This window comes from Hylobates moloch, unplaced genomic scaffold, assembly GCF_009828535.3.
Source record: "Hylobates moloch isolate HMO894 unplaced genomic scaffold, HMol_V3 SCAFFOLD_1, whole genome shotgun sequence".
NCBI classification, from domain to species: Eukaryota; Metazoa; Chordata; class Mammalia; order Primates; family Hylobatidae; genus Hylobates; species Hylobates moloch.
This window is the reverse complement of record NW_026652276.1, coordinates 73,519,483-73,663,661: the sequence shown is the minus strand read 5'-3', so window position 1 is coordinate 73,663,661 and position 144,179 is coordinate 73,519,483. Positions and strand designations below refer to the sequence as shown.

At 37.9% G+C, this 144,179-nt stretch overlaps 3 protein-coding genes across 7 annotated transcripts in view; 1 reads left to right on the top strand and 2 right to left on the bottom strand.

Annotated features, from left to right (window-relative positions):
• The window catches only part of SPC25 (SPC25 component of NDC80 kinetochore complex), a 69,324-nt gene extending 55,170 nt beyond the window's left edge, over positions 1 to 14,154 (bottom strand). For 2 of the 4 annotated variants that reach the window (XM_058441432.1, XM_032755468.2), the window contains exons 1-4: positions 13,825 to 13,948; positions 12,894 to 13,040; positions 12,733 to 12,798; positions 928 to 1,074 (exon numbers count right to left, since the gene is read on the bottom strand). In XM_058441432.1, coding sequence (XP_058297415.1) covers positions 928 to 1,074; positions 12,733 to 12,798; positions 12,894 to 13,026 — 346 coding nt within the window. In that variant the 5' untranslated portion in view covers positions 13,027 to 13,040; positions 13,825 to 13,948. Of the gene's footprint in view, positions 1 to 927; positions 1,075 to 12,732; positions 12,799 to 12,893; positions 13,041 to 13,767; positions 13,949 to 14,035 lie in introns of those variants that run through there. The other 2 variants (XM_058441424.1, XM_032755469.2) reach the window with 2 other exon arrangements.
• Positions 14,155 to 24,547: 10,393 nt separating this feature from the next.
• G6PC2 (glucose-6-phosphatase catalytic subunit 2) lies at positions 24,548 to 33,267 on the top strand. Of its 2 annotated transcripts, XM_032755464.2 has the most exons (5): positions 24,548 to 24,806; positions 25,713 to 25,822; positions 27,787 to 27,898; positions 29,929 to 30,044; positions 30,833 to 33,267. In XM_032755464.2, exons 1-5 carry the CDS (start codon positions 24,589 to 24,591, stop codon positions 31,342 to 31,344), a joined length of 1,068 nt encoding a protein of 355 aa, XP_032611355.1. In that variant the 5' UTR covers positions 24,548 to 24,588; the 3' UTR covers positions 31,345 to 33,267. The 2 variants fall into 2 exon arrangements, with proteins under 2 accessions (XP_032611355.1, XP_032611356.1); XM_032755465.1 differs by lacking the exon at positions 29,929 to 30,044.
• A 13,150-nt stretch (positions 33,268 to 46,417) lies between these two features.
• On the bottom strand, positions 46,418 to 143,036 carry ABCB11 (ATP binding cassette subfamily B member 11). The gene is made up of 27 exons (XM_032753388.2): positions 142,961 to 143,036; positions 141,667 to 141,688; positions 139,191 to 139,242; positions 137,856 to 138,094; positions 121,254 to 121,341; positions 119,980 to 120,113; positions 118,338 to 118,509; positions 114,030 to 114,154; positions 109,340 to 109,514; positions 103,093 to 103,206; positions 99,826 to 99,936; positions 97,534 to 97,659; positions 95,656 to 95,859; positions 93,848 to 94,018; positions 93,152 to 93,353; positions 92,237 to 92,300; positions 88,013 to 88,115; positions 81,518 to 81,682; positions 68,316 to 68,420; positions 68,064 to 68,225; positions 59,728 to 59,931; positions 58,703 to 58,944; positions 55,955 to 56,111; positions 54,253 to 54,450; positions 50,630 to 50,836; positions 48,131 to 48,277; positions 46,418 to 47,291 (listed from the first exon to the last, which is right to left on the bottom strand). The coding sequence occupies exons 1-27, from the start codon at positions 143,034 to 143,036 to the stop codon at positions 47,091 to 47,093; spliced, it is 3,966 nt and encodes a 1,321-aa protein (XP_032609279.1). The 3' UTR covers positions 46,418 to 47,090.
• Positions 143,037 to 144,179: the final 1,143 nt, after the last annotated feature.

Genomic DNA, 144,179 nt, shown 5'->3' with positions numbered 1-144,179 from the left:
TATCTACCAGTCGGCTAAAAGAAGCTTCTGTTCATTCAAGTTGGAAGGAAAAAGTGCTAAGAAAATGTATACAGATAGTGAGAAGAATAAGCCTTGTCTTACTTTATTATGTAGTAGCATAAGTAAATAGGCCAGGGATTTGTATGGCTGGCATAGAAATAGACAGACTTCATTTATACTATTGTGCTTTTTTCTAGATAACCAATTGCTTCATGGGAAAATGTTCTCTTCCTTCAAGCATAACTATTTCTTATGAGAGGTCAGCCTTACTTCATGCTAGTTTATTCCTTTTTTTTTTTTTTTTAAGTTAGCACAATAGTCCCTAAATATACTTTAAAGTAGCACAATAGTCCCTAAGTAATGAGAAAAATAATTTCACAATTTAGACTTGGATAAGAACTCCACAAGAAAAAGCATTTACAAAACAAACTTTGCTATTTTCAGATTTGAAGAACAGATTACCTAGTTTGTGGGCAAACAAGGCTCCTTTCTAAAAGATGCATTCATTTGAATATGAAAGTTCTTTATACATAAGAGATTTTGCAGCATAAAAAGAACGCTTAACATTACCTGGCAGAGAATGTATGGTCAATAAATATTTGTTGCATAAAGTACACTATGGCTTGTCCAAAGCAAATTTTATTTAGGGACACCATTTCTCACTCTGCTTAATTAAAACCTCCTATCAATTTCGTTATTACTGATTATATTAAAAATAACAAGAGAAGGCCCTTTAAGTAAGACAAAAGAAAATAAAACCCAGTTAGTTAACTTTAATGACATCTTGCATAGATGAGTGGCTGGTTATGCCCTGGGGTACTGTAATCCATTTTTAGCAATGAACTGGAACAGGCAAGATGTACTTAATAAAGGTGAACCGTCACCACTTTCCATTTTAGATCAGTATGTTTACAAGAGGAAACTTACTTTCCTTCTTCCTAGAATATTCTTCCTTAAGATCCTGGATATTTGCAGTCAGTACTTCCAATTCCTGCTTTTTGCCTTTTACTTCAGCAATCAATTTTAACAAGTTACCCTTTTTTTCTTGAATGAGCTTATTTTGCCTGCTGATCTCTGTAAGAAGCACAAGGTATTAGCTAAAATATGCTTGGCTCTCTGACATGTATCTAAGAAAACGCCAAAGTTTACTGACTTTCATAAAGATTAATGAAGAATGTTTTGACTGATAAGCATTTTCTAATGATTCAAAATTATAAAAGACAGAAAAGAAAAAAAATCCTATTCTTTCCTACTCATCTTTAAAAAATTTGAGACAGAAAAGCTTCTTAAAATGAGAATACCAAATTAAACCAAGAAACAGAAAATCAAAAGATCATGACCCTGCAGCTCCCCACTCCAAATAAGCACAGAAATAAAAACTACCAACAAAGATAACTAAACTCCATTTTTTATTTTATTTTTATATTTTTTTGAAACAGGGTCTCACTGTTGCCCAGGCTGGAATACAGTGGCACAATCACTACTCATTGCAGCCTCCCACCTTAGCATCCTGAGTACCTGGGACTACAGGCACACACCACATCACGCCTGGCTGATTTTTAAATTTTTTTGTCTATGTTGCCCAGGCTAGTCTCAAACTCTTAGGCTCAAGCAATCCTCCTACCTCAACCTCTCAAAGTGCTGGGATTACCAGTGCAAGCCACCACGCCTGGCCAACAGCCAAACTCTAGAAGATGGTTTTAAACAGTGCTTTGAGGAAAAGGCTCACTCTAATGCTATATAAATTATTCCGGAACATACCAAAAGACAGAAATAAGTGAAGGAAGACAGGTGGGCAGGCAAAGCTTACAATGTAAGCATAATTCTAATGCTAAAACAAAAAATTAAAGATAGCACTGGCCCTCTACTCACAACTATACAAACTAATCTCACTTAAAAACATAGGTGCAAAGATGCTCAATAAAATATTAAGTTACATTAAAAATAATCCACTAAGAGCAAATATAGTTTATACTAAGGGTTTTATATAGTGAAGGTGTAATATTAGGAAAATCCATCACATGAATAAGAATTGAAGAGATGTTTCATATTAATTCAGCATCCACTCCTGACACTGATTCTTAAACTATAAATGGAAGGACATTTAACATGATAGAAACAAATCAAAAACCTTTCAAATCTCATAATATATATTTGGCATTTCCAAAAGGAATAAAATAGATGCCAGTTAGCACTGTTATTTAATATTTCCCTAGAAGTTTCACCAAGACAAGATATTTAGCTGGTAAAACTATAAGGAAAAAAAAAGAACTATTTTTCATTGTATGTAGACAGTAGACATCTATCCAGAACACTCAGAAAAATCTACTGAAAACCTATCACAATTTGTGGTACTACACATCAAAAAATCAATAGTTTTTGTACATAACACCAGTGATTAATACATAGGTAAGAATAGATGTTTATGCTAATATTAATAGCTGTAATATTTGGTTTTGCTCTTTGTTTTTATTGGTTTTATTAGTTTTTGCTATTCTGTGCTATTTTTAAGTACTGGCATACGTTGGAGATACTCCAAGTTCTATTCCAGATCACTGTGATAAAGCGAATATTGCAATAAAACAAGTCACACAAATGTTTGGTTTCCCAGTACATAGAAAAGTTATTTTACACTATATTGTAGTCTATTAAGCATGCAATAGCATTATGGCTAAAAACCAAACGTACATATCTTAATTAAAAATATTTTATCGCTAAAATATGCTAATAATCATCTGAGCCTTCAGCAAGTCCTAAATTTTTGCAGAGTGAGGGTCTTGCCTTGATGTTGATGGCTGCTGACTGATTAGAGTGGTAGCTGCTGAAGGTTGGGGTGGCTGTGGCAATTTATTATAATAGGACAACAATAAAGTTTGCTGCATCAATCAACTATTTCATGAAAGATTTCTCTGCAGCATACAATGGTGTTTGACAGCATTTACCCCTGGTAGAACTTCTTTCAAAACTGGAGGCAGTCTTCTCAAACCCTGCTGCTACTTTATCAAGTAAGTTTATATAATAGTCTAAATCCTTTGTTGTCAGTTAAACAATGTTCACAGCATCTTCACCAGGATTAGATTCCGTTCCATAAAACCACTTTCTTTGCTTATCCATAAGAAGCAACTCCTTATCCATTCAAGTTTTATCATGAGATGGCAGCAATTCGGTCACATCTTCAGGCTTCACTTCTAAATCTAGGTCTCTTGTGATTTCCACCACATCTGCAGTTACTTTCTCCATTGAAGTCTTGAACCTCTCAAAGTCATCCATGAGGGGTAAAATCAACTTCTTCCAAGCTCTTGTTCATGTTGATATTTTGACCTCTTCCTGTGAATCATGAATGTTCTATGGCATCTAGAATGGTGAATCCTTTCTCTGGAAGGTTTTCAATTTATTTTGCCCAGATCCATCAGAGGAAATCACTACTTGTGGTAGCTATAACCTTATTTCTTAAATAATGAGACATGAAAGTCAAAATTACCCCTTGATCCATGGGCTGCAGAATGGATGTTGTCTTAGCAGGCACGAAAACAACACTAATCTCCATCAGCGCTCTTGGGTGACCAGATGCACTGTTAATGAGCAGAAATATTTTGAAAGGCATCTTTTTTCCTGAGCAGAAGGTCTCAACAGTGGGCCTAAAATATTCAGTAAACTATGCTATATACACATGTGCTGTCATCTAGGCTTTGCTATTCCATTTATAGAACATAGGCAGAGTAGATTTAGTATAATTCTTAAGGGCCCTAGGATTTGGGGAACGGCAAGTGAGCACTGGCTTCGACTTAAAGTCACCAGGTGCATTAGTCACTAAAGAGTCAGCCTGTCCTTTGAAGCTTCAAAGCAGGCCTTGACTTCTCTCTAGCTATGGAAGTCTTAGATGGCATCTTCTTCCAATAGAAAACTGCTTTTTCATCTACATCAAAAATCTGTTCTTTAATGATCTGTTCATTCAATGATCTTAGCTAGATAACTTGCTGTAGCTTCTACATTAGCACTTCTGCTTCATCTTGCATTTTTATTTTATGGAGGCAGCTGCTTTCCTTAAACCTCATGAACCAACTTCTGCTAGCTTCAAACTCTTCTTCTGAAACTTCCCTCATCTTTCTCAAGCCTTCATAGAATTGAAGAGGGCTAGAGTCTTACCCTGAATTAGGCTTTTGCTTAAAGGAATGTTGTGGTTTGTTTGCTCTTCTATTAAGGCCACTAAAATTTTCTCTACATTAACAATAAGGCTGTTTCTCTTTTCTTATCATTCGTGTGTTCACTGAATTAGCACTTTTGCTAATTGGCGCAAGAGGCCAAGCTTTCAGCCTATCTCAGCTTTTGACACACTTTCCCACTAAGCTTAATCATTTCTAGCTTTTGATTTAAAGTGAGAGACCTATGACTCCTTCTTTCAGATTAACGCTTAGAGGTCACTATAGGGTTACTAATTAGCCTAATTTCAATACTGGAGACTAGGGAGGGCCCAAGAAGAGGAAGAATGACAGGAATGGCTGGTCAGCGGAGCACTCAGAAGTCATTCAACATTTGTCCATTAAGTTTGTCATCTTATATGGGTGTCATTCATAGCGCTTAAAACAATTACAATAGTAACGTCAAAGATCACTGATCATAGAGCACCACAAGAAATATAATGACAAGTTTGAAATCTTGTGAGAATTACCAACATGTGACAGATATGAAGTCAGCACATGCTGATGGAAAAATGGTGCCCACAGACTTGACACATGGTTGCCATTAACCTTTAATTTGTAAAAATTGCAGTATCTGTAAAGTGCAATAAAGCAAAGTGCAATAAAACAAGGTATCCATGTACCAAAATACTGGCCTTTTACATCTGTCTCACATATTGGCCAGCACCTCATTACTCCTTCTTGGCTTTAATCTACCTTCCCTTCCTTCCCCATGTCCCTGTCACTCTCTATACAAGTTCTTCTTGCCCTAGCCCTCTTAAACACTCAGCTTCTGCAATTACTCACCCCTTTCTCACACACATGCTCAAAATGAAAACAACAATGCCTGTGCATAAACCTGGCCAAACCACTCTGCTGGGAAAGGAGTAACCCTGGCAGGGCCACTTCTTCCTCTGTTTGTTGGAAGAAAGATACAACTGCTGCTACTTGGGGCCCATTGCACAGAGACGTGTCCCCAAAATGCCAAACAGGGGGCTAAAGAAAGCAGGAAGGCACAAAAAGCGTAAGAGCTCTAGGGCAGAGGCTACTGAGGTCAAATAAGCAGAGCCAGTAAAGCTCAAGTGGTGCTTTATAATGTGCTTGTGAATTTTTGAATTAAAGATTTAGTTTTACTAATACTTAAATGAAATCTAAACACTTCAAAATCAAATGCCAATTAATAATGCCAGTAATCTAGAATTGTATCAAATAAACCAAACTATCTATACTGTCATTTAATTCCAGTATTATGATTACAAGTAAATATGTGCTCCAAGGATGAGTAATATTTTTCTCAAAGTTAAACAAGTTAGTCCATCACTGAATTTATGAAGACTTTAAATATCATAAATCTTCAAAAGAGAAATACACTATGATCTGTTTCCCAAATTGAAGTCAGCATGGAATTCTCAGTGCTTGGACATCTCTCAAGACAAGCATTCCTCAGGCAACAGGAAAATCTTGTTTATAGAGGTAACAAACAAAATTCAGAATCAACTTAGATCAAGAAATGTGTAGGCTCTGTTTGAAAAAAACTGCAAAGCTTGTCTGAGACACATATTTGATCTGAATATATGAAGACATATTTTATGCTTCTAAATATTATAAAAGACATGCCAAACAAATGTTGGCACAGTTAGGAAGTTAATATGATACATGAAATATCAAATCAATGTTCAAGAGGTAGATTATTCTCTAAACAGTGCTGAAATCCAAAATAAATTCTTTAGTCTTTTACTACTTTTTTAAAAGAAGAGGAAAAACACTCAGCAGTTCAGTAACTTGCCCAAAGCTGTATTTGCTAGGATGAAATAAATAATAAGGGCCAGGTGCGGTGGCTCACGCCTGTAATCCCTGTACTTTAGGAGGCTCAGGTGGGCGGATCAATGAGGTCAGGAGATACAGACCATCCTGGCCAACATTGTGAAACCCCGTCTCTACTAAAAATACAAAAATGAGCTGGGCATGGTGGCGTGTGCCTCTAATTCCAGCTACTTGGGAGGCTGAGGCAGAATAGCTTGAACCAGGGAGTTGGAGGTTGCAGTGAACTGAGATCACACCACAGCACTCCAGCCTGGGGACAGGGCGAGACCCTGTCTCAAAAATAAATAAATAAATAAATAGACTGCGTTCAAACTCAGGTCTTGACTTCAAAGGCAATGCTTTGCCCATTAAATTATCCTCCTCCAACAATGGGTTGCCATTTTAATCTCAAGAGGAAGACACAAATACAAATTCCTAAGAAAAAAACAGACAAAGGGATAAACAGATGAAACACAGAATGCAGACGGCTAATAAATATGAAACATAATTTAACATCAGATCAATCACAGAAATGCAAGTAAAGCAGTAAGATTTCAATTTTCATTTATTACAACGACGTTTACAAAAGTAACAACTAATGTTGAGAGGAATGCAAAATGCTAGGGTCCTTCTAGAAAATATTTTTGACTTTATAAAATAAAAGAGCCTTAAAAATATCCACCTCCTTTGACCCAGCAATTTCATTTTTACAAAGTGACCCTAGGGAAATAGGATATGTGCAAATATTTATATATAAAAATTCTTTTTCAGTATTTATAATGAAAAACTGAAAACATCTTCAATGGCTAACATGCAAATGATTTTTAAAATATAGTATATCAATAAGATGGACTGTATTTTCAAAACAATTTAGCAATGTGGGAAAATATTCTCAAAGTTGAAAAAAAAGATAGTTATATAGATACCATGAACATAATTATGTTAAAAATCTACATAGCTCATGAAAAATAAAAGCTAGAAAGTCGTTTTGTTAAATATGGTTCTCAACATTACAGGTGATATTTTTTGCTTACTTTTCTATATGTTCTGAGAATATGAACATGATCATATATTATGTCAAGTATAATTTAAAAATAAACATCTTACTAGAAAGAAAAATGCTACTATTTAAAGAAAAGAATTAAGTAGAATTGTACTACACAAGAAATCCAGATTGAAAGTCAAAGGTCTCAACTCTGATCCAGCTCATCAGTTGTTACCCAAGGACCTCAGTCAAAATCACTTCTGAAACTCTTTTCCTTATTTGTAAAGTGGGGATAACAGTGGCTACCCCATTCACTGGGGTTAGAGTATCCAGTAATAATAATACAAAAACTTTTAAACTAGTGACACATAAATACCACGGATGAGAGTGTTTTTATTATAACATTTGAAGAACTGTGTGAATTTGTGGCCAATACAAATATAGGGGTCCTCAATGCTATGTGACTACTTTTTTTTTCTTTTTTTTTTTTTTTTTTTGAGACGAAGTCTCACTCTGTTGCCAGGCTGCAGTGCAGTGGTACAATCTCGACTCACTGCAACCTCCGCCTCCCGGGTTCAAGCGATTCTCCTGCTTCAGCCTTCTGAGTAGCCAGGACTACAGGCACCTGCCACCATGCCCAGCTAATTTTTATATTTTTAGTAGAGATGGGGTTTCACCATGTTGGCCAGAATGGTCTTGATCTTTTGACCTCGTGATCCACCTGTCTCGGCCTCCTAAAGTGCTAGGACTACAGGTGTGAGCCACTGCACCTGGCCTGTTGCGTGACTATTATTGCATGTGTACACAGCAGGCTGTCTTATTCCCAGGACCGACATTTCAAACTTTCACTCCTACACACCAGAGGAACCCTTCCTTGCATTTTCACTCCAATGCAGGTCAGTATAGTACAATGGAAAGAGCACAGACGCTATCATTGCAATCCTAGATCCTCTACCTCCAGACCTTAGGCAAGTTTCTTAACCTCAGTGAGCTTCAATTTCCTCATCTGTAAAACAGGGATAATCTCTGGTCTTAGACAGACTTCAGGATTTATAATAATTTAAAAGCCTGCCCGTAGTAAATGCCTCTCACTTTCAATAGATGATCTTCCTTCTTGCGATAATTAGAATTTATGGCTCCAGAACTTTAGGCTATTTTGTTCTCTGCAGTATCTTCCTAGAAGATTACCTGGTATAGAGCAGCAGCTCAACAAGTATTTGGTAGTGAATGAATTCCCTCCAACTTTCTTGTTCCCAAAATAATATCTATCTCAATCTTTACCTTATTGGATCTACCTGTGACTTCCATTGTTGACAACACCCTTTCTTGTTTCTCTCCTCTTTTAGTTTTCGGTGACCTTCTCTCTTACTTCCTCTGTTCTCCAATTACTAATTCTGTCTTTCCTGGTCCTTTTCATTTACCCCTCTCTCAAATTGGAGAGGAAACGTAATGTTTTGAAGATGAGTGAGGCTTCTGGAGTTAATCTGATGATCTGGGGCAAATCACAATCTCTCTAGGACTGTAATATCAGAAAAGTAGGAATAATAATAATAAACGATACCAACCCTGAAAAACTCATGAGAACTGAAGAAGATGGTCAATGTAAGGCATTTAGCATAGTACCTGGCACACAGTAATGAGTAAATAAATATTATTACTAACCAAGGCTACCCTCTTTCACTCTACATATTCTTCCACAGCTTCAACCCCCAAATACACTAAAGACTCAGAAATCTCTATCTTCAGCAAAGACCACTTTTCTGGCTGGCTTCCACATGAATATATCCATTGCCTATCAGATATCGCCACCTGAAGACTTGCTGCACAATAAACTCAGCATATTCACCCAACATGTTTAAAATTGAACCCGCGTATGTTTCCTTCCCACCTATAAAAACATGCTCCTCCTCTCTTTAAATCCCTTAGTAAATGCATCACCACTGATTCATACTCCATGTCAGAAGGAATCCTCCTAGACCACAGCACACTCTCACCTTCAGGGCAACAGTCTTGAGTCTAACTCCTCAGACCTGTCACTGGTCCAAGCCATACTCATTATGTGCCTGTACTAGTACACTAAATTTTTCCTTTAACTGGTCTCTTTATGGACAACAATCTCACTCCCCTCCTCTTTATTGTGCATGATTACTAGATTGCTTCTTCTGACATATAAATCCAATATCATTTTCCAGGTTGAAATCCTGTAGCAACTCTTTGTCTCCCGAAAAACAAAGTCTAACCCCCTTTGCACAACATGGAATGTCCATCATCTGGCCAACCAGTTCTTCCAGCCACTTCTCCATCACTCCCCATCCCTGGTGTACTCCAGCCATCCCAGAACTTAACAAGCTCTTATGTTCCTGCCATATTCCATGTGCTGTTCCCTCTTCCTAGAATGTAATGCTGACTCTGTTGAACATCCCTAACCCTCCTTTATGTGATTTCCTCCAAAGTAGTGTGGTATAATCAGACTGTAGGTTCAAATCATATTTCTGTTCATTATCAGCTATCTGACCTTGAGAAAGTTGCTTAACCTCTCTGTGCTTATTTTGTCATAAAAATCTAACATGTAAGACTAAAAGCAGTATCTATACCTCTTACGGTTGTTGTGAGGATTCATGAGTCAATATATGCAAAGAGCTTAGAACAGGGCCTAGCACATGGTATACAAGGTAATGGTTAGCTATTAAATATCCTGCATTCCTCACTGGAAGAATCAAACCTTCCAGATTCTATCCTCACACAGCATCTATTACATTATTCTAACAACGAATACAATCTTTTTTTTTATTTTATTTTATTTTTTTAGAGACAGGGTCTCACTCTGTCGACCAGGCTGGAGTGTAGTGGCATGATCACGGCTCACTGTAAACTCAATCTCCTGGGCTCAAGTGATCCTCCTGCCTCAGCCTCCTGAGTAGCTGGCACTACAGGTGTCTGCCAACACACGTGGCTAATTTTTCCTTAATTTTTATAGAGACAAGTTCTCACTATATTTCCCAGGCTGGTCTTGAACTCCTGGGCTCAGGCAATCCTCCTGCCTCGGCCTCCCAAAGTGCTGGGACTACTTTGGCTTGAGCCATTGAGCCTGGCATAATATATTTTAATTGTGGTTTCCCCATCTATATCCCCCACAATATTGTGAGATTATATTTTATGCACTGTTGTCTCCTTAGTGGTGGGCAATAGCAGTCATATGTTCATTGAATTAATTAAACTTGGGTAAATTGTATTTCTGTTCAAGTATAAACTGATTTTTTTTTTTTTTTTTTGAGATGGAGTCTTGCTCTGTTGCCCAGGCTGCAGTGCAGTGGCACGATCTGGGCTCACTGCAAGTTCCGCCTCCCGAGTTCATGCCATTCTCCTGCCTCAGCCTCCCGAGTAGCTGGGACTACAGGTGCTCACTACCACGCCCGGCTAATGTTTTGTATTTTTAGTAGAGACGGGGTTTCACCGCGTTAGCCAGGATGGTCTCGATCTCCTGACCTCATGATCCACCCGCCTTGGCCTCCCAAAGTGCTGGGATTACAGGCGTGAGCCACTGCGCCCGGCCAAGTATAAACTGATTTTTAAAAGAAAAATATTGATAATGCTTTTAGATTTTAGACTATATAGAGCATAACTTCACGCTATAATCTTTAAGAGCACAGTTTGAGACTCACAACAGTAAAACTGACAGTTCCAAACTTAATTTTCTAATGCCTAGGGATCCTACAAAGAGGTTTTAAAGAACCCAAACTCAGTATCACTCTTTCACACACACATACAAACAAAAGTGGTTTTCCTTTTTGCTTATGGTTACAGAGGGAATGAGAGAAGCAGTGAAGGGCATGGAAGCTTCAGGGCAGATTAGAAAGTAAACATGGGTAGGCCAGTCGCGGTGGCTGACGCCTGTAATCCCAGCACTTTGGGAGGCCAAGGTGGGCAGATCACCTGAGGTCAGGAGATTGAGACCATCCTGGCTAACACGGTGAAACTCTGTCTCTACTAAAAATACAAAAAATTAGTGGCACGTGGTGGTGCGCACCTGTAGTTCTCAGCTACTTGGGAGGCTGAGGCAGGAGAATCACTTGAACCCAGAAGGCAAAGGTTGCAGTGAGCCTGGGCAACACAGCGAGACTCCATCTCAAAAAAAGAAAAAGAAAAGAAAGAAAGAAAGTAAACATGGGTAAAAGTGTAGCAAATAACCTACTGGGGTAACAAAGTCAAATGCCTTCATGGGCCACACAATGAGTAAAGTGGGTAAGTCAAGGCTACCCATTTTGCAAATGAAAGAACATATGCCCCATGTGAGGACATTCTAGTCTAATATTGTTTAAAACATGGTGCCTTTAAATCAAGTATCTCTAGTGGAATTTGAACTGTGGACACATATTTGTGTCCTGTGTGTAAGAATTCAGTAAAAGCTACTGATTCACTCTGGACAACCTGGAGAGTAGTAGAAATAAGATGGCAAGAACAGTAGTAAAAATATGGAGAAAAACACTGTCAGAGAACTAACAGAGCTGAGAGAACTCTAGCTTTTCAATCCCCAGGCTGTGATTTCCAACATGAAAACAAACTCATCTTTTAAAAAATACTGGCATTTATACCTTGGCACAGACAAATCTCACAAGTATAGTGCTGAGTGAAAAAATGGACAGAAGACATACAAGAGAATGCCATTTATATAACATTCAAAAACACAATACTAGAGGCCAGGCACAGTGGCTCATACCCGAAATCCTAGCACTTTGGGAGGCCAAAGTGAGCGGCCCACTTGAGCCCAGGAGTTTAAGACCAGCCTGCACAATATGGTGAAACCCCATCTCTACAAAAAATCCGAAATTACCCAGGCATGCTGGCGTGCACCAGTGGTCCCAGCTACTTAGGGGGCTGAAGTGGGAGTATCGCTTGAGCCGAGGAGGTCGAGGCTGAAGTGAGCCTAGATCATGCCACTGCACCCCAGCCTGGCTGACAAAGTGAGACCCTGTCACCGGGCACGGTGGCTCATGCCTGTAATCCCAGCACTTTGGGAGGCTGAGGCGGGCAGATCGAGGTCAGGAGATCGAGACCATCTTGGCTAACACAGTGAAACCCCATCTCTACTAAAAATACAAAAAATTAGCAAGGTGTGGTTGCAGGCGCCTGTAATCCCAGCTACTCGGGAGGCTGAGGCAGGAGAATGGCGTGAACCCAGGAGGTGGAGCTTGCAGTGAGCCAAGATCGCGCCACTGCACTCCAGCTTGGGCAACAGAGTGAGACCCTGTCTCAAAAAACAAAACAAAAAACCCCCATGATACTAAACAATATATTGATAGGTTAGTTGTGGAAGATGGGAGGTGTAAATAGGATGTTCTTTCTTAAGCTGTATAGTATGTCAATGTTTATTCCTATATATAAGCACATGTATATGTGTTAATGTGTATGTATTTGTGTGTGTATGTGTCTATATATGTATATATACATTTTTTTAATTTTTAATTTTTTTTTTTAAATTTTTTGTAGAGACAGGATTTCACCATGTTGCTTGGGCTGGTCTTGAACTCCTGAGCTCAAGGGATCCACCCAACTCTTCCTCCCAAAGTGTTGGGATTACAGGCATAAGCCACCACATGTACGTGTGTGTGTGTGTGTGTGTGTGTGTGTGTATATACACACATACACAACATATACACACTTGTGTACACAAAATACATTGTCTTACTTGTATGAGAGATTTCATGATAAAGATGTTTTATCTAAAAAAAAAAAAAAAAAACCCATGATTTATACTTTTTCACATACCATTTTGATATTCCAGAAACATCTCAACCATTCGTTCTTCTTCCTTTAATTTCACAGACAGCTTTTCTGAAAGAGAAATCGAACTTTCAATTCAGCTGCAATAACACTAAAAAATAAACTAGAACAGCAAAAACAGCATGTTACAAGTTAACATTAGGTACCTGCAAATGCTTTGATGGAATCCTTGTAGGTATCTCTTAGTCCTGCCATCTGACCGGAGGTGTCCGTACTTTTGAATTTATTCCAAAATTCATTTATGCTTTTATCGAATAGTGCCAGTTCGTCCTCTACCATTATGTAGGACAATGCTAAAAACAGAATACATACTGCATTTTTTAAGAGTTATTGAAATCAAATCACCCACATATTCCAATCAGGTATACAGTATTTTGGCAATTTGTCCTTTGCTAGAAAATAGCAACTTACCTTTAATTCTAGGTATTCAAGGGTAAATCAAGCCACCTGGGCTTAACTGTTGTTAAGGTGCAGCAAGAATTCAGGACACCTTTACCTTCTAGCAGCTTGTTAGTAGGTAAGTGTAACCGCACAGGACACTCACACGCACTGACCCTGGGCCCATTTTCTCAGAAGTAAAACTGTTGACTTCTAAAACCCCTTTTCCAACTCTACCCCTTTCTGATCAGAGATCATCAGGATAGCCAGGTGGCCGGCACCCTCCCATAGAATAAGACCCCATATATCTACCCTGTCTCTCTCCTCCACCTCAGAACAGTAAAAGTTAACAGTAAAATAGGGACTAAGGTGGGAGTTTAGTAGGTTCCGACGAGGATGTATACAAGTCACCTCGGGCCTCAGTATCCTCTGTAAAAGGAGGTCCTGGGAGAATCCTGGACCCACCAGTACTCTGCAACGCTAAAATCTTCCCAGGAAGACAAAAGATACCTCCTGCAGTGAAACTCAGAACGCTTTGGGTTCGCAGCTGCCCACCCCACCAGGCTGTGAGGCCCAAACAGCAACAAGATGCGCATTTCATAAACGCCGCCGCAAATACACACATTCTGCCCTCAAACTCACTTTCCCTTATCGCGACAGGGGGGCCAAGGAGCCCAGCTCGGCGCCCAACTCCCTCACCTTCGCAGGCAGGCCTGAGTCCCGCCGCCTTCCCCACACCAGATCCGCGCCCACTCTAGCCAACAGCCGGGCTCTCGGCTCAGCTCCCGCAGCCCCGCCAACTTTCCGATTTCAAACCGAGTGCACTTCCCGCCACCCGCCTCCAGGCGCAGGGTCGTCTTCTGATTGGCCGATAGCACAGGCTCTCCTTGACAGGATTGGTTGAACTCACCCTTGGATTCTCGCGGGGAAAATGGGGGAACAGGCCATTCTGGGATTCGTAGTTCTTTTCTGAACAACAGCCAGCGTCTCCCCTGTGACCAGAAAGTATTAATAGCACCCGAAGAGCTCGCCCACGACAAGTCATTCATCGGCTTCAAATAAAGGTTTCTGGAACAAATATATATATATTGACCTTTAATCGTATCTTTTGCAAGAACACATCCTCTTCTTTGTATTCACCTTGTAAAGTTGACTTCAATTGTGAATGGGCAGAAACATTCAGATGGTCCTCAGAATAGGTTTTTACTGCTTATAAAAATATTCCTTCTTTTCTACTCCCCCAGCTTCTCTAACAGTGTTTATGAGGCCTAATAGAACACTATGTTACTATCTTGCAGCAGTGGAAGAAACTAGAGCACTATCAAAATCACCTGCTATGTTCCTTGAGGACAGGAATGAGGCACAAGGTATTCAACTAGATTTGCCAGAGTAGACAAGCTGCAGGTAATCAGCGTTGTCAGAAACTCTGAAAGGTGACATAGATTCAGTATTTGAATCCTTCTTGGTAAAGCTGAGGAAGAAAGAAAACTAGGGAAAGAACCTAGAGAATATGCTTTCTGAAGAATGGAAAATAAAGTTGGCTAAAATAATGAAGTCAAAGTTATTATTTTAATCTTACACTATGATATGTTTGTGAAAATAAAGCCTCTTATTATACACCGAAAGGTCTTTACTATACTAGTTTCTTTTCATTTTCATCAACAATACAAACACCAACAAAAAATAAATATGTAAAAAACACTCACAGAGGACCAGATATTAGCCATTCTTTATCCAAGAACTAAATTAAGACCTATGAAATCAGGACAAGTTATTATGAATATTGAACACTTCACAATATACCCAAAAGTCACCTTGCAGCCTAGAGACTGCTATTAATACCGTTAGACATAGAGTTTACTATGATAAATCTCCTTTCATTTCCAAATATTTTCCCAAGAACTTCTGATTTTATATATCTGATACTATTTACCTTAAAGCAAAATTTTATGAGTTGAGCATCTCAGAACTTCAGCTGCTTGAGTGCTGGTACTCATTTTTAGGGTTTTCACAATACCAAATTTGTGAAGACAGTATTTAAGAAGATTCATGGGAGAGGGCTGACTTGGTACCATGTTGATGAATTCCTCACTGGGTTTTTACACTGGTTTTTATCAGACTGTTCAGTGAAGATTCTTGCTTTCTTTGGATCTTTAGCTGAGGGAAGTGATTGCCCTACCAATGTGCTGTTTTTAGGGCAGCCTCAGGGCGTCTATTGTTTTTGATTCTCTGAGTGCTCCTCCCCCACCAGGATGTGAGGAAGAAGTTTTGTCATCTGTCAAAATTTGTATTTCTGAAAGACTGGCTGAATAATTTCTCTCTAATCCCCAAGGATAGCTAGAGACAACCAGCTCCTCTTTCTGCTCAGTACACAGAATAGGGCCTCCAGCTTTCTCAGCATTATAAAGGGGAAAACAGAACCCCCCCGACCCATTATTATTCACACAACTCCACCATCACCACCACCACCATACTTACGTACTTTTCATTTCAACCCAACCAGGGTTTATTGAGTTTCTATTTTGTGCCAGGTACTGAGCTGTGCACTGCCTTCTTTGGGATATATGGTCTGTGACCCAGGGTTGGGTTTCTGCAGGGTGGGGAATAGAAAGATGCCACATGTTCCAAGGCTAGAGGTGTTTCTGGATGGTTGTTATAGTCTTGCTCAGACTGAATGCTCCATTGCTCCTCCCCTGAAAACTTAATTCTTTCTCCAATGGGTGAAGGATAATGGGGTATAAGGATAAAAGATCATCGTCCTCTATTGCACATACACTTGCTGGGTAGATACTTTGCATCTTGGGGGACAGAGCTAAGGATAGAAATGATCATGAATAATGCCATGGTTTAGACTATAAGTTCCCTACTTGTAAGTATAAGGTTCTCTTTATGACATTCACATTTATGCTGACATTCACATTTATACTTTCAACATCCATTCACTGAGAAAATTAGAAATGGTAAAAGTTACTATGAATTCAAAAGAGGAGTCTCTTCTTGCAGATTGCACGTTGAGGACCTACAATATTGAAAATGAAAAGATTCTTGAACAGAAACTTTCAATCTTCTAGATTTCTGAATGGCCTATGTCAAACACTGCAACAGATGATTTAAGAAAGCAAGTTTTCTGACAATTGCTATAAAGTACAGTATCCAAAGTGGAGTCAATGCCAGGTTACACTTGGACTCTTTCAGCTCCTTCCTAGAATTAAAAAAATAAAATAAAATAAAGGAAGGGCTGGGACCTTGTATCAGTCTGTTCTCACATTGCTATAAAGAAATACGTGAGACTGGGTAATTTATAAAGAAAAGAGGTTTAATTGGCTCATGGTCTGCAAGCTGTACAGGAAGAAGAACAGCATCTGCTTCTAGGGAGGCTTCAGGAAACTTCCAATCGTGGCAGAAGGCGAATGGGGAGAAGGTACTTCATGTGCCAAAGCAGGAGCAAGAGAGATCAGGGGGAGGGGGAGGTTTCACACATTTTTAAATTACCAGATCTCATGAGAGCTCACTCACTGTTACAAAGACAGTACCAAGAGGATGGTATTAAACCATTCATAAGAAATCCACCCTCACGATCCAACCCCCTCCCACCCCTATGCTGGAGGTCTGATATGGTTTGAATCTGTGTGGTAGAAGGAAGTCACCAAATTTTATCCCCCAAAAAGAAACTATAAAACTGGACCAAATTATCAAAAACAACCATTTAAGTGACCTGGAAATTGACCAACAGATTACAGCAAACTAAGAAGCATTTATTCATGAAAAACTACTCAAAAACATTATGCTAAGTGAAAGAAGCTGGGTGCAAAAGACTACATAAACTATGATTTAATTTACATAAAATAACCAGAAAAGGCAGATTCCCAGACACAGAAAGCAGTTCGGTTTTTGCATGGGGCTGGGAGCAGACCCAGGCACTGACTGCCAAAGTGCATGAAGGAACTTTCTGGGGTGCTGGAGATGTTCCGAAACTGGTTTGTGTCAATTACTGGCAACTCTATAAATATACTAAAAATCATGGAATTATACATTTATAATGAGGAAGTTCATAGTATATAAATTGTAACTCAATGAAAGTGTTAAAATTAAAAATAAAAGATGAAGGATATCAGAGCTTCAGAGGAAAAAAGACTACATTTCCCAAGCACTCAGAAAACATTCAATATAGGAAGAAAAATATCCAGGTTATTTTCATTATGGTAAAATACTCATAACATAAAATTTACCATCTTAACCATTTTTAAGTGTACAGTAAAGGGATGTTGAGTGTATTCACAGCGTTATGGAACCATCACCACTATTCATCTCCAGAACTCTTTTTATTAAAAACTCTGCCCATCAAATAAGAAATCTGTCTTTCCTCCCCTCACACCCTGGCAACCACCATTCTACTTTCTGCCTCTATGAATCTGACTATTCTAGGTACAATTTTTAAATTGTCTCAGAAATGTCAAAAATGAGGATTTCTTTTACAGCTTTTAAATACATTAATCAATTAATGTTAATATCTTTAGGTGTGATAATGGTATTCTCTCATTTATATTCTTGAATATTTTTTCCCTTTCATCCTACAGTTTGCATTTCTAAATTCTACTCATATCTCAAGGCCCAGCCACTTGCCATCTCCTCCACAAAAGCTCCCTAATCTCACAGACTGAAAGTTATGTCTGCCTTTCCTTTTTTCCATTCACCCTGTCTGTTCACCTCTAAGGACACAATGGTATGTGATTTATGTAAATATCGTATCTTCCCTACTAGACCACAAGCTTCTTGAGGTCTGATCCATCTCTGTCCTGTGTGGTACACGTAAGAGTCAGTGTCTAGACTTATGCTTCTCAAAAGTGAGAGGTTCTCCACCCAACAACATCACCATTATCTGGGAACTTAGAAATACAAAGCCTCAGACCCCACTCTATTTTTAGTGAATCAAAGATTAGGAGTCCCTGTAATCTGTGTTTTAACAAGCCCTTCAGGGGAGTTGGATGAATATTAAAGTTTGAGAGCCACTGCTTTACACAATTTCTCTACACAGTACTTTTTAAGTCATCCATAAAAATGAACACAGCTATACAATATATTAACCCTACTTTGAAGAAAGTTAATAGTACTGCTCAATAGACAACTCTGTTGGGTCCTTTGGTAATCCAAGAAAAAGTGTGTAAGTGTATAGGTCATGATCATTTCTAGAGAAAAGTACCTAAGAAGACTAATGGAGGGGGGTATTTGGAAGAGCTGTAGCAGGGCCATTTATAATACTGTCATTATGGACTGCCAATATTCCTGGGATGCTAGCCAGAATGAAGGTAATGATTTTTCTGAAAGTCACTAGGGTCTAAATTCCATCTGAAATAAATCCATTTTAAATTGCAAGGTGACACTGGAGAGATCTCAAATAGTTTATTTTTAGAGAAGGCAGATAAGTTTGTGGTAAAAGGATAATGACCATGCAGAGACATTAAAGGTTAATGCCTACAAAATATATTTTTGTTTACTGCCACCTCATAAGTAACACAAGCTAAAGTCAAATATCTCTGAATGGTGTTGAATTGTAGCAAGCACTGTAACTCAGTGATGAATGGTTCAATAAGAAATATCTTGTGGTTATATAATATTTGATGTGGTGAAACATATTGGAGAAATTCTATCCTCTGTCCCACTATGTAATACAGGTAGGGATTTACTGTAAATCAAAATCTCAGAAAAATTTAAATGAATCGGAATGAGAACATTCTAGAAAGAACTGGAAGTATTCAACTACAGGGATGAACTAAAAAACAAGGCAGCAGTATAGGGTTTGGGGACCGACTATAGCAGTAAAATATTTAAGAAAAAAACAATCATTAAGAGGAAGGACGTCATTAAGACAAGAAACTCATGCTCGGGTGGTCGGAGTTATGAAGCTATCTCTGAGGAAACTGGGGAAATGGGAGGATCCTGGGTATAGGCCCCATGGATAGTGCATGGGATTCCAGTGAACCTCACACTGTACTTAATTTGCTTGGGTCAGGGATTCCATTGAGAATCTGGTGAAAATTGTGGCTTCTTCCAACAGATATGTACAAGCACAAACATTTTGCATGCAATTTTAGGAAGTTCACTGACCCCTAAATAAATCAATTCACGTTATAGACTGCCTGGTGACTGAAGAGATCTGGCTAAGGTTAGACCCCAAAGCACAGACTCGTAAAGATTTCTTCCACTCCAAAAGTGCTTTTTCTAACACAGCAGAGTTCTAGTCCTTGAACACTTGGAGGGATCAAATGGAGAGTTCTACTATAGCAGGAAGAAAAGGAGGTGATCCAGTCGGGAATGGTGGCTGGCTGTATAATTTTTGAAAACCATCCCCTAATGTGTAGGGCATTTGGCTTGATTCCCAGATGCAATAGTGAGCAATTCAGACTTGTCTCTGCTCTGTTGGAGTTGACAGTGACCAATTAAAATACTTAGATGACTAAATATTAGTATGAGAAAAGGGGAGCCAGGATAGAGGAAAAAAGAGAGTGAGAGGTGGGGTGGGGGGAGAAGAAAAGAGAGGAGAGAACAGAGAGAGTGGGGAAGAGGCAGAGATGTCAGAGTACAAAAGAGAAGCAACATAAGAATTGTGTATAAGAGCAAAATTGTATCACTTTACCCTACTTCTACTCTGATCAAGAATGTCAGAGCTTGAATTCAATTCAATTCAAAATAAGAATAACTAATATTAGTTATAGCTAGTATTTTTTGAATATTTACCATGTTCCTTAAAAAAAGATAATAAAAAGGAGATCTAAAAGGAAGAATATGGAAACAGACCACGCCTGCATCCATGGGAAAGAGTGGAATAATATAGACCCCCAAATAAGGCAAATGAAAAAAAAATGACTTAAGGTAGAAGTTGAGAAAGTGGTACAAGAAGAGGCCAACTCCACACAGGAGGTACAGGAGGGGTACCTTTCAAGGGAATGATGAATGAAGACAGAGCTTCTAAAAATTGATGTGTATAGAAACCACGTGGAAAGCTTACTAAAACGCTTTCTGGGTTTTATTTCCAAAATGTCTCATTCTGTGATCTGGAGTGGGCCTGCAAATTGCTTGCAGGTGGCAGGAGGAAGGTGGTCCACAGGTCACACTTTAGGAAAGACAACTTCAAAAAGAGGATGAGTACAGGTGGATCTGCCCTCGTTTGGATCTTGGTCTGGGTAGGTTGAATGTGACTTTGTTCCATCATTTGGTGAACTGATTTTGGACAGACCTTAAACTCTAACAACCTTGGCTTTGAAATGACCCAGCTTGTCAGGCAGGCTCTGTCATTGGAGGGAAGAGCTCCAATGGAAGATTACTAGTGTCAGAAAGAACCAACCTCCTGTATCTCCCTACTGCTGGGGCCCACATAGGATACAGGAACATCCCCACCCTAAGTTGTGGCAACTCGAGTGGCAGACGGTAGATGGAGGAGGACTAAAGAAATGTGTAGAAAGAGATTTCCCACAGGAACAAATCATAAAATACATGTAAGTGCTGAGAAGAATAGCTCACCAGTATAATGGATCAAGTGGTGTTTTCACTTCTTTCATTTTTAAAATTTTGTATGAATCATATCTTAATTTTAATTTTGTTGTATAGTTATGTAAAATATTTACACAGTTTCAAAGTCAAATCTATAAAATAAGTATGTTCAAAGAAGTCCACTTTTTATCCCTGTTCCCTCTATTCTCTTCTTTTCTTTCCTTTATAGAGTTTAAAAATATATTTATTTTATATATAATAAAATATATACTTTATTATCTATAATAATTATAGATAATAAATATATATAAAATAAATATATACTAAATAGAGGTGTGGTATTGCTTTGTTTCCCAGGCTGGTCTCAAGCTCCTGGCTTCAAGTGATCCTCCCACCATGGCTTCCCAAAGTGCTGGGATTACAGATGTGAGGTGCCATGCTTGGCCAAAATATTTTTTAATTGTTTATTCTTCTATTTAATCATAAACAGACGTGTGTGTTTGTGTGTGTGTACATATATGTGTATATGTGTGTGCATATATTTATATATGTATAATTGCATATATACATATATGCACACACACACAAAGGGCTAATATATGTATATATACATATACACACATCTGCATACATATTTATATATTTATGTACACACACACACACACACATATACACACACAAATATATTAGCCCTTTCTAGAATACACATTATATATATTTTCTCCACCTTAAATACACTTTCTTGACATTGCCACTGTATAACATGATCTCTGTGGAGAAACGCATTTTGAGTTTGCACTAACCAAATAACAGTTTTAAAACACAGGCTCTTTATAATTTAGTACTCATATCAACTTTGTTCAATAATTCATTCACTCAATTAACATTTACTGTATAACTATGATGGGCCCAGGGGCAGTTCTAGGTTTTATGAAATCTAAAGCCCCTGTTAAATGGCTTTATGTAGGCCCCTCTATAAAGCCCCTGTTATATAGGCCCTCTCTTTAATAAAAAGAAAATAAACTCGTGAATACACTCTAAACTATCAGTAACCACCTGCCTTTTTTTTTTTGACAGAGTCTCACTGTGTTGCCCAGGCTGGAGTGCAGTGGCATGATCTCGGCTCACTGCAACCTCCACCTCCCGGGTTTCAAGTGATTCTCCTGCCTCAGCCTCCCAAGTAGCTGGGACTATAGGAGCCCACCACAATACCCAGCTAATTTTTGCATTTTTTTTTTTTTTTAGTAGAGATGGTGTTTTACTATGTTGGCCAGGCTGGTCTTAAACTCCTGACCTCAAGAGATCCGCCCACCTCGGCCTCCCAAAGTGCTGGGATTACAGGTGTGAGCCACCGCGCCCGGCCCAACCTACCATTTTAGGGGCCCGTGCAAGCTTTTCCAGCTTCATGGGCAATTGGCTTCTACACGGGCCTGTTATGGGAACTGTGCTTGTAGCTGTTGCACAAAGCAGACAGGACCCCTTGTTTTATGGAGCTTAAGGAGAGAGATGCTAAATATATACACTTGTCATAAATATATAATTATAAATTGTGTTTAACTCCTGGTTATGGGCTGAACTGTGTTCCCTCAAATTCATGTTGAAGTCCTAAGCCCCAGTACCTCCCAAAATGACTGTGTTTGGAGATAAGGTCTTTAAAGGGGTGATTAAGTTAAAATGAGGTCATTAGTATCTTCCTTAATCCAATACGACTGGTATCCTTATAAAAAGTGGAGATTAGAACACACCCATATAGTGGGGAAGACCATGTGAAGACATAGAGAGTAGACAGTCATCTGCAAGCCAAGGACAGAGGTTCAGAAGAAATCAATGCCACTGACGCATTGATTTCAGACTCCTAGTTTCCTACATTTCTGTTGTGTACGCCACCCAGTCTGATACGTTGTTATGGCAGCCCTAGCAGACTCAAACAACCCCCTAGGAGCAAAGAGTGTTTGAGAGAAAGTATTGTCAAAGGAGTGGTGAGGATGCTGGTCAGAGAAGGCATCATCGATGGATGCATAGAAGCTGAGACATGAAAAGACTAAAAATGATGAACTACAAGGAATAAGCAGATTAGCAGATGCTGTTAAAGGGTGAAAGAAATCAAGGTGCTTTTGCTTCACTTAATTATCCCACAGTCTACAGAACCAGGTAGTTCTCATGAGACAATCTTTCTAAATTAACTACCATAGATGAAAGGCTAATCACAGACTCCGAGGTGCTGAAGAGGAGGAAGTTTAATTTTTAATTGGAAGACAAAATGTATTTGATATCATTCACATCCTGATTTAAGGATAAGACATTTCTGAAGAAAGTATTATGAATTATGTAGATCAAACACTTTTTAGAAAAAGAATAAAGGGAAGTTATGCTCTTCCTCATGGCTCATTAGATTATGGAAATTACAGAACCTGAATATGCAAAACAAAGAAAAGCCAGAAGCATAGACTCTAATTAGTCAAGGCTAATTCCTTATATGAATTGCCTTAGCACAATGATTCTAAGCCCCTTATACCACATTGGAACCACTTGAGAAGTATTTTAATAATACCAATGCCCAACTTCCATTTCCAGAAATATAACTGATCTCAGGTGGGATACAGTTAGGGCAATTTAAAAAGCATCCCAAAAGATGTTAATGGTCAGTCAATGCATTTCTTCCAGGTAAGGTACCAATAGACACTGAAGCCCAGTAACAATGGTGCTGTTAAATGATGGGACACAAAACTCGAAGAGAAGTTCAAAGTGATAGTTATAGCCTGTGAAGGACTCTAGTGAAGTCTTTTGTCTTTACTTAGGCCATGGTAAGCAAAGACAAAAATCTGAATGATAAAATAACAAGTAAGGTTACCTAGGTCCATCCCTGGCCACCTTGTGAGGCTTTGTTGCTTTCCCACTAATCCCCCTAGACACAATCCAGCTCTCTAAACCCAGCATCTCTCTGACTTAGATCCATAGCCTCTTTGTGCTACCCTTCTGTTCATTCTCAGTCTACCCTGGTCCACAGTCCAGGGTCCAGTCATAGTCTGTAGTCCAGGACCAGGGTCCTGGTCTATAGTCTAGTCATAGTCCACAGCCGTAGATTATGGACCTATGACTTAGATCCATAGCCTCTTTGTGCTACCCTTCTGTTCATTCTCAGCATTTGTTTGGTGCTTTCCACTTCTGTTTAACACTCTGTTCTCAACAAACCATTTTCCTGATTGGTCAAAAGCCCTTTGATGTCTATTCCTATCTTTGTCACATGAATCATTCCCCATTCCTCTCAACTGTATTCTCTAGTTAATAAAAGATACAATTTGATCCTAACACATTTCTATTATCCAAATGACTTTCATTTCTGCTTTCTTGTCTTATAGTCAAAAAACAACACATTTCTTTCCCTGTTCCATATACATTCTATCATTCTCTTTGATAAAGAAAATTGAACTATTCTTATTTTAAATCAGTGATCAGAAAATAATCTGTCATATCATATATTTTTCATACCTAGATATTTATTCAACCATTTTCCTCACAGACCCAATAAAATAGAGAGCCACAGCCTATCTTAAATTGAAATGCAGGGCTTTATGGGCTATTTGACATGCAATAATTATTTGCAAAGTCTTTTCACCGAACATAGAAATTGCTAATGTCTGACCTTGGAGGAAATGAACTGTACAAAAAATTTCAAACAAACATGATCCAACTGTTCACACAAAAGGGAGGTTGCATAAGAAATTCATTGTTTCTATCCAAATTTCCCCCTTGAATTGCCACAGATCAGCATGTACTTCACTCTTTGCCACCAATTAAAATCATAAATAGATGAGCTTTTCAGCAGAGGAGGGCTGGTGTGCCCTCTCCACAGATGGTCAGCATCACATGTTGCAGAAATGGCTCGACACGCCACAAAGGCACAGTATAAAAACGGTGGGAATCAGAGCACTTCAGCTCCAATTGCTCTATGTTTAGAATTGCCTCTTTTTCAAGATGGATTTCCTTCACAGGAATGGAGTGCTCATAATTCAGCATTTGCAGAAGGACTACCGAGCTTACTACACTTTCCTAAATTTTATGTCCAATGTTGGAGACCCCCGGAATATCTTTTCCATTTATTTTCCACTTTGGTTTCAACTTAATCAGACAGTTGGAACCAAGATGATATGGGTAGCAGTCATTGGGGATTGGTTCAATCTTATATTTAAATGGTAAGATTTCTGTTTTATTTCATTTTTCCTAAGATTTATCCTTAAATTTGTGGCTTTGGCATAATGATCACATTTCAGATGTATATCGTTTTACTTGGAAAATCTTTCAAACATACCAGTTAACTTGAAACACCAGATTCATAAGTAGAACTTTTAAAAGGCACAGAAATGTATATATATATACATATATATATATATATTTTTTTTTTTTGAGACAGAGTTTCGCCCTTGTTGCCCAGACTGGAGTGCAATGGTGCGATCTGGGCTCACTGCAACCTCTGCCTCCCAGGTTCAAGCAATTCTCCCACCTCAGCCTCCCGAGTAGCTGGGATTACAGGCATGCGCCACCACACCCAGCTAATTTTGTATTTTTAGTAGAGACAGGGTTTCTCTATGTTGGTCAGGCTGGTCTCTAACTCCCGACCTCAGTTGATCCACCGACTTCGGCCTCCTAAAGTGCTGGGATTACAGGTGTAATCCCACCACCACGCCAGGCCAGAAATGTGTACTTTAATGACTTATAAGTAATTCCCAAACCCCTGTAACACATATTCTGTGATTAAGAATTACTTCAATGAGCAGCATGATAATGAACAAATTGATAATTCTAGGGACAAATTTTGATATTTCCAGTTTAAGTATCCAAAGCACCCATAAGACATTCCCTGCAAGGGAAAAAAGCCTCCATGTTAATGGGAAACCAGGGTGCCAAAATCCCAAATGACTACCACCTTTAATAATGTGTGAGAGACCAGGACCTAAGTTTTTTCAAAGTCTCTTAATCATGAACTTTCACAATTAACCCTGCGCTTGAGTCATTTTTTATAGGAAAGAATTGCTAATCTCCACTTAAATAATAGCTGTGTATTTAAATATATATGCATGTTTATAATTCTTTAAATACAGGATATTATTTGGTCATCGACCTTATTGGTGGGTCCAAGAAACTCAGATTTACCCAAATCACTCAAGTCCATGCCTTGAACAGTTCCCTACTACATGCGAAACAGGTCCAGGTAAGCTATTACAGCATCCTCCAGTTACTGGAGATCTTCCAATAGAGAATCATTACATAGGGTTATCATCTAGTAACTGATATTATATAGGGTAGTAAAGAAAATGTCATGAGTGAGGATGCTAAAACTTCATAACAATCAAAATTACTAATGAGGAAGCAAAGCAAAAAAATACTCAAATTCCATTTTGTTATTTATGAAAGGGTAGATTGGGAAAAAACTCCCCAAATTATTAAATATTTGGTGTTGACTTTTCAGAAGAATATAATGGCTTGATACTAAAACAAGAAACAGTTAACTAGAACAAATTCTCAAGGAACTAGACTAAGATCTTAGAAATGTTGTTAATCTGCTGCTAAGCAACTTTCAAAGTTATTCTAGGTCTTCTGAGTATCTCATGAATGAGGGAGGAGTAGACAAGTCTTCTGTAAGAAAGGTAAGGACTTCTCAATGTTAATACAGCCAGTAAAGAATATTTCTAACCCTAGAACAATCTCTTTAAAAAATATTTTTTTCTCTATACACAAGTAGGCTTCTTGGGCCACTTCTTTTTTATTCTAAGTAAGATTCTGTATGAGTATAAAATCTTCATTGTGATAGTTGATTACAAGACTGTTTTTAAAAGTTTTTTGAGACATATATTTAAAAATTATGTTTTAATTTATAAGAATGTGTTACCTTGTACCTCATCATTTTACATAGCGTAACATTCTTGCCAACTGACATCCTTCGAAACTAACTCTGAGTTAAGGTAGTAGAGAATGTGTAAATTCCTAATGAGTGTTCTGAATATGTCTTTTTTTGTTCCCATAGAAGTATACATACATCTGCTATTCGCTTATTACACTAAACAATATAACTAATTCTTTATATATCTGATTGTCTAGACTGGGCGTTCCATCAGGGGAGGGATGATGCATAGTTTATCTTTGTGAAACCAAAGTGTGATAAATGGATGAATGGTTGGCTGGGTAACATTTGAGACCACTGAAATGTTATCATGGTCAATTCCAGCCCTTTCCGGTGTGTGTTTCACCTTATAAGACATTTTCTGGAAAGAGAGAGAGAGAAAAGAAAGAAAGACTGCATCTTTCAGGGAGATGTCCAATTCATTTAGGCATAGTTTTTAAAAGGCTCTGAAAATTCCTGCACATAAGAAATAGGTCTGTCTTTGTTTAACACATAAGAGACTGGTATTTAATTTGAATGAACTATTAGGAGAAAAATCGAGGAGGACATTTAAGTAAAGTAATTAATAAAAAATTCAGTAGCATGGAAAAGGCATTCTGGAAATAGAAAGCCTACTGTCTGCAGGCTTTTTCTGCTAGGATTAATGCCATCTTTATAGCTTCTCCTCATCCTCCATTTTAAAACAAAGATTCTCACTGCAGTGGCCACAAGATAGGCGTAGAGGTAGCTGCTAGTACACAGCAGTCATTTGTAAGTCAATCAGCAAATCACTCACATAGCAATGATATCCTTTAGAGTTTGACTTCTCAGCCCAAGGAAAATAAGGCAACTGAAGATCCAATACAAGCATTAGGATGGTGCAAAAGTAATTGCGGTTTTACTTTAAAGTAATGGCAAAAACCGCAATTACTTTTGCATTAACCTAATACTTTTTCTTGTCAATTAAAAATTAAATATTGAAGAATGAGTAGGGCTGTGGCAGATTTGGGTGCAACTGCCTGAGTTCTTAATTAGCCTTGAGTAAATATATTGATTTCTGGAATTCAATGAACCTGAAAATTTGGGAAAAAAATTTTTTGAGACAGTGTTTCTCAGGCTCAATTTAACTCAATTTTTCTTATTTCTACCCACTTCTAAACATTACATGTAGCCTGTGTCTTGTGGTTTTTTTCTGAGTTACTCATAATTTTCATGGTGAATATGCTATTCTATTATTCATTTCTGATCTTGATAGTTAACCACTTTTCAAATGGATGGACACTTTGTTGTTGCAGGAAGTCCATCTGGCCATGCAATGGGCTCGTCCTGTGTCTGGTATGTCATGGTAACCGCTGCCCTGAGCCACACTCTCTGTGGGATGGATAAGTTCTCTATCACTCTGCACAGGTCAGCTTCACTGCAGTTTCTGTAGCACTGGAATACGACAGTTTTTAATACAGAAAGTCTTGTCTAAAAATTAATTTTAGTGCAGTTTTAGTCAATGAATAAAATGTGCTCATTTTATTCTTTCATAGACAAAATAAAAAAATGAATAGAAAACTAATATTTTGCTTTAAGATAATAGCCTAATTAGCTCATAGCTATTTCCGCTTTTCAAGTTGGAAATGTTTAACAGATTAATGACTTGCTAAATGTGCCTCTGGGTTTCCAAAATGCAATAATTATTTTGATAACTCATAAGTCATCTAAAATTATACAGCATAAGGAAACATTTTTGCATGCACATTCCCTTGCTTTAAAATTAACTGGAAGTTTTGAGAATCATCATTCTCCTTGACTGCACCAGTTTATTCATAAAACTATGCTTCCTTCTTTGAACAGCCAATGCTTTTCATTTCAGTAACATATATTCCAGCTTTAAAGAGAACACAAACTTTTTAATTAAAAACATTCTAGAAGCAAACTTAAATTTGAATGTTAGTAGATCTAATGTTAGTAGGTTTCTTAATGTTTAGAAAGATCTAGAACTTAAAGGTTACTCACAGTTGCTTAGAAATTGGGTTGTTTCCTTCTTTTCTTTCCTGAAATACTTTGTCATTAAAACAATCCTGAGTACCAATTTAGCCATACATTAGATGACTTTAAATTAGATTTGCAAGTTAAACTTAAAAAAATACTGTAACATATGCCATTATTAAAAAGTTTTCTAAAATAAAAAAAGTCAAGATCTATCACATATTCCACTTTTTAGAGTGGTATTGGATAATATAAAAACAACTAAAGGAATTTGGGTGTCTTAAAAGTTTATTCTAATAGACTGTGACCTGTATGCCTTTATGTATTTATTGCCCAACCCAAAACAACAGCAGTAAAAAGGTGTTATAATGTAAAAAAGTTAGCATTTTCTATTTACAGACAATTTTCAAAGTAGGAATCTAGGTCAGTTTCACCTTTTCTCTATACTGTATTCCTGCCTCCAATGACCAAACCTGAAAAAATATGTTTCTTCTAAGAAAAAAATTCTCATAACTCCTTTTTAATTTTTATAACTGCAGTATTTTCTTCATCTATAAAATTTTACTGAGTGTGTGCTTCTTACCTTTACATTGCCAAATTCTTGTTTATTCTTCCTCCACATTGATATCCCACTTACTTCTTTCAAAGCCTCATTTCTCTGTGTTCCTTAGCATTTATATAACCAAATTTTAGTCTGATTATCAGGAACATACCATTCAAGGATTCCTGGAACTCAATACTGCTAACACTTTTTTTTTTCAATGACATGCATTGCTTGGATTTTAATATTTTTTATGGTTTTTGTGCATTGCTGTTTTTAATCCAAAGTATATAACCTGTAGGTCAATTCCCCTGTTCTCTATTTTCTGTGTCTCAAAAAAAAAAAAAAAAAAAAAAAACCCAAAAGAAAAGGAAAAAAAAAAAAAGAAACAAAGACTTTTGAAAATCTGCGAAATTAAACCCAATGAAAATTTGCCCCAGATGGAATGCTCATGTGCTTTTCATCTGGATGGTAGCTGCTTTTCTACTGAGTTTTCCTCAAGCGAAGAAAGGCTGAGAGACGAGGCACATAGGGCAGGGCATGAAAATACATATGGTTCATTCTTGATCATTCTGGATATTAGTAATTCCCCCAAACTTGAATTTTCCCTACTCCATTAAAACAATTATTCTTATTTAATGGATGTCAGATTGACTTCCTTTTTAACATTTATTAAATCTCAGCATATAGCACTGGTTAAATTTAATGCATTGAGAAATGTAGAAATCTCTGTTAAAACTTCTCAAATCCTGTGGAGTATGTGGAAACAACATTTTGAAAAAAAAAGATTCTAGAATCATGATGCTATGTCACAGTTAGAAGATTCTTCTGAGAAGGATCATCTGATGTCACCCCCTCTAATTTTATGAGTGATACCGTTTCTTTGCTTTTTACGCTTATATCTATTCTTCCATCGTAGACTGACCTGGTCATTTCTTTGGAGTGTTTTTTGGTTGATTCAAATCAGTGTCTGCATCTCCAGAGTATTCATAGCAACACATTTTCCTCATCAAGTTATTCTTGGAGTAATTGGTGGTAAATATGATCACTTACCCTTAGTTGTGTCCTTTGAAAGCTTTAGCTTCATTTGCTTAAGGGTATCAGATTCTCCCTGGTAATCAACTTTCCAATTTCAGAAGTAATTCTGTGAAGCCACTGATATTAAATGCTACCCTGGGAGCTGACGTGGTGCAACACACCTCTCATAGCCTCCATGTACAAAGTGGCACAATCTCAGTGGCGTAAATGCACAATTGCTTCATGAGGTGGGCTTTTCTGAAGTGAAATTAGAGCTAAGTCTAACTCCCAAACCATCACTTCAGACAGTAAGGTTGTGTCTTGCGTCAGGGAACTTAATGACTCTAAGCCCTGCACACTGTGCCATTCTCTCTGAAACACGTGAAGTGACTATTACATGATTATGGACTCCATTTAGTAGCTGCTTTGTATTCCTGAAGCAGTGTTCACCATGACTCAGTTTCCATTGTTCAGCACCACATTACCTTTCAAAGGCTAATTGGCAATGGCAATTGAAATGTTAATTGCAAGTACCTAGATCAGTGCTCTGTCTAAAAAGCGGGTTGTCAGTCAGTGCCACCAACTCCAGAACGATCCTTCTGGACTAGTACGAATAATGAAAACACCGTGGGCAAACCTGCATTTTTAGTTACTGCCTAAAAAAGGCTTTGGAAAATGGATAGAACCTCTGTGTCTAATGCCCTTTGTCATTGAAAACTGTGGCAAATCCTTTAATGCAGAGAGGAATGATCCTCAAGGGGCTCAAGGGCACACAGTCATTGTCAGTGTCTCTTTCCAATCCTCAGGCATGCTGGTGGCAGAGGCCTTTGAACACACTCCAGGCATCCAAACGCCCAGTCGGGGCACATACCTGAAGACCAACCTCTTCCTCTTCCTGTTTGCACTTGGCTTTTACCTGCTTCTTAGACTGCTCAACATCGACCTGCTGTGGTCCGTGCCCATAGCCAAAAAGTGGTGTGCCAACCCCGACTGGATCCACATTGACACCACGCCTTTTGCTGGACTCGTGAGAAAACTTGGGGTCCTCTTTGGCCTGGGCTTTGCAATCAACTCGGAGATGTTCCTCCTGAGCTGCCAAGGGGGAAATAGCTACACACTGAGCTTCCGGTTGCTCTGTGCCTTGACCTCATTGACCACACTGCAGCTGTACCATTTCCTCCAGATCCCGACTCACGAAGAGCATTTATTTTATGTGCTGTCTTTTTGTAAAAGTGCATCCATTCCCCTAACTGTGGTTGCTTTCATTCCCTACTGTGTTCATATATTAATGAAACAAAGCGGAAAGAAGATTCAGTAGAGTGGTGCCTAGAGTTAGTGCTCTGTGTCACAGATCACCCTTCTCCATCCACCAATAGAGCCACAGAGTAGGCACAGACCAGAGGCTTCTAATCCAACATCACAGAACAGTGGCACAGGCCCCATTCCTCATACAGATGTTTAGTTTGGCGTTTGCACTGGTCTTTTTTTTTTTTTTTAATTTTTTTTAATCCTTCAGTTACCAATATTTAAAAACAAGAATATTTGACATAAAAATTGGAAGTTCTGTATTTTTTGAAAAATCTGATAGTATGACAACACAGAGCCTGCATTCCCAGCTGGAGACAACTGACAGAGCTGCGTACTAACAGTCCCCAGTAGGAGGCAAGGACTCTCCATTTTCTCACAGTCTTCAGCATCCCAGCAGGAGCCCCACTATGATTCCTTTATCTTCTGAAGGCCAGGCTGCATCTGATTCCTGTTGACATTTTAGTGGGGACCACAGCCATATCCAGTCTCAGTTTTCAGATGAGGAAATGGAAGCCTATTTAGGTAAAAGAACTTGCCTGGAGTCACGCCACCTTCGGAGCAGGAATTAGAATCCAAGGCTTCTGACACATATCTCCATTACACTGTGTGTTTGAGTGTGCACACACGCACATGCTTTTCGTTTGTATGTTTCCTTTTTAGAGCCAGGGACTTGCTCTGTTGCCCAGGCTGGAGTGCAGTGGTGGATAATGGCTCAATGCAGCCTCAAACTCCTGGCTCAAGTGATCCTCCCTCCTCAGCCTCCCATTAGCTAAGACTACAGGTGTGCACCACCATGCCTGGCTAATTTTTGAATTTTTTTTTTAGAGCCAACGTCTTACTATATTTGCCCAGGCTGATCTTGAACTCCTGGCCTCAAATGATCCACCCATCTCAGCCTTCCACAGTGCTGGGATTGCAGGCTTGAGCCGTTGTATTAATAGTTGGCCTACACTGTCTTTTGTTTCTTCATTTACAAGAGGTAAAAATCAGTAAGAATGAATGCTTTCGTTTAGTTTCTATGATGACTGCCATGTAAATCAGCTACCTTTTCAGAAATGACATTGAAATACTGCATCCTCTTTGACTTATACCCAACACATACATGCAGGGTCTAGGTGGGGCCAACAATGGCTCCAGATATATATACACATGGGTCCAGGGGCAACAGAACAGGCCAGGCTGCTGTATGGACTTGAACCTCTGCTTCACTTCTGGTCTGTTTTACAGTAGTGCTCACCAATATTTCAATAAATTCTGCTGAACTTACTCTAATAGAACATTATTCAACCCCCAACGACTTATCTCTTCACTATGACATCTCCATACTTTATTTTTAGGAGCCAGCCTTTCAAAACCAGAGAAATCAGGTGCCTTCCTCAAAGTCATGCTCCGACGCAGGCCAACTATTAAATGCTTGCATCTGTTAGCTGGATTAGTCTCTATGTATACTGAACTGTGATGAAAATCTATAGCTTTGTTTTAGAAAATTATTGTTGATGGACTATTAATATTATATTTACAACTTCTCAGTAAGGGTGTTTTTTCCTCATTGAATCTAGGAATGCTGGACTTTAAGTTGATAACTGTGTCATTTCAATCAAGTACAAGGATTTTGAGGCAGATTTTGCTAGATATCTTAGTAATCCCCCACAATGTTTTATGTAACTCTTCTCAGAATATCAATACATTAATTATTTTAGATGACATATTAAATAATCTATGAATATTAATGAAAACAATACAGTTGAAGTGAGTGTTGTTTAACAAGATAGTAGCTGAGGATAACAAGCCTCAAAAAATCAAAGTATTAATTACCCCTTTCCAAGTATATGTATAGAGTATGTGTCATTGCTTTTATAAAATGCACTTAATAGCTTTCTTTCTAAAAGGCAACTGAACTTTCTAAAAGGTAACTGAACTGAACTTGATATTAGTAGTTCAATGATTCCAAAGCAAAAGCTGAGGGATTAAGAAAGAATGGCTTAAGAATGAAATTAGTCTCATGTTGCTGGCACATTTGGGACGAAAGAAGTAGAGAAGAATGATTCTTCAGGTGATGACCCTTGCTCATTGGTTCAGTCCCACCCTATGCCCCACCATGCTGTACCTTTAGATGCCTTCACATTTCATGATGCATTTGTGTCATTACATCTTCCACACGTCAGAGATCTCATTCCTGTCTAAACGCCCTTTGCCAAATTTCACATAAGATAATGTTAGTCTTGAAGGATTCTGGTACATCCCCTTCATCCTAGTACAATCTCAGCCTGCTTTCACTAAGGCCTGAGGAAACGGGCATTAATAGCCAGGGAAATCTGCAGCAATGATTGACTCTACCATAAATCCCTTCTCTGTTTCCATGCAGAAAGCTATCTTCAGCCACCCCATGGTGCTGTCTGTTGGGCAACACATTACCCTCAGAGGGGGATTGGGATGAGGTGTGGGCTTGTTTTCTATAATTAATCCCCAAGAACTCTGCCCCTATCTTCCATAAAACCCCAGAGTCCCCATGTGAGTAGACTTCCCTCTTTATTCTAGTTGAAGTCTCCTGGAGGGATCCATATGGTGGTAAATTGTTTTTGCAATTGAAACTCCTTAGGCAGCAAGAGGAATCATTTTTCATAGCCTTGGAGAAAATGCCTGCCCTTAATAATGATGGAAAAGACTCTTCTGTTTCCAATTTATTTGTCAGAAGTAAGTGGAATTGAGCTCATTAAATACTGTTACTGTAACCATATATTCAAAATGTCTACATATCTACATATTCAGGAGAAAAATGTCAATACCATGAGCTTTTAGGATGAGAAAATCTAGACAAGTGACTCAAGAAACTGTCCAATCAAACATACATTTGGAAAAAAATACAAAATAATTTATTATTGCTGAAACTAGCTATCAGGAAGAATATTGGTGCCTTTCCTTTGACAACCGATTGATTGGACATCTGCCTAAGAAGCTTAAGTTGGTGCCTTCTTTAGACATATTTCATTATAAAACAGATGGTGATTAAAAGAGTTGTTATAAGATGTCCTTGAAGCTAAAAGTCAAATCTCGAAATGCTTTACATTTTTTCAAAATTTTTAAATAAATTCAAGATCAAATTGGTACATACATACAAAAATCTTGGTGTAAGAAAAAGTCAAAAGACTTGGTTCTAAAAATGAGATTTTTTTTTAAGTATTTTAAAACTGTATATTCCAACACTCTTCAATTGAACTTTTACAGTGATGGAGATGTTCTCTATCTGTGCTGTCCAATATAGTAGCCACTGGCCACAGATGTTTTCTGAGCTCTTGAAATGTAGCTGATGCAACTGAGGAAATGCATTTTTTTTTTTTTTTTTTGAGACAGAGTCTCGCTCTGTTGCCCAGGCTGGAGTGCAGTGGCGCAATCTCCGTTCACTGCAAACTTCGCCTCCTGGGTTCATGCCATTCTCCTGCCTCAGCCTCCGGAGTAGCTGGGACTACAGGCGCCCCCCACCACACCTAGCTAATTTTTTTGTATTTTTAGTAGAGACAGGGTTTCTCCGTGTTAGCCAGGATGGTCTCGATCTCCTGACCCCGTGATCCGCCCGCCTCAGCCTCCCAAAGTGCTGGGATTACAGGCGTGAGCCATCAAGCCCTGCTGGAAATGCATGTTTAACCTTCATTTACTTTTAATTTACATTTAAATCGCCATGTGTGGCTAGCGGCTACTGAATTGGACAGCACAAATCAAGTCTCACAGTGCTTTTCCTTGAAAATAAAACCCAAGTATTTTGTATATTGTCACTTTTGCCATATTCCTGTGAGACAACATGAATCAGCCTTAACGGCTCTAAGAAGTTAACAGATATTGCTGCATGTTCCAAAGGGACCCTCTGCAGACCCGGATTCTCTCTCTGCAGCTCCCTTCTCTCTTATTCTGTCCTGTGAGCTTTAGCCGCCTTGGTGTCCCTGGACTCTCAGCTCTGTTGCCTGGAATCAGAGAGTCTGGGTTCACCCTCCCAGCCCCATGTTCTGGAAACCCTCTAAGGTCCACAATACTAACCGGGAGCTTTACGCAGTCCATGACCACATTCTGGATGGCTGGATGGCTTTCTGACGAAGCCTCCCTGCTTCTCTGGGTCTAGCATATATGAATGCCCAACACCTGTACTTCTGTGGCTATTTATAAACTCTTCCAAAAAGGACCACTCGCGTCCAGTTGCCCCTGAGGATTTTGCCCTCATTGATGGGCTGTCCTAGCCACTTTGGAAGTGGCAAACAGCTACTAGGATGAATTCCTAGATCTCAATATTGCCAGGAAAATAAAATGGGCGTCTAACTTTTCCCCTCCCCTTACTTCGACTGCTTTCAGATGGTGATTTCACTCTGAAGGTAATGTGGTGCCATTTGTCAATTGTTAAGTCTATTTTTTTTTAAGTTAAGAGTAGAAAAGACCTATAAGAAGCAACGACTCCAGAAATTTCTGCCAAATGACAGAAATTCACGAGAAGATTCTAAGACTTAGAAGTGCTTCATTTTCAGCTCTGTAAAGGACGAATGCAGTTTATGTCAAATTTGAGGCAGGTCTGGGGTGGAGTACTAATTACTGTCTGCTATCCTTTATTTGAGGCAGGTCTGGTGTGGAGTACTAATTACTGTCTGCTATCCTTTGAGGGAGAGCACAGTAATGACTCAGATGAAATCACTTCTCATTTCTTTTGGCAGCATAGAAGTAATTGCTCTAAAGCAGGGAAAAAGCTTCAAAGATTAAGGTTATAAAGGCTAGCATAAAACCGATTGTCTTCTGTTTTGAATTTTTTAATTTCTTAGTTTTTCTTTTTTTCTAATGTTTTGCCATGTGATTTCTGAAGCGAATCTGTCCTCAGTTCCAAAACCATGGCATTTCCCCAAAGAACAATATATTCTGAAGGAGCTGCCAGGACAGGGGCAGGTAATGAGTGAAGGCAGCAGCTGCCGTCCCGCCGAGCGGGACTCCTGGCGCACGCGGGAAGCGCGGGGAGGAACGTAGGCGCTGGCAGCACAGCAGCCCGTTTCCGGCGCTGGCCAAGTGGAAACTGAAGCGGCTTCCCCGGGAGGATCTGGGTGCGCTGCAGGGGGAGCAGGCCATCTGTGTGCCCGGAAAAGAAACCCAGCACTACCGAAGACAATGAAGAGCTTCTTTACTCTCGCACTCACCTACCTCTATGCGTCAATTGAGCCGATCACACTCTAATTCCTGTTCAAAGAGTTGGCTTTTTCCAGGATTCAGGCTTTGTCTGATGGACAGCATGGACCGGTATGTCATCTGTGCTCATACATCCTGCTGCTAATGGAAGATGGGCACTATCTTCCACCCGCCCCGCCCCGCCCCACCCCGCCCCTTGCCTCCAGGCTCAGTAATTCTGCATCAAAAACATTTCTACATAATCATTACTCTTTTTTTTTTAACAATTGTTCAAATAAAAAAATGGTAGAGCTCTTGCTATATTTCTAGATGAAAACTGCATTGACTTAACAAACGAAAAATAAATGTTCCTGTCTGAGTTTTGGAGGGGTGTGTGTGTGTGTGTGTGTGTGTGTATCTTATTCTCTTAGCTTTGGAATGCTGATGCCCTGCTCACCCTGGCCAAGCAACAGGTTGCGCCACAGGTCCACATGTGGATCCCAGAGGAAGTCAGAATGCAGGTAGGCCGGTGCCAGGAAATTCAAAGGCAGATCGATGTACAAAGGCCTTCTTGGAGTTTAGCAACCAGCATCCTGGACTGTAGTCATCAGAACTACATTCTAGTCTGGCCCTGGATCTAACCACTAAAACTCCAGAAGGCCATTTAGTGTTGGTGGCCTCAGTTTACCAAGTTCTCAACTGAGGAGCTTAGTATGGGGTTAAAATGGAAGGTTCATTCACGGTGTGATATTCTGCAACTCTGAGGCTCTCATTCAGTCCAACATGTTGTGCTTTGGCTCTCCAACCACCTCCTCTATTTTGTTTGCTCTTTGTGAAGCACTGTCTTCATAGAAGACTTTCAGATGTATTGTTAATTTTTTTGTGAAGTGGAGCAAGAAGGTGATAAGGAAGACCCTGGCTAATGTGTTTTGATACTGTTTTAATTTTAGTTACATGCAATGAACAAGGCTATAAATTCTACAAAGCACTCCGTTTTGAAATGTGCTACTTTGTTAAACAATTTTGGACCAGTCTTTAAAACATTTATTCTAATTAGAATCTGAATTTTATAGCAATAAAAAAGTACATGGAGAGATAATTTAACTGATGTTATGGGGCAAGATTATTAACATGAGAATAGCCATAGACTTCCTGCAATGCTGTCTTGCAACAGAGATCCTATAATTAAATTCCAACTCCAGTTCCCCTTTCTCAACATCCTAAAGAAGAAATTCTTGCTGGAAGAGATACTAAGCAGATCACATAATAATAGGCTGAATGAGAAGAAAGGAAGGAGAGGGAAACTTAGCTTTGTGGGAGGTAAGGTTGGAGAGCTTACATGATGGAGCTGAGTGAGGAAAGTGACTAGAGTTTTGACACAGCATTTTAGTAAGTTTGTTGTGGAGTAATTACGGATCTCTCAAAGACATAAAGATAAAATTTACTTTTTAATTTTTTATGGCTGTTGAAACATGCTTCCTGAATGAAACGCAACTCTGACACCAAGTTATATGACGCCAAGGTTTTTGAGGATGAACAAAATTAGAAATCCAGATCCAAAAAGCTTCTAAAATCTTCTCCGGCTTAACTAGGGCCCTTTCTGTCAATGCTTGTCTTTTAACTTGCCCACCCACCAGACCAGAATGTACTAAATGCCTTCAGCTGCCGGAGATGCAAGGGTGAGTTCAATATAGGCTCTTCCCTGGGGGAGGCCTCCACTGATTCTGGGCTCACTTGCAACAGATCTGGGTGGACTCCAGGGATACCTCTGGCCTGTGGGCTTGAAGAATTGGTTTGTGACTATTTCCAGCTATAAATTAACTGGCAACTTTACTCCCCATTTCTTCTAACCCATCCTTTTTCAAATTCATCCTCTCTTGAACCCCTTTTTTTTCCCCACCTCTGGCATATCCTGTCAATGGGATCTAGATTGTTCCCAGTCTAACATCAATTTTATCACGTGAAAGGATGAGAAAGCATATTCAAAAAACACTAAGTGCCTAAGTAAAAGCTTCCTTCATTTAAAGCAGGGCATGTGCGATGTTCCAGGAAAGAAAGGGCTGCCAGGATACCCATCCAGTGATATCGTCTTTCCATGGCAGTGATACTAGGTAAAAAAGGCTGATTCCTTCTTTCACTGAATATTTTTGGAATATCTCTAGATATAATGATCATATTTGAAGATCATTTAAGCATGCATTAATACTTCAACATTGCATTATTTTCTTTTTACTTACATTTCAGGATTTGTATTAATAAAGATCTATCAACTAAGATTGTATTAATTTTTAATTAACAGCAACAACAACAACAAACACAATTACAAAAAACTACTTCAGTGGCTTAAACAAGTGAGAGGTGTCTTTTTCTCCTGTAACAAGATGGATGAAGGCAGGCAACCCAGGCTGAAGTAGCTGCACAAAGGATGTTCAGGAATCAGGCTGAGTATCTTCCTGCTCTGCCATCTGTGGTGTGTGGCTTTTGTCCAAGTGATCACAGCATGGCTGCTGTGCATTCAGGAAAGAAGAAAGGGGGAAGAGACTCAGGTTTTCTTTTACCCAGGCTTTATTCAGAAAGGGACAGCCTGCACAGGGCCTTGTGCCTATATTTCATTGACAAGACAGTGTCACCTGGCCTTCATCTAGCTGCAAGGGAGTCTAGGAAGGTAAATATTTTGCTTTCCAGCCTCTGTAATAGAGGACAGCAAAAGAAAAGGGTGTCGGATTGGGTGTCAAGAGAGACAACACCTGCCATAGTGACTTATCACCTACATAACAATGAATGCAACACACAGCTGCATCTCTCCCTGCAGCCTGCCAAATTATTTTGCAGTAACATGCTAAAACCATGAAGGCAAAATGCTTTATGAACATTATCAGGAGGTATATTTCAATGATTAAATTTTCACCTTCCAAGAAATGTTATTGAAACCCTGTTCATTTCTTACTTTGATTCTATACTTGAGACATGAAAAAGAAACCAAATACCATAAAGGTTTTATCTTTTTTGGTAATCTTTTATAATAATCATAGGCACTTGTTCTCTGTCACCCTTAGTGAACATTTCCATTTCTATCTCCAGCTCTTCTGTTCTCACATTTATTTTGTATTTGACAGCAGGAGCTGTACCTGAATTACAGGAAGGAGGAAATTGCCAATTCACCAGCTGGCTCTGTATTTTTTTTTATATAACACGTTTTGTCCTAACTCCGATTTATTGGGTTGAGTAGTTGCATTTGGATAGCTACGCCAATCACGAGAACCCTGATTACTCATTATGAGCCTCAGGATACCATACAACTTGCTAATGAGCACATTATAATGCTGGCCAGTGCTAATTAGATGATAATCATGTACATTGCTTTATTTACAGTGTGTTATTTAAATTAATTGGGCATTTAATTGAACACAGTGTGAAAGAAATTGGAAACGGGTTTAGAGGTTCACTGAGTTACTTTCACCTGCTGTCTCATATGCAGGTGAGATCATTTACTTGATCTGTAAATTTAGAGTAAATCCAAGTGGACATAGTGCTCATTTTATGATGATGGTACACATGCATATGTAAATTTCTCTCAAAGTGTGTTTGAAAACAACCAAATTCTTAATTCTGTCTTTCCTCTAACATCCTTTTGTGCCTTGATTACAGAGAGATTGTGCATGCATAAGAAATATTTAATAAATCAAATCCTTAGTTGGAAATACGAGGTGGGATCCTAAACCAACATGATGAAAATGTTCTGATATTTTCTTAGGATAGGAAACTTATATTTAATTATTGAATAAGTATATGGCAAACTATACCTAATTATGATCCTATGTATTTTACACTTTCAGGATATAGTATGAAAATATTCCAGGACCTACATTTTAAAATGAGTGTATAATTGCCAAAAATTACAGGCATGGGGGCAGCACTAAATTCAAAGAATCTTTTCATTGAAATAATTTCCTAAGGGCACATGTAGAGTAGATTTAGAGTAACTATATAAAAAAGAGTTTTTGGACAAAAAAACTAGAGGCCAATTTTTCTACTTTTTTTTTTCTCAAACAGTAGCATTTCTAATATATGGGCATCTCTTTCATGCAATTTTGAAATGGACCAAAATTAACTGAGAGTCCGTTTTCAAAATAAGTTGGAAAATGTGCTGCTTCAACTTTTCCTAAGAATTGTTCACAGAAAAAAATCATAAATGGTTCTTACAGACCAATTGGAAGAAAACTTGTTTTGGGAAGAGGTCCTCAGGAAGCTTAGCTAATATGACCGTTTTTAATGTCATACTGTATTTTGTTACACTAAACAATCTTAGTTATTTCACTTTTGTCAACTCACACTGGTGAATCAAATAAAATGTATGATGTAAAGAATTTTAACCATTTCTGACACAGGCCAGTGTAGCTCTATGACTTCTGACATCAAAACGATTTGTTTGATTCCCCAAAGGTCTTTCTTTCATCCAAACTGACATCCTGCAAAACTGAAGTTTTGCAAAGTTTCTGAGTACAATGTAAGGACACATTCCAATGGAGAAGCTGGGCTCATGTTTTTATAAGACTAGAATTATAGAGACAACTGAGATTGAGACTAGAGAATTCATGCACCTGATATTCTAATTCTGTGTTGTCCAACATAGTAGCCACTAGTAGCTCTTGAGAACGGAAGTTGACATAAGGCTGATTTGAGCTAATATGTGCTGTAAATTTAAATGCACCTCAGATTCTAAATATTTAGTAGATAATGTAAAAATCTCAAGATATTTTTATTGATTACATTTTGTGATGGCAATATTTTGGATATGTTGGGATGAATAAAATATACAATTACCATAAATTTCACCTTTTTTCCCCTCTTTTTTTATGTGACTAGAAAATTTAAAATTACCTATGTGGCTCACATTAGTGGCCCATATTATATTTCTGTTGAAAGGCACTGCTCTGACCCATGGAAAGAATGGGCTTTTCCCACCTTTATTCCTTATGTGGGGGCTGACAAGTTATAAATTACCCGTGTGACTTTGAGAAGACTATTCAACAAGATGTATTGAGGTAGCACTTTATGACAAGTACCAAGTAAAGCACTGGTGACATTAAGATGAACTAGGCAGTCTCTGCCCTCAGAGACCTCGATAGACATTTTAGTATATGCAGGGAGTTCTGGTCACACAGAGGACAAATGGCTGGACGTGAAAGTTACCAAAATTTGGCAGAAATTCTTCCAGAGATCTTTTTATGCATGCAAGTATGTACAAGCACATGCCAAACACAGATACATACATAACAGATGCATGTATGTATGAGTGTGTGTGCACAGATGATTAGATAGATAGCATCATACCATCTTTGATGATCAGAAATGGTTTTTTTCTGCACAATATAACATGGGCATTGCTCCACAAAAAACAATAAATGTAAGTCAATATCATTATTTTGGCTTCATGAAAAACATCATTGTATATATGTACCAAAACTTATTTGACCTTTATCCCATCGTCTTATTTATAGATTTGAGATTTTTTCCAAATGATTGCGAACAATGCAGGAAGAGAAAAGTGTGCTCACTTTTTGTGATTAGAAGTTTAAAATATATTCTGATAAATGGGATCTCTGGTGAATCTATTTCTGGACTCCCTTCTGTTCTGGTGATGTATCTTTCAAATCTATAATAGTTTCAGTATCTATTGTTTTAATTTTTGTGACTGTACTGCGTTTCTATCCCCTTTTCATTTTAAATTTTCTTTTTTCTTTTTTTTTTCTTTTTTTTTGAGATGGAGTCTTGCTCTGTCGCCCAGGCTGGAGTGCAGTGGCGCGATCTCGGCTCACTGCAAGCTCCGCCTCCCGGGTTCACGCCATTCTCCTGCCTCAGCCTCCCGAGTAGCTGGGACTACAGGCGCCCGCCACCACGCCCGGCTAATTTTTTTGTATTTTTAGTAGAGACGGGGTTTCACCGTGGTCTCCATCTCCTGACCTCGTGATCCGCCCGCCTCGGCCTCCCAAAGTGCTGGGATTACAAGCGTGAGCCACCGCGCCCCGCTAAACTTTATTTTTTCAATGAAAGATACACATGTACATAAATCGTTTAGCAGTTTCTTTCAGTATTCACCTTCATCTTTTACAATAAGATGTTTTTATTGCTATTTGTTTAAATATTTAACTATTTAGTTTCCATTATGAAATATGAGGACCACAAGGATCCAGTTCTATTTTTACCCATGTCCTATCCCATCCCCAACCTACCCCACATATTTTTTTGTTCCTTTCATAATCTATCTATAATTCTGGTTTAGATCAGTATTAAGCTTTTACATTGATGTGACTTTGTAAATAACATTCTCAGATGAGTCATACAGTGTAATAAAAATATATTTTCTTTGTGTGTAACTTTTCTTTCCACCTAGAGCTAATAGCTAAAAATCTCCAATCTCACTCTGTCTTCTATTATGCATTGCTAACTTACCCTCAAACTCTAGCAGGGGGTTCTGTCTTCTCTTAGCATTCAAACCCATCAGGCAGTCTAGCAGCACCATGTTTTTCTGGGATACATTCCTCTCAGAACCCATTTCCCTGCCTCAATCTGGCTGACTACTTCCTATGGGTACAGCACACCTGTAATCCTGGGATCTCCTTCCTAATCATCCTGGAGATTCCCAGCACCTCATTCTTGAGTTAGGTCATCTGTTCTTATGTCCCATATCTTCCTATTTCTTTGTCTGTGCCCTTATTTTAAAAAAAAAAAAAAAAAAAAAAAAAGCCCCTCTTGTGGCTTCCTGAGAAAAGATGGGGAGTAGAGGTGTTGAGACCTGCATGACTGAGAATGTCTTTAGACCTCTCTCATTCTTGAGAATAGCTTTGCTATATATAGAATGATTCCCCTTAGAATTTTGAAGGCAAATCTTTATGAATTTTAGTTTCATTGTCAGGAGGTTCTTTGTCATTATAGTTCTTTTGTGTGTTTTTTTGTTTGTTTGTTTTTTGAGACAAGGTCTTGCTCTGTTACCCAGGCTGGAGGGTAGTGGTGCAATGTTGGGTCACTGCAGCCTCAACCACCTGAACGCAAGCAATCACCCCACTTCAGCTTCCCGAGTGGCTCATGCCACCATGCCTGGCTAATTTTTGCTTTTCTTTTTTTGTTAGAAATGGGATTTCGCCAGGTTGCCCAGGCTAGTCTTGTACTCCTGGGCTCAAGCAATCCTCTTGCCTCGGCCTCCTAAAGTGCTGGGATTACAGGCATGAGCCACTGTGCCCAGTCACATCATTATAATTCTTTATCGATTGTATGTCACACATTCCCCCTTCTCTCCTGGAAAATATTCTCCTTTTCCCTCGTTTTCTAAAATTTCATAATGTGCCCAAATAGGATTTTTATTTATTATATTCAGTATTGGGTGAACTCTTTCAGCTTGGAAATTCATATTCTTCAATTATAGGAAATGTTCTTAGACTATTTTTTAAAATAATTTCTGCCCCTCAGTTTTCTCTGAACTCTCTCGAACGAGACCATTGACTAATTATTGCACCATCTGAATTGTTATCCTCAGTTTTTTCTTTTCTTATTTTTTCCTACTTTTCATCTCTTTTTGTTTTACTTTCAGAGAAATTTCCCCAACTTTATCTTCCAATCCTTCTATTTTTTTTTCCTGTTAACTTTTATTAACTGGGGTTATGAGGAGAGTCTGGTCACAACACACCTTATGAAAACATTAGGAAATTACAGAAGGACTTGCAATAAGTTTAAACCGAACAAATTAAGCCAACCCGTTGGTCATCTGAGAAACAATAAAGTAAAATTGCAGAGACCGAATCTTTGTCAGCGATATAGGATGCAGGATAAAAACGTAGACATCATCGCCCCCTGGTGTTGTAAAATAAACATGCAAGTTATTTATTTATTCATTTTTGAAGTTGTAATCTTCTCCCTTGTCACTGAGCCTCAATTATTTCCCCAATTTCAAGCCCTCTTTAGTCAATCTTTTCCCTCTCATCAATAACTTTCAAGTATCTTATTTGAAAATATAATTTGTATTAATTCCTCATTCAGACTCCATGAATTCCTTTCTAGGAAGCTGGCGACCTCCCAGCACAAGAGCCTATGCTCTTGCTCTTTGAAATGCAAACCAAAACAATAGCTTTAGTCTTCTTTCATCAAAATTAGAGGATTAGCATGTGTTTATTGCAAGCCTTAATTTCCTCTAAAAGGCATCTTTACTCTGCAACCTACTTGTCATTGCCATTTTTCATAACCAGAATGCATTCCTTCACCATCTGCCTCCTGACTTGGCAACCATCAAGATTTCCGGCCTGACCAGTTAACTTGCTAAACCACCTTTGCTGTTATATACCAGGAAACACTGGAAAAGAGACATAAATAATATACCTCCATATCCTAGTGTCCCGGCTTAATTTATAGGCAGAATTTCGTTTGTTGGCTAAGGGAAGAAAAACCATCTACGTAGAGTGAGCTTGGGAGGAAGCTGGAGTAGGGAGAAAACATGCTGGCAGGATAGGTCGGTGGGAACCGTGGTGCAGTCCTGCTCCCAAGGTTTTCATTTCTGTGACAAGAGCTCCTTTTTGTGTGTTCATTTTTATTCATTCCTGTTTTAATTTAAATAGATGGAAATATGTTCTCTTGACTCACTGAATACATTTATTACCACTTTTTGAGTGTTTTCCTAATCACTGCATTGGCTCTGTTACTTCTAATTTCCTTTCTCCAGCTGCCCTATTGTTGCTTTTGCTTTATATGTTAAAATACTTCCTCAGTGTCTGGTGGTCCTTGGAAGTCAATTCCCATGCAAGGAGGAGACACCGAAAAGCCTGGGGAAGCTCTGATCAAGTGGGCGCTTGTTGGTTGGCAGGTGGGCTTCATAGGAGGGTAATATGGCGGGAAAATTTTCTTAGGATTCCAAGGACGGGGTCCTTGACCTCTTTTCTTTTTCTTTTTTTTCTTTTTTTTCGCTCTGTCGCCCAGGCTGGAGTGCAGTGGCGCGATCTCGGCTCACTGCAAGTTCTGCTTCGCGGGTTCACGCCATTCTCCTGCCTCAGCCTCCTGAGTAGCTGGGACTACAGGCGCCCGCCACTACGTCCAGCTAATTTTTTTGTATTTTTAGTAGAGACTGGGTTTCACCATGTTAGCCAGGATGATCTCGATCTCTCGACCTCATGATCCGCCCGCCTTGGCCTCCCAAAGTGCTGGGATTACAGGCGTGAGCCACAGCGCCTGGCCCAACCTCTTTTCTTAGATTGGCCAGTTTCCCCAGAAAATCATTATTCAATCTCCTGCCAGAAGAGAGGGGCTGGGAGTTCTTCTGTTCATACACAGCTTTACACTCAATCCTCTTGTCTCCTGTATGTTAGCTGTCCCTTCAACTGCACCTTGTGTCTCTAAGTGCAAACCTCCCTGTGAGCCTCCTCAGAGGGGGAGTATGCAGTCTCTCGCTGGAACTGGGGAAAGGCAGCCATCCTGCTGCAGGCGGGGCCCTGCAATTCTGTTTCCATACAGGCTTTTGGCCCATTCTTCTGTCTTCAGTCCCTCTGTCCCCTTGCCTCCTCCTTCCGGAAGGATCCAGTGTTTTTACATCTTGAACCTTTCTAGGGGTCTGTGGTACAAAACGGGACGTTTCTAGGCTCCCCCAACTAACAGGTTACATTTTTGTTTTCTCTCATCTTGTAACTCTATTATCAGTTGTCCATTTGCTTTCTGGCTCCCAAGATTTTGCAGGCGGCATCACTGTGTTTTCTTCATTCTTGCAGATTCCTGCCGCCTTTAGTTCTATGTCATTATGTGGTTTTGAGGGAGCAGAGGAAAACGAGTGCTTCTCTGCCATATTTACTTGCTTTTTTGTATAACACCTTATGAAACTACAGCAAAGTAAAATGCGCTATTTTCATTTCATGAATATAATTTTGCAGAAACTAAAAACAACAATCAGTATGCAGGGAGGTGCTGAGGAGTAAAAGGCCTGGGAGAGAGTCCCTGCTCCAGCGACACTGGCAGGTTCTCATAGTAATGGTAGCTTCGCCACCCCTACACTCACTCTGAAGCTAAAGCATAAATCAACAGCCCTAACTGCAAAGCCCGTGCTAATACTTTCCCTTTCTGCCTCCCTCAGCCTGAGAGCATCCACCCTTTCCCTATCCTCAGCCTTAGAGAATTTAGTTAAGAAATTCAGTTAAGAAACACAGCTGGTCTTCAGTGCTTCTGTTCTTTTCAAAGCTGACCTTGGTCTAGCTCAAGAAACGTTTGTTGATTGCCGTTATAGACCCGCCTCTGTGTACACCGAGGGTTCAAAAATGCAAGACAGTTCTCTGCCCTTGAGGAGTTCAAAGTCTCACTTACTCCCTGATGTCTCACTAATTCCCACATATTGATCAGGACTGGCTCCTGCACAGAGAAGCACTGAGTGGTGGCTGAGCTGCCACTTGACATTGGGTTTTCCCTCCCATGGACCCTAGTTTATTTCATTTTCTGTATACACATCTAAAGCAGAATTATTATGGAAGGCCATTAGAAATTAGCTTGGATTCTGATGTATGACAATGACTGTAAAAGTAAAATATTAACATTCTTCTTTAAAGAAAAAACAACCCCTGTAACTGGTGCGTCATGTGTGTCTGAGGTTCTTGCATTGGGTCAACTGATGGGGGATCCTGTGGTGACTAGTTTGTAGTAGGCTCCTTTTTGGGCCATCAGTTCTTCGTGGGTCCCCTTTTCAATCACCACCCCCTGTGCCATGACAGCAATGATATCCGCGTTCTGGATGGTGGACAAGCGATGGGCAATGACAATGCAGGTCCGACCCTCTCTGGCTTTGTCTAGAGCAACCTGTACCATCTGCAAAGAGAAGATGGAAAGTTGATGCAAAGATGCATGATTGCTCCCCCGCCCACCATCATGAGAGTTCAGTTAACATGACCTGAATAACAATCCTATACTTGAGGGCAAACCCAAAGCTTCAACTTAAGAGAGGATTAAGCAAGTATTCCCTGAATGCAATGCATCAGTGATTTCAATGGCAGTGCACAGGCTGAGAAATTTCAGTGGAACAAGAAGGAAGCAAACTATGAAGTCCCTATGCAATTTTACAATATTTGATGGTCTAGTTTCCTGAAATGAAACCGAGAAAACAATGGAGGGTACCAGTTAAGTGGCCATTCCTGATACTGCTCTTCATTGAAGACATTTTAGCTCTCTCCAAAATGGAATCCCGATTGTTATGGCATTAATTATACATTTTAAATTTCATAATTGTGTTTTGCTCAATTGCATCTTCTTTCATGCAAACCACACATCAGATATCACCTCTTTCTTTGTGTTGTATGTGACCTACCTTCTCTGTCACATAACTTTAGAACTATAAAATATTTATAACAGATAATCTAGATTATTTTACTTTATTCAAGAAAGGTGATTATTTGCCTTTGGAAAAAAAAATGTCACTTAGCCTAAAGAATCTTAAAAACAATTCTTATTTTAAAGGTAAAACATTTTATTTGAAGCAATCTTATATTAAATCACTTGCTCTAGATAATTGTCTTTTGGTTCCACAAAGTATTGCCAATTTCTACTGTTAATGAATCAGAAAATTGAAAATAGTGCCATTTTATAAGGACAAATTTTACAGCAAAAGACTCGTTAGTAATGATCTAAGACTTTAGAAATTCAATACTTACCTTTTCACTTTCTGTGTCTAAGGCAGAAGTGGCTTCATCTAGTAGCAAGATTTTAGGATCTCGTACAATGGCCCGAGCTATAGCAATGCGTTGTTTCTCCCCTCTAGAGAGTTGAGACCCCTGGGACCCAACGTTAGTTTCATATTTCTGAAAAAAAGTATGATGAGTTTGAGAAACAGAAACAGTTATTGCTCCTGTGCTGTACAGAACTCATGTCAAGGTCTCCTCTGTATTTTAAATTATTTGTTTGTTGAACTAGGGAATAGTGAGTGAGTCCTACTATAGGATGGAGGATGTCAAATCCACTTAGGAATATAAGAAAAATATGGAATTTGTGACCTTTGCTGTGGGAAGCAAGGGGACGTTATTCCTCATTTCTGCATTTCTTTTAGGTTTATATTTTCAATCCCCTTCTCCCTGTGTCCAGGTAAGAGCCCATATATGAGATCCTCCTTGATTTGAGACTCTCTGATTCTAGATTCTTGTCTGGAAAAATCCTTCCAATATGGACTAATCCTGAGAATGGAAATGTCTTTTGCGAGATCTTCTGGTCCCCTGCTGTATTAGGGAGGCAGCATTCTGGAACACAGGCCTTGGTTAGAAGCTCCACTCTGCTGCTTACTAGCTTATGTTCATGAACAAATTATTTAAATTTTTTTGAGCTGGCTAGTCATCTGAGGTGCAGTATTAACACTTACTTCACATAATGATTGTGAGTTTTAGATAAAATTAGGAAGAAAAATCACTCATGCCTGGCATGGCTACATAAAAATTAGTTAACATTCATAGAGTGTTTACCATAGAGGTATTGTGCTAACTATTCTAGCTAGGTTATCATTTAATATTCACAGAAACCATACCCACCCTATTTTTTAGATTACAAAACTTCGGCACAGGGAGGTAAGAAAATGGTGTGAGGACAAGTAACAAGCAGTGAAAGTGAAATCTGAATCCAGGTGAAAGTGAATCTCTCTCTCCTCTGAGTCCTTGCCTTGACTACTGCTCTTCCCTGCCTTCCACAACACGAGCTGTTTCCTTCCCCTTTTTCCCTTGCCTCCCGACGAATGCTCCTTTAAGCCAGGTGAGACCCATGAAAACCTGCTTTGTCCTTGTGGAGACAAAGTGCTCAGAGAAGGGTACCATGGGCAAGTCTGTATGAGGACAATGTAGTAAACCAGCTCCATGACAGTGCCTTGCCCAAAATGAGTAGCTATTCAATAACGGTTTGTGGGATAAATGAATCTTCCAGGAGACACACAAGCTTTGCTTTTGATCTCTGGATTCAGCAAATAGTAATTTCCATGTGCTTATAGATTGGGCTAACAGATAAGAACTGGGCCAAGAGCCTAACACTTAGGAGACTTTGTGAAAAGAGCAAACAAAAAGCCTTCCACAAACACCACAAAATTTATAAACATAATCACTTATAAAGAAAAACAACTTTCCCAGGGATATTTTTAAAAAGTAAGTGGAGAAGGTTAAAGGTAAAATTTGGCCCTACAATTTGGTTTCCATGTTTTAATTTTTCTTGTGATCAAAACTAAGAGGGACTTTTGGTGGATGGAAAAATACAGAGTCAATACTGTGTGAAATCTAGATTTGGCTCTGGCAAAGAGAGAGACACTAAGGCAGGTGTAACTTACCCACCACCCACCGTACACATTGCCAAGTAATGAAATAATGATGATGGCAGTAATACCAGCGGCCGCTTTCTTTGTGTGGCTATTAAGTGTGTTTTCTTCATTTTAACGTTATTTTCTTGCATTTTGCAGATGGAATAGACAATCTCAGAAAGGATAATTGTCCCAAGGCTACGAAGCTACCAAGTGGCAAAGCTTGGATGCAAGCCCAGGTCAGCTCCAAATCTCAGGTTTTTCCCCACTATGCTAAACTAAAGCTCAATGTACAAAAAAATTCAACAAATATAGCATCCATTGCATTGGGCAATACTATACTTTCCAAAATTAAAGAGTATGTTGATGAAGGATATTTCTTTTGCTTAAAAAACTTAGACAGTCCGGGGGCACTGTGAGATAAATTGTGTATCCTTTGATCTTCTAGAGCCACAATCATAATACAGATTGAATATTTCTTATCAGAAATGCTTGGGACCAGAAGTGTTTTAGATTTTGTATTTTTTCAGATTTTGGAATATCTGCACATAATGAGATACCTTGGGGATAGGACTCAAGTCTAACCACAAAATTCATGTTTCTTATCTACTTTACACACATAGCCCAGAAGTAAATTCCTATAATATTTTTAATAATTTTGTACATGAAACAAAGTTTTGACTGCATTTTGACTGTGACCCATCACATGAAGTCAAGTGTGAAATTTTCCACTTGTGGAATCATGTTGGCATTCAAAAATTTTTGAATTTTGGAACATTTTGGATTTGGGATTTTCAGATTAGGGATGCTCAACCTGTACACTCTGGTCATTCTACTTTTCCCCATCCTTGTCTCTCATAGGGAATGGTTCTCACTTCGTACTCACCTCTGGGAGTGACATGACAAAATCATGCAGCTGAGCCTGTTTTGCAGCTGCTATGACTCTTTCCATGGGAATTTCTTTGGTGTTGTCTCCATACTTGATATTGTCCATTATGCTACAGGCAAACAACACTGGTTCCTGGGAAACAATTCCAATGTTTGAGCGGAGGAACTGGACATTTACTTTTTTGCTGTCATGCCCATCTATCATCTGCCAATAGAGGAGATGACAGGTCATTAGGTTTTTAGAATTCCAGCAGTGAGGAAAGTTCATATTCTAGCATTACGTGCTATGCAGGACATTTGGTTTGCTTAACAGACAACAATCCCAGGGCTAAAATTATGGAATAAATTGTGTTGCCTTTGACCTCTGGATGTAATGTCTATCAGGAGTGGCATCCATGTGAACACTAATCAGACTATGGTCCTATTTATTTCCTGAACTCTGGCTCTACAGGTGGAACAAACGAGAAAGACGCTCAGGTATTCAGGTAAGAAACAACGTCCCCTTACTTTGGTGCAGCACACTCTGTACAAATATACAGGGTTGCTCTATTTTGAGACCCATGAGTTATGGAAAGGATTTTTCTCTGTGAAACTTTGGGCAATATAAGGGTCAAACCTGTTTTCTTGATTTTACTAACTCTATTCTCTGCATAACTGAGATAATAAAACCAAGTAAAAAAGGAATACATTTATTCACTTAGTCAATCAACAAACATATATTTGAATCACCTGCCACAAAGCACCATCCTAAGCAGTCTATGTCTGCTACGTAAAGAAAATATAATCTCTGTTTCCTAGGAACTCACAGTCTAGTTAGGCAGTTAAGTCCAGGTACTTGAATATCTACCACATGAGCTGGTTCACTAAAGAGTCCTAGACTATTAAAGGCACAGATGCCTAACATGCTACTATAAAGTATTTGGCCCTATTATTTCAGAAAAAAATTGTGATGAATGGTATGAACAGATTATATTTAAGATAATTTCTAAGTAATGGAAAAAGCAAACACTATTAGAAAAAATATAAAGCATTTCTCAATAACAATTAGCCCTGGCTTATCTTGCTCTACTCATTTCCCATAGCACTTAACTCTGCAAAACACAATTTAATAATTAAACACTTGGGCTGTTTGCTCATTCTTCTAAATGTGCTACATTGTAAGCTCCTAGAAGGCAGAAGACACGTTTCATGGTCCTTAGACTCTCCCACAGGGACTCATGCAGTAAGAGGCACATCATAGGTATCCAAATAAATGTTGAAAATATTGAATGCCTGCATTTGGTAGCTTAAGAGCAAAGAGGACTTTGAAAAAAAACTTATAAAAAGTGGTAGGTTTTCTGCTTAAAATGTTTGTAGAAATGTTTTACGATGTTATAACAAAATATACTGTGCCTATGAAATGCAAGAAGTCATAATGATTTCCTTATTGGCCTTGCTTTTGACCTGTGACCAGAACATTCGCTGGGCATATTCAGAGAAATATACTTAATATACATATTAATGTTGGAAAAGTAAATATGAGGGATTCAGTTTCCTGTACCTTGCATAGTTCACAATCTATGTTGGCTGCAGGCATGACAGAACTGACATTTTGGAAAATTGAACCCTCTGACTTACTGGAATTATACCTCTGGTTACAATGGGCTTTCTAGGTTCATCGGTTACCAAATACTTTCAAACACATTTAAAATCTTCATACCTCAACTTAATAACAGAAGGGATTATAAATTATAGGTAATCAACACTTAGTCCTTATTTTTATAACTTCCTGGATTCTGTCAATTTCTGTTTGCTTGTTTCCTTGCTTTGCTTTATACAAGGAAATCTTTAGTTGCCTCTTTCAAATTTTTCTTAGCATTTTTCTTCATAATGTTATCTGTCCTCATTACACTAAAGATTATATTACTGGCTGGATTCTGTCAATTTCTGTTTGCTTGTTTCCTTGCTTTGCTTTATACAAGGAAATCTTTAGTTGCCTCTTTCAAATTTTTCTTAGCATTTCTCTTCATAATGTTATCTGTCCTCATTACACCAAAGATTATATTATTCAGGGAAGTCAGAAAGGCCACTTTCAAAATATTAGGATTAAACAATTAATCAAGTATGAAGCAAAATAAAACATTTTCAGACCCATATCTATGAACTATTTCTTAGAAAATTGCTTGTGGATGATCTCCAACAAAAGGGGGTGAAAACTATGAAAAAGGAATTTATGGGAACTATGAGATAATGGATCTAATCCAAGGAAATACCACAGGGAACTCACAGGATGACGACTGTTTAACAGGCAAAGGTTGCAAGTGACAGAAATGAGGGAAGAGATGGCCTGATAAAGACATTGGAAGAACACAAAGGTTTTCATAAAGACAAAGAATGCAAGAAAAAAAGAAACCTTTCAGAAAAACAATCACAAAAAATATAATGCAAATGTAACTAACTATTTGACTGAGGGATGAACAATATTTACATAATCATTAAAAAAGCTGTCAATTGATTTTCAACTTTTAGAATCAACTTAGAGTGAAAGCAAAAAAGATAATTTATAAACAATGTGCTCTGAATTCTTGATAAAAGTGCAGTTAGAACTTAAGAGGTAAAAGAAGGGAGTAAGAGGTGAAAATAAAGGTAGGATTGCTAACATTTTTATTTTAGAAAGCGAGAATTCAAGAGAACTATCTACAGGAGGTGAAAGAGCAACGGAAGCAGATCAGAAGTTTACAAATTTATAAATAGAAGGCCTAAAAAAATGATATAACTATATCGAGAGGAGGTAGGCAAAAGGAGGGAGTGGTGAGGGCAAGCAGATTTTTATCTCTTGAGAATAAATCACAGAGAGTCTAAATTTGTTAAATCAAGAAATAGCATGAACATATTATTTAAAGACATAAAAGTCATCATCGGGAGATCAAAAAACATCAAGTGGTCAAAAATCGTTGCCTTTGAGCAGAGAAATGTGGAGTGGGAGTGTAAGCATAAAGCAGGGGGGTGGATTTTTATTATAAATATTTATTATTTGATTTTGTGACCTTCTGCATATATTACTTTTAAAGAAAGAAAAAAAGGACAGAAAAGAGGAAGAAACGTTATGAAAAATAAATGCCAAAGCTATTCACCAAAATTTCAAATATCCTTGCTAAAGATTTATGGTACATGGCTCTCAATCTGAGTTCCTTGCATTATTTAGATTTCAACTTCTTGAACAAGGATTGTCTTAGATCTTTTCATGCTAAATCTCCTTTCTTGCTCATTTATCATTATTTCCCTTATCACTCTACTTTTTCCATTCCTGGTCATTAGTTTCCTGATTAGTCTGCACTTTCTGCTCCATTTATGGGTGAGTGCTTCTATTAAATACACTCATCTCCAGCTTTGCAGTGTGCCCAGTTTTCTTTGCCTAACTGGTCAGCAGGCCATCTGGAACTGGGGAAAATCTGACATTAGAAATTGTGAGGTAGAATCAGGTGAAGCAGCAAACGACTGGGACTGGAAAATATGCATGGGGTAAGTGCCTAAGGCAAGCATTTTAACGTGAGTCTGGCAAAGCAAAAACTTGAAGCCCACTTTTAGGGGTTGGAAATACTCTGCAGAAGGCAAAATTCTCAAAAAGTTTGCGAGGCTTACCACCTTCCCTTGATCAGGATCATAGAAACGTTCCAACAGCTGAATGCTAGTGCTTTTGCCACATCCACTGCTCCCAACAAACGCCAGTGTCTGCCCTGGACTAATCGACACTGAGAGACCATTCAGAACTTGCGAGTCAGGGCGAGAAGGATATGTAAATTTACAATCAACAAAATCAATCTTCCCCTGGAAGTTGTTCTGTGGATGGGAGGATCAAAATTAGAGACGCTCTTATTTATAAATTAGAGCCTAGAATATTGAGTTTAAAATCTTGAGTTTAAAATCCCTGCTTGAGATACCTTCAAACCACGCTGCCAAAGTGCAAAGTATAGAGACAGCAACTTAATAAAAGGACATTCCATTTTCTACTCTGAAAGATGTAGTATAAAAGAAGGCTTGGGCAACGAAATTAAAGACATTTGACTCCCCCTATTCCCAGTTTAACCTAAGGGGATTTTCTTGCCATCTATTCCTGACATTCTGAATAGAAGAGAATAGCTGGAAGATATTACATCACAGAAGCCAGTAGCTGTTCAAATCCTATAGCTTTGTTCTCCTAAAGACAAAAAATAATGTTACACTTAAAACGACCTAGAAAGAAAGTTACCTGAGGTCTGTACTGCAAAGGTGAACACTTCCTATTGTACTTTGGTGTGCTTAAAACTCTGTAACTTATAAACTCCAGAAATGGATAGACATTTAATAGACCACACAGAAACTTTACATTTACTGAACTGAAGGAGAAATTTTATCAATTTAGAAGATTACAGAATTTAGCTTAGCTTTACTAGTGTTTAGATTTGCTTTGCTTTCTGGAACATACTAAAATTTTCAAAAATAGGTAGAGAAGATTTAAAAATACCTATCTATCAATTAGAAGAACAGATATTTTGTTGAGACTGAATTGATTTTCTGGACATCCACATAAGCTAAAACTTGAATCAAGATGAACATGAATTAAATCAATGTTATTGGACGGAAGAATTGATTTTTCTACATTCTGTATCAGAACATCAATAGAAAACACAGTGGTTAGGTAGATCTCAGGGGACGACTGTCTTCATTCATTTGGGAACTAAGTGTATTTTATATTACACAGAATTTAGCATTCATTGAATGTCATTGCCTTGTTCAAATGCCAGCTTTAGGAATAATTTTTGATGCTAATTTACTATATTCCTTTGTATTTATAAATCTACTGTTTGTCCACTCCAAGTACATATGAATGAACCCACATACAGCAGGAATTTAGAAGCAAGTGGTATTGTATGGCCATCCCTAATGGCTGTCCTGCACACACACACACGTACAACCTTGCCCCTCATCAATACTTACACATTTTATTTATTTATTTATTTTATTAGACTTTAAGTTCTGGGGTAGATGTGCAGAATGTGCAGGTTTGTTACATAGGTATACACATGTCATGGTGGTTCGCTACACCCATCAACCTATCATCTACATTAGGTATTTCTCCTAATGCTATCCCTCCCCTACCCCCCGCCATCCCCTGACAGGCCCCGGTGTGTGATGTTCCCCATCCTGTGTCCATGTGTTCTCATTGTGCAACTCCCACATGTGGTGTTTGGTTTTCTGTTCTTGTGTTAGTTTGCTGAGAATGATGGTTTCCAGCTTCATCCCTGTCCCTGCAAAGGACATGGACTCATCCTTTTTTATGGCTGCATAGTATTCCAACACTTACCCATTTTTCACCTGCAGTATTGTATACACTGATTGGGGGTTGTCGGTCCAGCAGTTGAAAAAAGCGTGCAGCTGATATTTTAGCTTTTGCATAGCTTGGGGTGTAAGAGAAGGCTCTTCCAAGAGCTGTCGCACTCAGTACAACTGCAGAGATCACCCTGTAACCAGACAGACACACGGGCAGAGAGCAGGGAGGTGTGGTTGGTGTGATGACCTGAAGGCAGAAGTTTGAGGATCTAGCCCTGGTTCTGCTAGGAAAGGACCAAATATCCTTGAGCAAGTCACTTCAGACTTGTCTGGAAATGGAGACGGTGGTGTTTAAGAGACTGGCAGTTTTCAAACTGTGTTCTATGAAAAAGGAGTAAGAAGAGGATTGAACAAGCAGGAAGGGGAGAGCTCAGACCTCCAAACCTTTATTCGACCACAATAGCTTCCTTTAAGAAAATTGTTGGCCGAGGCGGGTGGATCACGAGGTCAGAAGATCGAGACCATCCTGGCTAACACGGTGAAACCCCGTCTCTACTAAAAATACAAAAAATTAGCCAGGCGTGGTGGTGGTCGCCTGTGGTCCCAGCTACTCGGGAGGCTGAGGCAGGAGAATGGCGTGAACCTAGGAGGCAGAGCTTGTAGTGAGCCGAGATCGCGCCACTGCACTCCAGCCCGGGTGACAGAGCAAGACTCTGTCTCAAAAAAAAAAAAAGAAAATTGTTTGAGGGGGGAAAAAAGACTTCTGAAAAAATTTTTTTAAAAGAAAAAGCAGGGTTGAAAGATCACCAGATTGAGTTGATTTTTCTAGAATTCTAACAGTTTTTGAATCTATAATAGGTATATAAAAGATAATGATTGATGATATAAGCATCAATTCTGCACCAGGCATGTATATAATTTTTGCTTCAGAGAGCAAGACAGATGCAATTGCCTGTCTCCTTTTACTTGTCTTAGCCTCTAACTATAGTCAACATGTACTTAATTAACGAAAGAGTGAGTGAATGAATAAATGAATGATAAATATAATGAGAGATAACTTTGTTGCTGTAGAGACTATGATGCGAGTAGTAGCCCCCAAAGCTGTTCATCTGCACTGTCATGCACAGAGGGTCTCTGCCTGGGATGGGGATAGGGATAAGGGATGTGTCTTTGTGTGTCACACTGCTCAGTTCATAAGCAGGAATTGTTTTAGGCCGGAATTGCAAATCTGAACATCTCCGGGAGCCCAGTTTAAAGCCTAAGGGAATGAAAAGCACTTGAAATGAAATGGAAAATCGTGGAAGATGACCTTCCAATTTTTAAAGTGAAGCCAGAAATTGGGAGTTTTCTGTAGTCCCAGTTTTTTGTTGTTGTTGTTTTGTTTTGTTTTGTTTTGTTTTGAGATGGAGTCTCACTCTGTCACCCAAGCTGGAGTGTAGTGGCATGATCTCAGCTCACTGCAGCCTCCGCCTCCTGGGTTCAAGCGATTCTCCTTTCTCCTGCCTCAGCCTCCCAAGTAGCTGGGATTACAGGCACACACCACCATATCCTGCTAATTTTTGTATTTTTTGTAGAGATGAGGCTTCACCATGTTGGCCAGGCTGGTCTCAAACTCCTGACCTCAAGTGATCCACCCGCCTCGGCCTCCCAGGGCACTGAGATTACAGGCATGAGCCACTGCACCCAGCCCGTAGCCCCAGATTTTTACATATTGGCAAAAAATTATTCTAAAACCTTAATATAAACTAAATAAAAATAAGCCAATGGTTTGTGTTTTCTAATTTAGATTAGTAGCTTTAAATATGCAAAGATTTAGAAAAGAGAGACTTTCCTAGCTGGGTGGGTGTAGTGGAGCGGGACAGAAGTGCTGAAAGAGATACCAGGTGAGAAGGCGGGACTCACGGCTAGAGAAGGAAACCCAAGAACCGATTCCTATAGGACCACTTTTCCTAATGCCCTCCAAACGTTTCTCAGACCATCTCCACCCTTACCCCCCTACTCACCCATATACATGTGTACCTCGTTCCCCAGTACCCTGACACCCTTAGGCTTTCACCTCTGGAAATGGGAGAAATTGGACTAAAAGCTAATCTTATTAGAAAAGCAGGCTTTGGCTGTATGAATGGAACATCATTCACCTGTATGGCCCATACTGTCTCTGCCTAGGAGGAACCAGCTGGGAGGAGTCAGCCCTCTTTGCAAGAGAGGAGTTCAAATAAAACAGTTCTCTATGAACCATCTTAGCCAAGGCCTCTGGATTTTCTCAGCATTAACATGTGTGGCAGATTGTTTATAAACAACAATCATATTAATTCACACTATCATGCATCCCTTTGCAACATGGCTTTTTTACTCCTCTCATCAAAAATTGAATTCTATTCTTTTCTATTCCTTAAACCTGGGCTTGATGGTATGACTTTCTTTGGCCAAACAGAAAATTAGAGAGTTTCTTTGTGTGGAGAGACTTGAAAAGTACTTGCACAGTGAGGCTTGCCCTCTTTTGTGGCACTTGGAACTCTGAGGCCATAATACGAAGAAAAGAAGCTCCTCTGCTAGACAGGCCACGTGGAGACAGAAGAATACACAGAAGCCTGACTGAGTCAGCCCAGGTCAGAAGAACCACCCTGATGACCCACAGAATCTTGAGAAATAATTAATCCCAGCTATTGTAAGACACCAAGCTTGGGACGGTTTGTTAAGCAGAAAAAAAGCTAACTGATAGAACCAGGCTATTCCTTCCTTGTGTGTTGATCTTTTCTCACCTTGGCTAGATATTCCTCACCTGAACACGTAGCTGAAATGGAGCCCCTCATTGGGGATTAAGTAACCTCCATATCTGTAGGAAGCCGAATTCGCAATAAACACGATGCACTGGGCAAAGGCAAAGCAGAATCCATAAACGTTGGCTTTCTGAATGGCTGTCTTGAGGGGCTTCTCCAGCTCAGTCTCCAGTGCTTCAATGAACTGCCTCTCCTTTCCAATTCCAGCAACAGTGCGGATGTTACTGAGGGCTTCATTTGTAATCTGAAGATTGAAAAAGAGTCTTAGGAATACAAGGGCAGAAATAACTCTTTTCATGACATTTCAGTGGCTGCCTGTATTAGATGGTGCAAATGGCAGAATGTGGTACAAATCAGAGAATGCGTCATCTGGGAATACAAAGAAGTGGCTGGAGATCAACCCAACTGGACCATGAGACAATTTTTCAGTTAAATTCAAGTTTCCCTTAATTCTTATACTTGAGAAGTGTTTATGCTACCATCCCTCATTTACCCCCCAAGGACAAGATATTAATTAGAACACACTTTAAAATGTGTAGCTAAAACCTAAGTGTTTCCAAAACCTAAACTGCAGCTCATAATTCTAGTTGGGAAAGACACTTGCCCCAAGCCTGGGGGACTCTAAAGTGTGAAGAGAAAAGCCATGTGCCATTAAAACCATCATAGCTCCTCTGTGTGTGGAAAGCATGGCTCAGGGGAACCAGTAAATTGCAAAAGCCTCACGGCCAGAAAACTGAACTATCCACCCCTGCAAGTGAGAGTACACCAAATTGGAATGTGGAATGAATCACTATGCGAGAGGAAATTGAACAGGCAATCCGGTGTTCACCCCACTATTTCTCCACGCCAGCTCATACTCAGAGCCTCGGAGCTTTATTGCCTCAGCCTTTGGGCCAAGCATGCATACAAAGGGTGGTAGAACGTTCTTAAGTGTGCCTGTCAAGTCTCTTCATACTATTCGTTTTTAACAGTTTGTCTGACAGCCACTCAGCCATGAGGAATGGGAAAATTAGATCTGCAAGATTACCTGTCCCACCATCTCCAGGGCCTGCTTATCTCGAGAGGCAAATCCTGTCAACATCCTGGTCTGTGTGGCTCCTGATAAAGCCAAGAAGGGGAAGAAGCACAAGATGACCAGGCTTAGCTTCCAGCTAAAGGAGAAGGCAATGATCATGGCCACAGTGACGTTAGTGAAGGAATTGACCATCATCCCGATCTGAGAGCCGGTAGCCTGCAAACCAAAAAGCAATCAACCCATCTCAGACACACGGTCTCTTTTACCAACTACCATTACACAAAAAGGTCAGATCTTTTATAAAGTTGTGATGAAATATACATAACAATATATATCATTTTAACCATTCTTAAGTGTACAATTCAGTGGCATTTCACAATGTTGTGTAACCATCACATATGTACACCTAAAGCTTTTAAATCATGCCCAACAAAAACTCTATATCCATTAAACGATAACTTCCCTTTCTTCTCTCTCCCCCAAGCTCTTGGTGACTTCTATTCTCTCTCTGTCTGTATAAATTTGCCTACCCTAGGCATCTCTAGAAGTAGAATCATACAATATTTTTCCTTCTGTGTCTGGCTTATTTTGCTAAGCATAATGTTTTCAAGCTTCAGGCATGTTGTAGCAGGTATAAAAATTTCATTCCTTTTTATTTTTATTTTTTGTTTATTTTATTTTATTTTGAGACAAGGTCTCACTCTGTCACCCAGGCTGGAGGGCAGTGGCATAATTATGGCTCACCATAGCCTTGACCTCCTGGGCTCAAGCAGCTCTCCTGCCCCAGCATGCTAAGTAGCTGGGACCACAGATGCATGCCACTACACCTGCTAATTTTTTAGTCTTAGTAGAAATGAGGTCTCACTATGTTGCCCAGGCTGGTCTTAAACTCCTAAGCTCAAGTGATCCTCCCACCTTGGCCTCCCATAGTGCTGGGATTGCAGGCATGAGCCATCACACCTAGCTTCATTCCCTTTTAAAACTGAATATTCCATTGTATGTATATATCACATTTTGTTTATCCATTCATCCGTTGACGGACACTGGGGTTATTTCCAACTTTTGGCTATTGTGAATAATGCTGCTATGAACACTGGTGTATAAGCACCTTTCAAGTCCCTGCTTTCAATTCTTTTGGATATAGACCTAAGAGTGGAATTGCTGGGTCATATGGTAGTTCTCTGTTCAAAAAGTTAAGTTCTTTTAAATGATTAAGTTCTTTTAAATGATGAGCTGAATTAATTAAAAGGTTCTTTATTCACAGCTTATCCAAAGTTCATTTATTGACTAATCTCATTTTAAGAGTGTCAGTGCCAGAGCAGTCTGTCTGAGATTAATGCAGCCCTAAATATGGGCTACACATGTGTCAAGTACTGCTGCATTAGGTTTGTTTGAAGATATCCAGCCATTGGGCTTGAGAATATTACTGATTCAATGAAGATTAACGCTTGCTCTATAATTATATTTTTGAAGTTGATACAAGACTATTATAAGATACCACTTTGATTCTCATTGAAATTAGCCTGCTCATTGGTACAAAGTTACATGCTGCTGTAATACACAGCTATTTAGTCAATGCAGATGGACAAAATGGATTCAGTCCCAATATAGATGGAGAATGGACCACTGTGGTAATTATATCTTTACTAATCAGAGTATCCAATGGTTCCAAATCTTCGTTTCAGTTGCAGCTAGGTAGGTATGATCAAAGCTTGGTACACTCTGTAGAAAATACTTGGGTGAGGACAATTACATCACTTCTTTTTAAAATTGTAGAAACGCATTATTATTTAAGACAAAAAAATGTAAAACAACAAAAGGTAAGCTGTTAGTAACCATTAGATGCTAAGGCAGTGTTATTCAGGAATAATTTGCATCTTTATACTGAATCGAAGACACAAATGGAATATAAAATTGTGTCCCAAAGCATTCCCATGTGTTAGTGGTAACTTCCTTGGAGACTAACAGGCTAAATCAAGAATTTCTCATTTGTACACCCATGTTCAGAGCAGCATTATTGACAATAGCCAAACAACCTGAATGTCCACAGACAGATGAATGAATAAAGAAAACATGATATATCCATAAAACAAAAATGTAGCTCTGACACATACTATAGCATAGAGAAACTTCAAAAACATCATGTTATGTGAAATAAGCCAGACATAAAAGGATAAATTCATATGATTCCACTTAGATGAGGTACATAGAGTAGTCAGATTCACAGACACGGAAAGTAGAACGGTGGTTGCTGGCGCTGAGGTGAGGGAGAGCAGGACGGGGAGTTACTGTTTCAAGGGTATAGAATCTCTGTTTGGAATGGTAAAACATTTCTAGAGATGAATAGTGGTGATGGTTACATAACAATGTAAATGTACTTAATGCCATTCAGCTGTACACTTAAAGATGGTTAAAGTAGTAAATTTGATGTTACAAATATTTTACCACAATTTTTTTTTTAAAAGAATTTTTGGTTGGCAAGGACTGTCAGGCATTACAGAGTACTTGAAAAGCAACTTTGCAGTTCTTTGGGATGTCCTTATTTTGTTTCCTTTTACATTTTATTCAATTGGTATTTTTTAAAAAATTGAAAATAATACAGCCTAAGACACAAAACATAGATATATATTTAACAATATATACATACATTTAAAATTTTTCTTTACAAAAAGGGCTCATACTCTACATATTACTTTGTACTTTGACTTTTTTTCACTTATCAATGTTACATAACTATCCTTCCAGATCAATATATAGGAACACTTTAAAAAATAGCTGTGTAATATTCCTTACTATAAATGTGTCATAATTGATTCAACTCTTTTCCTGTTGATGGATATTTGGGTAGTTTCCAGGGAATTTTATTAATTTTTTGGTTAATGTAAAAAATGATAAATAACCTTGAACACACATTCTTACACAATAGGAGGGAATTCACTCATGAGAATTCTGTTCAAAGAGTATATAATTTAAAAAAAAAGAGAATTTCTGGTTGGCAAGGACTGTCAGGCATTACAGAATACTTGAAAAGCAACTCTAGTATTTGGAGGGATATCATTATTTACTATTACTCTCCAAAACATTTGCTTACTATTATTTACTATTACTCTCCAAAAAACATTGAAAAACTTTGTACATTGTAGGATAGTGTCAGTTATTCCCCATCTTCATGAATATCATTTATGATGGTTTTAGGAACACTACATATAATATGGTTATATTAGGGATATTAATATTTATTACAAATGTTTTTCTAGTTTATCATTTGTTTATATAAAAGTTTTGAATTTATGAAGTCCAACATGTCTACTTTGTAGTTTCGAGTTTTTGTCTTGCTTGAGAGAATCACCTCTACTACCACTCTTACTTCTCAATGAGCTCTAGCTAATATAATAAGAAAATAAAATGAGTATAAACATAAAAAAAGAAAAGAAGAGACAAAATGATCTTTTTTGCATTTCTTGCTTTGCAGATATTGTGATTTTTACTAATTGAAGGTTCGTGGCAACCATGTATATGCAGAGCAATTCCATTGGTGCCATTTTTCCAACGGTATGTGTTCACTTTATGTTTCTGCCTCTCATTTTGGTAATTCTCACAATATTCAAACTTTTTCATTATTATATCTGTTATGGTGATCTGTGATCAGTGATCTTTGGCATTATTATTGTCATCGTTTTAGAGCACCATGAACCACGCCAATATAAGACTGAAAACTTATTCAATAAATGTGTTTGTTCTGACTGCTCCACTGACTGGCCATTCTCTGTCTCTTTCTATCCTCAGACTTCCCTATTACCTGAGACACAATAATATTGAAATTAGGCCAATTAATAACGCTACTTTGGCCTCTAAGTGTTCAAGTGAAATAAAGAGTCACACATTTCTCACTTTAAATCAAAAGCTAGAAATGACTAAGCTCAGTGAGGAAGGTGTGTCGAAGGCTGAGATAGGCTAAAAGGCCTCATGCGCTAAACAGGTAGTCAAGCTGTGAATGCAGAAAAAAAAGTTCTTGAAGGAAATTAAAAGTGCTATTTTAGTGAACACACAAATAATAAGAAAGTGAAGTGAACCAGCTTTATTGATGATATGAAGAAAGTTTGAGTGGTCTGGAGACAAGATCAAACCCGCTACAACATTGCCTTAAGCCAAACCTAATTCAGAACAAGGCCCTAACTCTCTTCAATTCTAGTAAGGCTGAGAGAAGTGAGGGACCTTCGGGAGAAAAGTTGGTTCATGAGGTTTAAGGAAAAAAGCGTCTCTACAATGTAAAAGTGCAAGGTGAAGCAGCAGTGCTAACGTAGAAGCTGCCACAAGTTCTCCAGAAGATCTAGCTAAGGTCATTGATGAAGGTGGCTACACCAAATAACAGATTTTCCATGTTGACAAAACAGCTTTCTATTGGAGGAAGATGCCATCTAGGACTTTCATATCTAGAGAGGAGAAGTCAATGCCTGACTTCAAACTTATGAAAAACAGGCTGACTCTCTTGTTAGGGGTTAATGCAGCTGATGACTTTGAGTTGAAGCTCACCATTCCAAAAATTCTAGGCCCCTAAGAGGTACGCTAAATCTCCTCTGCCTATGGTCTATAAATAGAATAACAAAGGCTGGATGACAGCACATCTGTTGAAAACACAGTTTTTTGAATATTTTAAGCCACTGTTGACACCTACTGTTCAGGAAAAAATACAGCTTTCAAAAATATTAGTGCTCATTGACAATGCACCTAGTCACCCAAGTGCTCTGACGGAGATGTACAAGGAGATGAATGTTGTTGTGCCTGTTAACCCAACATGAATTCTGCTGCCCATGGGTCAGGGAGTAATTTTCACTTTGAAGTCTTTTTATTTAAGAAGTAACATTTTACAAGGCTGCGTCTGCCATAGTTATTCCTCTGAAGGAACTGGGCAAAGTAAACTGAAAACCTTCTGGAAAGGATTCACCATTCTAGATGCCATTAAGAACATGTACCCTAGAACTTAAAGTGTGTGTGTGTATATATATATATATATATATGAACATTTGTGATTCATGGGAGGAGGTCAGAATATCCACATAAATAGGTGCTTGAAAGAAGTTGATTCCAACCCTCACAGATGACTTTGAGGGTTCAAGACTTCAGAGGGAGTAACTGCAGATGTCATGAAAATAGCAAGATAACTAGAATTAGAAGTGGAGTCTGAAGATGTGCTGCATTAAATTGCTGCAATCTCATGATAAAACTTGAATGGATAAGCAGTTGCTTCTTATGGATAAGCAAAGTGGTTTCTTGAGATGAAATCCACTCCTGGTGAAAATGCTATGAACATTGTTGAAATGATTATAAAGGAGTTAGAATATTACATAAACTTAGTTGATAAAGTAGCAGCAGGGTTTAAGAGAACTCAATCCAATTTTGAAAGACATTCTACTGTGGGTAAAATACTATCAATCAGCATTACATGCTACAAATAAATCTTTCATGAAAGGAAGAGTCAATTGATGAGGGAAACTTCACAGTTGTCTTATAAGATATTGCCACTCTAACCTTCAGCAACCATCACTGTGATTCAGTCAGTTGCTATTAATAAATTAAGATATGTACATTGTTTATTTTTAGACGTAATGCTATTGCACAATTAGTAGAATATAGTGTAAACACAACTTTTATATGCATTAGGAAGCCAAAAAATTAGTGTGACATGCTTTATTGCAATATTCTCTTTATTGTGGTGGTCTGAAACCAAACCTGTAATATCTCAGAACTATAACTGGTATTTTATTATATATCTAGAAAACCCAGTAGACTATATTAAATTTCTAAAATTATAACTTATAAGAGAGCTTGGAAAGTCCTTAAGATAAGTATACAAAAACTAATAGCTTTCATCTCAACTCATTTATGGATGTAATTGAGAAAAACATCTCATTGGAAATAGTGGAAAAAATACATGAGAAAAAGTGAGCAAGACAGTGGGACATATTAATATAACTATGAATCTTGCTAAAAACTAGAGTCTTGTTTGCATGTCTCTCAGGAAAATTTAGTATCCCCACAATAGCAATCCTACTGTGTATGTATGTGTGTATATGAATTTGACCAGAATAAAAATAAATTTTTAGAAGAAATTAAAATGAGTGTAAAGTACATTAAAATAATTAACATCCAGAAATAGATAAGAGAATTTTGAAAAGGAAAACTTAGTGTGCAGGGATTTGCCTTACCAGATACTAAAATGTATCAAGTTATAAGAATTAAAACAAAGGGTGCAAAGAAAATAGAATTAATAAGACATACTATTTGATAGCACAATAGAATGACTATAGTAAATAATTTAATTGTACATTTAAAAATAACTAAGAGTGTAATTGGATTGTTTGTAACACAAAGGATAAGTGCTTGAGGAAATGGATACCCCATTCTTCATAATGCACTTACTTCACATTGCATGCTTGTACCAAAACCTCTCATGTACCCCATAAATATATACACCTACTTGGTATCTATCTATAAAAATTTAAAAAATTATGAATTAAAACAATAAGGTTTTAAATAGAATAAGTCAAATTGTTCAATTCAGACTAGAGAATCTCCAAAGTTAGTTCTAAGTATATATGGGAAGTTAATATTCACAATCGGAGGAAACATTTCAAACCAGTAGAAAATGTAATCTATATTAAAAATATATTTTTGAAATATTTTCTATCCAGCTTCAAGAAAACAAAGCCAAATCTACCTCACACTAATCTTAAGATAAGTTTGACCTGGGCTAGCAATCTTGTTTTTTAAAAAACAACAAAAGTATTAGAAAAATTCTGAGAAAATCCTCTTTCTAAAAAGATGAGTGTTTGTAAGATAATTAGATGTTACTCTCTGAATTCTAGTGATAGTAAATCACCTTCAAAAGCTCCTTGCAGATTGAAGGACACAAAAATAGAATAGATAAGATTATGACTTATGTATTTAGCCTAAATTCAAGAGTAAGGGGAGTAGACTACAGTACTTCAGTGATGAGAGTGAAATTGGAACAAACTTTCTTTAAGCAGTTATGCAATGCATATCAAAATCTTCCAAAATGATTATACACTGATTCAGTGATTACATTTTGAGAACTAAGAATATACTCAAGGATGTGGGAAGCTCGATATAAAATGATATAAATTGCTTATAAGGAGGAAAAAAACCTAGGGGAAAAACGTAACTAGAGAATCCTTTAAGACATGACAGTAGATGAGAATGAAGTATTGTGCACTCATTAAAAATCTATTGTAGAAGAATACATAATTATGAAAATATATTCACCTTAGATTATTTCAGGGGAAAAAAGAAAGACTGCAACACATATGTAGAGTGTAACCCTAAGTCTATGGGAAACACATGTGCTTACAGAAAAAGCCTAGATGAATTGAAAGTGACCTATTTACAGGGATTTCCCGGTGAGTAAAAGGATTCCATGATCCGTTGAAATTCTGCCATATCATTTTTGGCATTTTTGGTTAAACTGTCTAGGAGTTGAGACGTGCTACAGTACAGCACTATCAGTCCAGTGAGTTTTTTTCTTCCAAGGGTCTCACAGATCATAGTTCAGTTTTAAAATTGTATGTAAAATTTTTTTCCTTTGGTTTTGTTTTTTAAAGAGTTTATTAACATATTATTTCTTTTTTTTTAAAATAATTTTAAGTTAGGGTTTTTTTTTAAATTTTCACAGAAAGTGGGTAGAGATGTTGGAAGGGAAATTTGGCTCTCCTCACTTCAATCCAAACACCAGGTTTTATAAAAGTCTAGCCTCATCATGTGCGTAAGCCCCTCGAACAAGGCTGTAGGTTTTGGGGTTTACACACCACAGCTCTGTCTACCTTAATCAGAAAGTCAGCCCTTCGACGCCTTCAAGATTCTAGATAAAAATCGTTTATTACTTTCCCCCAGTTTCTTTCCCCCTGGGCTCCTCCAGAGGCTGCCCAGGACAGCTTCTCTGTTCACAAGGCTAAACCACACTCTGGGGTCCTGTGTGAGTAAGGAGACTTCCTTGCCCTCTTCACCCACCCTCTGGGGGGCGGTATTGAATCTTGTTGAAGCTGAGCCTCTGGGCCTGAAAACAGACTCAGAAATGAGTCTCAGCAAAGTTAGACTCAGAGGAAATCCAAAACCCTGACAGATTTTGGTGCATGCCATATACTGATTCTGGGCACTGCCTGGGAGACACCGTGCTTTAGCTGCTGTTTGTCAGTGTTAGAAGCAGTGGCTTTAGGATATCCCAATCCCACTGGTCCCTATTCCATAGAAAACATGCAGGTGATTGTCAGGATGCTCTAACGAAAGAATGCCAATGCAGTTAATACACTTCTATTTCCCCTCCCATAGCTCACCCCTTGAACTTGGGAAGCATCTGTAGCAAGTCTTGTTGTCAATGCTCCAGGGCTATTTCTGAGGTCATCAAACCAGGCAATGTCTTGTCCCAGCATCGCCCTGAAACCAAATTTACGTAGCCTTTTTGTTAGGAGCTCCCCGGATTTAGCAAAGGCATATCCCTAAAACATGAAGAAGGAGATTTTAGAGACATTTTAATGAGAAAAAAGGAAAAATAACTAAATCACTTACTGAAAAATAACATTTCTTACCTGTAGAAATTGGGTGAAAAGAGATACGCAGCCCATTGCTACAAAAAGTAGGCACACACCATTGATCTGTGACCTTTGTTCCTCTTTATCAGGAAGTGAAAAAGTCTTGGAAAGATAGTAAGCAAGGAAGTAACTTTGTTATTATAAATAGAAAAATAAACCTATTTACATGTTTAAAATGAATTTTTCTTACCATGTCATTATATATCTGTCCAAAGTCATAAAATATACAACACCAAGAGTGAACCCTAATGTAAGCTGTGGATCTGTGATAATGATGTGTCAATGTATGTTCATTAACTGTAGCAAATGTATCATTCTGGTGGGAGATGTTGATAATGGGGGAGGTTATGCATGTAGGGGGGTAGGGGGTATATGGGAAATCTCTGCACCTTCCTCTAATTTTGCTGTAAACCTAAAAGTGCTCTAAAAAATAAAGTCTTTTAAATAATGGTTCCACTTTAAACATGCTAGTAATTAAACGAAAGTTAGCTATGAATATGATGACAATGTACTACAGTCCTCTGTGGGGCGGAAAACCTGGTGAATGAAAACCAATGGTGATGACTTACAGAATTTTTGTCTTGTTATTTTATTTTGCCTTTTTAGGCAATTGTGTTGGTTTTTCATCGACGCAGATGAAAAGGATGATGAAATGACTTAAATCATTTAAGCAATAAAGCTGAGAAAGAAGGAAGAAAGGAAGGAAGGAAAGGAAGGAGGGAAAGAAGAAGGAAGAGAGGAAGGAAGGGAAGAAGGAAGAAAGGAAGCAAAGAGGGAGGGAAGGAGAGAGGCAGTCATGAAGGAAAAAGGGAAGGAAGGGAGGGAGGAAGGGAGGGAATCGAGATCTGGAAATGTTGTCTGGGACAAAACTCAAAGTTGTATTAATATTTTGACCTATATCTTTCTCTATTACTAAATGAAAGAAAATAAGACTTTCACTCAGGTAATGTGCCGGTTAATTAGTTTTATAGAATATACAGCATTAAAAAAGAAATTATCAAAGCATTGACTGGAATTGCCTTAGGAGAGAAAAAAATGTCATTCATCTGATATTGAGGTTGTTGCCTCTAACTCACCAGAAGCTGAAACATTCCCCCACCCCCTAAAAAACTATGGCCATTGTGAGTGGGAGTTTTTTGTGTATAATGCTTAGTAAACTACACTCAAACATATTCTGAATTTACAGACATTTGTTCAAGTAACTGAGGATCTTGTTGCAATAAGAAAAATGAAAGAACATACTCCAATGACATTGCCTTGTGGTGAAATGGATTTTGTGCATAACAGAACCTTTGAAATTTAGGCCAGGTGAGGGAACTGGGAAGGTCAGAAGAAGTATGCATTAGAGAGCTATACAATACATCTTTATTCATTTTCCTGAATTAATTTGAGTCATTAAAACAGTGTCAACAAACAGTAGTTCAAAGGAAACCATTTATTCAAAAATATTTACTAAGTACCTACTATTTGCCAAATAAATCTCCTTGGAAACAATATGTACTACTCCATTAACAAATCCTTTTTTTGTAAAGCAAGAGTAACCCGTTCAAATTATGGCAAATTGCAAAGTGAGTAGGAGGGGTTCTAAATTAATGAGATTTTACTGTTTGTAGGATGAAGTTTCTAGGGCCGTCATGGTGCTCAATACTGGTAAAAGTGGGTTTGGAAAGTAGCACAGTAATTCTTCCCAGCATAGCATAACTCATAAGTTTACAGAGTCTAAAAATTCAAAAATTTAAAGATAAATATTTTAAAAATTACTGTGCAAATACCCTGAAACCCCAAACTGTGATGACACAATTCCCATTCCTCAGGGTCACCTTTTATAACGATGGTCTATAGAACCACAGATTTTCCCATTTAACTCTTATACATGGAAAATAAAGCCCCAAACATCAAGTTGTTTGTTCAAGTTCATTAAGCTAGTGGTTATTACTAGATAAGAAAATGCCTGTTTTTTGGCTTCCGGTGCGGTGGTTTTCTTCTGGGTATGCTCTTTTAGCTTTTCGTATTACTTACCTTCTCAGTGTTAAAAAACAAAAGAGCATTTAGCTAATGTTAAAATTCACACAACTGTCCAATTCAAGATCGGGCATCTCTCTATCCATAATCTTTTTTCATAAAATTCTGCTCCACGAGTTCTTTGTATATTCTTACTGTTGAAATGCAACTCCAAGGGCTATCCATCCATAGATTCCTCTGTTCCTTGGCTAGCTGTAGTTTTGGCACACATCTTTGCTATTTTTGTAATGGTAAATTTGTTTAAGGAGAAAATTAACATTCATTAACCTTTTGCTATGTACCACATGTCAAATGTGTAGATTAACCTGCTCTAACTTAAATTAGGAATTATGATTCTCAAAACAACCTAGTGAGGTAGATTTTCTTGCTCCTTATACAGATGAGGAAATTAATCAAGGATAAATCACTCACCCGAATATATACAGATAGTGCAGAGTAGAGACCTACTACAAATCCAGAGCTGGCGACTCTCACATCCATTTTTTTTTCCCCAGCATGCTACATCCCAAGTGCTGTGCTTGGAACATTGGCACATTTTCCAAGTCAAATAGACACAGGGAAAGTGAAGCAGACAAATTATGCCTTACATGTATATTGAGGCTTAGCTAGATTGGCAACTGGGCTCCTAATAAGGCCCAATCATTTGCTGGGTCCATTCCCACAGTGTGGTCTCAATATACCAAATGTGCACATTGTGCCCTTTAGGTACGTCAGAAGGAAAACACAGCAATTATAAATAGACTCACAATTATACCCTGTGAGAAGAAAGCATCATGAGTTTACCAATGAACACATGATAATTATGCAAAGAGACAACATACTTTACCAGAGAGGAAAAATAGTGGTTTGTTCAGCATCATTCTCTTAGCAAATATAACCCTGTGAGAACAAGAACGACGAGCAGACTTTGGATTTCATCAACTAGATGCTGCCTACTCTGGTCCTGCAGCCCTTAAGTCTCTAAGTCCATCTTAAGGTTTCTGGTTGTCACCAGAAGAAACACAGAGAATATTGTCACCACCAATGACCAAGCAGGTGCCCAAGAAGGACAGCAATTATAGTTGAATCTTTTTTTTTTTTTTTAACTTAGCCATTTCCTGGACCACTAGAGCTGGAAGATATCTTAGAGATCATCTTTTAAATCCTTCATTTTGTAGGAAATGGAGACAGGGAGAAGAGGTATGACATGATGCCAGGGCATACAGGATGTGGTACGTAACTAGAAGAGCCAGTTTCAGGAGAAAGATCTCCTGACAGGAAAGTCAGAACTCTCCACAGCAGCTCATAGGCACAGTTTGGGTGGAATTGGTGAGTATATTCTTTACTCTGCTTTTATAAGAGGTAAAGAAACAATCAGCAAAGAAGCTGACATTTTGGATTTCTTTTAAAAAGCAAACATCCAGGACATAGGCTTGGATTCTTTCCAATCCAACCCTATTCCCTACACCTTCTACACTAACATCACTGCTCAGTCCCTACACCTTTCCAATCCAACCCTATTCCCTACACCTTCTACACTAACATCATTGCCCAGTGAAATGCATTTCCCCAGCTTCTCCCTACTAGAATGTCAGCTTTGTGCAAACAACACACAAACACACAATGATTTTCTTGTCCTCTACTCTATGCTCAACATTAGTTACAATGCCTGGAAAACTATAGGTGGTAAATATTTGTTGAATGATGAGTGGGGTTTTTTTTGTTGATGTTATCTTCCTCACAGACTGAAAACTCCACTGGGGAAAGCATCATAACTGATATGCATTCCCCAGTCCCCAGCACCATGTCTGGGGAAGACAATGCAGATCTGTTGAGGGAATAAAAGATGATTCACTTTATATTTGGATATTGTACCTAGTAGGAAATCAAGAAATATAAATTATTTCAAAGATTTTCAGCATAAAAGGTTATGGCACCATATAACTAGAAATTCAGTTAATCAAAGTTGGGTGTTTCCGATTCTCTACCTTTCTGAAATGGATGTGATTTCTTCATTTACCACAAGGGGGCAATGCGAAAACTACAGTGGTGGCTGGGGCCCTCCTTACACAACGGACTTGATTTTGTTTGTGGATTATCCAGGTTTTTCTGTACAACTCATGCTTGTGGGGTCATTTTTACAGTCAGGAGAGGTGATGTGAGAGAAGGAAATGGAGTAGGGAACTAAAATGTAAGCTTTTATCATTTACTAAGCTCTGACAATGTGATATGTTGGCAAATTCTATAGACTAGGATTTGGTAAACCTGGGCTCTCTAGTCCTGGCCCCATCACCTAACGGCAGTGTCACCTTGTACAAGTTGACAGTTCTAGGTTTCCTTCCTTGTGGACCTCAAAGGATTTATGTGTATATGTGTGTGTGAACTTCAGCTAAGAAAACATGATCACATTTTTTAAAACTGCTTCTTTTTTAAAATTAACTTTTTAAAATTTTTGTATATTTAGGGGATACAAGCACAGATTTCTTACATGCATATGGAAGTCTGGGCTTTTAGTGCACCCATCACCTGAATAGTGAACATTGTACCCAATAGGCAATTTTTCAACCTTCATCTCCCTCCCATCCTCCCACCTTTTGGAGTCTTTAGTGTCTGTTATTCCACCCTGTATGTCCATGTTTACCCATTGTTTAGCTCTCACTTATAAGTGAGAACATGTGGCATTTGATTTTCTGTTTCTGAATTTTTTCACTTAGGGTAATGTCCTCCAGTTCTGTCCATGTTGCTGCAAAAGACATGATTTCATCGTTTTTATGGCTGAGTAGTATTCCATGGTATATTATATTTCTTTATCCAATCCTCTGTTGATAAAAATTTAGATCAATTCTGTGTCTTTGCTATTGTGAATAGTGTGACAATAAACATATAAGTGCAGGTATCTTTTTGACATAATGACTTCTTTCCTTTTGTATATGCCCATATGATGGCTAATACTGAGTGACAACTTGATTGAAGAATACAAAGTATTGATCCCCTGGGTGAGTCTGTGAGGGTGTTGCCAAAAGAGATTAACACTTGAGTCAGCAGGCTGGGGAAGGCAGACCCACCCTTAATCTGGTGGGCACAATTTAATCAGCTCTCAGTGAATATAAAGCAAGAAGAAAAAAAATGTAAACGAGTGAGACTGGCCTAGCCTCCCACCCTACATCTTTCTCTCCTGCTGGATTCTTCCTGCCCTCAAACATCGAACTCCAAGTTCTTCAGTTTTGAGACTCAGACTGGCCTTCCCTGCCCCTCAAGCTTACAGACAGCCTATTGTGGGACCTTGTGATCATGTAAGCTAATACTCAATAAACTCCTATATATATATAAAATGATATATATCCTATTACTCCCATATATATGTGTGTATATATATATACACACAAAATAGGATATATATCCTATAAATGCCTATATATAAACTCCTATATATGTATATATATGTGTGTATGTGTGTGTGTGTATATATATATGGATATATATCCTATTAGTCTGTCCCTCTAGAGAACGCTGTCCCTAATACAGCCCAGTAGTGGGATTACTGGATCAAATGGTAGTTCCATTTTTAGTTCTTTGAGAAATCTCCATTCTGTTTTCCATAAAGGTTGTAATAATTTACATTCTCACCAGCAGTGTATAAGCATTCTTTTCTCTCCACATCTTTGCTAACATCTGTTGTTTTTATACTTTTTAAAGATAGCTGTTCTGACTGGTGTAAAATGGTATCTCTTTGTGGTTTTAATTTACATATCTATGATGATTAGTGATGTTGAGCATTTTTTCATGTTTGTTGGCTGCTTGTATGTCTTCTTTTGAAAAATATCTGCTCATGTCCTTCACCTACCTTTTAATGAAATTATTTGGTTGTTGCTTAAGTTGAGTTCTTTATATAGATTCTGAATATTAGCCCTTTGTTAGATGTAATGTTTGTAAATATTTTCTCCAATTGTGTTAGTTGTTTGTTTACTCTGTTGACTGCTTCTTTTGCTGGGCAAAAGCTTTTTAGTTTAATTTATTCCCATTTGTCTATTTTTGTTTTAGTTGTGTTTGCTTTTGAGGACTTTGAATTAAATTCTTTGCCTAGGCAAATGTCCAAAAGAGTTTTTCCTAGGTTTTCTTCTAGTATTTTTATAGTTTCAGGTCTATGTTTAGGTGTTCTATCTATCTTATGTTAATTTTGTAAGTGGTGAGAGGTATGGGTCTAATTTCTTTCTTCTGCATATGCTATCCAATTTTTCCAGCACCTTTTATTGAGTAGGGTGTCACTTCTCCAATGAATATTTTTGTTGACTTTTTCAAAGATAACTTGGTTTTAGGTATGTGGCTTTGTTTCTGGGTTCTCTATTCTGTTCCATTGATCTATGTGTCTATTTGTATACCTTGGTAGAAAAATTTAGTCAGCCAAATAATATGATACCTTTAGCTTTGTTCTTTTTGCTTAGGATTGCTTTGGCTATTAGGGCTCTTTTTTTTTAGTTCCATGTGAATTTTAAAATTGTTTTTTTCTAATTCTGTGAAAAATGACATTGGTAATTTGATAGGGATTGCATTGAATCAGTGGATTGCTTTGGGAAGTATGATCATTTTAATGTTATTAATTCTTCCAATCCATGAGCATGGGATGTTTTTCCATTTGTTTGTGGCATCTGTGATTTCTTTTATCAGTGTTTTGTGGTCCTCTTAGGGAGCTCTTTCACCTCTTTAATTAAATATATTCCTAAGTATTTTTTTGTAGCTATTGTAAATGGGATTAACTTCATGATTTGGCCCTCAACTAGATCAATATTGGTGTATAGACACCCTATTGATTTCTGTAAATTAATTTTGTATCCTGAAAGTTTACTGAATTCACTTACTAAATTTAAGAGTTTTTGGTGAAGTCCTTAGGGTATTCTATAAATAATATCATTTCATCAGTAAACATGGATAATTTGGCTTCCTCTTTTCTAATTTGCATGTTTTTTATTTTTTTTCTCTTGCCTGATTGCTCTGGCAAGGACTTCCAGTACTATGTTAAATAAGAGTGGTGAAAATTGGCATCGTTATCTTGTCCCAGGTCTTAGAATTCTTTCAACTTTTCCCCATTAAGTATGATGTTTGCTGTTGGTTTGTATGGCTTTTATTATGTTGAAGTATGTTCCTTCTATGCCTAGTTTATTGAGAATATTTATCAATAAGGGATGATGAATTTCATTGAATGTTTTTTCTGCATCTATCGAAATGATAATTTTTTCCCTTAATATTGTTTATGTGATATATCATGTTTATTGCTTTGCATATGTTGAACCATCCTTGCATGCCTGGTATAAATCCCACCTGATCATGGTGTGTTATCTTTTTGATGTGCTCTTGGATTCAGTTATTTTGTTAAGGACTTTTACACCTATGTTCATCAGAGATATTGGTCCGTAGTTTTCTGTTTTTGTGATGTCCTAGTCTGGTTTTGGTATCAGGTGATATTGGCCTTGTAGAATGAATTAGGGAGAATTCCCTCCTCTTTGATTTCTAAAATAGTTTCAGGAGGATTGGTATTAGCTCTCTGCCTGTTTGGTAGAATTCAGCTGTGAATCCTTCTGGTCCTGGGCTTTTATTTTTTTTTATTAGGAAATTTTTTATTACTGACTCAGTCTTGCTACTCATGATTAGTCTGTTCAGGTTTTCTATTTCTTCCTGATTTAATCTTGGTAGGTTGCATGTTTCCAGGAATTTATCTATTTCCTCTAAGTTTTCCAGTGTAGGTGTTCATAATAGTCTGTGATAATCTTTTATGTTTCCATGATATCTGTTATAATGTCTTCTTTTTCATTTTTGATTGTGTCTATTTGGATTTTCTCTCTTCTTGATTAGCTAGCAGCTTATCATTTTATCTTTTCAAAGAAACAATTTTTTGTTTCATTGCTCCTTTGTTTTTTTTGTTTCTATTTTGATTAGTTCTGCTCTGGTCTTTGTTATTTCTTTTCTTTTGCTAACTTTGGGTTTGGTTTCTTCTTTTTCTAGTTTCTTGAAGTGCAATGATAGATTGTTAATTTGTGATCTTTCTACTTTTTTTTATGTAGGCATTTAATGCTATCAACTTCCCTCTTAGCACTGCTTTTGCTGTATCCCACAGGTTTTGGTATGTTGTGTTTTCATTTTCATTCATTTCAAAAAATTTTCTAATTTCCATCTTAATTTCTTCATTGACCCAGTGATTATTCAAGAGCATGCTGTTTAATTTCCATGTATTTGTATAGTTTCCAAACTTCTTCTTGGTATTGATTTCTAGTTTTATTTCACTGTGGCCTGAGAAGATACTTGATATGGCTTCAGTTTTTAAAAAATTCATTAAGACTTGTTTTGTGGCCTAATATCTGATCTATATTGCAAAGCGTTCCATATCCTGATGAAAAGAATGTACCTTCTTTAGTTGTTGGGTAGAACGTTCTGTAAATGTCTGTTAAGTTTGGTATAAAGTCCAGTTTATCTCCAATGTTTGTTTGCTAATTTTCTGACATGATGATCTGTCTAGTGTGTGAGTGGGGTGTTAAATTCTCCCACTATTATTGTGTCACTCTATCTTTCTTTAGTTTTGCTTATATTTGTTTTGTGAATTTGGGTGCTCTGATGTTGAGTTCATATATATTTAGAATTGTTATAACGTTTTGTTGAATTTATCACATAATTATCTTGTCTTTTTTTTTTTTTTTACTATTTTTGATTTAAAGTCTGTTTTATCTGATGTAAGTATGGCTACTTTTCCTCAACTTTGCTTTCCATTTGCATGGAATATCTTTTTATATCCCATAACTCTCAGTCTATATGTGTCTTTACAGGTAAGGTGAGTTTCTTATGGTCAGCATTTAGTTGGATTATATTTTTTAATCCATTCTTCCAATATGTATTTAAAAGTGGACATTTAATCCATTTACATTTGTGAAAGGAAAATATGGGCCCCCAAAATCACTAAGCTAAAGAGAAAAGTCAAGTTGGGAACTGCTTAGGGCAAACCTGAGTCCCATTCTATTCAAAGTCACCGCTCTGCTCACTGAGATAAAGGGATACCTGATTGCTTCCTTTGGAGAGGCTAATCAGAAGCCCAAAAGAATGTAACCATTTGTCTCTTATCTGCCTATGACCTGGAAGACCCCTCCCCGCTTTGGCTTGTCCTGCCTTTCCAGACCAAACCAATGTTCACCTTACATATGTTGATTGATATCTCATGTCTCCCTAAAATGTATACAACCAAACTGTGCTCTGACTGCCTTGGGCACATGTTGTCAGGACCTCCAGAGGCTGTGTCATGGGTGCACATCCTCAACCTTGGCAAAATAAACTTTCTAAATTAACTGGGACCTGTCTCAGATTTTTGGGAGTCACATATTCAAGGTTAATATTGATATGTTAGGCTTTGCTCCTGTCATATTGCTGATTGTTTTCAAGTTGTTTTATAAATTATTTGTTTCCTGCTTTTTCTCTGTTTTTTTTTTTTTTGGCTTTGTAGTTTGATGAAATTCTGTTATGCCATTTTATTTTTTTCTCTTCTTCCTTGTGCGATTATTTTATATGAACTGTGAGTTTTATATTTCAATGTGTTGTTGTGATGGTGAGCAATGACCTTTTGTTTCCATGTTTAAGATCCCTTTGAGCATTTCCTGTAGGTCCAATCTAGTCGTGATAATTTTTCTAAATGTTTGCTTGTCTGGGAAGAACTTTATCTCTCCTTCACTTATGAAGCTTATTCTGGCAGGATACAAAATTCGTGGCTGACAGTTTTTTTTTTTTCCCTTTCAGCACTTTGAAAATGCCATCTCTTTCTCTTCTGGCCTGTAAGGTTTCTGCTGAAAAGTCTGCTACTAGTCTGATGGGGTTTCCTTCATAGATGAGTAGATGCTTTACTCTTGCTAATTGAAAAATTCTTTCTTTTACTTTGACTTTAGACATTCTGAACATAATATATAGTGGTGAATTCCTTTTTATAATGTGTTTGCCTGGGGAATCACTGGACTTCTGAACTGGTTGTCTAACAGTCTTGACAGACTTGGGAGGTTGTTATTGATGATTTTTGAAAATATGTTTTCTAAACCTTCTGATCTCTCTTCCCTTTCAGGATACTGATAATTCATAAGTTCAGTTGCTTTATTTAGTCCACGTTCAGTCACTGTACTTAGTCCAAGACATCTCAAAGGCTTTGTTCATTCTTTTTATTCTTTTTTCCTCATTTTTGTCTGACTGGATTATTTCAAAAGACATGTGTTCAAGTTCTGAAATTCTTATCTCTGCTTGGTCTAGTATATGATTTAAGCTTTAAAGTGTATTTTGTATTTCCTTCAATGAATTTTTTAGTTCCAGAATTTCTGCTTATTTTTTTAAAATGCTATTTATCCCCTTGGTAAATTTCTCATTCATATCCTGAATTGATTTCTGATTTCTTTGTATTGGTTTTCAGATTTCTTTTCCATTTTATTATCTTTAAAAATCAATATTTTCAATTATTTACCTGGCATTTCAAGAAATTCTTTTCGATTGGTATCTGTATTAAACTGTTCTCACACTGCTATTCCTGACACTGGGTAATTTATGAAGAAAAGAGGTTTAATTGACTCACAGTTCCACATTGCTGGTGAGATCTCAAAAAACTTACAATCATGATGGAAAGAAAAGAGGAAGCAAGCAGATCTTCATATGGCCAAAGCAGGAGGAAGAAAGAGTGAAGGGGGAAGTGCTACCTACTTTTATCAGATTTTGTGAGATCTCACTCACTATTATGAGAACAGCAAGGGGGAAATCTCCTCCCATGATATAGTCACCTTCCACCAGTTCCCTTCTTAAACATGTGGGGATTACAGTTTGACATGAGATTTGGGTGGGGACACAGAGCCGAACCATATCATTCCGCCCCTGACCCCTCCAAAAGCTCATGTCCTTCTTACATTTCAAAACACAATCATGCCTTCTCAACAGTCCCCCAAGTCTTAACTCATTTAAGCATTAACTCAAAAGTCTAAGTCCAAAGTCTCATATGAGACAAGGCAAGTATCTTACAACTATGAGCCTGTAAAATCAAAAATAAGTTAGTTACTTCCAAGATACAATGGGGGTACAAGGATTGGGTAAATCTTTCTGTTCTAAAAGGGAGAAATTGGCTAAAACAAAGGTGCTCCAGGCCCTATCAGGTCCAAAACCCAGCATGGCAGTCATTAAATCTTAAAGCTCCAAAATAATCTTTTTTGACTCTTGTCTCACATCCAGGCCACACTGATGCTGAGAATGAGTAATTTATGAAGAAAAAAGGTTTAATTGGTTCACAGTTCCACATGGCTGAGGAGGTCTCAGGAAACTTACAATCATGGCAGAAGGTGAAGGGGAAGCAAGGCATGTCTTCACATGGCCAAACCAGGAGGAAGAGAGAGCGAAGGGGGAAGACTACAAAGTTTTAAATAACCAGATCTCATGAGAACTCACTCACTATCACAAGAACAGCAAGGGGGAAATCCACCCACCCATGATCCAATTACCTCCCACCAGGTTCCTCCTTCAACATGTGGGGATTACAATTTGGCATGAGATTTGGGTGGGGACACAAAGCCAAACCATTATCGGTTGCTGGACACTTGTTGTGGTCCTTTGGTGGTGTCATATTTCCACGCTTTTTCATGTTTCCTATGTCCTTCCATTGATATCTGTGTATCTGATGTATCAGTTGCTTGTTCCAATTTTTGAATTTGCTTTTGTAGGGGAGATTTTTAAAAAATACTTTGGCTTTGATTTTGGGTTCATGCAGTAGTGTGATATTTGTATGATACTACTCTGAGTCTGTTCATGACTCAGTCTCAACAGTAGACCACAACAGGGTGGCAGGGATCCTCCCAGGGGCGATGATATTATCCAGTCTCCCCTCTCTCTCCTTGGAGCAGTGAAGAGGCAGTGCGTGTTTGTATATTCCTGGTATCTAGGCCCTCAAAATGATGCCTGACAGAGGCTGCTCCAGGATTGGATGCCAGTGTGATTCTGTGTGGGTTTCCCTTTTGGAGTAACATCTCCATGGAATCTTTAGGCAGCTCTTCATGTCAGGGACAAGGCCCTAGTGGGTCAAGGATTTATCCCATAGCCAAGATTGTAAAAGCCCATTTTGGAGCCCTGGATGTTTCTCTCTTACTGTTTGCCCATATCCAAAAGCCTCTTGTGGCTCTCAGGCAGTCCCCAACTGGGTAAGCTGCCTCAGATCCTCTCCTTTCTTATTTCTGGTGCTTCCCATCCCTTGTTTGATGAATCCTAATGTTCTAGCCCAGAAAATCTGTTCCAAATGTAAGTATCTACCTAATATTCTGATTCCTCTTCATGGAGAAGGCACATACTGCCTGCATCTAGTCAGCCATCTTTCAGTACTGTTTCCATGATCAAACTTTGATAACTAATCTTGCAATGACAAGATTTTACTAGAACCTGGCTCTACAGTTACACTGGCTGGATTTGAATCCAAACTCCACCACTTGCTAGCCTAAGCTCTCTGTGCCTTGGTTTGCTCCTTTGTAAAATAGAAATAACAAGAATACCTACCTTAGATGGTTGTTAGTAAACTTAAATGAACTATTGTACATAAAGTGCTTAGATATTGCCTAATACATGTTCATAGTTATTATGATGATTACAGCAATAAAGTCAGATAGAGAATATAAGAAATTCTAGGAAGTGAAAAATTGGAATAAGCTTAGTTTTCAACCATGCCTTATTTTACTTCTCTCTTTCTTTTTCTGCTTCCTATCCACATTCCTATTTCAATAGTGCAATCAGTGGAGAATCATACATCAAACACTAACACCTGCTATATAAGTCAAACTTTGTACCTCTGCTGTTCAGCAAGATCAAAATTTCCCTAAAAGCCTTTTGTATTATTCAGTGAATCCACTTTGCATTTTGATTAGGTTTGATATACATTACTAGAAAAATTGCCCACTTCTAACACAAAATTTTCAGTGATAGTACCATTTTTTTTTATAGGCACGATGACTCTCTGAGCGCCCTGCCAGCCCAAATGAGAGTTCTCAGCTTTGCCTTCTTACCCTCTATGTGATGGAGGCTTAGGAAATTTTTCATTCTTTAGAGATGAGAAAAATGAACTAACAGAAAAGAGCTAAATACATGAAAACAAAGAGCGGACTTATCAAAATAATAAAATAAAAGGTATGAGAAAAAGAAAGCTAGTCCAGCTGTGTACTTACCCCAAGAATCTGGCTGAATAAAAAGGCATACAAGGGTGTGACTGTCCCGTTCACAGCTGCACCCACAGACCCTGCCACCATGTAGGGCCATTCTGGAGCATTGAATTTCAGAATCCTCCTAACTGGGGCAGGTTCAACTTCTTCCTGCACAGGGATGTCCTTGTCCTTGAGCAGAGAGAGGGTTATATTAATCATCTAAATGTACTCAAGACATTTTGCATGTACTCAAGACATTCTGCAGCAGATCCTTTGGCATTCACAGATTTAAGAGTCATAGTTCGGTTAGTTATGAGTGGCCTCAAATGTCTACGGGATATGGCGGTTTGTTGAGGAATCGTTTTGAACAAAACTATTGCTGTGGCTTGAATAAAAACTGAACTGAGGGAATACGCATTTGAAGGTGACATTATAGTTCTCATTTCATGATTACATGTGTATTAACTCTCAGACAGTAATAAATGCGTTGGATCTTGGAGAAAAATAACTCCCATTAAAAAAAGAAAACTTTTGCTACGGTTGTATTTATACCTGTGAGGACTGGTGAAATTTTCAATTTTTTAAAATAAATGTCAAGGTTCTATAATGTAGTAACTGGCTAAAGCTCTAAGGCAGGCCAGTATATATGAAATAAGACAAAATAATTTTTAAAATATATTAAGTGGTGTCAACAGTTATCACTGAGATGTTTTCAGTAAGGTTTTCCTTAATTAGTACCCAGAGGTAAGTAGTACTGCATTTGGATTTCTAAATTGCACATTTTCTTCACACAGAGTGGACATTCATCAGCATTTCTCTTTAGTTGCCATTAAAGTCAGAGCTAGCAATTTTTTATCTTCTCAAAGGCAAATATTATACATGGACCTCCATTGTCTTTTTTGGCCATCATTTTTCCTTGCTATGGATACTACTCATGTTTGGTCTTAAGGGTAATTAATTCATTAATTTGTTAAATTTATTACCCACTTTGAGAAAGGATTTTAAGTAGCTTATATAGATTTGTATTGATTTTTAAAAGCTTTTCTATTAACATTTACTAAAAATATCTACAGCAAATCGACAATAAAGCTTAATTAGTGCTCTCTTTCATTAACACAGTAATTTATCTTTTAGGGAGCAGAACGGCAGGGATAGACAACAGCAAGGATCTTCAAAAATTTTCCCTTTGCTTACAAAGTCAAAGACCACATTCAATTTAAATGCAAGTCTGGTGTCATGTCCATTTCATTACAGTTGCAAGTCAAATAAAATGAGGGAAGGCAACTTGGACTGCTGATGAATTTGGTACTGCCTCCACTTCAAGTTCTCTCTTGGCCTGCTCTCACCATTTGTACTTTGTCATTACTGCTCACTCATGCAGCAGGTCCTTCTGTTCAATTATTTCACCTGTGACAGCTTACTAGCTGGAGCTCTTGGAAAAGCCCTACGTGGCCACCAGTAAAGTGTATCACCAAGTGCTGTAGCTCTCTGGACCTCAGTTATTTCATCCTTAAAACGAGAGACTTGGACTAAGTAATTCTGGGGAAACATTCTTTCTGAGTCTCCCATGTTTTTGCACATCTTGTGAACAGAGGCATTGATTGCCTTCATTCAGGTTATTTTTTCAAGGGTATTTGTACAGCAAACAGTTTTGGAGGACAAAGAAGGTGTCTTCATCCCAAGCGAAGTGCAAACCTTACTGCCCCCATCTGCCCATTATGAAAGAGTCAGGCTCCTCAAGCCCGGGTTTCCTCTTGTTTAAAACACTCACTTCATTTCCTGGTATCATCTGGCCCTCTTGGCATTGCCTTGTGGGAACTGGGGGTTGGGTTGGGGAGCCAGTGCAAATGCTGAACACTGGCTACTGCTATTGCTATGAGTAATAAAGTCCTTCGTCTCTGGTTCAGGGTGCTCGTGTGACAGAGCAAGACTGCATCTCCAATAAAAAAAAAAAAAAAAAAAAAAAGAATATGAACACTGTGATTCAGGATGCTCATGTATTCTGCCAGCATCATGAAATTGTGTGAGACTAACTGAATAGCTTGCAATAGAGCAAAATATTTCAACCCTTCTCTGTTCTAGAGAGTGGTTGGTATCCAGATCTGGATGCTCTCAGATTCATGTGGGTTGATGATTGAAAAACCAGATTCCTGTATCCTGTCACCAGAATTCCAATCTAGTAGGCCTAACTGTGAATCTCTGTTTTAAAAAATACTCATCAGGTAATTCTGGTAACCAAAGTTCAGTTTGTGAGAACTCCAAGGCTCTTCTTAGCACTAAATGGCTAGGATTGTATAATGTATGTTTTAGATGTGTCAGCTTTGCTGTATGTACCATCAAAGGGTAGGCTTCGGAACTTGTGAAGACTGTTAGCACTCATTAAATTCTGCCAGCTTCCTTGTGACATTAAATACCAGCATTTCCTGGAACCACTGCCCCACAGGATGGTCCACCCACAGCCTGACATGACAGAAATTTTCCCAACCTTCTGATACCTGAAGGTATCCTTAACTCTAAACAACAACACTTAGGACATTTCAAAGCAATACAAAGTAATTCTTGTCTAGTGGTTTTCATTCCAAGAGACACTAACAAGAAATACAAATTAATTAAAATAATTTTCTTTGGTTCCTCTATACTAAAAGTTTGAATATAAAGTTTGACCCCCCTCCCCAAAAAATGCAACTGTCCAGCTTGAATGATGCAAAAACTAGAAAATCTGTCCCTAAATATTGGACTTTTGATTGCGTTTTATTTGATATCTCTACTAAAAGAACAGGAGAGGAATAAAAGAAAACAATACAAAATATAATTAAAGTCATTCTGTAAAGAAATATTTTTCTCTCTGATTTTGCAAAATTAAATATAAAGAGAAGATTAGTAAATTAACGACAAATCTCACAGACAGGTAAAATTATAAAATTTATATGTGTTTCCTTGTTCCTGTATTGTGGCACTGGCAGGTTGCATAGCACTTTTAAAAAATCACATGTAAAGAAATGCCTGTTAGCAGCTCTGTAGTAGGGAGAGTAACAATAGCTGTTGTTCATCTTTGCATCCCCAGTGTAATACCTGGCACTTCACAGTGTACAATCAATGTTTATGGGATAAAAGAATGAATGAAACTTTTATGTCCATGCTGCATACATGCAACAAGAGATTTATTTAAAATTGCTTATCTACTATGATGCCTTCATAGTTCAGTGCTAGACACTGGGCTTTTCTTAGTTTCCTTTCTTACATCTTCTGTGTAGGCCAGAGGAAAAAATAACCTCCGACTTAAATCTTAGGTCTTGCTTTCTATACTTTGTTACACTAATTTCTGCCTTCCACTCAATAGAGGTTCCCTGCCCTAATAATAACTTTAAGATTTGATGATAAAAAGTGGTAACTATGACAAAGGAGCAGAGATTTTTCAAATGAACTAATACTGATAGCCATTTTTATGGGTCCCATCTCTGTCTTATCTTAACCAATGCCTAAATCCTATCTTATAAGTTATCTGTGATACAGTTATGGGTGTCTAATATTTGATCCTGACTTGATCTCATACATGTTCTGCCTTGTGTTTTAGTTTCACTGAAAGAGATACCTAAATATTAGAGACTAAAACCTTTAGCCTGTGGGTTTCCCTAATCATAAACTTAATATTGTCAACATTGTAACTAACATCTGACCCGATTTACAGGAGCTAAGAGTACTGCTTGGAGAGCAAGGATAAATGAGTATAGTCTCATCTCTGTCGCCAACTAACCATGAGACCTTGGGTGAAAGCACAGACACCTCAGGAAATGGTTCTAAGTTTTAGAGTCAATACTCCACAAGACCACAAGGTGGAGATAACTCCTTTGTGGGAATCGACCTTTTAGCACCATAAGAGAGTATTTCCCATCTACAGCAGGTAAGGTCAGGCCTTTTCAATCAACACGAGAAAAAGAAAGGATTTCACCAGTGCTTGGGCTTGTGGAATTTAGTTAAGTATTAAAATACTTTAAAATACCAAAACGGAGCAACGTTTTACCATATAATGTTACTTGAGATTAGAAATTTCATAAGTCAAATTTTATTAACCCCTTTCCATTATTTTCTTTTCAAAAATCATTAATTTTTTAAACCTAAAGGACTAATAAAATTATCGTACGAACCAGTGGTATTAATATGAGACCGTTTCCCCTTGGAGCTTTAGTATAATCACATTGGCTCTCCTATCATTTTTTTCTCTCTTCTTCCTATCTCCCTTAACTAGAGAGAACGTAAAGTCACATCTTTTAAAACGTATGCTGGCCTACATATAATTGAGTTTAATTGTTCTATTCTAAATGTATAATGCTGACTAGTAGAACATAATATGAAACATTTTAATCTCTGTAAAACTAGCCCGTATATTAGATTTAGATTTCCTTTTAGTTAAATGGTTCCCTCCTGAATTGTTCCTGCATCAAGAGAACTCTACGGGAATCTGATCTCCAGATGTCCAGGGAATCTGATGGTCCCCTACACCTATGCTAGGTCCTCTACCAGCTTGAACAACAACAATGAAAAAGTCCGATTTTCCTTCCCTCCCTCCCTTCTTTCCATCCTTTCTTACTTTTACTTTTATTGTCAAATATTTACCCAGAAACTAGAAAAAATTAAAATGCAAAACTTAAATATGATTGGTATTGTTATGGTTCAATAGAAATGTCAATGTAATATTTGGTTCTTTCTCCCCTGAAGCTCTATTAAACTCTTGTTCTTATATAATACATCTTATAGTTATTTGGGGCAGCACCATGGACTCAATGAAATAGCTATTTCTAGAACTAGAAGAGCAGTTGAGTCTTTAGTGGCAGGATGCAGTAATAAACTATGCTTGCTAAATGTGTTTTCTCTCACTGTGATTCATCCTGCTGCTCCTGAGAAAAAGTCTTCTATGGAATTTATTTAAAGCCTCTGTTAGAAATTGAGACCTCTGGCCGGGTGCGGTGGCTCACGCTTGTAATCCCAGCACTTTGGGAGGCCGAGGTGGGCGGATCACGAGGTCAGGAGATCGAGACCACGGTGAAACCCCATCTCTACCAAAAAAATACCAAAAAAAAAAAAATTAGCCGGGCGTGGTGGCGGGCCCCTGTAGTCCCAGCTACTCGGAGAGGCTGAGGCAGGAGAATGGCGTGAACCCGGGAGGCGGAGCCTGCAGTGAGCCGAGATTGTGCCACTGCACTCCAGCCTGGGCGACAGAGCGAGACTCTGTCTCAAAAAAAAAAAAAAAAAAGAAATTGAGACCTCTGTTTATTCAGTATTAATACATTAAAAACAAAAGAGAACCCAATCGTTCCCTTGTCATTTTCATAAGTTCAGAAAGAGTACTCTACTTTATTCTAAATTTGTCCATTATGAACCAATGTTTGTAATTACTGCCTAGTGGATTCACATGTTGGAATTTTATTTAAGACAATTTGAAATTATATCATGCATAATGGATGTGCTTGTAATTTAAAAATTCTCTGACTTATTTGCTTTGATAAATCTTGCAGTTGGGTTTTATTTTATTTTAGAAATTCATTTTTTCATTCTAATTTTTAAAATCTCCTGATGCCTTACTAAGTGCAAGGCGCTGGGTTAGGTGACCAAGTTGATTCAAACACAAATAAGATGTATCACTAACTTCAAGAGGCTTATAATTTAGAAAGGGGATAAGTCAACATGACTTTGATTAAGGCTCAATAAGAAAATTGCCATGAAAATTTTCTAACGAAGGGTGGTAGGGGAATGAACATAAGAGTATCAGGGCTGACACGTAACGTGCAGTAATGAGGAAAGGCTTGGAGGAGAATGGGTGGTCTATTTATGTGAAAATTAGACAAAGTCTACAACAGCAGGACACCTGCATCCTTAGGAAGAAATTGTATATTGCTATACACGTTGTTTGCTCTCCTAGCTCTTTAATTTTATGCTACTTTGAATTATGTTAAAATTGATAGTATTATTATAAATGTATTTAAAGCCATTATAAAATTGTATGAAATCAACAAATGTCTGTGAAACCTAATTGGCCTCCATTAATTCAAATATTTTGATAACTTGTAATAAGGGCTAGCCTATTCAAATACTTTTGTTGATCAAGGTATTTTTGCCAGAATTATTATAATTTAAGAAAGAAATTTTAAAATTTGAGAAAAAACATTTTAGGTATTCTTAACTTTTATAAAAGGATTTCTACATATGAGCAAATAATCTGCTAAATATCTATAAGTCACACATTCTGTTCGTTAGAATAGTTTGTCTAAGACTCTTAATTAACCCTTAGAAGTTCAGTTTACATTACCTTGTATTCTTAAAAGTAATCAATTAACTAATCTGCATTAAAATATTGTGTAAAATTTAGAGTTTTCATTAGGTCTGAATGTTCTGTCTTTTAGTCTGACTTGAAACACTGCTAGATATATACCTAGAAAACTCATATTCTCAGGCTTAAAGGGTACCCAACGTTCCCTAGGCGAGACTTCTTCGATTCCCCCCCATAAGCAGTTGGTGCCTGACCTTTCTATCTTCTTCATAAGTAGGCTTATGATCTACAACAGCTAATGGAGGTTCGTGCACCAGGTAAGAAAGCTGAGACTTGGAGCGTTGCCGGATGGAAGCCCTGTAAATAAACAGAAAGATGAAACAGTGTAGACTGTGGCCAGATTGGAGCAGGATCAACTGGTGTCCAAGTTTACATCTCATATGTCAAATAAATAGAAATGTTTGGTAGGTCACATGGTAACCAGGAAAGGGAGCTTGCAGGTTAGGTTTGACAGAGCTATTGTTAGGGCAGAGCTAATCAGGTTGATTGCTCTGGGCCCTAAGCTCTTGCAAGCGTTGGACCCAGATTCAGAGTGCAGTCAGGGAGGAAGAAAGAGAAAGGGAGCAAAGTTGTCCTACCAGTTCATCAAAAAACCACCTAAGGCTCAAATACTTTCCAAACCCACATGGTTCTGCTAACTGTTGCCTTGGCAACAGTCTATTTCCTTTACCTTCCTTCTGGCTTAGATTGTGGTCTTGATCTCTCTCTGTCATACCTGATGTGTCCACTTTAGCATGGTTACAAATGATATGAGGAAATAGGGCCTCTGATGAGATTTTCTCCAGGCTATTATGCTACCCCTAGACATGCATGAATGAGTATCTTGTTGAAATATAATTTAGCTCAACGTGTTCATTCATTTATTCATTAATTCAACAGAAGCTTATTGGGCATCTACAACATACAAACCAATGCCAGGTGATGTTGGGGACACAAAGACTAGCCAATGACAGATTTCTCCTTCAAAAAGTTTAAATCTTATAGAAGAGGCCTGTACCACACCCTAATGTAAAGAAGAATGTGGTAAGTGCTATTAGGCAGGTTTGAATAAAGAGTATGGAAAGTCAAAGGAAAAAGAAACGTATGGCAGGTGTTACCAAGGCAAGATTCATGGATGAGATGGCTAAGGTAGGATTTGGGGATTTGTAGACTATAGAAAAGAGCATTTCTGACTGAGAGAACAGTATAAACAGAAGCATGGAGACAGGGGAGGACAGGGTTGCTTGCTGAATATACTGAGTACATGATAAGCATGGGAAGTGATTTGTTCAGACTCCACCCTCCTCTTCCCTCCCCCAGACTCCTGGGAAGGAGGCCCCCATTCTCTTTTAGGTTAACCTTAAAGTATTTAGTGCTGGGAGCTGTTGACAATTATGTTGAGACCTTCAAAAAAGAAGCTTTCTAAAAAATGAAGCCAACTGTGAAATAGTAGAGCTGAGAAAGGAAGAGAGAGAAACTGTTATCTAGCTTGGACATATCACTGAAGCTCTAGACTTGCCTGAAGCCAAAGCATCTTTGGAATATTTAGTTATATGAGCTGATTCTTTCTCTCTAAAGGTAAAGCCAGGTTGGGTTGGGTTTTCAGTCATTTGTAAACAGTCTTAATGGTTAAGAGGCAATGCTGAAGATTGTGTTTTAGAAAGAATTACCTGAAGTAAACGGTGTAAAAAAGAGATGTGAGTGATGAGGAGACCTGCATCAACTGTTTTAGTGCCATCTAGATGAATCCATTCACATATCTTTCTCTACCATTTTGTATCCAAGTGAAATTACACCAAAACAAATATCAACGTGGTGCCTGCTTACTATATGCTCATCTAGCCTTCCAGAGAAGGCAGTCATGTATCAACTGAGTTACTCCAATTTGTTCCCATTTTCTTTTAATGGCACTGCCATCCTCTTAGTCACCCAGGTTCAATACCGTGCAATTACCTCAAGCCCTCCCCCTTCCTTGCTCTTGCACGTTCAGACTCTTGCCAAGTCTCATTATGACCAGGCATTAAACCACTCCTCAACGCTACTTCCTGCCACCAAACTGGCTTCTGGGACACTTCCAGAGACTCCCTCCCACCTACCCTGAAACTACACAGCAATGAAGTCATTTCTCCCGGTTAGGTAACAGGGGTCAGGATGTCTTCTCCAGAAGGTGTGCAGAATAGGCTTGTGTCAGCTGGCGAGAACAAGGTGCATGATAGGAGGAGACTTAAGGTCAAGGACCTAAAAAGCAAATGCAGAGCAATGGATGCCAAGGTAGGAGTTTGTGAAGGAGGAGAGGCCATCAACATATGACTAACTACCTTCCAGTTCTGAGTACAGGAAGACGTATGTCCTTGGCCCCTTGGATATCCACTTTATATTTTTTAAGTCTCTCCCTTTCACCATTCTCCAGATCATTCGAGCTGTCTAGCCTAGGCTGTCATGAGGCCATGGGCAGTGCATGTGCTAGGCAGGTTTACCTCTCTCATCCACCAGAAACAACATCCCTTTTCAGAAAGTGACAACATCTGTCCCTCCCCTTCTCTGAAGCTGTGTACCACTTCTCACTGCAAATAAAAACAACTAACTTGGGGGAATAAATACTCTCTTTCTCAACATTATTATTTAGGAAATTTGTGGCTGTTTTCTATTAAATTGTTCTTGAATCTAAAATATATTGCTGAAAAGGAACTTAGCCATCAGAAAAACTGAAGCCAAAGAAACAAGATACATTGTAACACTTCATTTAGTCATCTTTTAACGACAACAAGAAAAATCTGTCAGCATATACAATGAGATATTTTAACAGACTTTCATACTCAAATGTACAAATCTTTCTCTTCAGGAGGTTAATAGCTAGTTTCTGTGTGTGGATCGTATTTCTGGATTTCTCATCCTAATCACCAAAATGTAGCATTTGTGAGAAATTATAGCCAAATTAATGTTCATATTAAAATGGTTATCTAGTTCTAATAATAAATTGCAAATAAACTACTTAGCATGGGTAGAATCTTGTTTGTCTGAAGAGTTAAGAAAATATTTATTTTCTTGTTGGTCTGATCATAAGAAACATGTCTACTTTGCAACCTTTAACCTAGTGACCAAAAGAGATGCCTAGTCATTCTCTGGGTTTAAGAAGTTAGTTGATATTTTCAGGTTGTGAGTCTAATGACTTGAATGATTTAAATTTAGTATCCAATCAGAAAAGCATGACTAAACTTACTACCAGGTGCCTATAACATTGTTTTATACCTTTTACATGACAGAGTAATGTGAAGCTATTGCTTTATTATTTGCCAAATTCAATAAATTCAATCAAACTAGCATTTCTTAAAATTTGTTTGAATAAACTTGTTCTCAAGAAGAAAGATAGGAAAACCCAAGTCTGAAAATTCAAACTGATAAGGAAAAGATATACTAGGGCCTGAAGTATTTATCTACATCTGACAATAAATACACTACTTTTTGTGAGCTATTCTTTGAATATTTAAATGAACAAATCTGTGTTTGAACTACTTGGAATTGATGGCTGAATGTTTTAAGGCTCTTTAACGACTTTTCAATAAATAATTATCCATCTTGAATGAGCAAGTCTTATCTCTGAGACTTTGCACAGCCTTGCATTAAATGTCCTAGAAATGGAAAGGGCAATTGTAGAGAGATTGCTACCATCTCATTGCCTATTAAAAATCTCCTGACTTAAGAAAAAAAAATCTTGAATAACAGTTATAAATATAGACAAACACTCCTGGGCAGAATTCTTCTTAATACAGACTTTTAACATTAGAGGAACAGTTTTATTGAAACTCTTAAGCCAGGATGAAAGACTAAAGTATATAGCCTCACTAACAGCATACTCCAAAAATATATTTTGAAATTAAACAGCTTTATATTGATCCAGGGAAAAATAAATAGCTCTTATTTAGGAAAATTATTTTTAAGTGCTAAAAAACTACATTTCTTATTTCATCTAGTTAAGGAATGATTTGACTTCAGATGTGTTACTCTGGGAGCAGAAGTGTTTGTAATTCAATTGCAGCTCAGCAGATTAAAGAGTGGAGCTAAAGGCATGAATTTGACCTTCATATAAGACAGTGTTTCATACCACAGTTAGCTTGGAGCAGAGGAACACTAAACACAGATTTTTTTTTTTTCTAAAGAAGTCCCCTTTCTAAGCTCAATACACAACATTTTAACCATAAAGCATCTCCATTGTAACCCTTATCCCCAGTAAGATGAGAAGCTAAACAAAAAAACCATGAACTGGGGAGAGAAATGTCAATTAGCAACCAAGGATCATTTGCTTGTTCATATTTGACAAGACCTGGCAGTCTACTCAGAGTTTTCTTGTTGTACCTGAGATATTCTCTGAGGATTATGACTACAGAGGATTCCTCAGAATATTTGGAAACCTTGAAATCTGCCCCATGGCTTGAGCTTACCTTAAACTCTCCTGGTAGCTCCCTCTGCTAAAGGTCCTCGCAAGCATGTCATCTTCAGTTGCATCTACTCAACACAGCATGAGCAATTTTTTAGTATATACAATAAACAGAACCATATCTAAGTAGAATTCTTTACTATGTTTGCTTAGAATATAATTACTATGTCTAATGCCAAAACATTCTGTTAACTTTATTGCAATAAATAAAACTTGGGACTTGTCCTGCAGATTCTAATAAAAAATTTCAAAATACTCAGCAAGACTGAGTCATTTAAACCATACAATAGCTTGTTACCTCTACAGAAACAGGTATTTTTTTTAGCATAAATCATAAAAAGTTTAAGAGAAGTCCATCAGAAGTGGCAAAAAAATGATAGAAACACTAAACTTTTCAAAAGTCTATTCAGAATAACCCTCACGTTAAATGTATGTAGTAGTTATACCTAATGGAGTGAAATGGTGGAGAAAGTTTAGAGTGGCTGGTTAATTTAAATTGGGGCAACCACCAAGTCTGAAAATTCAGACTGATAAAAAAGAAGGTGCACTAGAACCTGAAGTATCTATCTACATTTGAAAATAAGTATTATACTTTCTTATCATTGATTAATTCACTCAGCCAATAAGCATGAAGCTTCTACTGTGTGCGGAACACACTCTAGGAAGCCTCTTCTATTTGCACAAGGTAAAAAAAAAAAAAGAGAGAGGATGGAACTGAAAGTCAGAAGACCTTGGTTTAGTGCTATAACTTGATCAGATAGCTTAGCTTCCTGAGCTTCAGTTGTTTCCTTTACCATCTATATAATGCCTGCCAGGGTTGTTGGGAGAACAGTGAGTATTGAAATACATAGAAAACCATAAAGCACTATAAACATTAACAATTTAATATAACGTACAAGTATAGGGAAAAAGTACTTGCCCTTTATGTCCTCTTCATTAAGGGCTTGATTTCCCTGGCTTTGCAAAGTCACTAGAGTGAAGTAAACACCTTTCCTTTCCAATAATTCTTCATGGGTGCCTCTTTCCACTGCAGTGCCATGTTCAAAACCAATGATGGTATCTGCAGCTCTGACCGTAGACAAGCGATGAGCAACTGAAATGATTGTGTGCCCATGCTGAATCTGTAAGAATGTACAGTGCACCATTAAACAAAACTGTGAGACAGAGCTGACACTGACCTTTAGATCATTTCAGAATCCATAGGAAAGTTAGATCCTTGGTCCCTGGGAATATTCTTAAATAGGCTGTGCAGACATTAGATAAGGCCAGCACATTTTCTTGCAGCCATAAACCCCAACACACACTGGCCCTGTTGCTGCCATTAATCAACAGCTAAAAAAATTTTTTTAGGTAACTTAAAAAATATCATAAGCTAGTTTTAACAAGATTTAAACTTTTACATGTTGTAGCTTTTGGAAACAAATTATAACTTTCTTCTGTTCAACTGTGAGGAAGATTGTAGTCAGCTAATATTTTCTAAACAATCAGACTACATGCACGAACCCATGTAGTATCAACTACTCCCATCCCTCCCACCCCACAAGGAGCTGCCTTTCCTGCAGCAGCACAAGCATTTCCACATGGACTTGTTAAATGGACTAAGACTTCCACAAACCTTACTCAGTGCTTCTTGCACCATGGCTTCACTCTCATTGTCCAGAGCTGAGGTGGCCATGTCCAAAAGCAGAATCTTGGGATTTCGGATGAGGGCTCTGGCGATGGCTACCCTTTGTTTCTGGCCGCCACTCATCTGGCCTCCTCCTTCTCCAACAAGGGTGTCAAATTGCTAGATAGAAGGTGACACCAGGCATGAAGGGAAAAGAATTTGATGGCTTCTGACAGTGATCCACTACAATGTCCTTTCTATTATAGCTTTCCTCTCAAGCACAAATTTTCACTGCTCCGACTTCCACTGAAAGAAATATCCCTTCCCCAGACGGGTTATTGTCTAATCAATATTTATGTGTGAAATAAAGAAATTGATTTATGCTTTTATTCTAGGGTTTACTGGGCTATGTAAATGTTCCTCTTTAGCTCAACTTCAAATAAGATTTTTCAACCATATAAAAATTGGTCACAGTCCTAAATATCTATCTTAGAGGATTAAAGCACAGAGCAAATCCTTGTCTCTTATCTCTTGTTAGACAACACAGCAGAACATAATGCAAAGGCTGTTTTTATGTTATGAATAAAAGGTTAAACTAGCTCTATAAGGATTATCATTGACAGAAGATGGTTACTGATTATCTCACAGGCTTAGCACAACATTGGAATCTAATAATTAGGTGTTAGCGGTCAGACACTTACCTTGCTTATTACTAACCAACACGAATTGAGCCCCTACCATGAATAAAGCATGGTACTGAGCTTTTTACACATAACATCTCTTTTAGTTCTAATAAATACCCTATGAGGCAGGTGCTGCTATTTGCAACTGATGAATAAGGAAACACTGGGCCCAAAGAATTAAAGTAACTTGAGAAAGTTCATAAAGCTTGTAAATAGAGAAGCTGGGATTTGTATCAAGGTAGTCTGATTCTAAAGCTTTACACTCTTTAACTACTAGGCTATATCATAGCCACAGCTGCAATCCTATTCATAAAGAGAATTTAGAAGGCTGAAGGGGAAGTGTTCAAGATCACTGACTCTGAAGGCAGACCACCTCAGTATGAACGTTGTCTTTCCCACTTACTTGCTGTATAATCTTGAGCAAGCTATTTGACCTTTTAGAACCTCAGTTTTCCATCTGTAGGTGGAGATAATAATATTAGCTGCTTAACAGGGTTGTTGTGAGGGTTTAATGAGTTAATAGATGTGAGGTGCTTAGAACAGTGCCTGGTATTTAGTAAGAACTATATATGTGTTAATTCTTTATAATAACTCTTCTTTGACCTAGCAGACCATTGGTGGCAAAATCCATTTAAGTATAATGCTGAGGAGTTGGTTTTCACAGTTGTTGTTGCTTAGAATGGAGATATACAAAGAATTGTTTTTGACACAATATTAGCTGCCTAAGCATAAGAAAATTATAAGAGTAGACATCATGAGATTATTGTGCAAGTTATTGCCACATGACATTTAGCATCTGCTTAGACAAATGCTTAATAAAAGGAATAAGGACATTGGATCTATGTCAAAAGAGTTGTAAAAAAGATAGTTCCCCAGTTTGGTAGATGTTTAATATATTACCAACAAAGGGAGCTTTTCAAAAGAAAACCTCCTTTTTTGACAGATTTGAACATACAAACCATGTATTTTCAGATGAAAGGAAACACTCATGGTACTTTTTCAGGCATGAAACTAAAACATGGCTTAAGAATTTAATGACTCGGGAATCATACGAAAAGAAATGTGTATAATTGTGCAACTTTTTTTCCTTCTATGACCTCTTGGTTTCTCCCGGGAATGTATGGCTAGGGGTACCTGTGGCAGGTCCATGATGAAGTTGTAGGCATTGGCCTCCTTGGCAGCTTGGACTATGTCTTCCATTGTTGCATCTTCTCTGCCATAGCGAATATTTTCTGCAATGGTGGTAGAGAACAGAACTGGCTCTTGCTCCACTATCCCAATCTGATCTCTAAGCCACTGAATGTTAAGAGAGCGAATGTCATGGCCATCCACGGTCACCTAGAGAGCATGGGCACAACATCACAACTTTTGGAATCTTTCAGGGTTCTGAACCATAATATTATGTCATACTTGACCAATGGGCAGAAAAAATAGAGGCCAATAAGATTCTAATGGAAACAATCCCTCTTGAAATGTGGTTCTTTATATAAGGATGATAACATGTAATTGAAATCAAGTGTAGCTGCAGAACAATTCATTATAGAAACATAAATGATGTAAATAAGGGTCACTTAATTTAACACCATTGGCCCAGGAATGGACAAATTTTTGATTCCAGTAAAGAGTAGAGTCAGTTATTCACTATATTTTAAATTTTTTATATCTTTTGACTTTTGACAAAAATGGACTCAAAAGATGCAATAAAAATAAACAATGATCCCTATCTTGTATATACGGTTTATAGTAAGTCTTACTTTCTGGCCAGATTCATCAAATAACACTTTGCTGTTAAAAAGCAAGTGAAACTATCAGTGGGAGCAAATAAAAATCACTATTAGTAAAAATGTAAAAATCTTACATCAAGAAATTATGATTTCTATATATTCAGAGTGCAGTTATGTGGTATGTAGTAAAGAATACCCAATCAGAGATGAGATGTCTTTGAAAAAGGAAAACTCTGTTATGTTTGCCATGCCTGTGTAATATTACATGCATGACAGAGAACTCATTTGGTTGAAGTCATTAAATACACAGTTAAACGATTCCATCTCAAGGCATCAAGGAGACGCTGACAAGAATAATTTTGAGACAGAGTGAAAAGAGCATGGGCTTTGGAACCCAACACACCTGGATTCAATCCTGACTTGGTCATTTACCTGCTGAATGACCCTAGACAAGTCTCCGTCTCTCTGACTCTCTGCTTCCTTTTTTGTCAAATGGGCCTATGTACCTTTGGGGGTCATCGTGACAATAAGTAATCATTTTAATAAAGTATCTGACACACAATATGTAATAAATAAATGGCAATCACTAATACTCATTTTTCTTAGTTTCTTAGGACTGCTCTCTCTTAATTTCGAGCCCTGTTATTATTCCTATATTTAGTGTTTGGAGAACTTAAGGACACAGTAATATTTTTGTTATAATACAAAGAAAAAAGTGGAATAGATAGTTCACTGAAGAGGCAGCAATAGCATTTTAAATGCACAGTTATGCATAGCTAAGAGATGGGGATACATTCTGAGGAATGTGTCCTTAGGTGGTTTCATCATTGGCAAACATCACAGTGTAGTTACACAAATTCAGATGGTGTATATATATACATATATGTTTCCAAATGTCCTAGCACCATTACTAAATATCAATCATTTCTCTTAACTTGATCTGCAATGCCAACATCAAGTGACATATATCAGATTTCTATATGTGTTCCATTATAATCTTATGGAACCACTATCATATATGAAATCAATCACTGACTGAAATGTTGTTATGCCACACCTGACTGTATCTGCACATTCAGTTACATTATACAGTGAATGGAATTGACTTGTTATTCACTGAACAGTTACCATGTAGGGAGCGTGTCCCATCAATTCAGTAACAAATCATTAATTTAACTATGCATGCCAGGACAGTCTCAATGTATGCTACGCCTTTCTGTTTGATCAATATACTGCCATTTGCACTTTACTGTCCCCATGTATTGAGGAGTTTCTGGAAGACACCCACCATTCCTTCACAGGGGTCATAGAATCGCTGAATGAGTTGCAGTGCTGTACTTTTTCCAGCTCCACTGGGTCCTACCAGAGCTGTCATTTCCCCTGGTTTAATGACCATGTTGAGGTTATTTAGAATCTGGAGAAGAAAACAGCAAAGTTCAGATTGTCACTGTTTACCAAATCAAACAATTAGGATACAAGTGCAGATGCTTTGTGTTGATACTCGGTGTCTGTGTGTGTGTTTATGTATACCCCCCAAAGCAACGTCCACTGATATCCATCAACAACCAGCAAAAGAAAACATTGGCAAGGATGAGGTTTTGGCATTTAGCACATTACTTAATTATTTAACTGAGAGCCATGACCAAGAAATAAAATGATACACATTAACACAGATGAAGTAAATAAGACATGTTAACTTTTAAAATTATGTTCCAAAATCTAATTTAAAATACTCCTGACATACTAGGATAAGGAGACTATGCCATTAGTTGAAGAAAAAAACCCATTAAGTTAGAAATATAGTACTAATTTACTGATCATGGATTAACAGTAACGAAATTTGCAGATTTTAAGCTGTACTTCATGTGTATGGTGTATGAACATACCATTTGAATAAATTTACTTAATAAATATACATGGTGTGTTTGCTAGGTAGAGGCTGAATGCTGGCTAGTAGGTCTTGCGAGGAAAAAATGAGAAGCTAATTCATAACTATCTGTCAAATATTTTCACCAATTAAGAGGTGATTTTTGTACTGATTATGGAAAATGTGGTTTGGGGTCCACTGTGTCACAAAACCTCACGCCTTTCATTTCACACTAGGAGTCAAACTTGCAAATACATTTTCACTTACTGGCCTGTATTGGACTGTAAGCTCCCAGAGCAAGCAGGCATCAAATGTGTTTGTTTATCATTACAGCACCAGTACAATGTGGCACACAGAGGGTTAAAAACATACTCGTACTATGAATAAATACATATAGGTTTAAGTAAGAAGATTTTATTTCGCTGTTAAAAGTAATGGCAAAAACCGCAATTACTTTCCACCAACTTAAGTTTTAGCTATTCATTCAAAAATATTTACTGAGTGTGTATTACTTTGTAATTTATAGCTTACAAAGCACCTTTACATATGTTATAACATTTGATGTTTAGGTACATATGTAATAGATAATAAAAATATACTTTATGTAATCAGAATATATATTTACTTATGTTTTATATATTTATGTATATAATGAAGGTAAATAGAGATATACACATATTTGTACATTTGTTATATATATATTTATAGATATATTTATATTTACCTACATACCGATAATGTAGGCATGTATATATAGATATAAAATATAGATAAATATAAAAATATTTATAGATGAGTATATATTTACATATCATATATTTATGTATTATATATTACAAATATTATATAATATATTTACCTGCATTTTACATATATAGATGTTTACCTTCTCTCTGTATATATTCATATATTTAAAGAGAGAACGATATATATATCGTATATATTATATATATATACAATAGGTGTGTGGTGTCAGAATTAAGTTAGGCTAACAAAATGGGATTTAGTTCTGTGCAGGTAACAGAAATATTATTAAGAGAGAGTGTCTAGAGATACTCTATTGAAAATGAGGAATAAGTCTAATTTCAAAGCCAATTTATTCAGGGGTAGTAGATCCTAATTTTCTTGTAAAGTAAATTGCCTGTAAAGATAATTTAAAGGCAGGAAATAATTTTTTTCACCATGTGCCCTGAACAAGACACGTGAGCATAATATCATAAGGATACCTTCCTATAAGGGCTGATACAGTGACCTAGTGAATTTACAGATGGGAAGTAAAAACCCACATAATGGCAGCTTTCCTTTGCCACTTCATACCTATACTCAGTGTCCTCCACTTTCTGCAGTCTCTACGAAGGTTGGGAAGAACCTGTGTTTCTTGATTGTTCTAATTGCCTTGTCATTTATCTAGCACGTGCATAGAAAGACAGGACCTGCCACTCATTTCAACAGAGCATCATACAGTTCATTTAGCCTGAATGTACTGCCAGACTGTGTCCCAACCAGGGGATTTGCACATTATGGTTATCACAAAGGAATGTGGTCTGTTGCCGGAGATAAGTCAACACCCGCGGATACTTTCAGAGAAATACACCTTCATTGCTTATTCCTGGGAACTGAGTCAGGCTTCAGAAAATGAGCAATTTGTGGTTATACAAATAAATCATCAAAGAAGAAAACATCTATTGTTCTGGGGAAAAGACCAGCACCCACCTTCACCTCTGGTCTGGAAGGATAGTGGAAGGTCACATTATGGAATTCAATTTCACCCTTGATTCGATCCAACTTGTAACCATCTTCTGACATGCAGTCAATGATAGGTTTCTGGAGTGAAATACAAAAGGGACACAGTGTAAACTCAAACTAAGATACACAACTCAATTCAAATAAGAAACATCTTTGGCATATCTCTGCAATGTTTTATCTGGTTGTTGCTCTGTTTTATGAGTAAATTCAAATGAAGATGTATACATTTATTGTGCCTCTTAGTTTGCATGTATCTTAATTTGAATTTACTTAGAGCAACAACCAGATAAAACATTGCAGAGATATGCCAAAGATGTTTACACATTAAACATTTATTAATAATAGTGAGAATAATCACTACTTACTGAGATATTACTGAGATATAATATATTAACATAATACATATTCAATTAATTTATTTAATTGCTATTATTTATTGAGTTATTACTGATATTATATAATATGTACTATTATATAATACATTATATGTTGTATTAATATTATAAATGTATAATATATGTTAACAATATTATTATATATTATATATTACTATATTACTAAGATAATATAGGAGACAATGTACTAGGTGTTTTTATACTTTTATTTACATAATTGCCACCATGACCAAACCAGACAGGTGATATGCCCATTTTTCAGTTGAAGAAGCAGAGGAATTGCAGAGATTAAGTTTCTAAGACCATGCAACTAGTCAACCAATCTGGGGTCCAAGGGTATTCTTTTGAGTATCCATGGTAGATGATGATTAAAACTAAGTGTTCCTAAATGATGTATTCAAATGCTACCAACTTTCAACTGTTGTCCTGAATTTCACCTCTTTTGCTAGCAACAAGCCCAATCTAGAATTTAACCACTCTGGTTAATCAGAGAAAAGTGAGGGCCTCTTCCTGCTACCAGAACACTCCAGCATCATCTTCTTCCCTTGTCCATAACTAGTGATGGAAATTCATCACTGTATTAGTCCATTTTCACATGGCTATACAGAATACCTGAGACTGCAATTTAGAAAGAAAAGAGTTTTAATTGATTCAGTTCTAAATGGCTGGAGAGGCCTCAGGAAACTTACAACCATGGTTGAAGGCAAAGGGGAAGCAAAGCATGTCTTACGTGGTGGCAGGAGAGAGCACATAGGGGAAACTGCCACTTTTAAACCGTCAGATCTCATGAGAACTCCCTCACTATCATAAGAACAGCATGGGGGAAAATGCTCCTATGATCCAGTGACTTCCCACCAGGTCTGTCCCTCGACACATGGGGATTACAGTTCAAGATAAGATTTGGGTGGGGACATAAAGCCAAACCATATCAATCACTTTAGCTCTATTGAGGCGTATAATGTAATCTACCTCCTTGTTGGGTTGCTAATAAAGATAATAAATAATTTTTAAATGCCTTAATTTTTTAGTTTCAGGGCACTTTTAGAGTCATAATATTATTTGAGCATACAACAACCTTAAGAAAGAGGTAGAATTTGAATAAATCAACATCAACTTTTTTTTTTTTTTTTTTTTCAGTGACAGGGTTTCACTCTGTCACCCAGGCCAGAGTGCAGTGGTGTGATCATAGCTCACTGCATCTTCAAACTCCTGGGCTTAGGCCATCCTCCCGTGTCAACCTCCTGACTAGCTGGGACTATAGGCATGTGCCACCACACCCGGCTACTTTTTAAATTTTCTGTAGAGACAGGGTTGCCCAGGCTTGTCTCAGACTCCTGGGCTCAAGTTATCCTCCTGACTTGGCCTCCCAAAGTGCTGGAATTACAGGTGTGAGCCACCATGCCTGGCCATCGATGAACATTTTTATGTGGTGTTCAACAATCTCTCTGTACTCCAATATATGAAACCCCAAATTATAAAACAGATAAAGCAATGAGTCACTTCCTTAGTAGGTTACAACTTCACTGTTTGGCGAAAGAGTATCGAACAGGGGACAGTGAACCAAACAGGTTCAGGGAACCCACAAATCACCTCTGGATTTCCAGGGCTTGCTTCGGACTCAGCTCAGGGCATTTTTTTTTTAAAGAGAAAGAACAACAGATTGCCAACCTCCCCTTCTGTTCTTGGTTTTCTGTTTGTTTGTTTTTTGAGGTTCTCACTCTGTTGCCCAGGCTGGAGTGCAGTGGCGCAATCACGGCTCACTGCAGCCTCAGCCACCCTGGGCTCAGGTGATCCTCCCACCTCAGCCTCTTGAATAGCTGGGACTACAGGCACATGCCATCTTGACTGGCTAATTTTTGTGTTCTTAGTAGAGACAGGTTTTCACCATGCTTCCCAGGCTGGTCTTGAACTCCTGGGCTCAGGCGACCCACCTACCTTGGCCTCCCAAAGTATTGGGATTACAGGCAAGAGCCACCATGCCTGGCCTGTTCTTGGATTTTGACTCCCTAGCTTGGCCTCTAGTGTGCTTCCGTAGACTAACCAGTAAAATCCCTTTTTGCCATATTTAGAAGATAAGCGAATTTTATGGACATGGCCTTGAAGTCCTGCATGGTAGGCCCTTCCCATGCCTCCAGCCTCTGCCCCTTGTTCGCTCTATTCAGTTGCACTGGGCTTGTTTCAGCTTCTTTAAATCAGCAGGCTTTTCCAACCTGGGGGCCTCTCTTCCATGAATGCCCCCCGCTCTTACTTCCCATGCCCCACCCCCTCCAATCCCCCTTTGCATGGCTGACTCTTCTTCAGTTCTCCACTCAAATGCTACCTCCTCAGAGATGTTGTCACCACCACCCGATTTAAAGATTCCTTCTCCCACCCCAGTCGCTGTCACATTGCACTATTTTATTTCCTTTATTTACTTCCCACTCTCTGCTATTGCCTTATCTTTGAATGTGCACACTTCTTTACTGCCTGTCCTCTCCCAGCATGAGTAAAGAACAGGGGTCTTACTTGTTCTAGTTCCCTGTGGCATTCACTCCCTTGAGGCAGGAGAATCGCTTGAACCCGGGAGGCGGGGGTTGCAGTGAGCTGAGATTGTGCCACTGCACTCCAGCCTGGGCAACAATAGCGAAACTCCATCTCAAAAAAAAAACAAAAAACAAAAAACAACCAAAAAAAAAATTGGCACCAGTACATGATAGCATTTAATAAGTGTTGCTGAATTAAGGGCCTTGTGATAGCTTCTTATATTTTTAACATTAAGGTAAATTCTTCAGGAGTTCATTCTGGGCCCCACCCCCCAGCCCCCACCTGTTAATGGCCTTTACTTTTGGCTTTTACATACCCTGTCTATTGTCTCAAAAATGCTGGTGGCTGCTGCACGTCCAGTTGCAAAGGCTTCCAAACAAGGAGAGGCATTGCCAAGATTTAAAGCTCCTACTATGACACTGAGGAAAATCTGAAATGAAAAGAGAGAGATTTTTCATGTGTTTTTGTTAATGTGTAAATAGTAATTGCTATCATTTGGGTCATCCATGTTGACTCAGAGAGTTATCAGAAATTCTCTTCTGTGGGTTCGAAAGCTAGCTCTTTGGCTGTTTGGAAATACCCAAACTAATTTTTGTTTTGTAAAGCATCCCCAATTTTTCCACTGTTATGATTTAAAAGATCATTTTATTTTTTACTGAATATTACTCTCCTACAAAGTAGGTTTTGAAATGAGTAAGAAGTCTAAGCAAGGTAGCTTGTAGACCCAAAGTGGACTTGAATAGTGATTTGATAATTGAATTCATTATATAACCAGCCTTATAGTGATTTTCTGGTTAAAGGATTGCCAAAAACAATACAGACACTAAGATCAGCCTGACTATTCTAGAGGCTGGTACATGCAAAACCAACCTGCTACCGTTGTTACTGCAATACTAATGCTACTATTATAGTAGTCACTGGGATAACTACTGCAACTACTATGAATAACAGTAATAATAACAATAACAACAGGTATGTTTCTAAGTGTTTTATCTGTATTATTTTATTTTATCCTTACAACAGAAGAGTGAACAGACAGATATGGAGGCTCCTAATTTGCACTAGGTTACAACATGTCATAAGTAGTAGAGCAGAATTTGAATCCAGGCTTCTGACTGCCATTCTGCCTAGCTCCCAGACTCACCTGTTGCTGGCTATATGCAGGTGGAGTGGGCAGGTTCCTGTGCAGACTTGGGGCAGCTGTTCTTTGACTCACCAAGGCAGTCATCTCATTACCTTAGGGGAAGGCACCTGATTGTGCACAGATATTCCTACCAAATAGCACTCTTTTTATTAATATCAGCACTGTTTATAAAGGTGAGGAAGAGACAGTGAGGCAAATCCTCAAGTTGGCCTCCAGAAGGAATACCAGTCTCCTCCTCTCTACCCTGTCAACCAAAGTATGGTCCTACTCTTGTGACTCGCATAGAGGATGTTACATTGGCCGCAGTCTATTGCCAAGCCAAAGAGTGGCCCTGCATGAATGTAGTCTTTTTCAGGTAATCAAATGATCCTGGTCTGTGATGGTTTCTATAAGCCAGACCCTTCCCATTTGTTGTATCACACTGGGGCAAATTGCCGGAGTCTCTCCTGCTTCTCTTTCCTTGTGGCTGGAGTGGCTGAACCGTGGAAAGTCTCCGAGCCTCTCAGCCATGTCTCTCCCTCTTCAGTAACCTCTTCATTCCACACATTAGGATGATTAACAGGGCCAGGGCTGCCCTACATGGGTGGTGGGTTAGCCCACTCATGCTTTCTCCCTAGAGTCCCAGCCTATGCATAGGGACAAAAATTATCTCTTCATCTCCTTTTCCTCAATTATGGCAGGTGGTTCCTCCCATAGGCAGATTATGTAATCTTTCAAGCCCCCATTTCTTCATCTGCAACACAGGGATAGTGATAGCATATATTTCATAGGATTATTACAGGATCAAATGAGATAATGTGTGTAAAGATGATTAATCCAGTGCTAGTCACTTCAATGGTAGTAATGATGTTGGTGATGATGATGCCGACAGTGAAGAAAGTATTGAGGTCCCACACTAAGGAGGTGGTAAATGGAGCAGATAGAACACTTCTTATGGTCCAATTTAGTTTAAGACCACATGCATCAGAGGTCTTCCTACCTCAGCAAAGGAACCTTCCATTTGCCCAGAGCCGGGGCCAGCAAACATTTTCTGCAAAAGGGCCAAATAAATATTTTAGGCTTTTCAGGCCATATGGGCTCTGAAGTAATTACTCAACCCTGCCATGTAGTATAAAAGCAGCCACAGACATATGTAAATAAATGACTGTGGCTCTGTCCCAGTACAATGTTACTTATAAAAACAGGCAGTGAGCTGGATTTGGTCTGTCGACCATAGTTTGCTGACTCCTGGCTGACTGGAGGCCTAAATTGAGGTTTGGGGTCCAACTCTTTGAACGGCTCTCTGGATGGGGAGGAGTGAGTGAGACAGGACAAAAGCACATTCTCAAATCATCACAGTAGCTAGCAACATCCCAATAAGCCATCACTTGTCACTCAACATCATATTCTTTAGCCCTGTGAACAGCAGAAGTTGTGTAGACAGAGAGATGGGAAGGGAGACTGCTGTGGAACAATTAAGCTATGGGTGTGCTGGAGAAAAAGGGGTCCATGGCCCCTGGGAAGACAGAGTCAGAGGCAGGAAAACAATGGTTAATAGGTAGGCCCCAAAGTCAGGGAGATCTGAGTTCAAATCCCTCTCAATATTTCTTGACCTCATGGCTTCAATTTCATTTTTAAGTGGTAGTATAATGACACCAATTACAGAACGAGATTGAGAGCATTACATGCAGTAATTTTATTACATAATACATCACTCAGTGCTTGACACTTTGTATATACTGAATGAATGTCACTCTCCATTATGTGATTATTTTTATTAATGAATTCTGCAACTCAAGAAGGTCATGAAAGAACAACCTTCTGCACCATTCAGGTCCCCTTCATCTTTCCCTACCAGACCACAGAGTGCATTTTTTTCTCTGTGCACAAGTGATACTAATTACAGTCACTTATGTGAACTACTTACCATTTATACCCAATTACCATGCAGCCAGTAACGATTTTGTGTATCACAAAATGTACTAGATTAACCAAACCGTTAATTAGTTTTGTGGATTAAAACACTCAACTCAGCCCATGCACACTCAGCCTTCATAGTTTGCTGCTCAGAAGTTTGGCCAAGACCTGAGAGAGAGTCAGAGAGACAGACAGACAGACAGAAGAGAGAGAGAGCAAGGAGTATTGTGTTAAAGGATGCATTTCATCTTCCCAAAGGAAATTTTCTCTTAAGATACAAGCAGAGGCTTACAGAAAGACGTTGGGAGTAACAGGTTAATAATTAGTGATTAAAATGTTAGAGACCCATAGTATGCCATGTCTGCACATAGCAAGGACTCAAGAAATATCAGTTGAAAGAATAAATTATTTATAAAACATAGAGTAGCTCACTGTACAATGGGCAGGAAATTTAAAGATGAGGGACATAAAATTGGATTCCTACTATAGAGAGTTACCAAAGGGATTTTTATTCAAGTGCTTCCATTTGGAATTGTGTATTATTTGATTTTCAATTTACCAATTCACTTTTCCCTCTGAACCATTATTATTGTATACCTCTATCCTCTCCTTGTAGGCATGGAACAAAAGGAAAAATAAGTTTTCTCAATGTTTGTCTTCTTGCATAGCAAGTATGTATATGCAGCTAGGACTAAAGCCAACTACTGATATCCCTGTTTTGGTAAATGTCAAGGTTCTTAGGAGGAATTGGATCAATAAAGACAAGGGACTATAGTTAAAATCTGGACCTGCAATACTTCAGTGGCTTTTCCAATCTGCAACAACTGTATGTAAGTTTTTAAGAAGTGGTTAAATTATAAAATTGGTAACACTTCCCATTCATACTATCTCTTTAAAGTTTATAAAACAAGTTAACCTGTATTATCATATTTATTTTCTTTAACAAAGTTCAAAAAATATCAGCTGTTCATGTTGCAAAGATAAACTGAATTGAAAAAGTTGTTCTTTGTGTATTATCATGTTCTTAATGAAATAAAGTCCATGGCTTGGAATGATTATGGTTTGACCTCTGATAATCACTTCCATGTGCAAATCAAAATCCTACTCAATTTTCCCTGGCAATGTATTTATCTTAAAGCAGTAGATTTTGAATTTTAAGCTTTCAGCTAGCAAATTTCTGGTATACAAGGTTTTGATATTTTTCACTGTTTGCTCTACCCAGAATCTGGAGCTAAAAAATTTTACTTAAGAATTTGATATAAAACCACTCCCCATCTACTTGCAGGCCAAATGAAACAAATATTTCATTTTTTGTTTCCCTGACCTCATAGATCTTACTGTCTGAGGGTGGAAAGGGGTGGGCACAAGTGTAAATAAATGCAAATATTCAATGTCACATAAGTGCTTTGAAAAAAAGTACAGCAGATCACAAAAGAGAATAAAAAATGGGTGAGCGTAAAAGGCCTGACTGGGAAAGTGGCATTTAGCTGAGAATTCAAACAATGATCAGAGTCCAACTGCAACAAGAGAGAGCCATAAGCTAAGGAGGAAAGGCCTTGAGAGAGGGAGCAGGATATAAGAAGCCTTCCTGGACCCCAGCCACACCTGGTTATCCTGCTATTCACTGTCAAGGTTCTCTGTCCTCTATAGCACGTCTCTATTTGTCTGCATTCATTTACATGGTTACTTATTTATTGCTTGTCTTCTCCATTAAACTGTAAATCCCATCAAGGCAAAACAACAACAACAACAACAACAAACCACATTTCCGTTGCTCACTGTTGAATCCCCTGCATTTTCTAAGAGTCTGGCACATAGTAGATGCTGAATAATTACTTATTGAATGAATAACTGGAAAGACAATGCAAATTAAAGGCATTAGCTACTTTAGCACAAGTGAGCAATAAAGTACATTTGTAGTATCTGTTCAGTTAAGGATGTTATTGACCTGGCATTTTAGTAACTCATTATGTTTCACAAATACATTTATTAGTATGTATCTTGGACTATCATAAAGCTCAGTTACACGAGCTGTTAATTTTTAGCTGAGAGATCACTGACTTTCCATTTTCATGGCATATTTTCTTTTGGACTCAGTCAGAAAATCATCATTTCATAGCTATAAAGTCTTCAGTTAATTTGAAATTATTAAATTGCTGGTCTCATCAATTCAAATGTTTAGCATCTCTTTACTATAAAATGTATAAGTATTACTTGTTTCTCTATAAAATTTCTAGAAGATAACACTGGAAAAGCCCTTCTAGACTTCGGCTTAGGCAAAGATTTCATGACCAAGAACCCAAAAGCAAATGCAATAAAAACAAAGATAAATAGGTGAGACTTAATTAAACTAAAGAGCTTTTTCACAGCATAAGGAACAGTCAGCGAGTAAACACACAACCCACAGGATAGGAGAAAATCTTCACAATCTACACATCTTACAAAGGACTAATATCCAGAATCTACAATACACTCAAAAAGTGGGCTAAGGACATGAGTAGACAATTCTCAGAAGAAGATATTCAAATGGCCAACAAACATATGAAAAAAATGCTCAACATCACTAATGATCAGGGAAATACAAATCAAAACCACAATGTGACATCACCTTAATCTTGCAAGAATGGCTATAATAAAAACATCAAAACATAATAGATGTTGGCATGGATGTGGTGAAAAGGAACACTTTTACACTGCTGGTGGGAATGTAAACTAGTACAACAACTATGGAAAACAGTATGGAGATTCCTTAAAGAACTGAACATAGAACTACCATTTGATCCAGCAATCCCACTACTGGGTATCTACCCAGAGGAGAAGAAGTCATTATACAAAAGAGATACTTGCACACGCATGTTTATAGCAGCACAATTTACAATTGCAAAACTGTGGAAATAGCCCAAATGCCCATCAATCAACAAGTGGATAAAGAAACTATGATATATGTATATAACATATATGTATATATACACACAGATATATATATATAATTACATGTATATATATGACAGAATACTAGTCAGCAATAAAAGCAATGAATTAATGGCATTCACAGCAACCTGGATGGGATTGGAGACTGTTATTCTGAGTGAAGTAACTCAGGAATGGAAAACCAAATATTGCATGTTCTCACTCATAAGTGGGAGCTAAGCTATGAGGATGCAAAGGCAGAAGAATGATACAATGGACTTTGGGGACTCAGCGGAGAAGGGTAGGAAGGGAGTGAAGGATAAAAGACTACAGCTTGGGTTCAGTGTATACTGCTTGGGCAATGGGTGCCCCAAAATCTCACAAATCACCACTAAAGGCCTTACTCATGTAACCAAATACCACCTGTTTCCCAAAAAATTTATGGAAATAAAAAAAAAATTTAAGGTATTACTTGTTACCATAGACAGACTCCATAAAATCATTGATGCTTTTTTCCTGAAGACACCAAAGTAATAAACAAAACATCTAATCCATGGACTTTTCTGAGATACCGGAAGGAAATCCTATGTCTCGGTCAATAAGTCCGAGGTACCTGGACAAGGGTTCCTGGTGTATATTCTCCTTCATCCAGGACAAGTGTGGAGCCGTACCAGAAGGCCAGTGCATAACACAAAAAGATGAGACACCACACGAATCCAGTAAAGAATCCCATCACTATCCCTTTTCTAATTCCCCAACGCTGGGCAAACACAAGATTTTTCTCATACCTGTGAAGAGAAAACGTTTGAGTCAATTTCAGCAGAAACAGCTCAAGTTATAATGTTTAAAACAGGCCATGATGCAGTGGTTTTACAAAATGATCATAAAATCATCCCACAGAGCAGCTTCAGGGAGAAAATTCTCCAGTAATCTTTGCGTAGTTTTTTAAAGTTTGTTTTAACCTGACAATGAAACACGTTAAAAGGGCAATACTTAACAAAGCTGCCTGATTGCTGCTTGGATTGCATAGTAAGGTAAGCTTGGCCCCAAGAGAAAAGAATTTTCAACATAAATGTATGAACAAGAGAGATCTAGTACTGTGTTTGAAGTGGTTCCTTGAGTCACATGACATGTCCCTATCAGAAAATAATGCAACTGGCTCCAAATAAGCAGGCCGGACTATTTTGTTTCCAGCTCCCCAGGCTTGGAACTAGTGTTTGCACCAACTCATCTATAACTCACCCATCTGCCCTGTGGCTGAGATGCTGTGCTGTGACATACCGGTCAGATTCACAGCCATGAGACATGGATAACTGAAACTATGTGGAAGTCCAATGCAAGGAATAAGTTTCAGTAATTCCATGATCTAGCTATTAACAATGGGCATTGTCTCATATATAGCTCAGGCATTCTGAAACCGCCTTCCTACATCTCAAGAATTGAATTCATGGAGAACTTTTAACCTTTTGCAGGACACAAACTGAAGGTCTATCCTATGTTTGTTACCATTTTTAAAACACTACACTGCCTCTTTTATTGACAATAAAAGATGACGTCTTTCATGGTGGAAGAAATATGCTACTGAAATTTTTTACAAGACATAAGGAACCTCACTCCACAAACCAAAAGAAGTGAGGAAAAGAGGATAATAAGAGGTTTTAAATCATATTCTCTTTTTTACTTGATGGATTTGGTAGCAACTGAGAATAACACCATCTTACCAAATCTACAACACATAAAGTAAGATTTGCTATTCAGTTGGTAGCCATTTTATAAAAATCAAAGCATGGCACGTAGTAAGTACTCAATAAATACCAGATAAATTAAAGAATAAACAAAATTACATTTTAGACAACTGTATTATTTTGGCCATTTGGGTTTTTCTTTTCATTGGGAGTTAATCTCTAGAATAATGCTCGGTAACTGATCAACACTAATTTGTTTTTTGAGACAGGGTCTCACTCTGTCATTCAGGCTGGAGTGCAGTAGGATGATCATAGCTCACTGCAACCTCAACCTTCCCAGGATGATGTGATCCTCCCACCTCAGCCTCCCAAGTAGCTGGGACTACAGGTGTACACCACCATGTCTGGTTAATTTTTATATTTTTTTGTAGAGATGAGGTTTTGCCATGTTGCCCAGGCTGGTCTCAAACTCCTGGCCTCAAGCAATCCACCTGCCTTGGCCTTCCAAAGTGCTGGGATTACAGGTGTGAGCCATGGTGCCCAGCCTGTTTGACCAAATAGAAATCTTATCAGACTTTATAAAGAACATGTAGCACCGTATCTGAATAAAATGTGTTTAATTAAAAAGGTGTTCAATAAAAATGTGTGAAATAGCATTTTGAATCATGCTGGCATTTCTTTATTATTTTTTAATTGATAAAAGTTACATGTATTTATTTATGGTATACAACATGATGGTTTGAAGTATGTATAAAAATTGTGGAATGGCTAAATCAAGATAATTAACATCCATTACCTCACATACTTATATTGTGTGTGTGTGTGTGTGTGGTGAGAACACTTAAAAATCTATTCTTAGCAATTTTCAAGTATGCAATACCTTGTTATTAACCATAGTCACCATGTTAACAACACATTTCTTGAATTTATAAACTGCCTCTTAAGTGCAAATAAGGAAGGGTTTCTTTTAGGTCACCATGAACCAAATTAAAATAACTACAATTAGATAATTAATAAGTCATTATTTTTAAAATATCTCAAACTTATTACCCCTGTCTAACTGAAATTTTGAATCCTTTGACCAGCGTCTCCCCAGTTCTTGCCTGCCCCGTCCCCCTCATAGCCCCTGGTAACCGCTGTTCTGCTCTCTGCTTCTGTGAGTTCAACTCTGTCAGTGAAATCATGGGGTATTTTTCTGTGCCTGGCTTATTTCACTTAACATAATGTCCTCCAGGTTCATCATGTTGCCGCAAACAACAATATTTTCTTCTTTTTAAAGGCTGAATAGTATTCTATTGAGTGTGGCATGTAAATTTACACACACCGTATTTTCTTCATTCACTTGTCTGTTGATGGGTGCTTAGGTTGATTCCATACCTTGGCTATTGTGAATAATGTTGCGGTGAATATAAGAGTACAGCTATCTCTTGACAAACTGATTTCGTTTCCTTTGGATATATACCCAGTAGTGGGGATACTGGATCATATGGTAGTTCTATTTTCCATTTTTTGATGAATCTCCATACTCTTTGGCTGTACTGATTTACTTTCCCACCAAAAGCGATCCGCGTAACAGGGTTTCATTTTCCCCAAATACTTGCCAACACTTGATATCTTTCTTCTTTTAATAATGGCCATTCTTACAGGTATAAGATGATGTCTCATTGTGGTTTTGACTTGTGTTCCCTTGATGATTAGTGATGTGTGACATCTTTTCACATACCTGTTGTATGTTTCTTTTTGTATGTTTCTATTTGTATATTTTCTTTTGAGAAATATCTATTCAGGTCTTTTGACCATTTTTTAATCAGGTTGTTTTCTTGTCATTGAGTTGTTTGTTTCTTATATGTATTGGATATTAACCCCTTATCAGATGTATGGTTTACAAATATTTTCTCTCAGTCTATAAATTGCCTCTTCACTCTGTTGATTGCTTCCTTTTTGAAGCTTTTTAGTTTGATGTAATCCCATCTGTCTATTTTTGCTTTTGTTACCTGTCCTTTTGGGGTTGTGTCAAAAAAATCATTGCCTAGACCAATGTCATAGAGCTTCTTCCCTATGCTTTCTTCTAGTAGTTTTTCAGTTTTATATCCTACATTTAAAACTTTCATCCATTTTGAGTTGATATTTGTATATAGTGTGAGGTAAGGATCAAATTTCATTCTTCTGCATGTGGATATCCAGTTTCCCCAACATCGTTTATTGAAGAGACTGCCCTTTCCTCATGGTGTGTTGTTGGCCTCTTTATTGAAAATCAATGGACTTTAAATGCATGGACTTCTTTCTGGGCTCTCCATTCTTTTTCACTGGTCTATGTGTCTGTTTCTATGCCAGTACCATGCTGTTTTGATTACTATAGTAATCAAATAATCTACTACTTTGTAGTAGATTTTGAGATCAGGTAACATGATGCCTCCAGCTTTGTTCTTCTTGTTCAGGATTTTTGCTGTTCAAGGTCTTTTGTGGTTGCATAAGAAGTGGCAAGAATGGGTATTTTTTTCTTGTTCCTGATCTTAGGGGGAAAAGCTTTCAAATTTTCACCCTTGAGTATGATTTAGCTGTGGGCTTGTCATATGTGACCTTTATTGTATTAAGTCACATTCTTTTTATACCTAATTTGTTGAGAGTTTCTGTCAGGAAAGGATGTTGAATTTTGTTAAATGCTTTTCCAGCATCTATTGAGATAATCATATGGTTTTTGTCTTCATTCTGTTAATGTGGTATATTACATTTATTGACATGCCTATGTTGAACCATCCTTACATCCTAGGGATAAATCCCACTTGATCATGGTGAATGATTCTTTTAATGTGATATTCAATTTGGTTTACTAGTATTTTTGTTGAGCATTTTCACATCCATGTTTATCATGGATATTGGCCTTTGATTTTCTTGTAGTATCCTTTTCTGGCTTTGGTATCAAGGTAATATTGGCCTTGTAAAATGAGTGTGAAGTATTCCCTCCTCTTTAATTTTGTGGAAGAATTTGAGGAGGACTGGTACTAGGTTTTCTGTAAATGTCTGGTAAAATTCTGCAATGAAGCTATCAGGTCCTGGGCTTTTCTTTCATGGGAGACTTTTTATTACTGATTCAATCTCCTTACTCATTATTGGTATGTTCAGATTTATTTCTCTTTGTTTCTCCGTGATTCAACCTTGGCAGGTTGTATTTTTCTAGGAATTTATCCATTTCTTCTAGGTCATCCAATTTGTTGGCATTTGTTTTTAGTAGTCTCTTATGATCTTCTGTATTTCTGTGGTATCAGTTGTAATGTCTCATGTAGGCTTTTCTTTAATGACAGCAAACAGCATTATAGACTGATATGAGGTATAATATGTATACATACATACCATCAGAGTTTGAAATAAATATCTACCCTAAGTTGGCTTTCTAAAAATTGCCAACTGCAACATCTTTAAAAACATACTGCTAAAGACTTGGGACTTCTTATTGTGCTTTGACCAACCTAAATTACCCTGCTTAACTCCCTCTTGAACAAGTACTTCTTCCAGAGGCCACAGACCAAGGTGGGTCTGCTGCTTTGCACAAACTGAGAGACTCAGGGTACTACAATGATTGATGAAATTAAGGAAAGAATCAGATTCCAATTAACCAACCTTTCAACCTCTCTTATCTCACCACCAAAAGCAGCCACTGTTCTCATTGATGAAATGACTTCATCAGCCACCACCCCTGCTTTGGCATAGGCCTTCAGCTCATAGTCTGTAAACTTGGACACACTCTAAAAATCAAAAAGAAGAAAAGAAAATGTGAAGTCCAAGAAATTAGGTAAGTCAGTCTGTCATTCAGATTCATTTAACATGTGGCATGGGCTTAATACAATATTAGATTCTCACTGTAACATCATTGACAGGAGGAAGAAATCTGGTCCAAATTTGGTCTATGGTAAGCTTCATCCAGGGTTGTCTGGTTGTTGATATATCAAAATGACCCTACTAAAAGTAAGAACCTCCTCAAAGAATAAGTTCCAAATAGGACATTCTGTGAGACTAAAGTGTTTCAGTCGTTATACTAATAAAGTGTTAAGTTAGATCATGTCATAGTTCATTGCTATTAGCCAATGGCCATTGCATAATTTATAGACAAAAGCCAGAGACACATGCAGATATCATAACTGGGTATAATATATGGCATATGACATATAAAGTATAGGCATGATGTTGAAAGATGATTCCAGATGATTCCAGAAAAGAAAGTCCATTTTCACTCAGTTGGAGACGCTCAACTATGTAGTTTTGATTTTTACCAAAGGAAATGCAAAGACATCTGTACTTAATAGTAGGCACAATACTTTTTCTAAAACTGACTTGGATTGAGTCCTAGTCAAAATGAACCCCCAAAGAAACCCCTGGCACAGATTAATAAATAAGAAGAGGAAAAAACACATATTGCGGAAGATCAACTAGCTCAGAAATATAAAAAAATATATAATACCCAGATTAAGGGAGTTTATCTTCCAGTAGTTTTTCCAAACTTTTAGCAGCAAAACTCTTATCAGAATCTTAGATGGAATTCTAAGATATAAGTTAAGTAAGTATTCATAGTAGTTTTTAAAAACAGTATATTTATTTCATCAGTGTACATTTTATAAAACATGTGAATTAAACATGTAACAGTAAGGAAAGTGAGGCTTTTTTTTTTTTTTTTTTTTAAAGAGACGAGTTCTTGTTCTGTTGCCCAGGCTGGAATGCAGTGGCATGATCCTAGCTTACTGCAGCCTCAAACTCCTGGACTCAAGCATTTCACTGGCCTCAGCCTCCTGGGTATATGAGACTATAGGCACATGCCACCATGCCTGGCTATTTAAAATTTTTCTTTTTTTTTGTAGAGATGGGGTCTCACTGTGTTACCAAGACTGGAAGCTGTTTTTATTAACATTAAAATTTACATTTGAGCCTAGTGAAGTTGCTTGTATAGTTTGTTGTATAGTCGCTTGTAGAAGTTTCTTGTATAAGGACAAACATACACAGACTTGAAAGCAAGACAAGACATGTGCAGACCTACAACATTCCAAATCAGTGACATGTTTATGAGAAGCTGGAAATGGGTACTGAGATGACTAGAGAAGCTAAGCATTAGATCTGTTTAAAACCAAGTGAATTGGGCTATGTGTTAACCTCCAACATGTTGAAATGTGGCCTATGATCCACGTGAGTGTGTATATTTATCACAGGTTTGAAGAAAGAGATTACTGTACTCGGAAAAAAAATGAACAAAATGTTTGCAAACCCCCTGAAGCTCTTCTGTGGAAGTTGAGGGTTCCCTGGATTACAGTTGGAAAGCGGTTAGTAGGAAAGACTGCCGTAAAGCTTGAATGATATAGTGGATTGAAAAACATCTACATCTCTCTTTAGCAATTGATTCTGTGCCCAACACTGCTTACATGCATAACGTGGATTATTCCCTGAATCATCATAATGTTTTTGGGAGGTATTATCCCTATTTTAAAGACAAGGAAACCGAGGTTTTCATGGGTTAAATGGATTTTTCCTGAGTCACACAACCTGTTAGCCAAGTGGTGACCTAATGAAATGGAGTGAGCTCTTTGCTACTGTCACTTCAACCATTTTCTATTTTATCTGGGAAATGTTTGAGTGATGTCAGTGGACTGTGAGAATATTTTGCTATTGAGCAATAGGAAATTGGTACCTATTGCTCAATGATGTGTGAGTGTGTATGCAGTTTTTCAGTTAAATTCTATTGTCATTTATAGCAACTTTTTAGTATGCCTGATTCCATAACGTGCTATCTAATGTGGCTGCTCTAATAATTTCTCCAACCCATGAGCATGGAATGTTCTTCCATTTGTTTGTATCCTCTTTTATTTCATTGAGCAGTGGTTTGTAGTTCTCCTTGAAGAGGTCCTTCACATCCCTTATAAGTTGGATTCCTAGGTATTTTATTCTCTTTGAAGCAATTGTGAATGGGAGTTCACTCATGATTTGGCTCTCTGTTTGTGATTGGTGTACAAGAATGCTTGTGATTTTTGTACAATTGATTTTGTATCCTGAGACTTTGCTAAAGTTGCTAATCAGCTTAAGGAGATTTGGGGCTGAGACAATGGGGTTTTCTAGATATACAATCATGTCATCTGCAAACAGGGACAATTTGACTTCCTCTTTTCCTAATTGAATACCCTTTATTTCCTTCTCCTGCCTGATTGCCCTGGCCAGAACTTCCAGCACTATGTTGAATAGGAGTGGTGAGAGAGGGCATCCCTGTCTTGTGCCAGTTTTCAAAGGGAATGCTTCCAGTTTTTGCCCATTCAGTATGATATTGGCTGTGACTAATCTACAATGAACTCAAACAAATTTACAAGAAAAAAACAAACAACCCCATCAAAAAGTGGGCAAAGGACATGAACAGACACTTCTCAAAAGAAGACATTTATGCAGCCAAAAAACACATGAAAAAATGCTCATCATCACTGGCCATCAGAGAAATGCAAATCAAAACCACAGTGAGATACCATCTCACACCAGTTAGAATGGCCATCATTAAAAAGTCAGGAAACAACAGGTGCTGGAGAGGATGTGGAGAAATAGGAACACTTTTACACTGTTGGTGGGACTGTAAACTAGTTCAACCATTGTGGAAGTCAGTGTGGCGATTCCTCAGGGATCTCGAACTAGAAATACCATTTGACCCAGCCATCCCATTACTGGGTATATACCCAAAGGACTATAAATCATGCTGCTATAAAGACACATGCACACGTATGTTTGTTGCGGCACTATTCACAATAGCAAAGACTTGGAACCAACCCAAATGCCCAACAACGATAGACTGGATTAAGAAAACGTGGCACATATACACCATGGAATACTATGCAGCCATAAAAAATGATGAGTTCGTGTCCTTTGTAGGGACATGGATGAAACTGGAAACCATCATTCTCAGTAAACTATCGCAAGGACAAAAAACCAAACACCGCATGTTCTCACTCATAGGTGGGAATTGAACAATGAGAACTCATAGACACAGGAAGGGGAACATCACACTCCGGAGACTGTTGTGGGGTTGGGGGAGGGAGGAGGGATAGCATTAGGAGATACACCTAATGCTAAATGATGAGTTAATGGGTGCAGGAAATCAACATGGCACATGGATACATATGTAACAAACCTGCACATTGTGCACATGTACCCTAAAACCTAAAGTATAATAATAATAATAATAATAAATTTCTCAGTCCTTGGGAGTGTTTTTAGCTGATGTGACCTAAAATTCCTATTCCTATATGTTGTCTAGGCCTCAATACCTGGGGAACTGAGACACTGAATGGGATAACTCTTGGAATGGGTCAGATCACCTCTCTCTGAAAGAGGTTATCTGAAAGATAAGATGAAATGGAGAACATAGTTGTGATTGCAGAAATCCTTCTTATGTGCTTGTTAACGCTCTTTGTCTGTTGTGCCATTTCAGGGAAGCACCCAAGCTTGGGAGGACATGGAGAACAATAGGCATATTGGAGAGTGAGTGGGGTTTGGAGTCAGAGCCCCTTAGACTTGAATCCTACTCTGCCAGCTGTGCAGGCCCAGACAAATCCCCTTACCTTTCTGATCCTAGTTTCTTATATTTAAAATGATGTTAGTGCTCACTTTATAAGATTGTTGTAAGGATTAGAGATAATGAATATTAAGTTCCTAGTAGTGCCTAGAGAAACAGTGAATGCTCAACAAATGTAATTGCTGTTAATAAAACAATATTTACCTATTAAAACATCATTAATCCCTATTCGAAGAAATGTCATTTGACACTGGGGGGTAATCTAACAAACTACATGAAAATAGTGATAATTACGTTGCTAACTATACTCAGGAAAAGGGACTCAAGCTTCACATTTTTGGCTGTTTATGAGGGCAAATGTCTTCCCATGGAGAGATGCAAAAAGACATTCTTACCAGACCAATGGTGGCTGCTCCAATCCCAATGAGAGGGCTGACAGAAATAATAACCAAGGTCAGTTTCCAACCCCTGAAAAATCCCAACAGGAAACCACAGATGGTCGAGGTCATGCGCTGAATGAAAAGGGCCATTTGGTCAGCTATGGCATCATTGATTTTATTAATATCACTAGAAACCAGAAAGATTTTGGTCACTAAAACTGAATTTGATCATTCCAATGTCTTGCTGAAAGTCTCAGTCTTTCCCTTTTAAACATTCCTGTCTCTCTATCCCTATCACCCTTGGATAGCATTAACAGCCTCTCCAATCTTGGAAAATTTGCTGCACCTTGGGATGTTATCAAGCCTCTTTCCTCATAGCCAACCAATTCTGTTCTTAATCTAGGTTTCCTAGCTGGTACTCAGTGTTGACAAAGGCTTTTGGAAACCATCTTATTTGTCTTTTTCTTTTACATAGCTAATATCCTTGCTCTGTCTTGCAAAGCTTTTCTTTCTTCATGCCTGCTGAATCCTTTCAGCCTCAAGGTTCTAGTCACATACCTCCTCATGCATCAATCTTGTATAATCCCCCAAGAAGAAGTAACACCTTTCTCCCTGTGTTTCCATAACACTGTAATTAATCCTTGTGCATTTGTATGTGGGTGGAATTATTGCATTCTGCTTATAGGCAGTATAGAGTAGTGGTGAAGAGTGCAGATTCTGGAGCCAGACTAGGAATTTGAATACAAACTCTTGTTGGGCAAGTTACTTAACCTTTTTGTGGCTCAATTTTCTTGTCTGTAAAATGAGGACAATAATAGAACCTACCCCAATGGGTAGTAATGAGGATTAAAGTAGTGAATATATGTAAAGCCTATAGAACAGCGCCTATCATATAATCAACAATTAATATGTGTTAGTCCTGATTATTTGCTTGCATTTCTTATTTCCCCTACTAGGCTGTAAGTTCCTTAAGAGCACAAGTGCAAGGTAATTGCTTCAGAATATTGATTGAACATAATTATATTAACTTCATATTCCTGAGAACATTTCCTTAATCTCTTGTCCAGATGGAGTGAATAGAGCTTGGAACTACATAGCAAGAAAGAACCTAAGACATCACCCAGATATTAGGCCATTGTGTTCTGGCAAGGTTAGATAACTGTTCAAGGTCACAGTAAGGAGCAGAATAAGTGCTGGAAGCCAGGGGTCCTGACTTTCAGTGTGCTTTGTCTACACTGTAGAGTGACCGTCTTTCAGGGGACCTCAAAATTCAGTTCAATAGGGTTCAACCAATTCTAATTCCGCTCATTTAGAATTCCTGGGTGGCCGTTAATGACCTAAACTAGGTGTAAACTGGATTTAAATCCAGTTACACCTGGACAGCTAAATAACCTTTTTAACTGTCTTCTACAATACTTCATTTCTAATATTTTAATTAAGGTCTACACACCAAATTGCAATACCTTGGCTTTCAATTTTTAATGTCCATATTTGACAGTGTATTACCTATGAAAAAGCCATGCCACCTATGAAAGCCCAATTTAAGAGATGAAACACAGGAAAACTGAAAATATTTTTAAATTGTTATTTAATTTAGAAAGAAGAGTTTTATTATCCAAAAATCACACACTAAAATACTGTTTTACCAGCTACTTACTCAGAGAATCTTGTATTCAGCTCCCCCACTGAATTGCAGTCAAACCATCCTATTTCCATTCTCATTATTCTCCTAAAGTAAAATTTTCTCATTTTCTGTATCTGACGAGCTGCGGCAATGACCCAAAAGCATATCTGGAAATGGACAAAGGAATGTTTAGCATTGCAATGTTTGAAATATTTGTTAATTTCTTCTTTTTTCAGAAGAAAGTACTTTCAGTACAACAGTTGAGAAAAGGGAGAAAGTAATTCAGAAAATGCCTCTTCTTGGGAACTAAGATGTGAGCTCTGTCATCTGCTGCTAAAAGTGGAGGTAAACAGAACTTTTGGCAGGGTAGCCTGAGATTTGGGTTTGAATCCAGCTCTGACCCTTAAGCAGGCCCATGTCTTCTGGACTTTACCCTACAGAGCTTCACTTTCCTCATGTGTAAAAGAAGGCTCACAGCACCAAAAATAAGGCATTATTGTTCTTAAATAACTATTTTTAATGCCATTTCTGAGTGAATTTCTCCCCTGAAAGACATGCCTAGAAGCATTCATGCATAGTTTTCAGGAAATAATTTTCAAGAAATGTAAAACAAATATCATGACATCAGCATAAATCTAATCTGCTGATAGATTTTCCCTAACTAAAAAAAAAAGCCTGTTATTAAAATTCTCAATGCCTAAATGGGAAAAAAATGATTCATTTCTCTTTACAAACAGCACTGCCTGGAATTCTTGAATGAATGGGAAGGAATTCATTATTTTTCTGCAAAAGAAGGCAAAAGATAAAATATTTTTCTTTCTTAATAAGGGTTAAGTACCTCCAAGCCATTCCATCACTTAAATCTAAAATATGCTCTAGATTCAGCTTTTCTGAATTTGGGTTGGCATGCAGTTTGTTGAGACTTTAGCAATGTGAGAAAAAGAAAGTAAATTTTGCTTTCCTCTATCTCCCTCTGCCCCACTTTCTTCAAGCTACTCAACTGCCCCTACAAACACACCTGCAAATGTCCATTTCTGGATATAGAAGAGAGGATGAAGTAGGGAAAGACAAGGGAGGACAGGACATTACAACTACGAGTCTATTATGCATCTCTCTGGACAGCCACTTATATCCTCCTAAGTTTCCACCTGAGAGAAGAATCCCTCTCCATTCTCTCATGTCCTCTGGAAATAGACTGTAGTTCTTAGGGCTTCTGATTAGCTTAAAGGGTGGCAACACGTTGCATCTCATTGTAATGTCTTTGAGGTCAGATATTGATCTATAAATTATATGGAGGAGCTACTAACTTGAATATATCCTGTGATAAGTACCGCGACAGCAATTCCAGCATAGTAACTGGCAAATTTGATCATTTCGCTCTCAATGTTCAGCAACCTTCAAAAGAGGGAAAAGAATGTTCAGACTTGCAAGTAGGATCAAGCCACCAGAGATTACATTTGTGGATATAGAGGGATTTAAAAATATATATATTTTAAATATATATATAATATATAATAAATATACTATATATAGTATATTTCTACTAAACATGAGTAAGACATTTTATCTTTGCAAAATTATAATAAATCCAACTAAATTTCTAAATAGACCTCATGGTACCAATCACAGAAAATATGCATATCCCCTTCATTTTTATAGGCAGAGATGCTAGGACCATGAAATAATTAATTAGCAGTTGTTGGAAGCCAGGGTACCCTAAATGGCAGCCCAGGGCTTGGTCCACTTTAGTCTCTTTCATGCATACTTATCATGCAGTGATAGAGCAATCACAGGTAAGAAAGATTTTCAAAAGCCAGACAGGCTGTCTGAAAAGAAACTGATAGAACGACGTGTGCTGTAAATCAAGAGGCTTACTGTTACCTCTTCTAGGAATGCAAGCCAGCTTTTCAACTTCTCTATCTCAGAGTGACACTGAAAAATGTGCCTGTTATCTTCCCATGGGAGAGAAAAGCATTTTATTAGTCCTGTCTTTTTGCTGACTACAGCCTAAGCTTCATTCACCAGGACAATTTCTAAGGTTGAAGCCAAAGACACTTGTGGGAAATAGCAAGAAGAAAAATAGCAAAGAAAAATACTTTTGGCATTTTTCCCAGCAGCACTACCATGTTGCTGCACAGGGCTTGGGATTGGCAGTACCAGGGAGTGGAGGAAAAAAAAATTCTGAAATTGCTTTTAGGAATGAAGGCATTCCATAATTAGAAAATTAACATATTGGTTGATGACAGTTATGATCTTCAGGGACAAGTTAAATGGTATAGAGTCTACTTTAGAAAATCAGAAAGCAGCCTCTTTAGCATGGGTTCTTTATTCCACATCCTTTCTGCTCTCTGTCAGCCTTCTTTTTGTGGCTTGAGCTTGAATTATTTTCTGTCTCTATTGAACTCAGGTCAAGCATTGCAATATAATTCATTTAACACAGAATAAACTGCACTATTAGCCAATATCTTTATTGAATATATTTATATTGAGTACGTTTATGCTTGTCTTGCTAGTAGATTGCAAGCTACCCAAGGTCAAGCACTGGGCTTACATTGCTTGGTCACTCTGCCTGAAATCAATAAATGTTTCTTGATTTTGCTTTGACTTTCAAAATACTAATTAGGAAGGGAAATAACTGCTGTGGTCAACCCTTCTGACAACCTCAAAACCAGCTAAGGTCTCTTGTGCTCACCACATTCCCAGTCTTTCATGATGACCAAGAAGAACCCTGAGATGAAAGAACTAGAAAATCATAAACTTATCTATGAGTATCCACAATCAGAGGCTCTTATAAAAGCTAGATATCTCTGAATAGAGAGTATACTATATTATTTATAAGTAAAAGCTTTCTAAGGTATACATGAGTCAATTCTTTTCATTTTCCATTTGTTTTGGGGTGTCTAAACCCAGAAAACTATAAGCATTTGTCCAAACATTTTACTTAGAGAATAGTAGTTAACAGAGGCTGGGAAGAGCAGTGGAGGGGGAGGGATGGGGAGAGGTTGGTCAACAGGTACAAAGTTACTGTTCAGGAATAAGTTCTGGTACTACGTTGCATAGTAGGTGACTATAGTTAACAATAATATGTTGACTATTTCAAAAGAGGTAGAAGAGAGGATTTTGAATGTCCTCACCACAATGACATGATAAATGTCCTAGGTGATGGAAATGCTAATTATTCAATTTGATCATTACACATTGTATACATGCACCAAAACATCACACTATATCCCATAAATATGTATACTTATGTGACAATTAAAATGATAAATAATAAATAACTTTACATAAATTTCCTGTGGTGTCTTTATTCTACAAGCACTTTAAGCAGAAGTGATGAAGTGACTGTCATTAAAAATGCCAGTTTACAAACATATGTGGATTAAGGGTGTTGGGCACTGGCCCAGCTCTGGATTTTCTGGAACAAAGTCCAGGAGAATTCTATCACTGCTGGATGGTGCAGGTAAAGATACACGCAGTTTATCACTCTTTTCACCCCTGAGGTGTCTCTGAAATGAGTAGTTAACTCATTTTTATTTTATTCTGGGAAGAAGAGGTGATTAAGGCTTTAGAGAACTTGATAATATTTCTGGAACAACAGAAAAAACCTATCAGAAAAACCGACAGGAAGGAAAAGAGCAGGCCTGGCTTTGCTCCCTTGACTGCACACCAGGGTCTTTATTGCCTGAATGGTGGGAACACTTGTCATCATAAAACCCCAGGAAGGATTCTATAAAGTGTGCAGGTGATTTGGACCACAGAATGGCATTTTTTTAACAGCAAAAACGGATATGAATCTACTTGAATGAAGATTCCCCATTTGTTGAATAACAAAGACTCATTTGTTGAATAGCAAAGAAGGGAGAGAGATGAAATTAGAGGAAAAAAGATAAAGAGACGTTTTACAAATTATTATGAGGACTTATTTTGCTTTTTTGTTTCTTTTTACCTTGTTTTGGAAACTTTTTACCTTTTTTTTTGTTTTACCTTGTTTTGTCATTCAATTTACACATCAAGCTTACAGATTTACTAAAGCCGTATCTTGCAAATATCTTGCAAAACTGTAGTACGATATCACACCCAGGATATTGACACTGATATAACCAAGATCAGAACATTCTCATCATCTCAAGCCTCCCTCATATTATTGTCCTTTTATACCTCCACATGCTTCTATCCAATCCCCATATCCTCCTTAGCCCCAGCTACAACCAGTCTGTTTTCTTTTGCTATAATTTTGTCATTTCAAGAATGTTATATAAATGGAATCATACAGTGTAGAACCTTTTGGGGTTGGCTTTTTTCCACTTAGCATAATTCTTTCAAGTTTCATCATTAACAATTCATTCCTATTTATTAAGGAGGATTCCATATAATATAGATAGATGGATCACAGTTTGTTTAACCACCCATCCTTTGGAGGATATCTGGGCTGTTTCCAATTTTTATCTATTACAAATTAAGCAGCTATCAACATTTGTGTATAGGTTTCTATGTGAGCATTAGTTTTCATTTCTCTGGAATAAATCCCCAAGAGTAGAAATGCTGAATCATATGGTAGTTGAGTGTTTAGATTTTTTTAAATTACCAAACTGTTTTCCAGGATAGCTATGACATGGTTTGAATGGCATGAGTGATTGTATGAGTGATCCAGTTCTTCCACATCTTCATCAACATTTAGAGTTATCACTATTTTTAATTTTAGCCATTCTGATAAGTCTATAGTAATATCTCATTTTTATTTAATTTGCATTTCCCTATTGATGTTGTTTAACATATTTCATGTGCTCATTTGCCATCTTATATCCTTACTCATGTCTTTTTCCCATCTTTGAACTGAAATTTGCTATTGTTATTTTAACACTGAGTTTTGAGAATTTTTTATATATTCTGGATCCTAGTCCTTTGTTGGATATATAAGTTGCAAATATGTTCTCCCAGTCAGTAACTTGTCTTTTCATTCTCTTAACAGGATCTTTTACAAAGTTTTTAATTTTATTGAAGTCCAATTTATCAAATTTTCCCTTTATGAATTGTGCTTTTGGTGTCATCTACATGCTCTGTCCAGCCCTAGAACATGAAAATAGTCTCTTCCATATTTTTCTAAAAGTTTAGTTTTATTTGTTACATATAAGTCCATGATTCATTTAAGCTAATTTTTGTGTAATTTCATTTTTTTTGCCTGTGGATGTCCAACTGCTCCACAACCATTTGATAAAAAGCTTATCTTTCCCCCACTGAATTGTTTTTCCACTTTTGTCAAAAATCAGTTGGACATATTTGTGTGGGTCTGAGTTCTCCATTCTGTTCCATTGATCTATATATCTAACCTCTGTCAATGCCACACAGCCTTGACTGCATTAGCTAAATAATATGTCTTGAAATTGGGTAGATTGATTCTTCTCACTTTATTATTCTTTTTCAAAATTGTTTTAGCTATTCCAGTTTTTTTACATTTGCATAAACATTTTAGGGTAATCTTTTCTATATCTACAAAAAATCTTGCTTATATTTTGATACATTAGGGCTTAAATACGTCATTTTATTTCTTGTTTTCTATTTGTTCTCTCTGTTATTTCTGTGTTTGCTTTCTCTTACTTTCCTATGGGCTGCTTGAACATTTTTTTAGAATTCAATTTTGATTTATCTATAGTGTTTTTAAGTGTCTCTCTTTGTATAGCTTTTTTAGTGGTTGCTCTAGGAAATACATTATAGATACATCACTTTTCACAGTTTACTAGTGTTGTCATTTTACCAATTCAAGTGAAATATATAAAGATTACCTCCCATTACATACCTCTACTCTCCTTCGTTAATAATGTAAGTGTCTTAACTATTTCCAAATTAAACACACATCAGACAGTGTCATAGTAGGATCATATCACAGCGTTAGAGTTTCTACCTTAAAACATAATTTAGAAAGCTCAAGAGAAGGAAGGTCTATTGCATTTACTCATAGTTTTGTTACTACGCACTCCCTTCCTGATGTCTAGGACTTCTTTTATTATCTCCTTTCTACTTAAAGAACTTTCCTTAGCCATTCTTTTGGGGTAAGTCAGCTGGCAACAAATTCTCTTGATTTATTTCATCTGAAAATGTCTTGGTTTCCCCTTCCATGAGGGTGGTGGTAATGTTTTGACTCTGTCACCCCAACCCAGCAGGTAAGGGGAGAGGTGCCTTACTACAGTGGGGATGATTCAGGCCTCCCACATATTCTCCATTGACACCATGGGGGTGGGTGAGAGGGTGGCACAAGAGGGGCTTATTACCACCTAGCAAGTGTGGAAGAGTCTATGCTCCCAAAGCAACATTTGCTGGCATGGGTGAGAGTGAGGTCACCATTTTCTTCTGTGGTGTTTGGCTAGAGTAGAGCAATTATTGCTTCAAAGTTTTCTACTAGGCTCTTTCTGACCCACTATCTAGAAAAAGCAGGATTTTGTTGAGTCTTTTTGGTCTGCACTCATTGGGGTTTCCAGTTTGCCAGCCTTTCCAACACTTAATCTAGTACATATCAGGCATAAGATACCCAGGGAACATATCAACACGTTATTAGTTGGCTCCTGAGGGCTCTAGCCAGTTGACATTTTTTCCCCCACTTTTCAGGATGTTATGTTTGTTTTATATATAATGAATTAAACAATACAATCAAAAGACAGAGATTGTCAGATTGCATAAAAAGAAACAAGATCCAACTATGTGCTGTCTACAGGAGACACACTTTAGATCCAAAGATACAAACAGGTTGAAACAAAAAGATAGAAAAAAAATCATTTCAAAAAGCAACCGTAAGAAACCAGGAGTGGCTATACTAATATCAGACAAAATAGACTTTAAAAACTTGCTACTAGAGATAAAAATCATTTTGTAAAGATAAAAGGGTCAATCCATCGTGAAGTGACAACATTTATGGAGATATATGCACCTAGAAAAAGAGCCCCCAAAACACATGAAGCAAAGTCTGGTTATTATCAAAAAGAAGAACGATATCAAGTGACGGCAAGAATGTGGAAAAAAGGGAACATTTGTACACTGCTGGTGGGAATGTAAATGAGTACAGTCATTATGGAAAAATGTATGTAGTTTCCTCAAAAAGTTAGAAATAGAACTGCTATATAACCTAGCAATCCTATACTGGGTATATATCCAAGAAAATGAAACCAATATATCAAAAAGATATCTACACTCCCATGCACACTGCAGCATTATTCACAATAGCCACCTATGTGCCCATCAACAAATGAATGGATAAAGAAAATGTGGTACATATAGATAATCGAATATTATTCAGCCTTTTAAAAAAATCCTGTCCTTTGCAACAATACAGATGCACCTCGAGCATATCACGTTAAGTGAAATAAGCCAGGCACAGAAAGACAAATACAGTGTAATCTCACTTAAATGTGACATCTAAAAAATTTGAATTCATAGAAGCAGAGAGTAAAATGGTAGTTACCAAGGGCTAGAGGTGGGGAGATTGGGGAGATGGTTAAAAAATACAAAATTTCAATTAGAAGGAATAAGTTCAAGAAATCTACTGGGCTGACTATAGTTAGTAACAATGTTTTGTATGCTTGAAAATTACTAAGAGTAGATTTTTATTTTTTTTATAATATACATTTTATTATTTTAAAAAAATTTTCATTTTCATTTCAATAGGTTTTTGGGGAACAGGTGATGTTGGGTTACATGACTAAGTTCTTTGATGGTGATTTCTGAGATTTTACAATGGTGCACCCATCATCCAAGCAGTGTACACTGCACCCAATGTGTAGTCTTTTATTCCTCGCCACCCACCCTTTCCTCCAAGTGCCCAAAGTCCAATGTATCATTCTCATGCCTTTGTGTCCTCATAGCTTAGCTCCTACATATGAGTGAGAACACACACTGTTTAGTTTTCCATTCCTGAGTTACTTCACTTAGAATAATAGTCTCCAATTCCATCCAGGTTGCTGCAAATGCCATTATTGCATTCCTTTTTATGACTGAGTAGTATTCCATGGTGTGTGTGTGTGTATATATATTACATGGTGTGTGTGTGTGTATATAAAACATATTAAAATGTAGTATATATAGTAATATAAAATGTAATATATATTACATATATATCATATCTATATCATATGTAATATATATATTACATTTTCTTATCCACTCGTTGATTGATGGGCATTTGGGCTGGTTCCATATTTTTGCAATTGCAAATTCTGCTGCTATACACATACGTGTACAAGTATCTTTTTGTATGACTTATTTTCCTCTGGGTACATGCCTATTAATAGTAGTGGGATTGCTGGATCAAAAGGTAGATCTACGTTTACTTCTTTAAGGAATCACACACTGTTTTCCATAGTGGTTGTACTAGTTTACATTCCCACCAATGGTGTAAAAGTATTCCCTTTTCACCACATTCATGCCAACATCTATTCTTTTTTGATTTTTTGATTATAGCCATTCTTGCAGGACTGAGATGATAACACATTGTGATTTTGATTTGCATTTCCCTGATTTGCTTGGTAGTGGCAAGTTCCCTCAGCATTTGTTTGTCTGGAAAAGACTATATCTTTCCTTCATTTATGAAGTTAAGTTTCATTGGATACAAAATTCTTGGCTGATAATTGTTTTGTTTAATGAGGCTAAAAATAGGACCCCAATCCCTTCTAGCTTGTAGGGTTTCTGCTGAGAAGTCTGTTGTTATTCTGATAGGTTTTCCTTTATAGGTTACCTGGTGCTTTTGCCTCAGAGCTCTTAAGATTCTTCCTTCATTTTGACTTTAGATAATCTGATGACTACGTGCCTAGGCAATGATCTTTTTGCAATGAATTTCCCAGGTGTTCTTTGAGCTTCTCGTATTTGGATGTCTACAACTCTAGACAAGAGATCTTCCTTCAGCAAGGCCAGGGAAGTTTTCCTCGATTATTCCTTCAGATATATTTTCCAAACTTTTAGATTTCTCTTCTTCCTCGAGAACACCAATTATTCTTAGGTTTGGTCATTTAACATAGTCCCAAACTTCTTGGAAGCTTTGTTCATTTTTTAAATTCTTTTTTCTTTGTCTTTGGTGGATTGAGATAATTTGAAACCCGTGTCTTCAAACTCTGAAGTTTCTTTCTTCTGTTTATTTGATTCTATTGCTGAGATTTTCCAGTACATTATGCATTTCTCTAAGTGTGTCCTTGATTTCCAGAAGTTGTGGTTGTTTTTTATTTATGCTATCTATTTAACTGAAGAATTTTCCTTTCATATCCTGTATCATGTTTTTTATTTCCTTCAGTTGGACTTAATCTTTCTCTGGTGCCTCCTTGATTAGCTTAATAATCAACCTTCTAAATTCTTTTTCTGGCAATTCAGAGATTTCATCTTGGTTTAGATGCATTGCTGGTGAGCTGGTATGATCTTCTGGGGCTGCTAAAGAAACTTGTTTTGTCATATTACCAAAATTGCTTTTCTGGTTCTTTCTTATTTGGGTAGACTATGTCAGAGGGAAGATCTGGGATTCATAGGCTGCTGTTCAGATACTTTTGTCTTACGGTGTGCTCCCTTGATGTGGTGTTCTCTCCCTTCCCCTATAAATGCAGCTTCCGGTGAGCCAAACTGTAGTGATTGTTTTTGCTCTTCTGAGTCTAGCCACCCAGCAGAGTTACCAGGCTCTGGGCTGGGACTGGCAAGAGTCTACAAAGAGTCCTGTAATGTGATCTGTCTTCAGTTCTTGCAGCTGTGGATACCAGCACCTGCTCCTGGGGAGGCAGCAGGGGAGTGAAGTGGGCTCCGTGAGGATCCTCTGTTGTGTTTTTGTTTAGTGCGTTGGTTTTGTGTTGTTTGGCCCCTAGCTAGGAGGTGGCACTTTCAAGAGTGCATCAGCTACGGTCCTATACAGAGAATGCAAAGTTGCCCTCAGGACACCTGGTTATGTATTCAGGTTTCCCAAGCAGTGGGCAGGGCCACAGAGTTCCCAAGAGAATTGGGCCTTTGTCTTTGGCTACCAGGGCAGGTAGAGAAAGACCACCAGGTAGGGGCAGGGATAGGTGCCTCTGAGCTCAGCCTCTCCTTGGGCGGGGCTTGCTGCAGCTGCTGTGGGGGATGGGGGTGTGGTTCTCAGTCCAGTGGAGTTATGTTCCCAGGAGGATTATGGATGCCTCTGCTAAGTCACACAGGTCACCAGGGAAGTGGAGGAAAGCTGGCAGTCACAGGCCTTACCCTGTTCCCACTCAGCCCGCAGTACTAGAGGCTAGTCTCATTGCCCACCGTGCCCCCAACAACAGCACTGCATCTATTTCCAGGCAGCCAGTGACCAGGGCTGAAAATTTGCCCCAGACCACAAGCCTCCCCATTGAGAAAGCAAGCGGACTCACAATTTTTTGGCATCCCAGGAAGCCTGAAGCCAAGAGTAGATTTTTAGTGTTCTTATAACAAAAAACGGTAAGTGTGTGAGGTAGTGAATATGTTAATTGGCTCAATTTAGCCATTCCACAATGTATACATATTTCAAAACATCATGCTGCACACCATAAATATATATAATTTTTATTTGCCAAATTAAAAAAAGTTTTTTAAAGAAATAGAAAATCTGAGTGGACCTATAACAACTAAAGAGATTGAATCAGCAATCAAAAATTTTCAACAACAAAAAGTCTAAGATGAGATGACTACACTGGAGAATTCTACAAAACATTTAAAGAACTAATACCAGTTCTTCACAAACTCTTCAAAAAATAGAATGGAAGAGAACACTGCCAAACTATCAGGCCAGAATTATCTGATACCAAAAGCAGACAAAGACATTATAAGAAAAGAAAACTCGTATATATTATATCTCTTATTAATATAGACACAAAAATCTTCACTAAATACGAACAATTTGAATCCTGCAGCATAGTAAAATGATTACTCATTATTAACTGGTGGGATTTATTCCAGGAGTGCAAAGGTAATTCAACATATGAAAATACATTGATGTAATATACCATATCAATATTATAATGGGCAAAACTGCATGATCATCTTAATAGATGTAGATGAAGCACATGACTAAATTCATGACAATGATTAGAACACTCTACAAACGAGGATTAGAAGGGAACTTCCTCAACATAATAAAGGACACTTATAATAGCTAATGTCATACTTAATGGTGAAAGACTAAATGCTTTCCCCTGAGATAGGAATAAGACAAGGATGTGTGCTCTCACCACTTCTACTGAACATTGTACTGGAGGTTTGGGCCAAAACAATTAGGCAACAAAATTAAATTAAATTAAATTTAAAAGGCAGCTAGATTGGAAAGGAAAATGTATGGTTATTTCTATTTGCAGATGATATGGTCTTATATAAAAAATCCTAAAGAGCCCACTAAAAAACTACTGAACTCATAAGTAGTTCAGCTAGGTTTAGGATAAAAGTTCAATATACAAAAAAATTGTATTTTGCTATACTAGCAATGGGCAAACTGAAAATAAAATTAAGAAAACAATTCCATTTATGATAACATCAAAAATAATAAAATACCTAGCAATCAACTTAACAAAAAATTGCAAAATATTCTGAAAACTATAAAACCTTGTTGAAATAAATTAAAGCAGACTCAAATAAGTGGATCATGAATCAGAAGACTTAATATTGTTAAGATGGCAATATTCCTTAAATTGATCTACAGATTCAGTGCAATTCCTAGCATTCTAGCTGACTTCTTTGCAGAAGTTAAACAATTTATATGAAAATCCAAGAGACCCAGAATAGACAATCCCTAGTAGTAGATTCACACTTCTTGATTTCAAAACTTACTATAAAGCTACAGTAATCAAAACAGTGTGTTACTGGCATAAAGATAGATGTGTAGGTCAAGGAATAGCATTCAGAGTCCACAAATAAACCCTCTTAATTACAGTAAATTGATTTTGATAAGGATTCTGAGATTACTCAATGGGGAAAAAATAGTTTTGCCAACAAATGGTGCTGGAACAACTGGCTATCCATGCAGATAGGAATCAATTTGGACCCCTAATTCACCCCTACAAAAATTTACTCAAAGTGGATCATAGACTAACCATGAGTGTATTAGTTCATTCTCACACTGCTATAAAGAAATACCTGAGACTGGGTAACTTATAAAGAAAAGAGGTTTAATTGGGTTACAATTCTGCAGGCCGTACAGGAAGCATTAGAGCATCTCCTCAGTTTCTTGGAAGGCCTTAGGAAACTTACACTCATGGTGGAAGATGAAAGGGAAGCTGGCACTTCACATGGCCAGAGCCATTAAAAGAAAACAAGTGTAATGTTCATGACCTTGGATTTGGCAATGGTTTCTTAGATATGACACCAATTCAGAAGCAACAAAAGAATAAACTAGACATCACCAAAATTAAACACTTTAGTGGTTCAAAGATAATTATCAAGACCTTGGATTTGGCAATGGTTTCTTAGATATGACACCAATTCAGAAGCAACAAAAGAACAAACTAGACATCACCAAAATTAAACACTTCAGTGCTTCAAAGATAATTATCAAGAAGTTAGAAAGACAACCCAAAGAATGAGAGAAATTGCTTGCAAATTGTATCTCTGATAAGGAACTTATATCTAGAATATATAAAGAATTCCTACAACTCAATAATCAGTAGACATATATCCCAGTTTTAAAAAGGACTGAATACATATTTTATTATATTATTTATTTCCAAATAAAAGATCTGAATAGATATTTTTCCGAAGAAGATGTGCAAATGGCCAACAAGCACCTAAAAAGAAGCCAAATATCACTAGTCCTCAGAGAAATGCAAATCAAAACCACAGTGAGATTCCACTTCCCACTCCCTAGGGTGGCTATTCTATTGGTTTCCTGTGACTGCTGTAACAATTACCACAATTAAAACAAGAGAAATGTATCCCCTCAGATGCCCAAAATCAGCTTCCTTGGATGGAAGTCAAGGTACTGACAGGGCTGTGTTCCCTCCTAAGGCTCTAAGAGAGAAATTTCTTCTTGCTTCTTCCAGCTCTTGATAGCTGCTGGCAATATCATTCCATTCTTTTTTTCTGTAGTCACCTTGCCTCTACTCTTCTGTCTACAGGCAAATCCCCCTCTGCCTTCTTCTTAGCAACTGTCTCTTTTAAGTACACACATGACTGCATTTAGGGCCTGCCTGGATAATCCAGGATCGTCTCCCCCATCTCGATATCCTTAACTGAATCACATCTGCATAGACCCTTTTCCCATACAAGGTAACATTCACAGGTTCTAGGGATAAGGACCTGGATATCTCTGGGGACCATTATTCTACCTATGAGAGATATCATAGATACTAAATAACAAGTGCTGGTGAGGATGTGGAGAAATTAGAACACTCATACACTGTTAGCGGAAATGTAAATGGTGCAGCCACTGTAGAAAATAGTCTGGCAGTTCCTAGAATAGTGAAACATAGAGTTACCATGTGATACAGCAATTCTACTCTTAGACATGTACCCAAGAGAAATGAAAACATGTCCACACAAAAATCTGTATACAAATGCTCATAGCAGAATTATTCGTAATAGCTCAAAAGTGGGAACAATCCAAATGTCCATCAACTGATGAACAGATACATAACATGTATTATATCCATACAATGAAATATTATTTAGCAATAAAAATACATATGGATGAACTGCAAAAAACATATGCTTAAGTTAAAGAAGCCAGTCTCAAAGGATCACATATTATATGATATTATTAATATGACATGTCCAGAATAGGCAAATCTATAGTCAGAAAGCAGATTAGTGGTTGCCTAGGGGTAGGGAGGAGGATGAGGTACTAGAAAGTGACGACCGAGGGGAAAGGGGTTTCTTTTTCTAGTAATGAAAATGTTCTAAAATTCTAGAAATACCATTTGACCCAGCCATTCCATTACTGGGTATATACGCAAAGGATTATAAATCATGCTGCTATAAAGACACATGCACACGTATGTTTATTGTGGCACTATTCACAATAGCAAAGACTTGGAACCAACCCAAATGCCCAACAACGATAGACTGGATTAAGAAAATGTGGCACATATACACCATGGAATACTATGCAGCCATAAAAAATGATGAGTTCAGTCCTTTGTAGGGACATGGATGAAGCTGGAAACCATCATTCTCAGCAAACTATCGCAAGGACAAAAAAACCAAACACCGCATGTTCTCACCCATAGGTGGGAATTGAACAATGAGAACACACAGACACAGGAAGGGGAACATCACATACCGGGGCCTGTTGTGGGGTGGGGGGAGGGGGGAGGGATAGCATCAGGAGATATAACTAATGTTAAATGATGAGTTAATGGGTGCAGCACACCAACATGGCACATGTATATATATGTAACAAACCTGCACGTTGTGCACATGTACCCTAAAACTTAAAGTGTAATAAAAAAAAAAGAAAATGTTCTAAAATTGGCTGTGGCAGTGAATGCACAACTCTGCAAATATACAAAAAAAATCTAATTGTACACTTCAAGTGGGTGAATTTTATGGTATATGAATTGTATCTCAATAAAGCCATTACAAAAGTATATAGCCTAAACTGTCTACCTTCAAAATAGTGCTTGCTTATACAAACTGAATATATATTGCTAAGAATATAGACTGAAATCCAACTGAAAGGACAGGCCTAGATTTCTGCATTGATTTATCTGTACGAGAGGAAGTGAAGACTTGAGCTCCCCAATGCCCACAGTAGTAATCAGCCTCCAAAAAGCCCCTAAAATTCTCATCTCTCAGTATTCACACTTGTTTAGACTCCTTCCAAATTATACCAGGGTTGGTTTCTGTGACCCATAGAATATGGCAGAAATTATGGTATGTCTCTTCCACAATTAAGTTACACGAGACTTTGTGGCTTCCATTTGAGTGTTTACACTTTAATTGGATAAAAGAAAATAAAACAAAATTGCAATTGTGGTATTTTAACTTCCTAGCCCTTCATCTGCTTTCATTTTTTGGTCTATTATTTGACTGTTCTGACCAGAAATTCTGGTAAGCTAATCAAGAGACCTGACACTCTGTAATCCTTATCAGTGTAATTCACTGACAGCCATCTGGAAGGCTTTAACTTAAAAATTCCAGCTAATAGATTACAGTTGACATGTGGAAACCAATATAATAAAAGAGTAAAACCAGCTCCTGTCATTACACATACATGCTTTTGTTGCTAAAATTACCGGGTTGTCTTGTATATTCTAAGGCTAATACATCTACTATAATAAAAGGAGAAACTGTACCTTTAATGATATACTTTTTCCATGAAAGAAACTTGCAAAAGGTTTGGGTGACTTTGGAGGTACATAAACTACTTACGGGTAGAAAAATGTCCTCTCTTTTCTCCTCTGTCCCACCCAAGTCCATTTTCACAGTGATCTTACCACATAACAGCTAAATAAACATGTTATTCAGAATAGAACAAATAGTATTCATGTCAATGATCATAATAACTCACGATGAAAGTATTTAACTCGTCAAGGAGTTCCTGGTAAAGAAATGCCTGGAAAGGCATAGTCTATACAATTTCAGCTACCTGTATGAACTTTTTTTAAAAAGAAAAGGACAAATGTCCATTCACATTTGGTATCATGTGAACTCAGCCAAAGCCACTGGACTTCTGAAAGCCTCAGTTTGTATTCTTTGCTCGCCTTCAGGTATGTGAGCCAGTAACAATGAAGACAGTGAGAAATGAGTGTCCACAGAGAATTCCTTTTTAATAGATGACCATGATGCAAATGTTGAAAGTAGATTCATTCTTTAATTCATTGGACAAATATTCATAAGCACCTAGTATCATGTATATGCCTCAAATTTTGGCTCCTCTAACATTTATTTCCAAATTTTAAGGCATAATGAGATATACTTGAGGACTTTTTCCTCAAAAACTTATCCTCATAAGTGTTATCAATGGCTTGGGTCAATTTACATCACACATAGGTCTGAATGCATTTTTTTCTCAAAGGGGAGAATGATTAATCTTACGTTTTATGGTCAAACCCCTCCGTAAAAAGCAGTTCACTACTATCCTCCAACATAAATGAAGGATTTCAAAGACTTTTGTTGAACTCAATCTCTCTTTTATACAAATTGCTCTGAGTTTGTCAAATGAAAAGAAACTTCCAATTTTAGAAAAGAAACATACGTATTTAGACATTAGGGAACTTATATAGAATAAGTAGGCTTGTTGTTATAAAGAATAATTCACATTATATATTATCCTGTGTTTTCTATCAGGTACCTCCAAGTCTGTCACTGCATGTGTTTTTAAATGATCATTGACTGAATGATGGCTTACTAGGCTTAAGCTTCACAAAGATAGGGATCATGACTCTTTTGGTTTTTCTGAGATGGGGTCTCATTCTGTCACCCACACAATCACAGCCAACTGCAGCCACAAATACCCAGGCCCAAGTGATCTTCCCATCTCAGCCTCTCAAGCAGCTGGGATGACAGGGGCATACCACAAAGCCAAGCTATGTTTAAAAAAAATTTTGTAGAGACAGGGTCTCACTATGTTGCCCAGGCTTGTCTCGAACTTCTGGGCTCAAACAATCCTCCCGTCTCACCCTCCCAAAGTGTTAACGATTACAGGCATGAGCCACCATGCCTGGCCAGGACCATGCTCTTAAGACCACTGTGTCCTTGATGCTTTCATGAGTTCCTGGTATATAGTTGATGTTTAAAAAATTTTTGGTTGAATGAATAAATGAATGAAAGACCCTAAGAGAGATAATATTACGGAAGAGTGTCAATGATTTAGAAGGACTCATTCATAGTCTGGAATCAAGCCTATAGAAAATTTCAAAAATGAAGGTGAAAACTATAAATTCCTCTGAGGGAGCCATTCCTAGTGTCTTTCTAGCCAAGATGTGCCCCACCCTTGATTCTTGAACCTGAGTATGTGGGTTCCTACGTGCAAATAAGCTTGTTCTGAACTTGAGGCAGCATGAGGCACGTTGCAAAGTCCGTGCTATGACAGTGAGTCAGCTCTGAGTACACGACGGACTCACTGATTACAAGGTGGCCTGTCAGGCTTATCACAAAGAAAACAGTAGCATAGTGACTGTGTCTGTGTGAGTTCTGGCTACTTCTGCATGGTTGCCTCTGATTACAGCACTGCACTAGTTTTCTCACGCCTGTAATCTCAGCACTTTGGAAGGCCGAGGCAGGCAGACGACCTGAGGAGATTGAGACCAGCCTGGCTAAAATGGTGAAACCCTGTCTCTATTAAAAATACAAAATTTAGCTGGGCATAGTGGCGAGCGCCTATAATCCCAGCTACTCAGGAGGCAGAGTCATGAGAATCGCTTGAACCCAGGAGGCGGAGGCTGCAGTGAGCCAAGATCACACCACCGTACTCCAGCCTGGGCGAAAAAGGAGACTCCATCTTAAAAAAAAAAAAGAAAAAAGAAAAAAACAAACTCAATTACTGGTTGAGACTAGTGTACCTTACTCAAAGTAATGCAGCATGTTCATGAAATTCCCATTACAGATGGAAGGGTTAAGATCAAGTGGATCACAGCCACAGCCACAAAGCTAAGGGGCAGAGGGGAGTTAGTGTGGGGGGGAAAAAAGTACTCTTGGAGATGATACTCAAGTAAAATTCATGGGTCACCTCCCTAGTGGCGTTAAGTATTGGTAGTGTCATGCTCAAGCCTATACTCAATAAAGTGGTAACATTTTGGACATGTATTTGGTGAGGGACTTTCAATCCTGTTTCTATTAAGATTTTAAAACATAGTAAGATAGAAGGAAACTTGAGGCAGAGTAATTTCTAGAAATATAGATAAACTCATGTTTCTATTCTCTTTGTGTTAGATACCACTCCAGCTCAGCCAGTAAAATCCCCTCTATACATTTTGAATTACAATTTAAGATATGAGCAAAAAAAGTAAAAAATAACAACCTACCCACAACGTGTTCCATTTGTCATGTTCTGGTTGAGGGAGCTGTTAGTCCATACAATGGTGTTATTCACACATGCTTTTCCTGGAATCTGGAGTTCTTGTAACTCAACGTCATAATCAATAAAAACATCTGTCATTGTGCCAAAAATGAGTAGCACACCTGGCTGGGCTATTCCATGGAGAAATGCACACAAACTTCCCACAAACATCAGCCAAATGTCAGTTGATGAAGAAAACCGAAACTTGAAAAACAAAGAGTTCAGAGATCATCTATGGGTGAAAAGCAGGAGAGGCAGGAGGACTACTTAATTTAGTTACTAGATTCTCATGAATAGTACTCAACACCAAATTTCATGGGAATCACCTTAATTGAGCGGCAGAGTTCGTACTAATTATATTGAAATAAATGGCACGGTACATCAATTATCTAAAACATTAGACTCTTACATTGTTAGATCATGTTATAAATTTCCTGGTCTCTGAATTCATTCTGTTATTTCAGGAGCTGACTGTAGTTTTTAGCTACTCATGTGTACAACTTAAGGGGAAAATAATCACTGTCAGTGATGCCATTGCCAAGTAGATAAACTTTGTGGGGCATTGAGCAATAGTATAAATTGTTTTGTGCAACTGATAGTGACAATGAAGAGTGCCAATTTGTGCCTAGAAATGCCTCCATCCTGAGCAAATTTGGAGTAAATACCTATACTTTGAAATTTCTAAAGATTTGTCATAAGAATAAATACATATATGTGATTGTTGTGATGACTTTCCTTACAAATATGATAACCATGGGCTCAATGATAGTTTTCCAAGACATTTTTCTGATCTATTGCATAGGATTTGTATGTTTTATGAGCAATATATTTCTTTTTTTTTTTTTTCTTGAGACGGAGTCTCGCTCTGTCGCCCAGGCTGGAGTGCAGTGGCGCAATCTCGGCTCACTGCAAGCTCCGCCTCCCGGGTTCACGCCATTCTCCTGCCTCAGCCTCTCCAAGTAGCTGGGACTACAGGCGCCCGCCACCACGCCCGGCTAATTTTTTGTATTTTTAGTAGAGACGGGGTTTCACCGTGGTCTCGATCTCCTGACCTCGTGATCCGCCTGCCTCGGCCTCCCAAAGTGCTGGGAATACAAGCGTGAGCCACCGCGCCCGGCCTATGAGCAATATATTTCTAATAGTTATTCAGCATGTTATCACATAGGCAAAGCCTATGACTGAAAAAGTGATCACTGAAGTTAAAAACCTGCCAATATGACTAAAGATTTAACACTCCCTTCATGATCTAAACAATTTATAGCTACATACCCACTGCCATAAATCAACACAGTTTTATTACCAATTGAAAGAAGCCAACTCTAACGCCATCACCTTTCTTCTCATCTTGTAACCTGAGGAGAAAATCACAGGTATTTTAAGACCATTCTTTCCAATACAATGGGAAATTCTCCCTAGGTGGTGATTTTATGAGTTATTCTTTAGTAAGAAAGAAAATCCCCACTGGCTGGAAAATTCTGGCCAAACCTGATATCTTAAAAACAAGCCTTATTCTTCTACATTTACCTTTTCTAGAGATTTCAGTATAGCTCAATCTCAGGTTCACTAGTGATTCACAGAGATGAACACCTGAGAGGTATGGAGAGAAAGTAAAAAGTCCTCTATACTCCCAGTTATACCAACAAATAACTCTTTGCCCTCAGTCATGACCCTCAATCTATTTGTGACTGCATTTCCTCATGGGTAAGTTGAAATGGTTGGATTAGCTAATTTTAAAGCTTCCTCATGCTTAGAAATATTACAACTACATTAAATAATGTTGATATGATGAAAAATTCAAGAACATAACCACACTTTTCATAGAATCATATTTCCTTAATATTTCTCATTCATTTCCTTTCCCATAAGGCCATATTTAACCTGTATTTGACCTCTTCAACTTCGGGGATCTTGACTTAACCTGAGTCAGGCAGTCCATGAATACACCCTGGACCTTGCTGTCATCAGGAGCTACTGTCTGACATGTTTAACTCCTTGGCACTCTGTGACTGCCCATGTATCTCATTTTCTCACTTCCTTCCTCCTTCTACACCTATTTGTCAACCTCACTTGAGCCATGCAGTCCCTTAAATCCTTTATTGCCTTCCATTGCTAAACCCCATTAAGATTTTGCTTCCTTCCCCGTGCAGCCAAGGTCCTTCTGCCAGGCATTTGAACCATACTCTCACCATCATCCTCAATTATTTTCTCTACATCATCCTTGTAAACTTCATCCTGCATCCATCCAGCTGTTTGCCTTCTTCTCCTTAAGCCAGGCTGCTGGGCCTGCTGGACACAACCTCACCACCTTGTGAATGAATACCAGCACAGGCAGAGTCTAGTACTCAGCTGCCCTAAGCTTCCCTTCTGGCCCAGAAAAGAATCCTAAATTTTTTCTGAGACTCCCCATGGTCTGGCCCTTGGCTCTCTGACCTCACCTCCTCCAACTATATTCTAGTTCTCAACACCCTACTCGCCTGGCCTCTTGCTGACCTTTGTCCATGCCCAACTGTTCCCACCTCTGGGTGTGGGCACCTGCTACTCCCTCTCCCCAGACGCTTTTTCTTTAGGTAACCACAGGGACAGCTCCATCACCTCCGCTAGACCTTCCTTCAAAATCACCTACTCAACAGAGTCTTCCCTGGCCAAAGTCTTTAAAATTTCAACCCCACCCCCTACACACCATTTCATAGTTCCATTTCCATGTTTATTTTTCCTTCTCAGAAAGAAAGTGATAGATTATCACTAGCTACCATGCTATACATTTGATTTATTTACCGTGTTTATTATATCTCCCTCACTAAAATGTAAACTCCTCAAGGGCAGACACTTTTGCCTGTTTTGTTCTTTTTGGTACCCTCAGCAGCTACAATAGTGTCTGATACCAAATAGACACTCAATTAATATTTGCAAAATGAATGAACTAATGGAGTGAATGTGTGCTCTCCAGCTCAACGTGCAATGCACACTTCATTTCTCTACAGATCACTCCCATTCTTCTCAGCAGCTCTGGCAAACTTTTGCTGCTTCTCATTCCATGCTCACCTCCTCTAAAAACAAAACAACTCATTCAACTTCCTACTCATCCTCTCCTTGCCATTCATCTACATCCACACCCATTTTTTAAACTTCCCACCCAGTAAGAAACGTGTGGCTCTCAGAGGCCCAGGCTGACCTGACCACTCCCAGCCCAAAGCTAATCTTACCACTCCCACTTCCTCCCTCTGCTGTGAATTACTTAAAATTTTTAAAATACTTTCAACCCCTCCCTTTCCACCAACTCCCCTTCAGGAACTTACCTGATGCCTCACTTCTGTCTTCTAAATTAGACCTCATCTAATCCCACCTTCATACCAGACTGTGATTAGCTGTTATTTGTTCTATATGAGAATTCAAAACCTTTAGCTGAACAGAAATATGCAGTAATGACACTTTAGGTCTCTACTCTTTGCCTGTGGAAAGAATTTGGGGTTTAGGGACCTCTCCAATGCCCATGAAATTATACTTGTTGTTCAACTTTTCCTCTTCCCTCTTAGGTCAGGAGTTCTGCGCCATTCCTGAATACAGAGGGGATATTTGAACCTAACCTAGAAGGGATATTCCGAAAGGTTTTTAAAATCAAATTATAGTAATGTTTTAAAGAGAGAAAGAATGGATTATATATATTATTTTATATGAAGTGCAATGTGCATGAAAATATTCTCTGCTTTGTGCCTTTGATATGAATATTATGGAGTTATTCTAGAAAAGATGCTGCATTGTTGAAATCAGTCACTTACCTTGATTTCTTATCATTATTATCTGTCAGAAAAAAAAATCAATGCAAAAAAGCAGTTAATAATAGTAACAAAATGCAATACAGTCATTAAGAAATTTGCTCTGGAAAAATATTCCTACAAATTACCTTTATTCATGGAATATTACCAAATGACTATTTGCCTTTTCTTTCTTCCTGCTCATATTGTCTCTCTCTCTCTATCTTTCTACACACACACACACACACACACAAACACACACACACACACACGAAGACACTCGTTTAGGGTCCAGGAGTGCTGCTATCTTTACTCATTTATGGACTTCAGGACATGAAATATTTGCATCATCTGAATATCAAATGGACAGCAACATTTCTAAATTAGCTAAAGAATATCTGACTTTTTGAACTACAAAATAAAATTGATATTTATTTATTGTTTGGTTCTTTAAAAGCATCAGAATTTATCTGTTTAAAATATAGACCACAAATTAACAATAAGATGTTAATAACAAGATGTCATTAACACTTCTACACTAGTAGAAGCCATAGGATTGAGACCACATAATGTTTTCCCCAGTGTAGGTCAGAATAGATGCAGGGCAGGAGGTGAAAGTCGGTGATTATAGCCAGGGGTGTAAGGAAGCCACTAGGGGGCTTTGTCATCCAACACTATCATGCCTCTTTACTCTTATTAAGGTAAAGAGGCATGATAATATTGACAGATGGCAATATCTTGGGCTTGGGAATCAAACACAACTGGATTAGAATTATGGTTCCATTAATTTTACTCATGTGTTCCTTGCCAAGTTTCAAAAACATATCCAAGTCTCAGTTTTGTCATCTGTAAAATGTAAAATCATAGGGTTAGAAAACAGTAGCTTAGAACCACCTGAGCCCAGGACATCCCAGGTGCTAGTGCTACAGGCCCCCTCCACATGATCTCATTCTGGTCTGCAGAGTCTGGGCACAGCTCTTCCTAAGGAGGAGCGCTCACTAAATTATGATTAATAATAACAATACAGGAATAAAGTTAGTCATAATAGCCACCACTGGAACAACTCTACTCTAGGAAAGGTGTTGGTGAGAGATGCTTTCATTTATACACACTTGGTGTGTTCTTACCTAGTGCTTTCAGATATTACATTACGTGGATTCTAGGGAGAGCCACACAGTTGTGTATAAGAATCACACCCAATGATAGTTCTACCTGCTGTTGCTGATTTTTTTCTGCTCCTTGAAACTTCACCAGCTTGTCCTACTTTTGTTCTCACCTCTCCTTGTACAAGATGCAGTGAGAGAAAAAAGCCACTTACATGATTTATCTGACTCAAAACCATCATTCTCCTCTCCAAATTTCTTTATACTTCGAAGAATTACTGAGTCAGACATGGTAATTGCAATCCACAGCCAACAACCCTATAAAATAAAATAAAATAAAAGAATCATTGCAATTATTATCTCTTCTTTCTTCTTTAACCAAAGTAGCCAAACGAAAGAACAATTTGGTTCAAGAAATAGTCTTTACTAATCAATCTCAGGCAAAAGTTTTTAAATTGGTTAGTAACTCCCTGAAAGAACTAATTATTAGGAAAGATAAGCCACAGCCATTGATAAAGGTTTTCTAGTTGTTACATTGATGGTTGTTTTTTATAGCTTAATTATAGGAAAGGTAAACCAAAACCATTGATAAATTTTCCTCTAGTTGTTGGATGGATGGTTATTCTTTCTGCTTATCTGTGCTTTATTTATTTTTAATGAGAAAACATGAAAACCATGAGAAAGGCAAACCAACTGGTGATATTCTTGAGTCACTATAGTTGATGAACGACACCCACATACTGTTGGGTAACCTTCAGTGTTCCTTTGTAAACGCAACCTCAAGGTAAGGTGAGTCAAGCTTGGATCAAAGGAACAGAAGGGAGACATTTTCTAAATAAAATGTAAATGTCGACAGAGTCATGATTAGTCTTATTCACAGTGGAAAAATTAGTTTACAGAGGGTACAGGCTGAGAATTCCAGGATGTAGACACTAGATTCACCATGAAGTTTATGCTTCACTAACTTTCTCTGCTTCAAATATATAGCAACGATGGATAACATGTTTTTAAAAAGAGATACAGTCAGACTCAAATAAATAAAAATAAACATCTTCGGGAACCAGAAATGGCAGAGAAGCACCGAAGAGTAAGCAGAGAACAGAAGCAGCTGGTATTTTCCCCTCAGCGTCTGGATGCCGACGAGTATCAGAGTTTAGCTGGTGAGAGGACTGTAAGTGTCCCAAATCAAACAGGGGGCTAGAGACCATCTCTTTGCTTGGAGCCGGAGGAGCTAATGTGGGCCCCTTGCACTGCTGAGAAGACCCTGAGGAAACTGCTGCCCACCATTGAAGCATCTATTCCTTATGATGAAATGCAGACCCATGGAGGTTATAGGAGGAGACAGTGATATGTATTACATACATATATACACACATGTACAAATAAAAGAGAGGAAGAGGGAGTTATGAAAAGCTTCTAAATTCACCTAATTGG

What these genes read in the sequence shown, in the direction of transcription:
- G6PC2 (XM_032755464.2), top strand. Translation starts at nt 24,589, where the DNA reads ATGGATTTCCTTCACAGGAATGGAGTGCTCATAATTCAGCATTTGCAG. An exon ending in TTCAATCTTATATTTAAATG is followed by an intron (nt 24,807 to 25,712) that starts GTAAGATTTCTG and finishes CTTTAAATACAG; the next exon opens with GATATTATTTGGTCATCGAC. An exon ending in TATTCTTGGAGTAATTGGTG is followed by an intron (nt 30,045 to 30,832) that starts GTAAATATGATC and finishes TCCAATCCTCAG; the next exon opens with GCATGCTGGTGGCAGAGGCC.
- ABCB11 (XM_032753388.2), bottom strand. Translation starts at nt 143,036, where the DNA reads ATGTCTGACTCAGTAATTCTTCGAAGTATAAAGAAATTTGGAGAGGAG. An exon ending in ATGACCCCTGTGAAGGAATG is followed by an intron (nt 95,860 to 97,533) that starts GTGGGTGTCTTC and finishes CATGCTCTCTAG; the next exon opens with GTGACCGTGGATGGCCATGA. An exon ending in ATACTGCAGGTGAAAAATGG is followed by an intron (nt 54,451 to 55,954) that starts GTAAGTGTTGGA and finishes TCCCATCCACAG; the next exon opens with AACAACTTCCAGGGGAAGAT.